Source organism: Ptychodera flava, chromosome 2 (assembly GCF_041260155.1).
Source record: "Ptychodera flava strain L36383 chromosome 2, AS_Pfla_20210202, whole genome shotgun sequence".
Taxonomy (NCBI): domain Eukaryota; kingdom Metazoa; phylum Hemichordata; class Enteropneusta; family Ptychoderidae; genus Ptychodera; species Ptychodera flava.
The window spans coordinates 4,778,964-4,897,903 of record NC_091929.1 but is presented as its reverse complement, the minus strand read 5'-3'; the positions used below and the strand labels follow the sequence as shown (position 1 = coordinate 4,897,903).

The 118,940-nt window shown below is 36.5% G+C and overlaps 9 protein-coding genes and 2 long non-coding RNA genes across 14 annotated transcripts; 6 read left to right on the top strand and 5 right to left on the bottom strand.

Moving 5' to 3' along the window:
• Positions 1-4,519: 4,519 nt before the first annotated feature.
• On the bottom strand, positions 4,520-16,822 carry LOC139151853 (uncharacterized). The gene is made up of 6 exons (XM_070724876.1): positions 16,718-16,822; positions 9,846-9,875; positions 9,345-9,434; positions 7,223-7,539; positions 6,457-6,626; positions 4,520-6,046 (listed from the first exon to the last, which is right to left on the bottom strand). Exons 1-6 carry the CDS (start codon positions 16,785-16,787, stop codon positions 5,908-5,910), a joined length of 816 nt encoding a protein of 271 aa, XP_070580977.1. The 5' UTR covers positions 16,788-16,822; the 3' UTR covers positions 4,520-5,907.
• An 18,744-nt stretch (positions 16,823-35,566) lies between these two features.
• Positions 35,567-46,285, top strand: LOC139151846 (formin-1-like). Its single transcript, XM_070724865.1, has 2 exons — positions 35,567-35,665; positions 45,029-46,285. The coding sequence occupies exons 1-2, from the start codon at positions 35,572-35,574 to the stop codon at positions 46,282-46,284; spliced, it is 1,350 nt and encodes a 449-aa protein (XP_070580966.1). The 5' UTR covers positions 35,567-35,571; the 3' UTR covers position 46,285.
• Positions 46,286-46,997: 712 nt separating this feature from the next.
• On the top strand, positions 46,998-58,210 carry LOC139151838 (uncharacterized). Its single transcript, XM_070724852.1, has 11 exons — positions 46,998-47,915; positions 49,200-49,586; positions 51,050-51,124; positions 51,842-51,940; positions 52,986-53,117; positions 54,391-54,489; positions 55,375-55,503; positions 56,062-56,151; positions 56,366-56,494; positions 57,106-57,192; positions 57,728-58,210. The coding sequence occupies exons 1-11, from the start codon at positions 46,998-47,000 to the stop codon at positions 58,208-58,210; spliced, it is 2,628 nt and encodes an 875-aa protein (XP_070580953.1).
• Positions 58,211-58,242: 32 nt separating this feature from the next.
• LOC139123938 (enolase-phosphatase E1-like) lies at positions 58,243-60,525 on the top strand. The gene has a single exon (XM_070690089.1). The coding sequence runs from the start codon at positions 58,243-58,245 to the stop codon at positions 60,523-60,525; it is 2,283 nt and encodes a 760-aa protein (XP_070546190.1).
• A 122-nt stretch (positions 60,526-60,647) lies between these two features.
• On the top strand, positions 60,648-63,898 carry LOC139123928 (myb-like protein X). The gene is made up of 2 exons (XM_070690079.1): positions 60,648-63,390; positions 63,459-63,898. Exons 1-2 carry the CDS (start codon positions 60,648-60,650, stop codon positions 63,896-63,898), a joined length of 3,183 nt encoding a protein of 1,060 aa, XP_070546180.1.
• Positions 63,899-65,267: 1,369 nt separating this feature from the next.
• On the top strand, positions 65,268-65,828 carry LOC139123916 (uncharacterized). Its single transcript, XM_070690071.1, has one exon. It carries the CDS (start codon positions 65,268-65,270, stop codon positions 65,826-65,828), a length of 561 nt encoding a protein of 186 aa, XP_070546172.1.
• Positions 65,829-66,207: 379 nt separating this feature from the next.
• LOC139151821 (uncharacterized) lies at positions 66,208-71,992 on the top strand. 4 transcript variants are annotated; one of them, XR_011556497.1, is made up of 4 exons: positions 66,208-68,722; positions 68,996-69,111; positions 70,043-70,147; positions 70,197-71,992. XR_011556497.1 is itself a non-coding variant. In XM_070724823.1 (3 exons), exons 1-3 carry the CDS (start codon positions 66,208-66,210, stop codon positions 70,082-70,084), a joined length of 2,673 nt encoding a protein of 890 aa, XP_070580924.1. In that variant the 3' UTR covers positions 70,085-71,992. The 4 variants fall into 4 exon arrangements, 2 of the variants coding, with proteins under 2 accessions (XP_070580924.1, XP_070580936.1); XR_011556498.1 differs by lacking the exon at positions 68,996-69,111; XM_070724823.1 differs by having other exon boundaries at positions 70,043-71,992.
• A 5,049-nt stretch (positions 71,993-77,041) lies between these two features.
• On the bottom strand, positions 77,042-78,491 carry LOC139123906 (nucleolar protein 58-like). The gene is made up of 2 exons (XM_070690062.1): positions 78,436-78,491; positions 77,042-77,591 (listed from the first exon to the last, which is right to left on the bottom strand). Exons 1-2 carry the CDS (start codon positions 78,489-78,491, stop codon positions 77,042-77,044), a joined length of 606 nt encoding a protein of 201 aa, XP_070546163.1.
• Positions 78,492-86,972: 8,481 nt separating this feature from the next.
• LOC139123898 (nucleolar protein 58-like) lies at positions 86,973-87,455 on the bottom strand. The gene has a single exon (XM_070690052.1). It carries the CDS (start codon positions 87,453-87,455, stop codon positions 86,973-86,975), a length of 483 nt encoding a protein of 160 aa, XP_070546153.1.
• A 6,099-nt stretch (positions 87,456-93,554) lies between these two features.
• Positions 93,555-99,169, bottom strand: LOC139146880 (uncharacterized). The gene is made up of 4 exons (XR_011555602.1): positions 98,942-99,169; positions 98,108-98,166; positions 94,968-95,090; positions 93,555-93,680 (listed from the first exon to the last, which is right to left on the bottom strand). It is a non-coding gene; the product is annotated as an uncharacterized lncRNA (long non-coding RNA).
• A 15,372-nt stretch (positions 99,170-114,541) lies between these two features.
• On the bottom strand, positions 114,542-116,021 carry LOC139151777 (uncharacterized). The gene is made up of 2 exons (XR_011556490.1): positions 115,355-116,021; positions 114,542-114,851 (listed from the first exon to the last, which is right to left on the bottom strand). It is a non-coding gene; the product is annotated as an uncharacterized lncRNA (long non-coding RNA).
• Between the last annotated feature and the right edge of the window lie 2,919 nt (positions 116,022-118,940).

Below are 118,940 nucleotides of genomic sequence, written 5' to 3'. Positions count from 1 at the left end.
TCTGGTCAAAGAACAAGCTTAGAGATCCAACACTTTGTGAAAAACAAGAGAAGCCCTTAATTTGAGAACTCTTACATGCCGGTGTATTGGCCATAGCACTTCAAACGGCTGTGTGTTCAATTCTTAAGGTACTTGAAAATGAGTTCTGCAAGCATTAATTTTAACACATGCTTTACAAGTTGGTGGATACCTGTAATAGCATGTTAAATCAATGCCAATAAGGTCTCAGCTAACGCACTGAAGTGTGAAGTGAAGGTAGTTATAGCTCTTTGTAAGCTTTTATTTCTTGAAGAAAAATTAGTGATATTTGGTGCAGCCTGTTTCCAAGGAAAAATGAAGTGATACTCACTCCTTTCAGAACTGCTAACATACACACAGTTTTTACAGTTTGTTAGACCTTTATTGTAATTTAAAACCGGATCCCGTAAAGGATGAGATCTCAATGAAGAATAATTGCATTGTACTTACATTACTACGCTTTGCGAGAAATGAGAGAGAGAGAGAGAGAGCAAATGAGACGGAGACAGACAGACAGAGCCTTCTGAGTTAAATTCCTTAGGTCTAGAAAGACAGCTTTTTGGCCGAAAAGAGAAAGGGCAAGGAGAGTGAACTTCGAAGCCACCATACTCTGCTGTATTATGATGTCTTGACTGTCGCTACAAATCCGAAAGGTCTAGGATCAGAGGTTTGTACTAAATGAAGTTTCAGTGATTGGTTACTGCAAAACACCATTCATTCAACCCTGGTCTTGACAGGCAGCACATTTCAAGACCAGCGGTTACTGTAAAACGTTTATTTTTCTTTGAAAATTGTCCTTTTTTGAAATGACTTGTGTATAAGCAAATGTCCGTCTTTGTTTTTTTCAAAAGTTTATAAAAATAGCAAGTCCACCCATGTTAGGATTTTTGTCCTCATTTTTGTTCAAAGATCTCAAAAATCGCTTTTGCAACAGTTCTGAATTTTGTTTGTAGATTCCTAAAGATGAGTTTATAAATAATGTTTTGTGCTGCTAACCAGATAGCTTTAAAAGTCGGTAAATAGACGTATTTATTACTTTATTCAAAAGTGTATTTTGTCAAAATATTATATGTGTAATTCTTTAATTCCTGGTCAAAATATGATTTTCTCTCAAACGAATTTTCCGATAACTTTAAGTTGTCAAATTCGTTCCCTTAATTCGTTGGCCTCATTCAAAAATATACAAACGAAAATAAATTTGTACATATAATTTGTGTGCCAATTTTCATAGTTTTGGCCCAAACACTATTTCTTTGAAAACTACTCTCTACTGAATTGAAAGTCGTTAGGAACGTTCGTGCTAACTTCATTCAGAATCGGTTTTCATATTTCGGTCAAAACACCTATTCTCTGCGGAAACCACTGGCCTAAGTTGCTTTCTAAGTTGATATGCAACTATTCCTGCAGAAGACCTCACTCATAGACGTTCCAGTAACGACAACATTTTGTTTGGAAAGTTTGACGGTACAATATCCATTTCATTTTGTTTATAAAATCACTGGGGCATCTCTTTCAAATGTCTTCATAACTATTGTTTGGTTCATATGCTTCATATTTTGGTTCATATGCTTCGGTTTCATATTTTTCAGATTCATTTTGCTATAAATTACTACTAATTCGTATGGACAATATTGAGATTGTTCCGTCAATCAATATTTTATCAAACCAGTAAATTGATGGCGCAAATACGGTGATCTGATCGGTCGAGACGATACAGTGTCATATTTGCGATACAGCGTTAGCTCTGAGTCGGAGAACAATATCCCTTTTTAAAATTCACTCCAGAATTTCGGTATCAATATACTGGTATGATATAATACATCATGCCAGTGCATTGACTGCGCAAACACAACAAAGGGCATACCACTTGATTTTGACCACAGGGGACTCGTCTCCGATGCGCTCTCGTTGTTTGTTTGTTTGTATGTTTACGAAAACAGTCAGAGTAAGTAACAATATAGCTGAAATATGACGATGTATGTTCGTTTGAAATAATGCATTAAATAAACATGAAATATATATGAAAGCCAGAACAGCGCAAGCGCACAGTGCCCGAAATATCACCCCTCCAGGACAAATACGTACAGAGTTAAACTTTCTTACTTAAATCATAGAGCTCCACTGTCCGGGCATAGTAGTGGGTAGGTTTCTCACCAGCGTAATGGTAGGTTTCTCATTTTTGCAGATCAAGATCATAAAGACCTTTTCTCAGTTTGGAAGTGTTATTGACATTACATGACAGTGTGATTGAACTTGAAGATGGTTTTTCATTTTTACCTTCACATGACGCTTTCTCTAGCGTGGGATCAATTAACACCTACACATACTCTAGAAATAGATGGATAACAATATCGGTGCTGAGTTAGCACGCTTGACATTTAAAGGCGTGACTTTTATATTCCGAAAGAAAGACGTGAGTACAGCTTGTAAATTGCACGAGTCGTATTGGATCACGTTCGCCATTATGATTACTTTGTTCATGCTTGGTTTTTAATGTACATCAATTTCAAACTATGACGCTCACCTTGCGTTTAAAAACTCAGGGAGTAGGGTAAGGTCAAAGGTCAGCAGACTGGACCTAGTACGAACCTAATCTGTTCAGGATTGTCTGTAACATTTAAAGGGTTTCGAAGACTAAGGATCTACAGAAAGAGATGGAAAATGTTAAATATGCGACATTTTATTTCATCTCACGTATTTCGTAATATGAAGCCCTTTAAATTCACTGATTTTCCAGTAACATTGTCTTGAAAGTATTTTAACCAGTAGGCCTAGTAGAAAGGAAAGCCCTATAGGAAGAGTATCGGATATGATATAAAAGAGCAATCGGATAAAAGAGTCATAGGTTAGAAAGATCACAAGATTGAAAAGGGCAGAGAAAACGGGAAGTTCTGTTGGTAGCTATAAATGTGCCCACGCACCAACATGATGTATTTTATAAATATCTGGCCTACGTCACGACATCTCACGAACACAGACGGTGAAAAGTCATTACGTTGCTTGTTGAAGTCACCTTTTTTAGAAGTTAATACAATCTGACCTGTATACACCTATCATATTTGTTGGTGACTAACATAAGTTATTGGTGATTTAGTGAGTATGACGTAGCTAAGTGTGTATGGTTGGCACGTTCACATCTCATCATTCCCGTTAATTCTCAACATTCTATCTCTGACGCTGATGTCATTTAAGGTTCCTGACACTTTTAGTGTCAGCTCGTAGACTTCGCTAAAAGTTCAATTTTCTAACATTGCGAATTTCACGAGGGCACAGCTGTGATACATGCGTTTTTACGGCGATTGCGTTCATAAGACAACATGCAACCCTCTCTGTAGTGGCATATAGAACAATATCAACTGAATTTTACCTATGTGTAATACGTCACTGTGTCACTGTGTCACCCACGTGTCTAATCATCAGCTACATTGTTAGGACCGTATTTAAATTATTGCATCGGGAAAAACAAGCCCCAATATTGCGTTTTGTCTCTGACAAACTAAACTCACGCCTGACCATTCGTAAACTGGTTTCCTATATTGTATTTTAAATCATACATATGGCACTGAAGAACGAAGACAATTTTGCACGTGGTTTTAAATGGGTTTCCTGTATCAGACCAAATGGCTTTATTACTCACCCTGACAGGTTGGTGTTCACCACATACATACTATGTACTGCAGAAAGTATAGCATGCAATGTCTGCATATACAATCCCGTGTAATGTTTTAATATAGCATCACATGTAATGTATCCATGTAGAATCACATGTTATAGCTCAATGTGGAATCACGTTATGTCTGCATGTAGAATCACATGTCCTGTTCATTTCTACACCGCGTGGAGTTACCGTCGACAACTTGCCCAGTGTCAGATACATATATGAATCCCAACTAGCGCAGTATGTAACACTCCCTAAGTTTTGTTACAATGTCGGTGGTTGGGTCTTGAGACTCGGAGATAAAAACAATCCGCAAATAAAAAGCTCGTCGCCGCATCGTTTTTTGTAAGATACTTACGAAGAGAAACAAACCTAAAACTTTGTTTACACTTCACTGCAAACGAGAGTTGTTGCCGTCTTTCATGTAAAAATTATAGATTCGACGATACCCCAATTCTGAATAAAATTGTATAACGCTTCAGCTTATCACAGGTCTGAATTTTGTTAACTTAAATTATCCATGTTTCTGGTGATGATATCGTGTTATAAAGAAAAATGGATAATTTCCATATGCCTCGTGCCTAGCCAAGTCGGTCATGCGGTGTTATTCTCATACATCAGCAATGTGGAGATATGCTGACACGCGCATGCGTCCTGTTGAAATCCATTCGCGTTAGAAGTGAGAACAGACAAGCGCAAAACGGATCATGAAATTTTTTTTCGATGCGGTTCAAAACAAAAACGTTGATGTAAGAGTAGGGAATGTATGTCTGCGCAAGACACTTTATTCTGATGAAAGTCACGTGACCGACATCGTTAATAAACAGTGAAAGACAAATGGTAGGAGATGAAATCATGTTGAATGTAGATTTTAATGATTGCTAAGGAACCTTTACAAATTAATAACCATCTTCGTAAACGGTCGGGCCTATTTCCTTGTATGTTTCGTACAATTATTCGATTTAAATGTCATCAATCATCGAACCCAGTACTACAAAATTTACAAGAAAGAAAGTACAGAGACAATTAAATCAAATAGCAAATAATTTCTGTGAAGTGCATAATGTAGAAACAAAACACAATGTACATTAACATTAATATTAGACATATCTTAAAATTCTCAACAAACACTCGTGTTTGAGTTAACAGTACACTATAAGGGGTTGTCAGTTGTATTAGAAACCTTCTACTAATTCAACGTCAACAATTGCAAGATCAACTACGCTGAGACGAAGAAAGCTACTCCCAACGATGGTTTGTGAACAAGTTACATTGAAGGGGTCTCGGAACTACACCAAAAGGTCGCACGGGACCCATAAACATTGTATTCAAGGTGGGTTGACGATTGATGAAAGTTAAAATATGTTTTCCATGATGTACATCGTAAAATGTAAACGTTGCAGCTATGTTGACGTGATGTTTCTTGATATTGTGCAGGAAACACGTTGTTCGCAAAGGAGACGCAATCCTGACGACACCTCCCTTTAAAGAAAATGCTGGGGTTCCTAAGATTACAATCTTGGGACGAATGATGTTACAGAGAGCTCCCTTGTCGAAATAAACCTTGGTTCTGTTTTACAGTCCATGATTAAATTTAATAAAGACATCTAAAATTACACACTTCAGGTTATGACTTGGTTTGCGGGAACTGTTAGGGTACACAGAGTGTAGATTTACTCTCACTGCTGTCACTGTATGCTTCCATATTAAAATGATCATCAAATTCGACAGCACCTTGTCTAGAATCTCTCCATGGTTTTGATATGATGCCTGAAACACACGCAAGTTCTGATTATCATACCAAACTACGGAGAGGTACTTGATAAGGTAGGGCAGCCATTTGACGGACGGATGCTACAACAAATGCGAAGGAAGCCTTCTTGTCATTCCAATCAATTAGATAGTTGATCTGCTATATATTTGGAAAACAAATCGATTCATGTTATGTTCATCCTCATACTTTTGAAGGTACTCGTCACAGAATGGCTGATTGTATTCCAGCCTATAATTCTTACTAAACGGCATTCTCATAGCCGTGAGTCATGATGTGTCTTTGAAATAAATGAGAAAAACAAATAAACAAACAAAATGATTTGGAAGGTATTCAAGCATGACGTTCTACAAGAATGTAGAAATATCATGTTTTGTCGTGTTTGTCCATGAAGATGATTATATTGTACATTTGTAGGATATTTGTGGAAAATTAGATGTAAGGCATTTGGAATATATTCTCAATCAAGTGCTCGTATTCGGCAACTGCAACACGTACTGATGCTAATCCAATCCCAGTCATAGTCGACATTTGGTTCTGATACTGGCTGGACATATGCAATTGTCCAGGACTGTTTGGTCAGACATGCTGATGCGTACCTGAAAAATAAAACAGACATGTCTCTTTGAATATTACAGTAAATTTACATGCCCTTCGGTCATATCTCGCTGTATTGTGTTGACAGAATATCTCTACCGTAACGGTAGATAGACTATATCAGAGGAGATATTGCATTGAAAATTCGTACATTTCACAGTGTTTTGAGTAAGCCAACATTTTGACAACGCCTCACCTTAATTGGTGGGGATTTGGCGCAGGGGTCGATGCCTTTGTAAAACATTACACTGTCATATATATATTTATCTTATTTGCAATGTATGCAATAATGAAAACATCTCATTGCAGTCATCATTGGAACTTTAAACTGATATTAACCAAGTGATTACATTGATATTATTTGAATAAATTTTCTAACAAGATTTACACGATTGGTGATTGCTCGACTTACGTATCGGCGATTCCTGTGCATGACTGTCCCTCCGGAAAACACGTTGTTACATGAAAATACTGTCCTTCTTGCAGATTGACCAAGGTATTGGTACGTGTCCTTCCCCTGAAAAGTTTTTTAAATTCACTTCTACTTCTGCACACTTCCTGAAAAGGCTGTTCCCTTTTCTTCTATTGAAAAAACAACAACAGAAACGAGACCGTATCAAAACAATATCCGCATCAGATTGAAACATAACTATCCCACTAACTTTTCTGCATAATTAAAAGTAACGCTGGTCAACTCTTGTTTGATTTGTGACAAATTTCTAGATTCAACCAAAAAGGTATTCCACTATTCTGATAAATTTGATCTTTCGGTCCTCCTGAAAACGGAAGGAATAAAAATGTGTTTTTAGTCAACCAGTTTCAGTAGATATGTAGGTCTCAGATTTGCACAGAATGATATTTTTATGAAAGATTCGAAATAAGTAGAGATGCATGCCGCATATGCATCCATCCTTAACCCTTTGACCGCTGTCATTTTTCCCACCGAAATTTTAATGAAATATTTTACCAATTTTTGTGAACTTTTCTGTAAGTTTTTTCATAATTTTGGACCAACTGGATATCAAATTTCCTAGGCTACAGTTTTTTATCAAAATTTTGGCAAAAATAAAAAAAAATTGACTTTGCTATATTTTATTCAGGTGACAAAAGTTTACTTTGGCGATCAAAGGGTTAAATGCTCAGACCGGTGCAAATTGATGGAGAATGTAATATCTTACCTTTCTCAAAACGCTTTCATTTACCATTAACTCATTTTCATCCTCTAAAATACTGGACTGAACTGCCGGTTGCACGTCGGACGTTTTGGCAGGGAACACCTCGGAATCCATGGGCTGCACTGGCATTGCTGGTAGCACGTTGGGATTGAAGTCGGGTTTTTTGGTTGAGAACATCACGCGATCAGAGTTAATAGCAGGATGATTCAGGATTTTCTTATAAAAGCCAATGATCTTGTCACGTAGTGCAGCCATCTGACTTTCTGTTAGTTTTGTATCCTCGTCCGCGGCCATGTCTTTGATCATTCGTTCTGTTAAATCTGTTGGAATAATAGACGCTTTCTTGATAACTTGAAATTATCAGAGGAAAATCTGCGATACGGAACCTTTTTAACCATTGAGAGAAATAAAGTGTTTCCTAGGATATAATCAGTGAATAAAAACAACAAAAATATGATTATTGAAAATATTACACGAGTAGAAGTCGTTGGTGATTGGTGATAAAAGTCGATACTTAGGAAGATTGTTATCAGTTGAAGTTAAGGAACACGATACTATGGGTTACCCGAACAGCTGCATAGTGGCTAGATATTTACCGAAAGGATCTAGTAAGAAATTTAACGCTCCTGGTACCTGTGTTGTTTATGTAATTTCCAGCAATTTTGCTGGCTGTAAAACACATTTTTTAACTCCAAAATTGATGTCGAAATGTGAATTATATCATAGACCCTCGAGAAAAGTTTCTCGAGGGTCTATGATTACATCATACCAGTATATTGACGTCGCAAATACTACGATCAGATTGGTCGAGACGTGAAAATGACTGTGCTATATTCGCGATATGGCACGGTTGTAGCACGCGCGAGCCCCCAGCCAGAGAAAATTTCCTTTTCAACGTTTCACGCCAGAATTTCAATATACTGTTATGATATAATAGCAATAAACCACACCCAGCAACGGGTATACTTAAATATTAGTCTACTCGATTTTGACCAGTTCACGATATATATGCACGAGCGAAATCAAAATTTCGTGTCATTTCGAGTCAAAATTTCGTGGTACACCGTCACTCGAGGTCACTCGGTGTGGTTTTAATTGCTTGAGTATTAAGTATTCAACTTGCCAACACATTTTGTTTGAGTAATGTCCGACTGCATTATTAAGGACTGAATATTCAGTCCAGACCAGTTTTAACATGTCAACAATAACATCACACACTGTACACACTACGCTGTGTTTCCAAGGTTACTTCCTTATAAACACGTTTGGAACTAATTTGGGATAATTTGATAATGAACTAATGCCGGTTTAATCTGCATATATGTAAGCTCATCTGCTTTTCTCTTTAAGCAATGCACTTGTTTTCATTAGTAATTTGAAATATTGCAACATTCAGCTATACCGCATCCAACACTTTTGAGAAATTTGAAAAATGTAAAGATCCAATTCTCCCAATTAGTCCTAACGTGTTTCTGACTGTATTTGGTATTGCCAGTCATAACTTGTCTAGTCATGGTCCATCGTTTGAAGCTTCTCAAGGAAGTAATCATTTATTACAGATTTGCAAAGTAAACGGCTGGGAACGAAGATTTACGGACGACTTTGCATTCCCATCTTATGTAAGCAAAGAAAAAACATGTAACATATACAGACGTCCTGGATACAGTGTTAACTGAAGTGGGTAGACAGTATGACCAATAACATAATACACAGACGTCCCTGGATAATGTGTTGTATTGGGCAGACAGTATGTCAAATGCAGCACATATACACAGACGTTCCTGGATACAGTGTTGGCATTGGGTAGACAAAAGACAGTATGTCCGATAGCATACAACACCGACGTTCTTGGATATTGTGTCGGCATTGGGTAGACAGTATGTGCAATCATGGAGATAAAAGAAAGACCTCCATGATTCAATAACACAATACAGAGACATTTCTGGATACAGTGTTGGCATTAGGCAGACATTATGGCCAATAACAACTTCATACGAAGAAATTAAAAGCAATTTTTTAAATTTCAAAGTGACAAAATGACGCAATGATAATTTTCAGGACATGGTAACGTTTTATAAATGGCACTGACTTCAAAAATTGTAGTGTAAGTAGATGATAAACTCACCATGCAAAACCAGTTTCAACATTCCATTATCACGACCAAGTGCAGGGACAATTCGAAATGAAGGTGCGGTGTTTTCCGCTGAATCGTCATCTGATAAGAAATGATAAGAAAGTGAAAAGTATGTGACGTCACTGGTACCATTGCCCTTATCCAATCAGCTAACAGAACCAGTATTGCACTTCAGTGTAGACACAAACAAGTCACAATATATATATATATATATATATATATATATATATATATATATATATATATATATATATATATATATATAAATTATATATATATATATATATATATATATATATATATATATATATATATATATATATATATATATATATATATTCTACAAAAATATATGGCAACGATCGCCAAACAATTGTAACATATTAAAGTTCCTCGCTATGCAATTTTTGTTCACTTTTATTAAACATTCCTTAACACTTGATCCTGAAATCAACAATTCAATAACTTGCATTGTTTCTTGAAATTACTTACCAGACTCGACTGGTAGTGACCTGGTTAGACCTGAAAGAAAAATAAATAAATAAATAAAATAAAGGATATGACTAGTTTTATGTACACAATAAATTTATATATATATATATATATATATATATATATATATATATATATATATATATATATATATATATATATATATATATATATATATATATATATTGTTTGCCTCTATGTGTTCGTGTGTTCAGGCATACCTATTTGTGTGTTTGTAGTGAGGAATGGCGACAAGGTTGATATAAAGTTGCGGAAAGTTGTAAACAATAATTCCAAGAAGAAAGCTAAACTCAGTCAGGTAGTTTAGAATTGCTATAATTCCATGTAACAAATGTTCCGGGCAATATCTTGTCAAGGTTTATTGTATTGTTTGCATTGTTCTGTTTCAGTGTTGATAACAGTGATGAAGGTCAAAGAATTGCAAGTTATTATCTTCTTAAAGGTTCTATTGACTGTAAAGTCAAATTTATGGACTGGCTTTGGTCGTTATATTGACTTCCTTTAAAACGTTAATTTATTTTAACAGTCTTTCCCGCATGATGAAGTATTGCGTAGCACAAACAATGTTCTTCTGTAGTACAAAACAAGTTAGTGAAGTGAAAATGAGTGAAAACACTCAAACTGAGACGAAAACACAATATTTACAATGACGTTCAAGAAGTGTCTTATTGCAATGCCAACCAAGCATAGAGCACACAAACTATAGTGATGAAACGCATCTGAAATACAAGTGAAAGAGGACGGTCCGAAATTTAAACGTCTGGTATTCTATCAAGAAAGTATATATTGAACAAGCTATGACTTCACTGCAGAACCTCCAGTTGTTATTTTAAAAAATCTAACCGCAATACCCTTGAAGAATGATACTATAATAGTAGAGAAAGACCATCTGTTAGTGAAATTTTAGATATGACGTAAGTGGCGGGTAGCCAACGCTTCAGTGCCAACTTAAAAGACTGGTACGACAAACAAAATCACGATATAATGTACTTTCTGATGTTTTCTTGATACTAAAATATTGTAAAAGACGGAAAGAAATGATAAAACTGTCGTGTGATTTGTAACATCATGTGACAGAGCAGGATAAGTGATTAAAGGGATACAGTCGTCGGAACTGCGCTCCAAGGTCGTATGGGACCCATATGACCAATGTAAACACTGTATCCAAGGTACGATGGTGATTTATAAAAGTTGAAACATGTCTGTCATAATCTACATCCTATAATTTAAATGTTGCAGCTATGATGATGAGGTGCATCTAGATATCGTGCACGAAATACATTGTTTGTAAACGAGAAACTCGCACAGGCGCAGTTCGGACGTCGGTTTCCCTTTAAATTGCTGAAATATGGCGTCGTTTTGGTCTCTGTCACTCTAGAAATGAATCAATGTTCTGTTGCATAAATAGGGATATATCTGTTCATGCATATTAATACATTACTAGGATTCATTATAGGGATAAATTTGTGCACCCTTCTCTGGATGAAATTCAAACCATCAAATATTAACGACGCATTGAAAAAGTATTGATTGATCGCGATGTCAAAAAATAGTTTCTTTCGATTTTTCATAATTGCCTTGTAACATTTTTACATTTGAAACGAATAAGATAAAATTCGAGCGAGCTGTACAGCTTGGCTTGGTTAGGCCCTTGAGGGAATGTATCTGTCCGAACAAACAAACAAACAAACACTGCTACACCAGCGATTATTATTGAATTATGTTGACAGGTGACAACTTGTGCAATGATAAATTTAGATCAAAGACTGAACTGAGGGTCTTGTGTAACCAAACACGGGTTCTGTATTCTTATGTGTATGATGCAATTACAATGACATTTGTGCAGTTGACGAAACCTCAGTTGGCATTGACCTTTCTCAGCGTCATGTTACTCTTATACAATTTATCATCAGTTTGTGAGCATTTTTGTCTTTTTCAAAATGAAAAGTTTCAAACTGACGTAGATTTAATTCAAATGCAAATCTGATAAACTTACCTAAGTTTTAAATTCCTCAAAGTTTTATCAAAAAAATAAATCATAGATCGTGTAAGAAAATTCAAAAACAATATTCTTTTAAATTTTGTTAAAAACTACAGAATTCTGCAAGATTGTTTTTTAACAAGTAACGAAATGTTATCGTTTATTTAAGTGTGCCTAGCAACGGTTGCCAAACATAGGCATTGCCTGGATAATCTCAATTAGAGTATCACAAGACCTGTCATATAGAGTCCTTGATGTATCATTTGGAGAGCATCAGCTGCTAAATAGCCTTGCAAATTACACTTTACGAAACAACACTCGATATGAAATGCGGTACCCATATAGTAAGCATATCCAGAAGATAATTTTGTGCAAATGTAATTTTACCATTCGTGGTATTCATCGGCGACTGGGTTCTATGTAGAGCTGACTCTTACCGTTCTTACTCATTTTTGTTTTTCTTGTTAAAGCACTGTATATACATCTCCATATACATCTACATATACATGTATATACATTTAGATTTGTGTATATTTTGACGTGAAATTGAATTTCATGATAATTCAGGCAACAATGTCTCTTTAGATTGTCGAGATTTAATTACATCTCGACAATCTAATGTTTTCGGACGTTGTTGTCTGGAAGAAGAATAAACTCCAAAGATGAAGCGAAGCAATACAATGATTCAACACGTGTCACATATTATGATTGTATGGTGCATGACTCTGAGATGCTGGAATATGCAAATATGAAATATATTAAATACTAAGCAATACTCAATATTCTTTGTATAAATGTAGAGATAATTATTGTAATGTCTGGTTTCGTGTTACAGTATCAGATGTCACAAACTCTATAAACTATGTGCTTTCTAAGAAGTGTAGCTCGTGAGATCAAAACGGAAAGCAAATGTTGTGATTTTTACAGAATTGAATGTTCATTAGAAAACAAAGATATTATCTGTGTAAGTAGTTTATCAACTTTATCTCAAATATGATTAAATTTGATAACACTCATAAAACGACAAAGGAACAACATATGCAAATATGCAATGCCTTCAAGAATTGCTGTGGGAACCAATGAATGAGAACTGTAGTTTTAATATGTCACCACAAGATGTGACATGTCACATGGCATATGCGTACCGTGTCGAGAAGTGTGCCTCTTTTTAATTGCCTTATAGAAAGTGTCTTAAACCCATTGTCTTAATGCCTTATATTAATTTATGTAAAAATACTATATTTCTTTTAACTTGTTAATGTCATCCAAGAAACTGACATAGTTGTCAATCATTCCTTGAAATAGACAACATTTGGGCATTAGCTTAAATTTAGGAAAATTGAAATGTATGAATCGTGTTCATTGAAGGATACTCGGTTGGTGTATGATGAGGACATAAACATTACAGTTGTGTTGATTTCAATAGCTGATGTTGTGATTCTTCCACAGTCGGCAAATTTAGAACATGCTCATAAAAGGCCAACGTAAGGGCATGCGGAGTATTATTTATTCACAGACATTGAAAATACCGACGGAAGCTGGACTTTCTATTATTTTGTTTAATGTATCCCATTATGTGTTTAAACCTGGCTTTTCATGAAATGATACGCTTCTAGGAGACCGTGCATGACTTTAAAAGACACTTTACTGTGGAATTCGATAACACTTCAGAGAATACAATAAAAGTGTTATGCTCCAATTAATCACCTGCCAATTCAACCGATTCAAACATATCCAATTATAATATTGAAAACTACACGCAATACTAATTCGTTGGCGCAGTATAATGAACAGGTTACTAACTCTGTTTTAACTCTTGCATGCATAACCGTTAGCATTCTGCAACTTAATCGAACAATTTAAACAACAGGTCGAATTTCATGCCAGCAATATATTTGAATTAAACTTGAAGAAATATTCCTAATATAACGTCACACGTGTAATTGACCCTTTATTTGGTTCATTTTAACCAGGTAAAACTTGATTCTGCTCATATTCTAAGCCCGTCTTGACGTCATTGATGACGTTTTGATGGTCCTCTAATACAACCTCACAACCACTGTGACGTAGATACTTGTAATAAGAACCCATGCTTTTCTAATATTGATTGGTGAAGGATCTCTAAACGCCCAAACATTTGAAAAAGTACATATTATTTGAAGTAACGATTCAAAGAGAGGGCATATGACCTTTTTTGCATCGTGACTGTGAATAACATTCTTAACCCGGGGCATCTTACTACGCAAGTTCACCGGAAGTTTTTAGCTGAGAAATAATCGGTTGAACAGAAGTAGTCTTAAATCAAGATTAAAAAAATTCAGGTTTAATTTAGAACATTGTGAACCGAACAAAGACATACGTCACTAAGATTTAAAGCCTCCTCGACTTCTAAAACTCTATTTCCTTTCATCAAGTGAACAATCCAACGAATCTTAGTTACTGCAATTACAGTTGTTGTTTTTAACGTTGGCACACACGTACGTCGTTCTCTGCTGACCAGGTGACTACTTGCCACTATGATAGAAGGTTTAACTCGGACGTACCACTTCACGTGTTGTCCTGATCATTTTTATCGACTTCATTAACTAGAACTACGTCACTTTATCATCATTATCATCATCATCATCATCATCATCATCATTATCATCATCGACATATGATGATGATGGTGATGATAAATTATTTTCTGTCTGTCTGTCTGTCTGTCATTATTGTCTGTCTGTCTGTCTGTCTGTCTGTCTGTCTGTCTGTATGTATGTATGTATGTATGTATGTATGTATGTATGTATGTATGTATGTATGTATGTATGTATGTATGTATGTATGTATGTATGTATGTATGTATGTATGTATGTACGTGTATGCATCTGAACACACGTCAAAACAAGTTTACAAGTAATTTGGTGAATTCACCAAATAACAATGGATTTGTCGCTTTGGGTCAATCTTGACGGGTGCAGCTAGCTGGCAGGGTACGCTTACCCATTCTGGACACCTGGTACCACCACTATTTCGTGGTTCAAGATGACCCCATTGCCTTTGTCATTTTCGATATATTCCTTGGACCTGGTAAATTTCATAGTTACCTTGAATTATAATGATTATTAGACCTGATTTGATGTCTATACTACCTATACAAATGCCATTATCATACTGACCCACTAACGGTGCAACATTCCTTGTGACTGTCCTCGTCTAAGTCACTCAAATTATGCAAAGATAAAAACCACTGAAAATGGTCAAATAAAGCAAATCCTAATCACGTCTTGCCATATTCATGCAGATTTTCATACTGAATACATTGTCACTGTGTCCCTACTCTTAAGACACCAATCACAAAAAGGCATAAACAACGATGAAAGGGGTCTGGAAGGATGTTCACATCAAAAGTAATAGAAATTACATTGATTTCAGTATGGTATCAGAATGATTTTACTATAAATAACACAAGCACTGAAGAGATTATATTAATCTAAGTTTTATGCTTCGTGCAATAATGATCAGCACCGGACATAATTCTTCGAAATCGTGATTACCCAAAATACTTTATTTCTAATCTAGGATTACAGCTTCCCCGTGTTACCCGAGGAAAAATTACGGCATATAAGTAATAAAGCGATGTGATCGCTGTCGACATCGACGTCAGCCTCGTAAACTTTTCACGGAGTAGAATGAATGCTTGCATACTTTTACTATATGGTGGTAAATTCCAGAGGGTCACCAGGGTTCTCCTTGTCATAATTTGATCAACCCATTGAATCCTATTAAGTGGTACTTTCATTTAATAGCGTACTTTTGTATCCTTCCCATTGCTCACATAGATTTTACATTTTTGTGAATTTAGAATTTATTACCGGACAAGCAAACAAAACATTTACAAGCAATAGTTATTCAGGAATCATCTATTTATTTCTAAAAAAAGAATAAAAGTCGTGCGGGCAGCATAAAAATTAAAAAGCTTGCTTTACAGCCTCCTGATCGATTTTTTGCGAGTTACGTCACTGCACGGAACTCTTTAATGGCAAGACAATAAAAGATGACATGACGCGTACGACCGACGTAAAGAAACGCAAGATTGACTGACGTAAAGTGACGTAAGATTGACCGGTTTTACCGACGTTCTTTACAGGAGAAAATTTATCGGAATATCGTGTGTAGAATCGGATTCACGGCTTGAAGGCAACAAGTCAAACAGGCAGCAAGTATCAGGGGCTATTCTGTGAAGTTACTTCCTGTACAGAAAGAGTGACATTTGAATGGCACGAATCTGCTCTAAAATCATTATAAGATTGCAAATTAGTTATCATTTAGTGATCCAGTGTAGTTAACGTTCCGATATTTCATTAAGTGTGAGATAACCTTCAATACAACTTTTATAACATAATTTTATCAGCCATGATGCTTTATTGATTTAGATAAAGGTTTCGATGACCCACTGAAGCAACCTAAAGGATTCGTCTGTTCCAATTAAGTTTAAGAGTTTTCGCCTGAGAATCTACTGATCATTTTTTAACCTTTTGAAAAGTAATTATAAAGTTGGTGGACAGGGTTTTGGTAGGTAAAACTTTTTCTTTTCAGTAGCAAGTAAACGTCAGCTATTTTCGATCCGACACATGTATAATCAGTCATATATTCCCTCTGCATTTCCAATTTCGTGGTCCCTAGATGTAACATTTACATTTGTTTCGTTAAGTGGCCATTCCATTTAATATGAACACTCTAGTGCTTTCAGATCATGCGAATTACTGACAATATGTAAAACTTTGCCGGGACTCGTTACAGAGATTAGATAATGTATACTCATTGTCGGAATAATAGCATGGCTTGGATAACGCAAGTTTCTAGAAAGGATAAAAATAAAGGCACTTACCAAACTGTAGCAGTATGATAAAGCTACATGAAGAAATAACCAACAGCCTCGGCATACTTTCGCTGTTCATCTTGATGCTTATGAAACACACAAGTGATCTGAACTGAATTTATAGCGTCGATGTGGCTCAGTCCTTGTAAAACGACACTCTCATTTGCATGAAAATGTCTAATTTGCATAACGATACTTAATGTAGGAAACGCTTTTCGAGGGCGAATAAGCTTTGAAGGTATTACTTTAGGGCGTTCCTACCAAAGTGGCCCGGAAACCAGAATACAGCCAGGTAAAGATGTGAACACAACTTGAAATTATGGTTTTAAAAGTGTACAGGAAATTGTCATCATTTCTGCCTGGGGATATACAGCACACGATACTTTACTTGATTGATACAGGCTATGACAAGCTGTAGTGAAAATACATTTTATATCTATTTGACTTGTCATTAAAATACCAGGAACCCACGGAGATTAACGTTGAGGCAGAAACAGAGTAAATTTAATCCATTTAATGAACGATTGAATTCCAGGAATTTTAGGTGTAAAGAGGACTTTAAAAATAAGGAAACTTAATGGAGAGAGTGGGGTTTTTTTATTATTCGTTGAACAGTTTACCGAGAGGTGAAGAAAATACAGACAAACCATTGTAAAGCTATGAAGAAGGAGCGAGATAATTAAAGGCTATCAACGCCAATGATCGAAGACATTTAGCGAATAAACTATCTACTTAATCATGACACAGAGAGAGTTACAAACTTCTAACACATAAGCTTAGTGTCTGTGTTCTTCGATGCTCAACGGAACTGAATACGTCAGGAAGTAACAATCTCATTAAGCCTGCAGCGAACACGACTCAATGCAACAAACCTGTGTATCAGTAAGTGAAACAAACGCTATGTGTGTTTGCAATCAACGTCGAAAATATTTTATATTGTGTGTATGTATGTATGTATGTATGTATGTATGTATGTATGTATGTATGTATGTATGTATGTATGTATGTATGTATGTATGTATGTATGTATGTATGTATGTATGTATGTAGGTAGGTAGGTAGGTAGGCAGGTAGGCAGGCAGGCAGGCAGGCAGGCAGGCAGGCAGGCAGGCAGGCAGGAAGGTAGGTAGGTAGGTAGGTAGGTAGGTAGGTAGGTAGGTAGTAGGTAGGTAGGTAGGAGGCAGGTATGGATGGATGATGGATGGACGGGTGGTTGGATGAATGGGTGGGTGGATGAATAAATGAATGGATGGATGGATGGATGGATGGATAAATGGATGGATGGATGGATGGACTCGAATGGGCATTGGCGAGTGATGGGCAGTCAGGGATGCCTGATTAGTTTGTTTGGTCCGTAGAATGACATTTTCCAGACCTTAATTATGCAAAGAAACATTTTGCACACCGGAAATACACAATCGTAACTTCCAGACGAGCTTGTGACAAAACGTACATCTCGGCTTACGTGGCAACCATAGGGATTACTTATAAATGTTAAGTGGAAGGAGAAATCGGTTGGTTTTACAGCTTGTGTCGCTTTGTGCTAGAACTAAGCCATTCAGCAAGGTCAGAGTTTCACGGACACCTTGTCTGCATGCTTTACCGTGGGTTACCATGGATATTAAGATCAACATGGTGCTTAATCGGGATAAAGTTACACATCAATGACATTGTAGACTTGCCTCGCAAAACGTGTTCATCTTCTCTTATAAAAGACTGACCTACCGTCATTGACCCTTAAGGGATCGTTCACTTATTCTGGTCGCGGTGGGCCGACAAACTTGTCTTTTGCTTGTTAAAATTGGTAAGCTCCGTGCTCCCCCTTCCTGAAAGAAACTTGGTTACCCTATCAGAAGACGATAATTTTTTTTGTCTTTCAGTATATTAATATTACAAATTTTAGTACTTCAATATCCTTGCTCTTTTAAAATGTGTTGATTACAGTTATGCTAAAAATTACGGTATTCGGCTTAGCACACAGTATGCAGTTTATCTATCTATGAATCTACATACATACATACTCATTCACTCCTTCAGAAATATTTTAATCCATCATACGTCTTTTTAATTTCGAAATCAAATGGCGAATCACAGAGTACCTCAAATACGTTTTTATAAAGGTGGATGATGATGTTTCAACATTGGATCGAGTTTCCACATTATTGCCTAATACTTGTTACGCTAGCAGACTTTCCTGTTTGTGCCTATTCTTTCCTATTTTTGATTGACGTGCGTATGTCCTTCTATTAGACATTTAATTGTTATTTTACCCCAACCATGGTACCGGTACCATCTATACTCGAAATCTAACATCAATCTATCTATGATAACATTGTGTCTTGCTTACCAACATACCATTGAGTACACCTGTGTTGAGTGTAGAAATTGTACAAAAAGCTGTTTTCTGTGTTTCTAAAAGATTTTTACTATCACTGATTTTTGCAATTAAGAAAAGCCATACACTTAAACTGCAGCTTTTAATGTATTCTCGTGTGTTTTTTCAGTATGTAAAAGATACAGTCTTGTTCTACTGCCCATATCATGTTGAAAAGCTTAGTATTCAAGCTGTAAGCTATGCCAGTATGCTCGTCATATCAAGTGTCTTTGAAGAGAACTTCAAGGTCGTCCTCACCAGAATTTATTTGTCAATGGTAACTTTCAAATATGATATAATGCAGTGTTGTCAAGGCTTGTGCTGTGACATTCAACATGCTATGGTCAGAGAGAATAAAACGAGAAATATGTACTTGTTTTGTAGTGAAAAACCACACGAAAATATCAATAAAAGATACAGCTACTTTCCCTTCAAAGTCCACCACTTTCAGTGGTTTGAATCACTCTGTGCAAATGAAACTGGTTCTACATCCATATCTGCGGAAAAGGTTTATAAGTTGGATGATTCTGAGGGGAATGTAATGAAATCAAATGCATTGTACGTCACGGTACAAATATCCAGATGTACAGTGTAACATATCATTGCCCGGATATTCGCGTTTTTTGAAGCACACTTTCCTTTCGATTTCTGTAGTCTGATGGAGATTAAATTTTACTAGGCATTTGTCTCAAATATTGCTTCAAAAGGTGTGGAAAGTAAAACAATCAGCATAGATGTAAACTTTTATCCATCAGTGAGCCATTTATACTAAATCTTCTTCAATACTACACATTCGTCAGGTGTTGGCCTACCCGTTATTATCATAGCGGGAAATTCACCGAGAACAGCCACATCGGGTGAATCTGTCACTTGTCAAGGCCTTGCATTTTCAAAATCCCTTAATTTGGCTAAATTGTTGATAAAAGTAGAACACTGAAATTCAGTTGTGTTCGAACGAAGTCCATTGAGTTGTACAATTAGGCGTTCAACGTGACCGTGGGTCTTTCTTCGGTCACATTCACTACAAGTCCATAGATTCTGAAAACAATAAACCAAACGCTGCTACATAATGACATTAACTGACAATATTGAATTTATGGAACCGCTATACAATCTACAATGGGAAGGTTTGTAAAGAGATTTGAGTAAAAGACAAACTGTTCAAATAAAAGATCCCAGACTGATATTGTCCATGTATACGTGGTGGAAATTTTATCAAATGACGTATCGAAGACTCTGGAACTAGGCAAAAATTGAGGAATGCCATGAAATACTGATATCGGGCAAAAACTGTCTTTCTAACCGCGCATGTGGCATTTCGACAGTGAAGCCTTAGTATTTAACGTCCAGAATGAGACACCATATATTTTTGTAGACATGAATGTTTAAGTTAAAAATCACATGTTTCAGAAATTCAGGAATATCTTGAAATGTAAAGATAGGCTGGTCAATTCACACTTCGCTCAAATGCCACAAAAACCAATTCAAGTTACTGACGCAAACTTCTCATCACTCTGTAAGCTTATATATTGATTTTTGATCCCACCTTCCTTTCACAGAGGAAATCGGCTGATACAGCGATCTACACAAGTGATGAAAGTAGCTCTATGGAAATGAATCTAAATACGTGTAAACCTTGAAGTCCTATTATGTAAAATAGAATCTACGTGTATTTACATCATCATCGATTAGATATTTAATGGACACATGAATGATACGGAATTTGTTACAACCGATTGTATTCACGTTCACTTGGCACCGACCATTTCTCAAAGTTTTTAATCGACGAAATATTGAACAAGTATCATTCTATTAAGGTATAGAATAAGTCTCAGGGATAGACACTTGGGCTCTCAAATATCACAAGGTCTTTTAGGTCTACCGTTTGTCGGGACTAATCTTGAAACTCGTCGATTACATACAATTTTCGCCATCTTATTTTGTGAAATAAAAACTCCCAACTTTACCCATAGAATCAACAAACGGGTGGCGGCCACTTGGAATTGCAAGTGTTGATACATGTGGAGTATTTTGTAGAGTGAATCCTGAATCTTTATTCTTTATTTTAAAAAGGAACTGTTCAGTTTGCCAGAAGGGAAGTTCAAACATAGGTTTAGGTTATACAGTTTGAAGGTGCACACTTCAACGATAAAGAATGATTTTGTTGTTATTTTACGGCTTTCACAACACTTACTAATCGATGTGACCACCCAGTGACGTGAAATGGAAAGTCGATACAAATCAGCAACAGTTGGATTTTGTGCCATTATGTAAAAATGAAGATATAATCAACCAAGTTCACTGCAGAGTCTACATGACAATACCTGCACGATTAAAACTCACCAGCTGCTAAATGTGCAAAAAATGTTCAAATGTTCACTGTATACGTTAACGTCGCATTATGTGTGTCTGATAGGATCCAGGCCTACCGAGTGTTTTCATGATTGTCAAGAAATTAACCTTAGCCTTAACTTAGACGTTATTTTAAGCATACAAAAGGAATTATTATCACATAATTGTGGGAAATTTGCATAATTTCAAAAAATGTCATACAATCATTTAATATATATTAAATACAACTGAAATTTAGTTGAGTCAGAACTGAGGGCTGGTGATCTGTGCCGTGATTTCATTAAATTTTACATAATTGATTTATCAAATCGTAAATCAAAATGGAAAAATTCTCGATTTAATGCTTAAAAGTGTATCGACTTTAATACTAATTCTCCTCTGATTTCATATTTCTATAGCTGGACATCACGACATTAAATAACGTAACTATTTTATGATGTAACAGTTGCTGCTGCAAAGGTCACGTCTTTGTCTCATCGTATTACACCCACTAAATTTCCTGCTGTTTTCAAAAACGAGACTATCTTTGTCGATAATCCTGACCAAGGCCTTGCAAGGCTGTGACGGCACCTGATGGTCGGTAGCTGATCGTCTCCCGGGGATAACCCTTGTATCTTGAGACTGTTTCTTCTATAGTGGTTCAAGTACTCGTGTCCGACGTTTGTACTTGAGATCTTGACGTCGATATATTTTGAGACGAGGGATTCGACTCATATCATGTCATGTAAACGTGACAAAACTCTGTTCTTTGCACGCAAATATCAGGGTACTTTTGCTGAGACTTCTTATAGTGACAATGCTGCAAAGTGGTATGTCTACTTTATCCAGTTAATTGCGTCAAACGCCCTCTTTTACTCAAGGTGAGTTGTTGAAACATTGTCAAACATGGCCATGGTTCAACAATCAAGAACTTGTGCCGTATATAGCCTACTTGATCCACATCACAAACCGATAATGAGAGAGTTATTTCGCTTATATCAAAGCATTGTTGTTTTTATCATGGAAAACAAACAATGACAACAGACGATATTCTTTCATGCATAGATGGTTTCCTTGGTAACTATCTGTCAGAGCTAATTATAGCTGTCTGTATAAATACTGGCAAGTCCCTGAAATGAAATAAAACCGAGTAGGTTTCTTAGTGTGACATCTGCTTCGCTATATATCATATCTGAGTAAGCTCTTGTGTCCTCTCAATAACATAGAAATTATTTCATAAAATGCATCATGACAGTGTATCAAAATTCAACCCATATACTTTGTATTATACAGATTTCTTTAGAGTGGCCATAATAAATATCTGAACTTCGTCATGATTGTCAATGATCTAGCGAGAAGACTTATACTAGATACTTTTGACAAACCGTATTTGAAATGCTGAGAAATGCTATCATTGCTGTGTAAAACGGAAATGAGTGTGATATTTGGAATATTAAAATCAGTGGAAATAGATTGATATTAATAATCTACTTCCTGAGGACTGTACAGGGAGAAAGAGGGAAAGTTTATCGTACGGCAAATGGGATGACTTCAATGATTGCTTTGATATTGACTGAGAGATAACTACCATATCAGCAAGTCATGAATAAATTAAGCAATGTGAGCAAACACGATTTATTATATATTATATATATGCAAAATAACGTACGATTTGTACAATTGCTTGAGGTGGGATATGACCATAACATACACCATGTATCATGTACAAATGTCTATTTGTTTGAATGTCACGGATTGGGGATTATCAGAGATTAGCAGTCCTTAATTCTTTTAGATTTGCCAGGATAGATGTCGTGTAAGTAAAGTTTGGATTGAAGCATACTGCTGTCCCTGAGTCAGGAATTTTGTCAGTACACAGCTCTGAGTGAAGTAAGAGAAAGAGGCACGTTAAATCTCGCTGTCCGAAACTATCACATAACGTTAAATGAAAATTTCAGCAGAACATTCGATTTCTACACTTACCCCATCCATAATTTCTAAAGTCACCTTTCGTCTCAGGACGTCGCGATGGAAACCGTATGACATATCTTAAAGCTATGGGTGCCGGAGTCGTTCAGTTTTAATTGACAAATATTTATGAGATGGCTTTCATTCTCTTTCTTGGGCAAAATATTGAATTTTCCTAAATGAAAAGTTCCGAGCTAATTTCCTAAATGCCAAAAACGCCCAGAGATAGACAGAGCCGGTACAGGAAATCAAAATCAATACAGTTGATCGACATTCCACGAAAGAAGACGTACTATGCATTATTTGAAATTAATTTTTGTAGCCTCAAAGTTCAGAGAAAGTTTGCGCTGTCGGGATTTTACAAAGCATGATATTTCCCAAATATCACAAAGAAAATTACTTCCTTTGGTGACCAATAGCTGCAGACTATCAACCTGGATATCAACTTTAAAAGTATTACTGGCTAAACCTTGCGAATGAACTTTCTCTTAAAGTCTCGACAAAGATTGCCGCTTCAGATCTGAATGTTTCCAGAGCAGTACTTCTGTATGTCTGTACACTTTGAATCTTTCTTCTATGACTCAACGTAGACGTAATTACTTGTCTTAGTTATTGTGATATTATTCGCATAATAGGCGCCTAATTGACACCTGAGACCCACGTGTACATATTCTGACTTGGCATATTCAAATTACAGCAGTCTCTTTACACACAAACAACATAGTTCTGTTTACGTTATCTCAGAAACCTAAAACAATCAGTTCCTTTAATTTCTAGCGTACTTTGGAGCGTTCTGAAATTTATGTGAATTTTTTTGATGATAGGAGATCTTCATCCTTTAGACTTCGTTTATAAAACATTCTATGCAAGAACAGATGATTTTCCCTTTAAAGTGTGTCGTGCACGTAAATCTGATCAAGGAAATAACACATCAAGTGAAATAACCTAAATATCGTTGGGTTTAATTATCAAATGTCAAATTTCTAACCTTAGAACACTTAAAAGCGTTTGATACTTGATCTTTAAATGTGTATATTTAAGCTTACTTCTAGAAAAAGAACATGTTTATTTGTACTCAATTCCGTTCATCTTACCGATACTTGTGCGATGACCAAGATCTTGAAACACTAATCTTGAAGTGGATACAGAAACATTGACAATATCTTATCAGGTGAAATCACGTCAACAGCCCTTCGTCACAAATTTGAAACACTCTCCCACAACTTGTCATTGTTTACCATCGTCAACGTTAACATGATAAAAACCAACCGCACAACGTCTGTCCCGCAGGTTGGTTGTATGTATTGAATGTTCTTTTCATTTTAATGCATTTCTTTCCTTGCCACTGCCTGGAAAAAATAAAAAGGGCAACATGGCCCTATTTTCCGTGTAGTGACGGTAGAACTTGCAGATCATAGCCAGCACAGCAAGCAACTCAGACTCAGAGCACATCGGCATGCAGAGAGAGAGAGAGAGAGAGAGAGAGAGAGAGAGAGAGAGAGAGAGAGAGGAGAGAGAGAGAGAGAGAGAGTTTATTAGGCCTCTATTTTATTTATGACATGTCGTGGGCTTTGACAATGTCTCTTTATTGTCAGATAAGACTTATTAATAGTATAATATTTGACAGTAATGATCATTTTACTGACAGTACTTTGTTATAGACTGTTTGATATTATTGTCGGTTAGAAATATCAGAGAAACGACTTTATGTTTGATTTATCTAGATGTATAAAGAATATTCAAGTGCTAGAATCATAGACCGACCAGAGTCAAGTCTACAGTTGGATAGATAAGCTCGGTGTTGTTAAGTTATGAAAGGTTCCCCCTGATTTTTGCTTTTTTTTGGGAAAAGCATGTTTAAGTCTTGTTGGCAACCACTTATATTAATTTAATCAATGGTGCTTGTCTGCGAAATGCAGCTGGTTTCGAATCACAATAAGCCCTGGAACCTGGATTTTGAATACCTCATATTGAACAGTTAAACTAGCTGTAAAAACGTGGGTGACAATATCATTTGTACAAATTAGTCTTATACGTATGATAAGCTTAGAAATTATTTTAAAGACTAGAACGAAAATAAGAAAATCATAGCACTTCTGTATGTGGTACTCTAATTTGGACATATTATGAATATTTCACAAAAACGAGTATGTAAGAGATTTCGGTCAAAACTAACAATGTATGTCATTTGTTGATTTGTTTACGTAATCTTAATGTCGCATATATGAGACTTTATGGTAGTGAGTAATTTGATGACAGATATCACGTGATGTTAAACGAATTAACCTTTTATTGAATCAAAGGAATGGATGTTGCCGTATTTACACATTGGAATGTACGAATATATTCCTATCAGTGTATCTAAATAAAATATATCTATATAAAATGCGCATAGTAACGGATGAATGTGTTTACACATGCTACTAATCTGGTTGTAATTTTCTGTTTATTGCGTTTGTGACGCGCAAAGTACACACGGCAAAGAAGCGTTCATCTTGAATTGCTCAATGTCATTGTCTATTAGGTTTTTACAGTAAACACAAGTGTTTTCTTTATCATCATGCAATGCAATGATACTCAAGCATCGTGAGTATAATTGCTGTAACAATGACTAAAATGTGCAAACTAAATATGGATATTTTCAGCCTAACTTTTGTGATCACAGTCGTTGAACATTCAACTATGTCACGTGATGGTTGTAGGTTTCGATTACTTTTTGTTAGAGCCTGAGTACATCCATTTTTAGGGTTACGGTGTGGGTCAAACTTTGTATTGAGATACCGGATATCACCATTGCATATTGAATGAATTGCACCTTGTTCACTGGATATCGATATAAGGGTGAACGAACTCTGATCTACATACGTTTAGAGCAGCACCTGGTGTACGTCAGCTTGCCACCAACCAGCATGAAGTTTGCAAGTATGAAGTCATTAATTTGAAAGTGCATTACTAAGTTGGAGTGCTTCCTAAAATACGAAATATCTATAATTAAAATGCATCTGCCGACTGCCTCGATTCTTATGTGTAATTAAATTTATGGACTAGTTTAAACATTCTGAAAACGTACATTTCTTCTAAATTCGCATTTCAAATGATTTGGAAAATAATATTTGGTTGAGACAGGAGATAGTATTTTTTAAAAAACTTTGCACCTATTATGTTTGCAACATACCAAAACAGTTAATTGAAAAGTAGGGAAACTAGTGGCACCTGTTTTCATGAAACAAACTTACATTCATTTTCCCGATGGAAATGACAAAATAAACTTTAGCATGTTAACGTTTCTCAGAGAATTAACCCCTTTAGTTTGTCATAACTTGTTGTCCAAAGGTTTAGTATTTGCAGTATCTTTTAATAAGCAATAGTAATTTTCGCCGTGATATCTAAACCTGATTTTACTAGATTTAAGTAAACAATCATTTAGATGTTTTCACATTGGTGCTTACATGTAGAGGAGTAAAAGTTGGTACAAATCAACACAGAAATCTTGGTAACGTATGGTACTGGGCGCGAGACATAAGAACAAACAAATGTGAACTCTTGAAATCATAAATCATTATGCCGGCCACGCTTAACTTCAGTCCAATCGTATTAAAATCAGATGTAGAGTACGGCAATGTCTATACTTAGTACACGTCGGTGTTCTCTTGCTACCGGGTAAGTATAGACGTCGCCGTTCTCTACATCTGATTTTAATCAGATTGAATTTAAGTCATGAGGAGAGCAACTCCCAGGTTGAGCGTTAATATTTGTTAGTCATACCCGTCGAAACCGTGTAAAATATGAACATCTATAATATGGAAAATTACTCGAAGTTTGACGGCGGTAATACTGATTCTGAAGGAAAACATGGACTGGAGAGCCATCTCTGATTGTCGGAGAGTTCAATAAACAAAACTTTGTTTGTTTCAAAATGAAACTACTTCCGTCCCTTCACCTAAATGGTAATTGGAATGGTGGATGTGTTGACTTCCTACGGAGGGTAAAACATAACTGTTTGAGTGTTAGGGAAGTCATGAATTCACTTTGACGTGCACGTGTGCCCAAACAATAACTATACTATATTATACAAGTATGTAATATGTGAAAAGGTATTTCTATAGTTAATCTTAGCCCACCGGCTGAAGTTGTCAACCATTATGCAGTATGTCAATCGGTCATTTCGTAACATTCGCCATATACACTTTTTACCTTTCACCTATAAAGCAGAAATAAAAGTTATATGGCAGTGTGAGAGGATGTGATCACGCATGACCTCAACATATACATGGCATGATATAATTTATTGTACATTTATTGTATGCAGATAACCACTGTATATTATAACGAAAATCTCGACTACTTCTAGTTGGTTATTCCCTGATGGGAGACCGTTATGATGAGATTACCGCCACATATTTAATAGCATTTGCATATCACAATAGAAAAAAGCAAAATATTATAGGGAGTTCGTCGGAACTGCGCTCGAAGGTCCCGTAAGTACACATATGGTCTGATTTCTGAAAGTTAAAACATCATATGTTTGCCATAATGTGAATCGTAAAGTTTAAATGTTGCAGCTACGTAGATATCGTGCATTGGTTGTAAAGAAGAACATCTATTCTGTATTCATTTGAAACTTGGAAGATACTGAGTACCCGGACACAAGTACAGAAACGGCGCAGAGTCAAAACATTACTGACATTTCCTACAGAATCCGTGAGAAGGTTTTGCTTGACTGTGCTGCCAATGGCATTAACAGTTTGTTTCAAGAGTCGTGTCCTGGCGCCTTAAAGTTTATCAATCAATCAATAGAAAGATTGTCGGGGATACGATTTTATTGGTGTGTGGCTGTCTCTAAGGACGTTTATGCTCAGAAAATCGAAGGATATTCTTTCTCCTCTGATTCCTTTACTTGCACATGATAGGATATGAACTGATTTTGTTTAACTGTCCTTTAAAAATATAAAAAATTACACCACTCACAATGACATCAAATGTGAAGACCCATAATCTCAAAAATATCTCAGCAAGTTTAGTTTTTAACCGAGTGTTCCGTTCATTAACGTTTTGAATGTCAGCTATATCAAATAATTTCACACCTAAATTCCATTCTTTAAGGTAGAATGCGCCTCGGGGACAGACATTCGGACTCTTAAACTTTTACAATTCATTTCTGATACACCACTTGTGGGGTTCATTTTAAAGCTATTCATGTAAGAAAACTTGTCACTCGCTTACTTTTTCGAAATTCGAATTTTTTTTTTTCTCCACAGAGTTAACACAGGGATGGCGGCCATTTGTATCGATAAATCTTGGGTTATTTGTTTCTGTAGTACTTAAATTGTCACGGTGACCCCCGATTTTTATTCTTAATTATGAAAGCAAATTGTTGAAAGATTTCTTGAGGAGAGTTTCAGCAAAAGTTGAAGTCTTTCACTTTCGAGGCGCGAACTACCTTAAATAAATACTACGATTATCGTCCACATACTTATCTACAACCAATGTATGTAAATAATGTTGTCTTTTATTATTTTTGAGCGAAGTGTATAGTCCATAGAAATTGGTTAGTTTCTTTCGAAGTTATCAAACACTCACTATGTATACAAAGAGTTTGAGCGGCCGGTGATAAAGAGAGATAAGGTAACGATTTGCAGAGGCTGGTGAAGTCGTAGTCTAGTAAATCTAGACGGAGTAATTTTGCCTTCGGATATTTTTGGCCTTATGCAAAGGCAAAAAATCTCCGAAGGCAAAAATACTATGCAAAGTAGATGTTCCACCATTTGATTTTGCTGGCTATCACATTTAACATCAAAAGGACGGGTATCTTATCATAAACTTGACTTAGAGGGCGCTGGGTGCTGAAAGATTGGACTTTTTCATGAATACATCAACACTGTCTGAGTATACATCAGATATTTTTGTGTACAAAACGTGTTGGGAATTTAGGATTATTGACTGGAAACGGTATTGTAGAGCATCAATAAAGTTACCATGTAGCTTATGAAATTGGTCCACTGCAATACAAGGCAGTACTACTCGAGTTACATACCCACAGAATACTTTCTGTTTAAACATGGTGTTGTCATATCTGTCAACCGATTGCGTCGAATCCAATTCAGCTGGACGGACCAATTCACAATGTCAACTATAGTAGCAGTGATACATAAAATTATACATCAAGACGGACTTCGCAGTTCGATGAGGCTTCCCCTCCTCCTGAACACCGAAAAGGAATACAAATTTAACTTTGTCGTAACTATTCAATAACTGGTCACTTACTCGAGGGAATTCCTGATTTCACGCTCATTTAATCACGCTCACGCCTTGTGAACGTTCCTCTTTCATTATACTTTTCATGTGAAATGCTGGCTAAATACGAGTCTTTCGTACGTGTTATGTCATTTCCTGACTTATGTTAGCGATGCTAGTGCCTTATCAACACATCTGTAGATAAACTCCACTCATACCACGTATTTCCGATAACGTTCTCTTTGTTTGAAATAGAATTTTACAAATGTTAGTCCTGTTTGGCAAGGATAATTTACTGTTTTTCATTCATCAATTGTAAATTTGTTGCCACACCCTTCATAACTTCAATTGTTATATCGACAACTTATACCAATCATGTCTTGAATTACAAGAAGGTGGCCCGTTTTCATAATAATAAGCTTAAGCCTGGGCAAAGCTTCTTGGATTGACCGAAAATACTTTTGCCTTTTTAGCAACCTGTCCATCCATAACTTAAACCTTCCATGTGTGTTTCGTGAAACTATTCCCAGATTATCAGATTATCGTTTATGTGTGAAGGACAGACTTCATACAGTTCAAATTTTTCACAAACCTCCATTTCGTCTGATTTGTATAAGACCGTGAACTGCTCTCACAGCATGTAGGTATTTTTACACCCAAAAGATTTTAACAGCTGCTGCAGTGTCAACTGAAATGATTGATTAAGTCGATGGCATGACGTCATAACAGCAACGGACAAGTACTACTCAATGGTGAACTGTACATTTTCCTATGTCGACACTTCGTAACTTTGAACATTCGAGCAGAAGACGATGATGGCTCTGACTTCACACAAATTTTGTTTGCTTTTGAATCTGAGACTATCCAATGTCACCGTAGAGGGCTTACAGTAAAGAGAATAAAATCAGTCCTTTTTTCTACTCGTCTATTTAATTTTTCAAATTCACGGTTTATTTCTTCATCTCACTGATGTCCATTAACTTCTAATCTTCTTCGTCTTTGATCTTTATTTCAATGCTTATTAATTTCAAATTTCCAACTTTAACAGAGCTTTTGTCGATCAGGATCACATATTCTTATTGCACGGAATCGATGGAAAAGTGCCTCAGGGAAGTCTCTTTTTCACAGTTTGACGTCGTTGAAGATCAGATAGATTTCATCAAGGTAGTTCATCCTCATCAGATAATTCTCACTCGATGTTAAAAAGAATCGAAGTAAATACTCCGATATAATTTCATATACCTTAATGTCGGAATACGTTGGAATACACACATCCAGGGTTCATGCTTCCTATGAATTTCAGTATGGACTCGGTCTTCGCCTATTATCTGTATTCTGACATAAATTCGAAGTTAAATCTCTAGGAATTTCTTCTCATGGTTGGTTAAGTTATTTTCCGTGGTGGTAAAAACCACCGCTTTGTTTTTGAAGTGAACTGCTCTCAATTTTCGTTGTCTCGCATGAAGAATATTTGCAGCTATATGATGTGAAACTATAGAGATGGATTTCTGAACAGGAATCTCTCTCTCTCTCTCTCTCTCTCTCTCTCTCTCTCTCTCTCTCTCTCTCTCTCTCTCAATTGGCAGGATTCGGCATCTCATCACGATCTACAATAGCTGCTATGATATATTGTAGATCTTTTGGAGATCATACAGGAGAAAGGGTATAGAAAACGTGTAAGGTTGCTTTTTGAAAGTTTTTGATTATTCGTGTTTCAACTGCGGATAGCGCTCGTTCTTGCGACATCGTTTTTACAGCAGTGCTTGTGCTGACGCCCTCATCGTCAACGTAAGACAAGCTTTGTACAGTGACTTTTAGATGTTGAAGCCAGCTCTCCATTAGTACTACAAGTATCTCACTTCTTACATGTATCAGTTGGAGTAGAGTATCAAAAGTAGTCTATGAATTATTTCTAGCGAGATATGCTCATCGGGAGGGTTTGCGGTGTTCAGTGTTCTGGGCTTGTTTACCGAATTTATACTGATATGACAAAGCAACAAACCAGTGTTTGCTAAGCTCAGCCTAATCACAATATGCAATTTACGGCCTATTTGAACAATGGAATTTAATATTTCAAAGATCAGTGGTGCAATTCACATTTTGAGGTTACCTGCAGAAAAGACAATTATGTATAAACAATAACTTGGAGAAAAGTCCTCTAAAAGTTGAAGCATGGTATTTTTAAGAAAACCAACATACCTTTTATGTAACATCATCAACATTAAAAAGAACTAGAAGTAAGGAAAACTGCAAAAGAATTATATTCTTTGTTTTACATCCTTGCGTACGTAGATTTTGGAAGTCTTTTAGAACCTCTACCTCTAGAAAACAAAACACAGATGTGTGTATTGGACTTTACGGCTTATTACAAAGTTTTTGCAATGTACTTCAAATGCACTAAAGTATTGTATACAACGTCATCGTATACAAAGACAAAAAAGAAAACACAAAGTCTTTATTTTATATAATTTAGATATATGTAAACCGTATATGTATATATATATATATATATATATATATATATATATATATATATATATATATACATATATATATGTGTGTGTGTGTGTATGTGTGTGTGTCTGTGTCTGTCTGTGTCTATCTTTGTCTGTGTGTGTCTGTGTGTGTTTATGATTCAAATATAAGGATGATGACAAATTGTAATGCTCTAAAAATGTATATATATATATATATATATTATATATATATATATATTATATATATATATATATATATATAATATATAGTGAATACAATATAAATATACTTAAAGACAAGAAATTGAAACCACTTCGATATTTCATGTCAGTATAAATAATTATCTCAAACTCACGCATGTTTACACTCGATTCATCTGTTTATCACGTGATTTGGTTTCTGGGTAAAGAAAACATAATAACTATTTAACCAGTATCTCGGAAATGAAATACTAGACCCAACTTCCTGAACTCATAAATCTGGTAGTTTGGTAAGTTGTTTGCATTTTGATAAAGTACATTTAGTACATCTTACCTGATAATATTGCTTTTGCTTAAAATTAAAAGTAACTACTTAGTATATATGAGAATGATTTGTAAAAATTTTACTGCCCATTCAACTCATATATGTCAAGTTTGTCGTGACCTTCAAGTTTTTAGATAAATGTACATATAAGTTATTTTGTAAAATGGTGATATTTTAACTGTGACATATACACTAGTCATTCGATGTCAATACAGCAAAGCGGTGAAATGTTTAAAGTTTGTTCTTTGCATTAATTCAAAATCAGGATTATCGGTAGTACATCGATTCATAGAGGTCATGTCATTTTCCTATATGCCCACTTATACAGACACTGAGGAGCCTTCATTCACAAAACATTGAGACAAGTTGACCTTTCACCTCCATTTATTGTATTTAGGTCACTAAAATCTAGTCAAGGAGGTCAATTTGAGAATTGAGGCCACGGATAATCAACTTAACAAATTAAATATCTGTGTGTCATCCGGTACGTTTACAGACAAATGTTGTGAACTCTTGTCGGAGGCAATAGACATTCCTGGAAATTTATTTGTGTCAGCTAGCCCATATGCCATATTGTACATATAATAATGTGCAAATTTCTTTAGTCAGAGAGTTGAATCAGTAATATGTGGCAGTTTTACTTTGATAGCTAAATTTGTGACTGTAATTTTTGGAGTTTATTTCATTTTAAACATTTTGTTACAATTTGTTACTGAGGAAAGCTTCTTTGAGCAGGACAAAAATGAATATATTTTATACAAATAAATAAATGTATATACATATACAGTATACTGTACATACACATCGAATTAAAATCGCACATTTGAAAGTATGCAAATATTGTTCTTTGCTATTCTCAGGCAAAATTTCACAAATTCTTGCAAAAATTTTCTTTTGGTAACTAATTTTGTTTTATTCGTGGCAGTTCAAACTCATGTAGCCCCTCCCTCCCCCCTCCACACGTACACACACACTGACAGGGTTTGGTTCGTTCTTCCTCATTGTGTGACATGTATCTTGACTTTTGCTCAAGGATCGATGTTAAAAAAAATTTAGGCTGCGTTCACAAAAAACTTGAAGGGGGGCTGGAGGAATTCAGGGGAAATTCGAAAACTTTGGGGGTTGTAGGGGGAGTTGTTGAAAGTTTTGCTCTAGCTGTAGGGGGACCTGAAATGTTTTTGGATCCTTTTACTTTTTACATTTCCGATTCCAAGGTGAGTAGCATTCTAATGTCATTCAATTGTTCTGATGTTAGTAATAATTAAATAAAATCTAGACAATTTTGTAATATTTTATGACTTTTACCTAAAAAAATCTAAACATGTATGATTTTTCGTAAAACATAAAACGTGGGCCTGCAGCAATTTTTTTCAATATTTCTATGCAATATATCAAATACACTTTTTTGCTGTCTCCCTACAGCATGCTGAAACACACAATATTCTGTTTGTCGACAAAGCCTGTATACATAAATATGCATTTGGTGATGATTGCATTAGAGTCCAGACTGAAAGTCATTTAATTGTCAGTGATAAATGCACTGTACACATACACAGGCTGTGTTGGCAAGCTGAATACTGGGCAGTTAAACATACTGTAGGGAGTAGAACAAGTACGCAGTGCTATAAACTGAACAAAAAACATTGTCAAAATTATCAAAGTTAATACAGCTACAGCCCTGCTACTGCAATGTCACTGCCACTGCATACCGGCAGTGACAGGGATAGCTCTGACTCTGATGTCGTTGAAGAAAAATTTGGGCCAAATGACGCTCATGACAGTGAAATATACTGGTACACAAGATCAGGCCAGACTGAGAGCAACACATAATATGGAAGATATCAAGGAGACTTGAAAATATCAGGAACTTTCAATTTCTGGCATATAAGAGTAATCGAATATTGAAGAAAAAAGACTGGGCCACAGGATGCTTGATCGTCAAATATTACACAAAAGTAAAGCATTGAACAGTAAAGACTCTAATTTAAATGAAAAAATGTGCGACTAAATGGAACTATTTATTTACCAACTTTGCCATTAGGCCTATTACATTCAAAATTTCAGAGATAGAAAGCGTGTATTTTATGGAATATTTCACTTCCAGCATTGTCAATTTTGAGTAGTATCTAGTTCATATATGTCCTGTACTTTTGGAAAAAATATTTTTTGATAGGTCACTGTGATCAGTTTTTCACAATTTGGCAACATGTAGACAGGAATTCATAATTTGCATACTCTCTCATTTTTGTGTGCTCGTCAACAGATGCCATTGACCTGGCCGGAGTTGGATTAAGTCAAATCGACATAAACTGATAAACCAAAAAAGTCCACTGATGCGTTTAAAAATGAGAACTTAAGAACTTGCCTTGGGAATATGGCTCTACAAACTGCTAGTAACAGGCAATATCGAACATCTGTGAGCAGAACTGCCCAAAATTTTAATTTTGCGTTCATCCCTAATAAATGTGCGGCTAAGCTTATATGATAATTGGGTGGGTTGGCTTGAAAAATTTTGATCATACAGACGGGGGGGTCGATATTTTTTAGGGTATTCAGGGGGTGGATCTGAAAAAAAAGATTGCAATCGCGATTCCTCCAGCCCCCGCCCCTGTTATTTGTGAACGCAGCCTTACGCCCTTGCTTGGCTGTGTTTCCCATCGTGTAAATAACTGCTAGTTGGCATGTTGCAGGCATTCATAAATCCTACCCTAGTTGTGGAGTTAGTAATTAAAATTTAACAAAGAAACACGCCTTTCAGCGCGACAGTTGCACTTCGACCTCGATCCGCCCCGTTTGGTGCGACCTCATTCCCAGGCCACATATGCAGGCCACTGCACTGGTTGGCTGGACCTCGACTGTCTATGGCTGGACATACGAAAATGAGACTGCAATCGAGTTCCAGTAGCTTCTATTGGAGACAACAAATAACAAACACTTAGTAACACACATCGCAATGGCGTCGGAAGACGGAAGCAGTCAACAAATATCGCCGCAATTATTTGGTGATTTTCAACTCGAAAGTACAACGGTTGGACTACCTTCTTCAGGTACAGTGTTAAACAAAAATATTTTATTAGAATAGGTATGCGGAGCGAAAAATCTATGGGAGTTTAATGCATGCGCGACAAGGCGTATAGCGCCTGTCATGTCATCCGTTGCAACACGTAAGCTCACAATATGTCAATAATAAGTCTGACTGGGAACATTTTTGAGCAAGAAATGATTGTTATTTCGGATAAATTGGCCGCTCTTCTGAAGAGTGCGAAATTACCGCCGTATTTCGCCATTAAACAGCGCATATGGTTCGAAAATTACGATCATTTCGCAATATCTCCGCGGTATCAGGGAGAACTCTCTTCTGTAATATTTGACTCTAGACATTTTATAATTCTGTTTGTCCACTATGCTTCGAGTTTGTGGACTTTGGACACGATTCGATGATCATGTGGCTGACCCACAGGCGATGACGTTTCATTTTCCCTCGCTTTAGTGGTAATAGTAAAACTAACAATCGTTCCGAAACCGAATACACAAGTCCTTCGGAATTCGCTTGGTCAAAACAGCTCACTTTCCCGGAAGATCATAATAAAGGTCATCGGGACAAAGGCCGCCCTGTCCACATTCCAGAAATACAGAATAGAAAAGCAGTTTCGATTGCTTTCAGATGCCTTGAGGCAATATATCCAGTGGCCATGGCTTGCGACCCTAAACTGTTAAGATAGTGGACTTTTTCTGAGGATGATTGAAATCCAACGCATTTTCAAATTGCAAAGGCATATTGTCTACAATGTACACGCATACTATTGAGGTGTGGGTAAGGGGCCATGGCCGCTAGGGGTAGGTTCCTCCTAAGTCACATCACAGGGATCCCAGAAGTCTGGTTGTTTTTATGTTTATTAGTCGTGTTGTGGTTGACCACTAAAATTCAGCGAACATTATTAACTATTGTGTTGTTGTTGTTGTTTTAAACATAATGTAGTTGTCGTAAGAAGCACTACAAGTACACTGCTATAATTATTTGAGCCGATGCAACTTTCTCCCAACATACACACTCAACCTATACGTTTGGAGAGAGTTGGATTGGGTCAAATAATGATAGCGTCCTTGAAGTACCTCTCAGGACACTTACATTACGTTGGAAAGAACAACAACAACACAATAGTTATGTTTGCTGTATTTTATTGATCAACAACAACAACAACATGACTAATAAACATAAACAACAATACAAACAACAACAACAACCAGACTTCTGAGTCCCCTGTGGTGACATGAGTAAATTATGCAGTGTTGCAATGGTTGGCTATAGTTTAATGTAGGATTACACTGGTATACCAGCAGTATAATACTGTGAGAAAACATCCATGTCTAGTTTTCAGTACATTAATTCACCGTCAAAAATAAAGATTGAAAGAAAGCAGTGTGTAAATTGATAGTGTCACACACACTGGCCTTATCCTACATCATTGAGCAATCATCAAAATCTTCAACTGACTGATTCCATCAATTTATTACAAAGGAATCCTTGTATGTTTATCTGGTATTGCTTGCACAGCTTTTGTCCTACAGTACAACACAGCTAGTGTTTGAGGATAGGTCATCTCTGGTCATCCTCCTGTGTTCCATCCACAGCTCAGTGTTGAAATGTATGTATTTATTAGTGATACAACATCAAAAAGGATAAAAAAATCAATTGATGAGAATTCAATACATATAGTTAGGGGTCATGTATCATGTAATTAGGTGCTCTAAATTCTCCTTTGGGATTAGCATTTTTGAAGATCAATTCACGTTAAAGATTGGTGTTGCACTGTGCTTCTGATTTCATGTTTGGTTGTCATTGTTTTGCAGTGTTGCTGTGGTAGTTGTGACCCAGAATGACCTATCTCAAAGGCCCACAACGTAATATTGCATATTCACTGCTAGGTCTTCACAATACATATGTACACTACTCCAAATCTATCAATAACATTAACTGAATGATAACAATAATATAACAGAAATGATAGGAATTATTTGAAGATGACAGACCACATTTGAATGATAGAAATATAAATAACTGTCAAATGTTGCAGCTCTATCAGCAATAATTGTTATGTGTACTTTCTATTATTTTCCTCACGTTTGGAAAGTACAGTTACTTATTCTACTCCTCAAATCATGTGAAATTTTCAGTAAAATGTGCAGTTTCACTTTGTTAAGACTGTATACAGTATGCATGGACATTGTAATGCCCAATGTCATTGTTGGCAACTGAATTTTAGTCCAGACTGGAATTCATTTGTCAAAAATATATTGCATTTGATATTTTACTCACATGTTTGGCCTAACATGAAGAAAACGTACCTGTTACTAGAGCATACATATACATATTGAAAATGTGATATTGATAAAAAATTTCAGCTATTATTCCCACAACCCCTTTCACCGCCATAGATTTGTCCAGATCCATTGCCTTACATGGTGAGGATGGACCTGTTTACAGGGTATTTGGGGGTGAGTAGGTTAAACTACTATTGCTGCATGGTTGTCACTGTTTTTGTTTTTTACTCTCAGTGAATTTAGAGAAAGCAACTAAGAATGAAAAATGTTCAGCAATCAGCAGTTAAATAAAACAATAAGCAAATGTCCAGTAGATAGCATTATTAATGTGGTAACCTTAGCAAATTTGATAACGTCATGGATGGTACTTTTGCAGCTACATGTATTTTCTTTTTTGTGAATTGAAAAACTGAAACTGATAGCTGTGAGTAAAAATAAGGTGGGCAACTGCGTTATCAAAAATTGAGTACACTGATGGCAGACAGTTTGTAAACAAATATAGCCTGCATGTGGCGCTGGGTTCTTTACATGTACATGGCAAGATAAACATAGCCTGTAGGGATGATGTTTATATAGAGTAATTTGCCAAGCAACTATCACCTTTGAATAATTTTACTCGGATATTATCTGTTCTTTCACATCCACATTTATGCATGACAATTGTAGTATCAGTAATACAGAAAATCTACATGTATATCTGCCAGGTAGCAGTTTTACCAAATATTGAGGAGAGTATTCCAGTGTAAGTAGTCAATAAGTATTACATTATTCTCATTTCATTCTCTCTCTGCTATGTCTTGAAGTGTCATCACAAGTCAGTCTTTACAGGTGATTATCTGTTGCGATATACCCAGGGTCACCCTCTGGACATAGCATTACAGTTACAGTTGAAGTGATAAGTACATTGACAGTGACAGATGTGTATGTAGTGGATATCATGTGACAGCAAACAGTGTGTTTCCATATGAAAACTTATCATATCAGCAGCATTTCACTGATTATTATCTTGTACTATGGATTCTAGATTGTAGCCAAGAATTTTTACATTTCAATAAATAACATGCAAGTTGTTCCTACGGAAGTTTGCTGACTGGCAATGAGTTTCTTACGGCATGCCATGATTGAAACCATACCTTAGTAGTATCACAAATGCATATTATTTGGTGTGTAATATATATATAAAGTGAAACAAATGGAAGTTTTCAGTGAAAGGGAAACAGTCACCAGAACTGCACCTGTGCAAGTTTCTTGTTCCAAAACAATGTATTTCATGCACGATATCTAGATACACCTCATCATCATAGCTGCCACATTCAAATTATATGATGTACCGGTAGATTATGACAGACATGTTTTAACTTTCATTAATCACCATCGTGTCTTGGATACAGTGTTAACATTGGATGTACATGTATGGGTCCCATAAGACCTTGGAGCAGTTCCAATGACTATATCGCTTTAATATAAGAGCAAGAACTTAAATAGATTGGTTTAGCTTTGTGAAAAAAAGAAAATCAGTACAGAAAAGCTGCAGTGTTGCCCTCTCCATGGTACACATGTATTTTGCCTTGTAGATCAAACAATTGTACATGTACGGCATATGTACACTTTATGCATTTATAGTTGTAGACGATACGAGCACAAATATTGTCCAATTATCAAAAATTTACTGATATTTCAAATTCAAAATGGCCATCATCCCTGTGTTAACTGGGGCAGAGGGGGGGGGGGGGGGGGGGGAGGTTGATTTTCCAGAAATGAAGATAGTGACAGGTTTTCTGTTCTCCAACAGCTTTATAATGAACCCTCAAAAGTGGTAGACAAAAAAAGTGTTGAAAAAATTTCAGAGTCTGAATATCTGTCCCTGAGGGACATTCTACTGTAATACAGGAAAGTAATATACATGTAGGATTAACACGCAAAACATACATGTAATTAAGACATACCGGTACTTGTTATGACAAAGACAACTTACCAACATACAAATCAATCTTTTGATTTATATTTTTGTCTTCAAAGTCCGTAGTCATTATTTGTGAAAAAATCTCTATCAAAACCCAACAGATATTCTGCTGGTAATCTCAGCTTCTGATCATAAAACAAAGGTCAAATGGTCAATGTACACATGTAGATAGTCATGTTATCACTACAACTGCTTACCCTTGTTCAGTTGAAATTAGGACAGTTTTATCAAGTAATTTACTTGCCCAATTGAGTTACCAGTTACTGCAACACACAAACCACGATTAGACCTCAAGTATCATGCTAGTATGTGTAGCTTTTCATTATTCTGTCAATTGTAAAAACAAAATTCAAGTTATAAAGTAAAATTCCATATGCTGAGTCAAAAAAGACATTTGAATGGTAAAGCGCAGTACACAGTAACTGTAAGTTATCAAGCATTGACTACTAGTACATGTACCAAATTTATACTTGTAGATTGTATAGCCATTGTAGTAAAAAGTGTACCTGTATTTCAATTCTGCATTCTCAGCTTATCAATGGTTTGATTTCAGGAACTGTAACTATGTTATCAGAAATTCCACAATTTGTATTCTGATTAGTGATTAGATAAGTATAAAACATTCTTATCATCATTAATGTGCCGTGTAAAATGGATAAATACTTCTCTGTAGCATTTTAATTGATGTTTCATTGAAATCAGTTGCACCAGCCTCATACATATTGCTTGCATTTTATGATGCATTGTAAATCATATTGACAAAGGTGAGCAAGTAACAAACCTTTCACCATTCAATCAGTAATTTAAATAGTCAGTGTTCAAGTCTATATTTATCCTTTACCAATTTGTCACATACTCTGGCATCAAATTAAAATATTTTACTTGTATTACATCTGGTGATCTGCGAAAATTAATGAAAAATAACAAACAAATTATCAGAGAATTTACCATTTTCTTTACAATTTATCCTGTTAGACTAAGTGTAAGGTGATTTATTAATGAAGGATATATAATTCATTTTTGGTCTGTTTGAAATAAACAACAAAAATGCAATTTCATGTCAGTTTTTACATCATGGCTTCACCTGATGCCACTAGTAAGTCTCCATGTCTTTATTTGTTGATTTGTAAAAATAAATAAATGAATCTATTATTTATGGGATAATTATTCATCCATTTGAAGACTTTCGGGTGATAATTTTTGTATCACATGTACCACAGCTGTTGATAAGAGTAACTTTTCCCCATGCATGCATTGAACCATTGATAATTTCTAGAAGTCAGGTTGCACAGACATGCAGCTTAACCACACCATACAGTGTAGGTGATATCACCCATGACAGATGTGGTGTATTGGTACAGTGGTTTAAAATCATACCGGCAGTTTCCGCATACTACAATGTAGTGTTCATTTGATCAAACATGATATACAGATGGTATTGTCATACATAATATTACTCATGTTTCAGTATACATTGTACATGGAGTGTCTGTCAATTCATTGACATACCGTACATGTACAAGTACACTTGTATGTTGTACATGTACATGTGCATGAATGTGGGTATTTTGCATTGCCATATTCAATACATATACATGAACATCTGTTGAGTAGACAACAGTTCAAAAGTGAGTTGCAAGCAGACTGAAATCCAGTAAAATTATTTTTTCCTTTGTACAAGCTCAGTTGTGTCAATATCACCAAGCACTTACATGTACATGTAGTGGCATCATGAATGTCATTTCATGTGTTGTGTGACATTGCACCTATCAGTGCTTTCCACCAGGGAGGGGAGTGAGGGCCTAACAAGAATTGAACATCTTTTTTTTCAAGCTATGTCCAATTCCCAGGCACAGGCTGCAAAAATATGTCAATTAGCCGAGAGTAGGGGAAAATAGAGCCTACTTGTAGATGATTTAGGACTCGATTTCAGTCATAATTCTCAACGCGCAGTATATCATAGCAATCAAATTCCTCTGTCCTAGAACAAGATTGTGATCAGTTTCCCTTGTTGCCCCACACCCTCACACTCTCCTCCCACACTTCCCCAGGTGATCAGTTTCCCCTGTTGCCCCACACTCCCCCCCAGGTGATCAATTTCCCCTGTTGCCCCACACTCCCCTCCCCAGGTACAGAACATGAATAGGTGCACTGACAGACGTCAAATGAAATATTAAGTTATCAGAGAGGCACAGAGGCCATATGTACAAAAATAATTCAACCTTTATGGAACAAGTACTCTACTACTGTAGTGTACATGTACATGTACGCATCAATATTAAAGTACCTGTCTGCCTTTAACTATACTGGGCAAATAAAACTTAGACTTTGGACTTTCAGTCTGTTTATTTGTGCAACAATATAAATCAAAGTTGTAAATGGTTAAATATGTACTAAATGTTGTTTATCCAAGCTGCATGACAAGATGTATGTGCCATAATATTGGTATACAACTTTGTAATGATTTCTGCAATTTCAATTTTAGTTGAAAATTAAAGTGTTATTACTGTTTGTGAAAACAGTTTGAGAATATCACAAAGCTGTAATTGTTTGTGAAATCTTTGAAAAAGAAATGCACTGTACATGTTTAAGAATACACAAGTACATGTAGTTAATGGGTTCAAACAAAGTCAAGCTTTTGTTTCCAATCCTCCAGGGCTTTGATCTAGACCTATGGCATCTGCCATGTTAGAGTTGTTCACTTCAAAATGGGATATGTTAACAAATGACTGTCTTGGTGCATAGCAGTAAATAACTTAATTTGTTATCCTTATAGTCACATGATTTAGGATCATATGCACATGAGCTACATTGCTGAAAAGCGTTATCACTGTCATTGTACCGGATGTTTGAATTGCCGTTGCATGTAAACATTCCTGATTTTGTTTTTCCAGGTCAGGAGTTGGAACTTCAGGGCTCAAAAAAATACTACCGAAAAAACAAAACCATAAAAACAAATGTAATAAAAACCCCTCAACACATCAAACTAGTGAGAGACTTTGGGTGGAAGCAAACTTAATATTATTTTTGGGCTAAAGTGGACTGGTAAACCATTGTCTGATTACATTTTCATCTGATGATTCAACTTTCTTGACTTGCATAGCCAAGACTTGTGATAATGACCGTAAAAGTTAAAATTCAAAAAGCAAGCATTTTTCACACCATACAATATACATGTACATGTGCATGTATCAACCCTTTGAGTGTGAACGTCAAGTTTTGTCACCTTTGAAAATATACCAAAGTCAATTTTTCTCAAATTTTTGCCAAAACTTTGATAAAAAACTGTAGCCAATAAAATGTGATGTCCGTTTGATTTAAAATTGTCAAAAAAATTCATAAGAGATTGGCAAAATGTGGCAGCAAAATCATGGTGGGAAAATTACTGCACTCAAAGGGTTTAATGTACGAGTACGGTATATGCATATGAAACTCAGGCCATCAAATGTGGTAACACTTGAGATATTTGTCAACCATGTTATGTACAGAAGGAAGTCTCTTTGTATTTCAAGAGTGATATATGGTGTTGAGTGCATGTAGGTGTGATTGCAAGGTATGATAATGCAAATTACGGATATTGAAATGTTTCCTGAAAATGAAACAGTTTTCAATACTGATGGTGGATATAATACACAGATGTCAATTTACTCATGTAGCTATGACCTTTTGATAAAGGTAATCTCAATAAAAAAATTACAGTCGTAGAATTTGACTTATTTGATAAAAGCGCATTCAAGTTTTTATTTTTGAATTAATATGGTGACTGGAAGAGTGGCTTTGCATCCAGGGTAATAGTTGATGGAAACAGCAATAATTATATTAGCTGCACATTTATGTCACTTGTGTAGTTGTGTACACAGTAATCTACCTTGACGTGTCATGATATGTGTTTTGAAACATGTACAGTAGGTTATGCACCCGTACACTGTGGTTAGACTAGCATCAATAGGTTAATTCAAATAGATCACGGTACAAACCAACCCATGTGCATAAACTCGCACATATTTCCATATGCATTTGTACACATGGGTTTGTTTATGCCACCATCACATGATCTCTTGGGCATACCGGGTACAGTCTGTAGAACATATTGCGTAGTAGAACCATTCTATTCAAAGACATGTGTACATGTACCGGTATATTTGTATGTCACATGTTGTTTGTACACAGAGTGTTCATAATCTACAAGTACATGTACTGTACATGTACATGTATGTTCAACATTATAAGTTGTGTATTGAAGCAAGAAATGTAAATATGAAACTACTATCGTGTGCATGTACATTGTAGCTGTATTCAGTGTGTTTGTCCAACAACACTAAGATATCTCATATAACATACAGTGTACTGTAGTATTTTGCCAATCAACATTCAAAGAATTAATGTTTTTAGTAGGTTTTTGTAAATTCAAATTGACTTGAAAACAAAATTTATTTACTTAGTTTTCTGTTTGTGAGTTCAGGCAAATGCTCTCTCTTTAAATAAGTATGCGCCTTGAAGTGAAAGATTAAACTTTTGCTCAAACTTTCCTCAATGAAACTTTCAACGACATCATGGCTCACCGTGCAAAGTTTGGTACAAGAGAAACAAACAATCGGATATTTACTTATATTTGAAATTCAAAATAGTCATATCCCTTTGTCTCAATACCTTTACTGAAATATCTACATGCACAAATTTGTATTTAAGCAGTGTCTTTGCCGTGGTTGGCAAACACTGGTAAATACTTTTGCAAACCTGGAACCCTTATAACTTTTGTACATTTCCCTAGTATGATTACTGTCCAAGGGAAACTGTGGTAAAATGACTGAAAATCCCAGTAACATTTACTTGCATAACGCCTACATGTATAACACACACTGGTAAGAGCAGACTTCTGTTCACAAGATCACAGTTTTGTACATGTATGTTATATTCTCTGTTATTCTCTGTCACTCTCAAAATCAGATCAGATGTGAGTTTACATGTACTTTCAATACGTAGATGGCCATTGCAATCTGTGACCAGTATTTGTAATTCCTACACTGATAAAAGCTGTACATACTCACCATGTATGTTATTGAAAGAAATGGACTCAAAGTTTTACAGTTTTTCATTTGAACTCTTTGTCACCAATATTTTGCAGATGACTCTCAGACAACTCAGAGGATGTCCACACAGAATAGCTCAGAGACAGTGGAAGATGACAGTGGTCGTAGGGAAGATGTGGGTCAAAGTGGGAATATGGCTGAGGAGCTGGGAAGTCAGCTACTGGAAATCATGTTCCGGAATGCAATGAGCAATGAAAAACCATCAGAGAATCAAGCACAGAAATTACTACAAATAGCACATCAGAGATTGCTGACTCAGAGTGTTCAGGAACATGGGGCAGTTGTTGGTGATAAGGACACCCAGCAAACACACAACCCTCCTTGTGCTACTACTAGAAATTCATCTCAAGAGCATCAACCATTTGTCCAAAAACGCAGATCACGTCCAAGGTTTAGTACCATTCTGCAGCAGTCAGCTATGCAATCGTCACCTTCACCACCACCCCCACCTCCGCCCCCTCTGCCACCTCCACCACCCCCACCAGCATTGCCACCCCCACCAGCATCGCCACCACCACCACCACCTCCCCCACCACCGATGAAAATACCTCCTCTGCCAAAGCAGCCACCTCCACAACCTGTGCCGCCACCTCCACTGCCGTCAACACCACCTCAGTCATCAACTCCTGAACCACCACCTGTGCCGCCACCACCTCCAGTGCCCCCTCCACCACCGCCACCACCTTCATATGCACCATCTCAACCACCACCTGCACCATCGTCGTCACAAGGAACCTTCATATCTACACTAACAGAAATATCCACGCCACCAGCTTTGCCAGACAAAGCACAACAGCAAGCTAGTGATGATACAGAAAAAATAAAGACAAGCCCATTGCCAGCAAAACTGTCTGCAGGAAAATCGCCAAAAGGAAAATCACCAAGGAAGAGTGATGGAGACGATGATAAGGCATTGCAGAAAGTCTCTACTGAAGTGGATGAACAGATGCAGACTTCAAGAAATGACATCCTGACCATCGTCAGAGAACAAGTGGTTATACTGAATAACTGTATACCTATTGGGAAAACAAAAGAGCGTAGTCAGATTGTGAAAGCAATGAGAAAACTTGTTAAGGAACAGTTGGATATTGGATCTATGGATAATGAAACTGCTGATCAGTTAGCAGAACTAGACACTACACTATCAAACATTTTACTGGAATCAGGTGATTCTGACAGACAAAGAAATGAACCTGACAAACAGACCTCTATAAATACTTCAGTGATAAGCAGTCACCCAAAGGTTTTGTCAAGATTACCATCAGATGAAGATGTAAGCATCACCTTTTGAAATCTAAGGAAAGAGACGCTGTGCAACAACAGGTCTCTGATTTGGGGGAGAGTGTGATTTATCCTGCAAAACATCGTGGTTCTAAAACAAATGATGTTGAATTTGCAAAGCTATATGAAGATTTGAAGTCTACACAGGGCAGTCTAGCAGATGAAAGTGATGTAAAATTAGCTCAGCAGCTCAGTAAGGATAGCCGCGGTGGGAAACCTGCGATCAGCTGATGTCAGATAATATAGATGTAAAAGTTACCCACGATAATCGTCTGTATGGAGGCAGTGTAAAAACAGTTCAGCAATTCAGTGCAGATGTCAATAGTAAAAGGTATAGTGGACCATATGATAATGAAGGGGGTAAGACGGTACATCAGTTTGATAGAGATCATGTGAGTGACATAAAGGAACTTCAACAAAGGAAATCAGACAGTGAGACTGTGGTGTCGAATGCCAGTGGTTACAGTATGACACACAACATGCTGTAGATGGACACAGTGGGAAATTTTTCCAGCAGTCTAATCCTGTCGCTGGTTCTGCAACATCTGTTCAGAATTTTGCAAAACTTACTCAGGAAAATGTCGCTGTGGTTGAATCAGGTGGTCAAATCCAATCTTGCCAAATGAAAATGGACATCAGCGCAAACATTGGACATGGAATAGCAGTGCTGCAGAGGAGGAGAAATTAAAGCAACAGCTACTCACAGTTGCACGGCAAAAATCAATGGCTGAACTGACTGAAATGAATCATCAAACCAGAAATGAAAATCAAGCGTTGGACCAGCAAATCGTGGCAGTTCAACAACTTAAGACACTCATTGAAATGAGAGTACAAGCTGGTAACTTAACTCCTGAAAAGAGGGCGGAATACAACAAAGTCTACCAAAGTGTATCATCTCAAATTAAAGTTTTACAAACTCAAAAGCGACTCAATGAAGTGACCAGCCTGCTTGCTGAGATCAGTACTCCAGTACAATACAGCCACAGTGTGCAGACCATCACAACAAACGCTAGCAGTCCATTTCATCCAATACAGCGTACAGCAAGTAGCAACATCATGTTACCAAGGCAACCAAATCCAAACATTAGAATGAATCTTTATCCAGGCAGTTTTCAAGTTTTAGCAACTCAGGGAAATTTAAATGTCCTTGATGCAGCCAAAGTACACCATACGATTCAACCGCCAAATGCTCCATACCTGGCAATGTCCACAGTTAACCCAAGAAATGTGGGTAGAATTCTCTTGGAAAATCCAACTTCTGGTGAAATCCCAAACACACATACTCATTCCAGCGTAGAGTACACAATGAATTCAGGAAGGCTGGTCACTGAAAACTGTCAGGAGGTTCACCAAAGTGGTTATTCCGAGAAGGAATCTAAAAACCCTGACATTAAAAAACTTATCAAGAAAATAGTGGCAGCAAGTTCAAAGGGTAAACTGCGAGGCAGCCTACCTCCAGAGCTTTTGGAAAATGTTAACAACAATGATGACAGGAATAACTCTGATGATTTCAACCTTCAGAGTTCTCCTGATGGTAATACTGACATCACGTACGGCCGAAGACAGTCATCGCAGCCGGGACGTTCTCATGAAAAGTATGATTACAATGGGCGAGAAGCACAGGGACATTGGCCACGAAAGGTGCGTGTCTTGTACATATTTCACTTTATTTCAAACTCTAGCTGTCCATAGAATCTTGTAACAGAAAGAGTGATACTGAAATAATGATGAGGTTGACCATAACTGCAATTAACTTCCTCCCTGTACATGTATGTATATTTAAATATTGCATTCAGAAATCCATACATAACTCTTTCATTTGCTTTACAGGTCAGCATTCCATAAAATTTTAATAGTGAAAGATATTTAAGAATAAAAACTATGGGTATATACAATGTATATGTATAAATGTGGTAAATGAAGTTTTAATTATTGTGTTAATTATTTCACATGTGAAAAATCATGGTGATCATAATATTATGGTGATCATAATATTATGGTGATCATTATAATATCATGGTGATCATTATAATATCATGGTGATCATTATAATATTATGGTGATCATCATTAAATTATGGTGATCATTATAATAAAGTAGGATACTGATTACCCATACATGTATGTCCACCACTGATGGCGCTATCAACTGCGAGTCAAAAGAAGCCATATAAAGGAACATTCTTCATTGGTTTACCCACTAACTGCACACTAAACTATACTTGCATGTATGCTTGCGTAGACCTGACAATTTTCACAAAGATTCTGAACCAACGATGTGTTTCAGTGTAACTTTATCACAGCAGGTTTGGAAATCTAGCCCCCAGCAGAATACAACAGGACATTGCTGTGAACAATCTGATGCTAACCTTTTGGCGTGGTCAACATGCTTATCATGATCCCTACTCTACCACATTGTACCTCAGTATGATAAATCTGTCTACACCTACAATGTACACTGTAGCCTAGGTCATTCTAGGCATTTACCAGTACCACCAGTGCTAATTTATAAGCTGACACAATTGTACACATGTCAAAGGTCACCGTAATTCCAGAGTACACTGTGTTATCTGGTTTTACAGTGTATCATTCGAATGGAGTTTGCTGTATGAATTAGTCAAAGAATATTATGACGCACCTTTCTATGCATCAATCATATACCATCAGGAAGGATACTGTTTCTTGGAATTGCTTGTTTTTTGTAAGGGACCTGACAGATTGACTTTGGAACAGTCTGTGTATTGCTTCTGTAGATCAGTGTGTAAATTTGTACACCACATGTGCGTAAACCAAGTACTCGATGATATCATTCCTAGTACATGCTGCTTGTCAGCTGAGAATATTACCCCCAGTTAATTAAGGAGAGATCAATGCTTACAGACCTGTATAGATGTATACAACGGTATTCTTTGTTTGTATTTTTCAGGACTCAGAACTATTGGATCCAGAGAGCAGAAGCAATGATGTACAAAGGAAAAAATATCGAGACAGATCGCCAGGTGGTTATGGCGATAGAGGGCAGACTATAAAAGCTGGGAGAATATCAGAGAAGTCACCAGTCAGAGACTGTGACAAACAGAGAGATAGACAGACACCCCATGGTAATGATCTAGAGAGAGCTGCACGGAGACGAAGTCATAGTGCATCTGGAGAGAGTATATCAGAAAGAGGTGACAGGGACAGTGGACAGTTGACTAAAAAAGATATAGAGAGAACCTCACAGCCGTGGAATATCAGTAAAGATATGCAGAGTCCGAAGAAGAAGGAAACTTACTATTGTCAAGTGTGTGGACGTCCTTTTGGTACTTTAAAGGTATGTATCTAGTGGTGTCCTAAAACAGATCTACAATAGACCTTACCCCATACATTCCCTTGTGCAATATGCAGCTTGTACTAAGTGTTCATTTACTATTGTTTAGTCGTAAAATCATCCATATTCCATGAATTATCCTCTGCATCCAGCAGCATTCTGTTTCATCTTTGAGAAACTTATGTGTAGATAGTAAGCAGCTCAGCTTCTCGGCTGACATGACATTTGAGTTAATAAACAACTCACGGAGTGACATGCCTGTGGGACACTATCTCTGAATACTGTGGGCGTCACAGACCAGTGACCTATTCCAAGACAGGTCATTTCAGAAAAATACCAGTGTCCATTTGTGTTAATAGCAACCAGCGACAAACATGTTTTGACAATCACGGACCAAAAACTGATGTGAATTATCGTGGAATGCACAAGGTTGAAACCTGTTGATGCGTTCAGTGTGTGCCAAACTAGTTTGGAGAATAGTGGCTATGTTGTAATTTACAGGACTGGTCAGTACCTTGTTAAATAACCCTATTGAAGTGATGGTAAACATTAACCTAGACTCTCACATCATGTGGTTAGTTTTGCCATGTAGTTTCGTCTTATGCCCCTTGTACTGGACATGATTTGTCCTCTGTGAGCTGGTATATTCTTGTATCAAAGAATCATTTGATGGTGATGATCTTGTGAAAAGTGCCTACTAAAGTACTATGCAGCGTACATTTCATAACCAAGCTAGCTACACAATGCTTGCATATACACTGTGTAGCGTAGCTTGCTGTGTAGGGTCAATAGGTTAGAGCATTCTGGGCATATCAATGTACATAACACACAATAGTCACAGGGTGGTGTGAAATGAGGGATTGTTAGGTGTGTGTACCTTGCACAGTTGCTGCCTGGTTTAAGAGGTCTATCTCATCTTACCTTTCACTTAGGTGTAGTTTTATGCATTTGTGTAGTACTTCTCTGTGTGGCTGTGTGTGTGTGTGATGTGTTTATTGATGTCAATGTGGTAACCAGTTGCTGCTGTCTTTTGAAGACTGAGTTCTCAGGTTCATGACAAATCTCTGTGATATGTACCTGAACAATAGTGATATTGTACAAGTCATAGACCATAGTGATATTGTACAAGTCATAAACCTGAACAATATAGTGATATTGTACAAGTCATAGACCATAGTGATATTGTATGTCTAAGTCACGGACCATACTCGATCATGTTCCATAGTGACACCATAAATTGTATATTGAAATCAAAGGGTTAAAATTAAGTAAGAGAAGAGTTATTGTGGTTGTCTTTTGAAGATGAAACTCTCCTAGTTTATTTTCATCTCCTCAAAAATAATGATTCTACAATATCAGGTCCATAAACTACCACGCTTTTCTGTTGAGTGATAAATTTGTGGAATTTGCATTCTCAGGAATCATCGAGATGTTAAAAAGTAAAATTTTACGCTTTGTTTTGATAGGGATTCAAAGATCACTGCATGAGCAGAGGACATCACATGAAATACAATTATAAGAAGATTGGAAAAAAAATTCCGGTAAGTTTTCCTAGTTGCCATTACATTTGTCATGACCAGGATATCATAAAGAGAGTAGTTGAGAGTTGTGGAATATTGGTTTCATTTACTATAGAGGAAGACGCAACAGTTCAGTGGCTTTGGTACATGTAGTTGTCTTATGATCAGAGGTTGGAGAGTTCAAATACTGTGTAGTACCACTCACAATGTCCAAATGCCTAGAAGGGAAACACGTAGAGTACAATATTTAATAGCACAACTTGGGATATCTGGTCTTATACCCATGATTGCATAGCAATGTTTATTGTCTTTTACAAAGGCAGGATCACAACTACTGTTATTTGACAATGTGTTACCTTACAAATAAATGTTATATCTTGTGATAAACGATCGCTTCCTAAGTCTGAAGTCCTTGTCAATCATTTGCTTATGCATATACTTATGTCAACAAACGGCCAGACCACGTATAACACTGGAAGGAGTTTGCAAGGTACACCAGTTGTTTAGCAAGCCAGTAACTCAGCTGCCGAGAAAAGCCAGGCAATGGGGCCAGTCTAGTATTATTCCTTTGATCTTACCTTAAAAACTGCTCTCCTCAATAACCTTGATGTAAATGTATATTTTGCCTATGATAAGCTGATTTCGAAATATTAAACAATCAAGATTGTTCTTTTTATGAATACCACGGCTTTAGTTATTGATGATTGGTGTTTCTGTCTGTCATTTCAATATTTTCAGATTACAAGAAGAGATAGGGTTATTGTGGAAGGCTACTTAAATGATCATACAATGAAGTGGACATGTTGTATCTGTGAAGTCAGATTTGATGAATTTAAGGTAATGTATGTTGAAATGGTCAAGTGATCAGAAATGATGAGTATTTATCTTATTTTGGTATGCAGCTAATACTACATCTGGTGTCTAATAACCGATGACAGTCTACTGAAATATTTCAAAGTGAGGCTGGTTAATACTGGTACTGAATGCCTGTCTAAATTTTATTTGTGAATTTAATTATTTGGCTAGTCAGTGAAAATGTGATTCCATCCATCAAATTTATGGTTTGTACTAAGTTTATATCATTTAATCAAACGTCATATTTATTTGATCCCCATGGTTAATTTCTGTGACATATGCTTTGTCAACTTGAGTATTAGAAACTGTACAACCATAGACTGTGTTCAGGGATGTCCCGAACATTAGTCAAGAAAATTTGCTTTATAAGATGATTTTTATGGGTTGGACTATATTTGTACTGTATAATGATAAAAGTGTTCATTATATACCTGAAAGACAGTGTTGTTCAAAGACAGTATTATAAAATACTTTAATTTCAACATAGACCCTCCAGAAAATGGAATAGGAAACAGTAATTCCCTTGTACTGGCTAGGTTTGAATAAATTGAGTTTGTTTGCCCATATTGTGGTTGCATTTATTCAAATTGATGTCAAATCTACTTATTGTGTTTAGAATCTCATATATCATGTGATTTTGGATATGTACAGTTTACGTTAGTTTTACAGTGTAGGGTACCTCAAATATCCTTTACCCAAGTAATGCAGAAGAGATAATTGGCAAATTCTGATATAAATCATACTGATAGTCCAGATATCGATGAAGAAGATGTTCTTGATTCAAGCCAGAGCCAATAGGAAACCACTTTGCAAAGAAATAAATAAAAACCTTATACATTTTGCTATAAACAACTACTCAAGACTTTCAAAGCAGACACCAAATGTTCTCTTGTTTCATACCAACAAACTCTCCAGAGTATGTACTGCATGGTACACAGATCTGAACATAACTTATACTTGTCTTTACACAGAACCTGTCACATCACTTTGTGACTGCTGAACATAACTTATACTTGTCTTTACACAGAACCTGTCACATCACTTTGTGACTGCTGAACATAAAGATAAACGAATAAGGATGATGAAAGAGACAGGTATCACGTTGGATGGTATCCATGGCAACCACGGACACAGCAGTAAAGCCAAACATGAAATGAAGGTATTCTTTTAAAAAATTCTATTATTTGAGCATGCAGGGAATTAATGTTAGCACATTTTCAAGGCCGTGTTTGTTGCTGTGTGATTTTTTAGTGCTGTACTATGAAGAAGTCAAACAGATAGATTTGCAAACATGGAGCTCAATATTCTAAGTACATCTTTTCCAGTGAATGCTTGATATAACTGCTTGTACACTGATTGACGTGTGACATCGGATTTCACTGATTTGTAGCCAGTGTATTGCTGCCATACAAGGAATTATTAATCACTGCCATTCAAAGAATAATAATTCTTGATAACTGTGTTTATGATTGAACATATCTTGAAATGCTTGGCCAGTAAATTATGCCGAGTTCCTTTAGTGCAAACCAGAAGTTATCAGAGGCATTGTTTTATTGTGTCTTTGTTTTATAAAATTCACAGCTTCATTAACAGAGCAATCAAGGTTTTTAAGGACAAGATTATTGAATGTGGCATATTAAGTCATTGTGAAGAAAACTGTGATTGTTGACACAACATGTTGTAGACACCTTGGTATTGTCATTTGTAGCATACTTTAATGTGGGCACGTACATGCTTGCCTGTTGAGGGCGCTGTGCAAGGCTCCATTGTTGTCACATAATAAGGTGGTCTGTCTGTTTACTAATGATGCTCTAGGACATGTAGTTATCTTCTCTGTATATGCTGATTGATATAAAGAACCAGAAGGTGCTATGACACTTGATATAAATTTGGCTCTAATTTATCTCTGCCTAAATGAGTACAAGTCAGGGTCAGTCTGTGATTTCAAGTGCAGATGCCAACCATTTGAATAATTTGCTGCATACTATAAAAACAACCATGATAGATCAGATATTTTACTAACTATAATAATCCCTTCATGTTGAAATGTGAAATGTAAAATTGAATATTAGACTAGACTCAATTACTCATAATTTATGACAATAATAGTCACCATCAAATTGTTGTCAGAAGGAATAAACATTTTAATTCCAGGATTTGTTATGTCATATTGTCTTTCCTTATCAGAATCTACATAGTACTTCTGTGTCCGAGTTATCAATTACCCGCTTCACTGTTTCGTTTGTTTCCACTGGTGAAAATATAGCTAAGGCTTTGTCCTAAAGATTGAAAAAATTGATGGCCATTTGTCCAGAAACCAATGTAAAGTGTTGAACACATGTAAGAATTTCAGTATGCTGTGTACACAATAAGTGTTGTCTTCCATCCTTTTCACAATTATTCTTGACTGGCTTGTATCTTGATGTTTTCAGATTTACTCGGTTCAAGAAAGACTAAAGCTGCAGGTCTCTGCAGTCAACCATGGAGGATTTTATTGCTTGATTTGTATGCTGTCTGTGGATCCAACAATTGTAAGTATTAGTAACATGAAACAACAATGAATTTGTCATTTGGTAGTGAACTTGACACAATACATTTTTAATTCATGATGCTAAAAGCATGATCGACTCTGTTCCTTCACATTGTACTTTGACTTTTGGTCTTGCTGTATTAAATTTTACTATTTTGACGTTTGAGTCCTTTTTACTTGCTTTTAAATTCACTGATTTGTCACTCAAACAATAGAATCTATTGTTACTTAACATTTTGATTGGCATAATATTGGGATTTAATTTAAAGGATTTTGGCCCGCAGTGAAAATAATGAAATTAAACTTCAGAGAATAATTACAGTAACGTACAACTTTGAAGTGGGTTATCATGCACTGTATAGTCATGTAGAGGGCGCTGTTGTATATCGAAGTCTCAAAAAGTAAATGTTGTATTCACAGTCACAACAAAACTCCTTTAAGGTGTTCCACATTACACTAAGACATGTATGTAGTTGCAATTTTATACATTTGGTGATATTTCAACGATTTCATTCAATGAATCAGACAACATGTAGTGTATTGCGGGTCAGTGTGACATTGCGGTGGAATTAGCAAAGCTGTTTACATTACTGTAGTCTGGATTTTTACTGTATTTTTCCTTCTTTAACCAAGTACATGTCATGTTTTGAAATCAGTTCATGTCATATTGCCTTTTTCCCAGTGGAAAAGAGGAATTTTAATGACAAGAGGTATTTTTTGGCAGTTTTCAATGGAACATTTCAACTCTTTTTGATTGTAACCCACATGATTCCACTAGTTAGTTCCAAACAGTGAGGCCTGGTTGTCAGTGAATAGCTAAACATATACATGAAGTCATTGTAATGTAGCACTGAATGCTTACAATTTTTGTTTTTTAAATTGACAGCAAAGAGCCCAGCATTTAGCAAGTAAATCACACCACCATGCACTGGGTTATCTGAGAAGAGTTGCCAAATTGAAGAATCTTATCGCTGATTTATCCAAGGAGAAAAATCAAAGTGCAATGAAACTAGCGGTATGTAGTTCATACATCTTTGAGTTGTATTGAGTGAAAGTATGGATCTGACAAGTTTGGAAATGCCACTATTACTTTCATCTGAGTGTTTGTTTTTAACAGTATTCTAACAGCTTCAAGGACAGGCAGAAGATGATTTATTCTTCAGGACTGTTCAGTGCACACATGTAATCCTACAGATATTTAACATTTTCTGCCATGGAAAATTGTCATTTTCTTACATTTAAGTTTTCTAAGCAAACTTGAAAAAAAAGACAATGTGGTGATGGTTGAACAACATACACAAGGATTAGCAACAAAATGTTTTCTTAATCTAGCCTTTTGGTCTCTCTGTTTCTTCCTAGCATGAAGATACTTCTAAAAGCAGTTTGACTTTGTAGAAGCATTGATAATGCTGTTCAAGCATGAAGTCATTTCTGATTCTCAGGGCCTCAGATTATATCCTGACTTTGATTTCAACTTGTAGGTTGCCATTGCCTGATTGTCTACTCCTTAATAGTCTGATGGAACTTACGTAAATAGTTTTGTATTAAATGTGGATTGTTTCCCTTTTTTCAGGGTGTAATAAGAGACAAAATGAAGTCTGGTGAGAATGAGAGTGAAAAGCTGTACTGTTCACTGTGTGAGACAAAACACTCAAACAAGCAGGTAAGCTGTTTTGTTAAAACATTTTGCTGCTACATAGCTTAGGTACCACAACTAGATGCTTTTCAGTAGGCTATTTGCTCCGTGAATTCAATGATAGTAGCACCCCCTTGTAAGAAACACATAAATTGTGTTATTGAGAATAATTGAGATAAATTCAGTTTTGAGTTATTAATGTTTGGTAATACAGGGTAAAAACTGTGTTTGTTTTTTACAGGACCTTGAGGAGCACTGCAGTTCTTATGCCCCTCAGCATTCTGGAATTTATCACATGTTGGAGGTCATTGTGAAGATCGTTGAAGCTCTAGAGAAGTCAGAAAACAAACATATTATGAATGCCATCAAGGTCAGTGCAACTCTATCATTGTCAACTTCAGTTAATCACTCTTCAAGTCATTTGGATCGTGTCTTGTTAACCCTTTGAGCGCCAAAGTCTATTTTCGTCCCCTTTATATATAAACCCCAGTCAATTTTTCAGAGATTTTTGCCAAAATTTTGTGAAAAAACTGTAGCAAATGAAATGTGATGTCCATTTGGTCCAAAAGTATCAAAAAAATTGAAGAAAAATTCATAAAAATTGGTAACATGTTGCACAAAATTTTGGTGGGAAAAAATTACAGCACTCAAATTGTTTGCACATATTCAGTCATGACAGTTTTTAAATGTTTCCAGTTTGAAAAAGTCCTCCATTCACATTTAGATTTATTCTTGCAAGTATTGCCCCAGTTTGTTGTGTGTTTTATTTAGTTGAATTCTTCAAAGGGTTATCAAGTTTCAATCAAAGATTGATTGATGAAGTACAGTATAGTGTATGTAGGTGTTACCCCAGTATTTATCACTCATGCAATTTGTTTGATATGTTATTAGCATTACACTACAGAAATTGAAATAAAGCTTTCTTTACAACCAAAATGATTAGCCTATAATTACTGAATACATAATCATTGTTTTTTTTAGGACCATGAGGAATACACGTCATATGTTTCTAGTGATAGAAATCATTGGCTGTGTTTACTCTGTGAAGAAACACATCAAAATGAAACAGTGAGTATTTATTTGTGAATTTGTATATTTTTGATAATCAACCATCTCAAAATCTTTGCTTGCATGGCTTACATTCTCTTGTCAAGTTATTCCTAATTTGTTTATTGAAATTTTGACCTAATGTCAAATGAATTGCACTTTTAGAATTGTATTTGGGCAAAGTAACTCAATATTGCTATCAAATTATCAGTGTGTTTGTTGAGTCAGAGCTGAGCAGTGAGTCAGCAGCTTTTGACACTTAGGAGTACATGTTATGGGACAGAATATCACAAGACAAGAAGACAGTGAGCTTGTGTACTTTACAATTCAACAGCTATTTTTGTCAAGCATAGCTCAGTCTTTTCAGCCTTTCACCGCCATGGTTTAGCCCAAACCCATTGTTATCAATGGTGAGTGTGGACCTGTCTACAGGGAATTGGGGGTGAACAGGTTAAATATTTCATAGGAAGGTACTGCATACTTCAATGTCCTTCTGTTATGATAAAGAAATTTGTTTTTACTGTGTTTGACACAACCTGTTTTGTGTATATTTCAGAGATACGAACGTCACAGGAACCAGCCTAAGCATGTGTTTCGGAAATTCTGCTATCAAGAAACATACAGTGCTTTGCAGTCTTTCAAGAAGAAAAACAACCCTGCCGATGTGAAATCAAATTCAGGGTCTTCACAACTTGCCAAGAAAGCGGTTCCAGCTCCGGAGACGGACTCCAGCCATGCAGCTTCAAAAGATTCCAAGCCAACGATTCCAGTGATATCAGAATGTACCAGAAAGAATCCAGTCACACCGGACTCCAGTCAGAAAGATCCAGTCAAACCAGACTCTAGCAAGAAGAACCCAAGTGATTCTGAAAAGAGAATTGGAAATGAGAAAGCTAAGACTGAACTGAGACCCTCTTCATCTGAAATGCCAAAGACAATATCAGAAACAGAAACTACATCATTGCCAGTCAGTGATAGAAATAGACAGACAGAATCAACCACAATGAGTGGTGATAAAACCTTGCCGAGGAAAAACTGAGACCAAGGACTGAAAGGCAACATAATGGAAAAATGAAAACTACAGACGCTGAGTCAGATTCAAATGTGGCTGCTTGCAGATCTGATCAGCAAGATACAGGTACTGATGTGTTGAAAATGCAAGACAAAACTCCAAGTGATAAAGTGAACACAGGAAAGGACACTAAAAACACTTCAGTTAGTTGTAAGGAGAAAGAAAGAGCCATGAAAGATAGAGCAGAGAAAGATTCTAAAGGGGAGCAAACGTCCAAAACAAAGTTATTTTCAAAAGTGAAAGATCTTGAAACAGTGGCTAGTAATACAAAGCAAGATAACAGAGAAGGACAGGTAGAAGAAGATGAAAGGTGTGAGCATGGAGGGACAAATAATGGTTCAATGGAAGATGGAGAGGAAGAAGATGGTACAGAGACTCCAAGCAAGAAAAAAGACAAGGCAGTGCAGGAAAGAGGAAAACACAAAGATGAAAGGAAAGTGAAGAAAGCAGTAGAATCAGAGACAGAAAATGTCAGAGAGGATGTGACTGATACAAAGAACACAGATGAGAAGACATCAGTAGAGAATGTTAGGGACAGTGATTCTGATGATGAAAAGGGAACAGAGAAAGGTTCCTCTGGATTCATCAATGGCAAGGACAGCTTTGATTACGTTGTAGATACTAAAACTGTTGAAAATACTGTGAAACAAAGTGTAGGAATGACTTGTAAGAGTAACCCAGTCCATGATAACGCACAGAATACTCATAAAAATAGTGATAATGGTGGAAAAAGCAGTCAGGAGAAAGACAATAAGAATCCTGGGACGGGAAATCCAAGAAAAGATACTAAGAAATCTGGAAGTCAAAATCCAAGAAAATCTGTAGAGAAAGCTATGAGACGTGATAGAAGGCGGAAACAAAACACAGATGATGATGGTGATGATGATGATGACGATGATGATGAACTATTTATGAAGAGGAAAAAGAAACAACATGACAAGCTTTCTTCATCAATTGAAAAGAGAGAATTGAAAATTGTGTTAGTTGACATTGCAAAGGTAAATCCTAGAAAAATAAAACTGGACCTTGTCAGAAAATGGAGACGAAGTGTAGTGGATCTTGGAAATGTACAAGCTGCAAAGAAAATGAATGATAATATTAAACGTGCTCCAATGAAAGAGTTATCAAAAAGCTTCAAAGAAACAGAATCTTCATCTTCTCATGAGTCAGATGTTGAGAAGATGACTCCAGAAAGCCCAGTCAGAGATGCTGAAGATTCAAAAACTGATGATGGCTCAAATAAAAAGGTTAAATTAACTACAACACCTAAGAAGATATTGCAAGAGGAGACGCGGGAGAGGAAATCAGGGAGAACAAACAAATCCGTTTATGTGGAAGACACAAAAACTGATGATAACCCAAGTGAAAAGGTTAAATTAACTACAACACCTAAGAAGATATTGCAAGAGAAGACGCCGGAGAGGAAATCTGGGAGAACAAACAAGCCAGTTTATACCAGACAAACAGAAAATGTTGATGAGTCATCAGAACACAAAACAAAGACAAAATCAAAAGAGGGAATGTCACGTAAAGATACTGAGAAAATTGATATGTTGGTTACGGAGAAAATCCATGCAGAATATGATGGCAATGAAGACCGAGAAGACGGCTTTGATAAGAAAAGAACACCAGATGGTCATGGTAGAAGAAAAAGAAAGAAAGAAAGAAGAGAACGGCATACCGGTACATCTATGGATGAAGATAATCAACAAGACAATGTTGATGACATTATTGATGAACAAACAAAGGATGAGTCAGAAGCAGAAATGCCGGCAGAGTCCAAAAGAAGAAAATTGTCAGAGAAAAAGAGCCCCATAAAAGTGACAAAATCCAGCAAAACTGAAAAACCTTGTGATTTGGATTCTGAAAATATTAGCAAAGAGAGTGATATCAATGTTAAGCAGTCAAAACACCGTAAAAAGACAAAACGGAAACGAGAACGCCATTCAGAGATACACATCTCAGAGGATGAGGACAAGAAGACAGAAATTATAGACACTGTTGAAGAAAATATTAAATCAAGTGATGACATTGACAATATCGAAAGCTTACAAGTGACAGGAAATCAAAGTGTGTCAAAGAATGATGAGGAAGATATTCATGAAAAAGGCAGTGAGGAAGATATTCATGAAAAAGGCAGTGAGGAAGATATTCATGAGAAAGACAGTCAGAAAGAGATGAGTAGTGGCAGTGATAATGATGCACTTGACAATATTATGATCTCAAAGTTGATGACAAGGAACATCAGAAATTTGATAAAGTTACAGTTAAAACAGAGGTAGATGATGTAAAGAAAGTCAATAGCCAGGCTGTGAAAGAAGAGATTGGACCTTCTTTCAACAATGATGTAGAGCAGTTAATTGACATTGAAAAGGGACAGGAAGTAGAATGTTCCCAATGGATGATGGACTGGTTGTTAGATGCTGATGTTACTTCTCCAATTCCAAGCATTGAAGATGAGCTAGGCTTGCCAGAAGACATGGCTTTGTTTGGAGGAATGATGGAACCAGAAATTATTAGTGAAGTGGTCAGTGAGAATCCTATAGAGATAGAAGATGAAGACATTTGCCATGGAGGAAATGAAGATGTCAGTGCGGCAGCTGTCGATGGTGGTAGCACAGATGACAAAATAGACAGTGAGCTATCTTTGCAAGGAACATTGTCAGTGAAGGAATATATCACCGAGGATATTGGCATAGATGTCACTGAAGTTGTTGTTGATGGCAAGAGTGGGACTGTTGATGACAAAAGTGGAGAAGAGACTAATGACGATGAGAAGGTTGATTGTGGCTACAGTGTCGGTGAGACGATTGATTATGAATCAAAGAAAGATTTAGAACTTGTACCACTTCAAACAGAAGGCGGTGTTGCGAATGGTAGTTGTGAAACTAGCAGTTCCATGATGAACGATGGTTTGGTCAGAATAGATGAGGAACAAACTGAAGCTGTGAAGATTGATAGAGAGACAACAGACACTGCCATGAATGATGATGTAAAGACAAGTCACCATGATGACAGAGTCAGTGAGAGAGAACTTAGTAGCAACAAGAAGAGAAGTCGTCGCAGAGTTAGTAAAAGTGACATTGACAGTGTACAAAGTAAAAAAGACAGTGCCAATGAGAATTTGGTTGATCATGTAAAAGCTACCTCTGTTAAGGTCAAGGGTCATCAACATGATGATTTGTTGACTGACAAAAATCAGACTGGCACTGACACTGGTGAAGATACCATAGTTGATGGTAAACTAAGTGGCAGTAAAAAGAGACAGTGGAGAGGCAGCCGGACACAAAAAGCTGACAGAGTATCTACAGTCAATAAGACTGAGGAACAAAATAAACCAGTAAGAGCAGAGACTGATGTTAAATCCAGTCATGGCAGAAAACTTATAGTGAAAATAAAACGCAGTATGATAGGCAGACTGAAAAAAGATTATGACTATGCTGTCAGTACTGCAAATGACCAAAGTAAGACAGCCAATGCCAACGATGTAAAGACTACTGAAGATGCTGATGAAGATGTCGAATTCACTTGCAAAGAAAATGATGATGGCAAGTTTAATGAGGAACAAGTTAATGAAAGAGTGCTGATTGAACCACAGCAAGAAAGGCAAGACTCTGAGAATGATGTTAAGCTCTCTGATGTTGAAATTGACTCTGGTAAAATTATCGGTGTGCATAATGTCAGTGACGTTGAGAATGATGATGGTGAACAGTTTGGCAGAGTCATGATGAAGCGTAGGAAAATGGTCAGAATTGCAGATGACAGTGATGAAAGTGACCGTGGTCTCGCTACTGACAAAGAGCTGTCTTACAAAGACTCAAGTAGTAAACATGATGGAAAGCAAAGTGGCAGTGCTGAGGTTGAAGATGGACTAAGCAGCAACCAAAAGATTGATATTGAATGGGATGGTACCACCAAGGATGGTACTGGACACATTGGTACCACAAAGGATGGTACTGGACACATTGGTACCACCAAGGTTGGTACTGGACACATTGGTACCACCAAGGTTGGTACTGGACACATTGGTACCACCAAGGTTGGTACTGGACACATTGGTACCACCAAGGTTGGTACTGGACACATTGGTACCACCAAGGTTGGTACTGGACACATTGGTACCACCAAGGTTGGTACTGGACACAGTGGTACCACCAAGGTTGGTACTGGACACATTGGTACCACCAAGGTTGGTACTGGACACATTGGTACCACCAAGGTTGGTACTGGACACAGTGGTACCACCAAGGTTGGTACTGGACACAGTGGTACCACCAAGGTTGGTACTGGACACATTGGTACCACCAAGGTTGGTACTGGACACATTGGTACCACCAAGGTTGGTACTGGACACATTGGTACCACCAAGGTTGATAGTAGACAAAGGAACCGAGTGAAAGCTGAAACGAGTCAAAAGTATGACGAGGACACTGAGATAAACATTGAAGAAACCAGCAGAGCTGTGGTTAAAAGAAAGTCAGGCAGAAAGAGACGTGATCAAGAACAGAATCTTGATACTGATGATGAACACAGTGATGGTGGAAATACCAATGTTGACACAGTTGAAAGATCCCCATCTCATAAAGATACTGACAGGGGTGTTAAGATACATAAAGAAAAATCAAAGAAAGAGAAAAGTCGTCAAAAGTCTCACAGAAAGACAAAGTTCAGAGAACAGGATACCAGTATTGATGATGAAGAAATTGAGACATCTGAGAGAGAGATTGAACTGACAAGTCAAAAGTATGACGAGGACACTGAGATAAACAGTGAAGAAACCAGCAGAGCTGTGGTTCAAAGAAAGTCAGGCAGAAAGAGACGTGATCAAGAACAGAATCTTGATACTGATGATGAACACAGTGATGGTGAAAATACCAATATTATCACAGTTGAAATGACACCAACTCATAAAGACACTGATAGAGATGTTAAGATACATAAAGAGAAATCTAAGAAAGAGAAAAGTCGTCGAAAGTCTCACAGAAAGACAAAGTACATTGAACAAGATACCAGTATTGATGATGAAGTGTCAGTGAAAGATAAGAGCAACATTAATTTGGCAAGTCAGAAGTATGACGAAGATGTTGAGACAAACATTGAAGAAACCAGCAGAGTGGTGGTTCAAAGAAAGTCGAGCAGAAAGAAGCGTGATCAGGAAAGAATCTCCATACTGATGATGAACATAGTGATGGTGGAAATACCAATATTGTCACAGGGGAAAGGACGCCAACTCATAAAGACACTGATAGAGATGCTAAGGTATATAATGAAAAATCTAAGAAAGAGAAAAGTCGTCGAAAGTCATCGAGCAACATTAAACAGACAAGCCTAAAGGAGGAGGATGATGATGATGATGAGATTAACATTGAAGAAACCAGCCGAGCTGTTGTTCAAAGAAGGTCAGGCAGAAAGAGGCGTGATCAAGAACAGAATCTTGATACTGATGATGAACACAGTGATGATGGAAATACCAATGTTGTCAGAGTTGAAAGGACGCTAACTTGTCAAGATACTGATAGAGACATCAAGATACACAAAGAAAAAACTAAGAAAGAGAAAAGTCATCGAAAGTCTCACAGAAAGAGAAGTACAGTGAACAAGATACCAGTATTGATGATGAACAAACTGAGACAGTTAAGACGGACAATGAAATGACAATTCAAAAGTATGACCATGAAGAAGATGTTGAGATATACAGTGAAGAAACCAGCAGAGCTGTGGTTCAAAGAAGGTCAGGCAGAAAGAGACGTGATCAAGAACAGAATCTTGATACTGATGATGAACACAGTGATGGTGAAAATACCAATATTGTCACAGTTGAAAGGACACCAACTTGTAAAGACACGGATAGCGATGTTAAGGTACGTGATGAAAAATCTAAGAAAGAGAAAAGTCGTCGAAAGTCATCGAGGACATTAAACAGACAAACCAAAAGTATGATGATGATGATGATGATGATGATGAGATTAACAGTGAAGAAACAGCAGAGCTGTGGTTCAAAGAAGGTCAGGCAGAAAGAGACGTGATCAAGAACAGAATCTTGATACTAATGATGAACACAGTGATGGTGAAAAGACCAATGTTGACACAGTTGAAAGATCCCCATCTCGTAAAGATACTGACAGGGGTGTTAAGATACAGAAAGAAGAATCTAAGAAAGAGAAAAGCCGTCGAAGGTCTCACAGAAAGAGAAAATACAGTGAGCAAGATGCCAGTATTGATGATGAACAAACTGAGGTATCTGAGAGAGAGATTGAACTGACAAGTCAAAAGTATGACGAGGACACTGAGATAAACAGTGAAGAAACCAGCAGAGCTGTGGTTCAAAGAAAGTCAGGCAGAAAGAGACGTGATCAAGAACAGAATCTTGATACTGATGATGAACACAGTGATGGTGGAAATACCAATGTTGTCGGAGTTGAAAGGACGCCAACTTGTAAAGACACTGATAGAGACATTAAGATACACAAAGAAAAATCTAAGAAAGAGAAAAGTCATCGAAAGTCTCACAAAAAGAGAAAGTACAGTGAACAAGATACCAGTATTGATGAGGAACAAACTGAGACAGTTAAGACGGACAGTGAAATGACAATTCAAAAGTATGACCATGAAGAAGATGTTGAGATATACAGTGAAGAAACTAGCAAAGTTGTGGTTCAAAGAAAGTCAAGCAGAAAGAGACGTGATCAAGAACAGAATCTTGATACTGATGATGAGCACAGTGATGGTGGAAATACCAATGTTGACACAGTTGAAAGGACAACAACTGTAAAGACACTGATAAAGATTTTAAGATACATAAAGAAAAATCTAAGAAAGAGAAAAGTCGTCAAAAGTCATCGAGGGACATTAAACAGATAAGTCAAAAGCATGATGATGATGATGATGATGAGATAACATTGAAGAAACAAGCAGAGCTGTGCTTCAAAGAAGGTCGGCAGAAAAAGACGTGATCGAGTAACAGAATCTCTATACTGATGATGAGCACAGTGATGGTGAAACGACCAATGTTGTCACAGTTAAAATGACACGAACTCGCAAACACACTGATAGAGACTTTAAGATACATAATGAAAAATCAGAGACGGAGAAAAGTCGCCGAAGGTCTCACAGAAAGAGAAGGTATATTGAAGAGGATAGCAGTATGGATGATGAACAAACAGAGACATGTGAGAAGGACAGTGAACAAAGTGACACTGCTGAGATTGATAATGTGGAAACTGATAATGTTAGGAGAATTGAAAGAACTAATCAAGATTATGATGACAGCTATGAACAAACTATCAAAGTCAAGATTAGCCACAGAAAGTCAGGCAGAAGGAAAAGTGATCGTTCTAATTATGAGTCAAGCTATAGACACAAGAATGATAGAACACACACTGATAGTGAACTATCCGACACAGAGACTGATCTGTATGATAGTGATGTCATCAGCAAAGCTAGAAAGAAGCTCAGAAAAAGTAGGAGAACTCGAAGTCATTCCAAACAGACCTACACTGACAACATTGATAGTACCGGTACAGAGGCTAACGAGCCTGACTGGAGAACAACTTACACTGCTGATAGTGGACAATCTGCAAACTAGACATGGTAGAACAGTATGAAAAATATGCCAGGACGTGGCAATTGAAACCATTGTCTATACAATTAACTAGGTTACCAACCATACTTCACAGAGTCAATGTAAAAGATTTTGAAGACAAAATGCACTCTGAGAAAAGTTTTGTCAAACCCAAAAGATTCAAACACATTATTATGGTAGAAAATCTAAGTGAGAGTGAACATGACGAACAATATAAACTAAAACCGATTTGGACTGTAGAGAGCCTAGCTATAGAAATGTTTGCCGAAATGTGAGTAGTGAAACTGAGTGTCAAGAAAGCCAAGCTGAAGATACTTCTGCAGCAGATGATGAAAGACAAGTGGAAGTTTCAGCTGTAAAGCAAAGAAATGAAGACTCTGAGATGTCAGGAGGGGAAAATTTTGAAAATGCAGAAAATGATAAATTAGAGTCAGGAGGAAATGATGTAGATGAAAATCAAGATGATTGTCAGTCTGAGATGATAGACAATGAAAGGTCAGCAACGCCAGAACATGAAGAGTCTGAAAGACTGGGACATGGTCAGTCTGAAAGACTGGGACATGGTCAGTCTGAAAGACTGGGACATGGTCAGTGTGAAAGTCCAGAGCATGCAGTTGAGATGCATGAGCAAGATGTGGTAGAGGAGACAGGAGATAATGACTGTGAAGTGGCAGAGAGTCAGATGGATGAAGAGACAAACACTGATAAGTTACATACATTGGACACTGAACATTCAGAAAGACCTGATATCATGAAATTTGAGATTCCTAAAGATGATGGATTTGAAAAGCCTGATAATGATATTTGTGACGAGCAAGGAAATCTTGACACTGAACAAGAAACTGATAGATGTGACAAGTCAGACAGTGATCACTTTGAGAAGGTGGATGAGCCTCACTATCAGGTGGATGACAGTGATGTGCCTTGGATTACAGACAAGGAAATTGAAGTCAGTGACGATATTGAAATGCAAGCAGGTGATTCAGGGATAGCAGGCAGTGAAAACACACAGATGCCAGATGGTTGCAGCTCAGAGATGCCAGCCAATGATATGCAGGAAACCAGTGGTACCTCAGAAATGCCAGCCAATGATATGCAGGAAACCAGTAGTAGCTCAGAAATGCCAGCAAGTGATATGCAGGAAACCAGTGGTACCTCAGAAATGCCAGCCAGTGATATGCAGGAAACCAGTAGTAGCTCAGAAATGCCAGCAAGTGATATGCATGAAACCAGTGGTACCTCAGAGATGCCAGCTAGTAATATGCAGGAAAGCAGTGTTACCTCAGAAATGCCAGCTAGTGATATGCAGGAAACCAGTGGTACCTCAGAGATGCCAGCTACTGATACGCAGGAAACCAGTGGTACCTCAGTAATTCCAGCAAGTGATACGCAGGAAACCAGTGGTACCTCAGAAATGCCAGCCAATGAAATGCAGGAAACCAGTGGTACCTCAGAAATGCCAGCCAATGAAATGCAGGAAACCAGTGGTACCTCAGAGATGCCAGCTACTGATACGCAGGAAACCAGTGGTACCTCAGAAATTCCAGCAAGTGATACGCAGGAAACCAGTGGTACCTCAGAAATGCCAGCCAATGAAATGCAGGAAACCAGTGGTAGCTCAGAAATGCCAGCTAATGATACGCAGGAAACCAGTGGTACCTCAGAAATTCCAGTCAGTGATACGCAGAAAACCAGTGGTACCTCAGAAATGCCAGCCAATGAAATGCAGGAAACCATTGGTAGCTCAGAAATGCCAGCTAGCGATATGCAGGAAACCAGTGGTAACTCAGAAATGCCAGCTACTGATACGCAGGAAACCAGTGGTACCTCAGAAATTCCAGTCAGTGATACGCAGAAAACCAGTGGTACCTCAGAGATGCTAGCCGATGAAATGCAGGAAACCAGTGGTAGCTCAGAAATGCCAGCTAATGATATGCATGAAACCAGTGGTACCTCAGAAATTCCAACCAGTGATATGCAGGAAACCAGTAGTAGCTCAGAAATGCCAGCCAATGAAATGCAGGAAACCATTGGTAGCTCAGAGATGCCAGCTAATGATATGCAGGAAACCAGTTGTATGTCAGAAATGCTGGCCGATGATATGCAGGAAACCAGTGGTAGCTCAGAAATGCCAGCAAATGATACGCAGGAAACCAGTGGTACCTCAGAAATGCCAGCTAGTGATATGCAGGAAACCAGTGTTACCTCAGAAATGCCAGCTAGTGATATGCAGGAAACCAGTTGTAGCTCAGAGATGCCAGCTAGTGATACGCAGGAAAGCCCAAGAACTGAAAAGAGAGAGATGTCTGGAATTTTGACTGAAAATGATGGTGTTGTCATGGAAACTGAGGGACAAGATCATCACTGTGGTTCAAGTGAAGTTCATGATGATGTGAAATCAAATTCAAACGATGGAAAACCAGAAAACTACAGTAACACAGCAAATGAAATCATCGGTGATTGTGTGCATGGAGAACAAAATGAGAAAAAAGAAAACACTGATAGTATTGGAGAGTGTGTGAACACCACTGCTGCTATTGAGAAAAGTGAATGTGATGAAGATAAATCCAGTGGAATGGATGATGAGAAGAAAACTGATGTAAACAGATCAGAGGATAATACAGCCACTGAGAATACAGAAACAGAAAGTAAAGATATGGGTGATGATGATGGTGTCGATGATGAAGAATTGAATTTGATCATGAATCTTGATCCAAGTCTGCTGGTAACATTAGATGAAGCTGCAGATGACAGCGGCACAGAGGAAGCTACACCTGACATTGACAATGGCGTCAGTAGCAACCAGGATGATTTCAAAGATACTGATTTGTATGATGGTGAAAATGGTGACAACTGTGATGAGACACTTACAGAAGGATATGATGGACAGCAAACAGGTAATTGAAGATAGCTTTTAAAATTGATAATTTTATTCATTACAACAATTACATCACCACACTTTCATCTTTTAACATAAACTAATCTACTACCATATGTGATCTTGTTAGACCTAAGTATTGTATTATTGTGCTTGTCCAAGTAAATGTATTTCTGTTGTTCTAGTTTGTGATTTGTGATCTGTCAATAATGTGGTTGTTACCACTGATGACAAATCCTCTCAAATTGTTCTAACCTTCCCATACTTTGTCTTATTCTTTTTCTTTCTAAAGGCTGTGAGTTTATCAGAACAGGCTTCTATTGTCTTCTGTGTCAGGAAATGTTGACGGGTCCAGAGTCAGTTATGGAAACACACTGTAAAACACAAGGCCATTGTGCAAATCTTAAGGTGAATATTAGTTCACTTGTTGTCTTGTCTGTACATGTTATGTCATAGCTTTCTTTTCTTCCTGTTACTTGCAATGTTTTCCTTGTTTATGGTTGTACAATGTATGCGCCTTGAAATTTGAAAAAAAACTTTCTGTCAGAAAGCTGTCAATCATTCTGTTTTTAACCCTTTTCCTGCCAGACAGTAATAACTGTATCACTTCCCCATCAGCCAAGTCAGTAAAAAGCGATATTGAGCCAAACATGACGTATTTTCACCCACTTGGCTTGGTATGTTATAGCATCTTTTGTCCCCCAAAAAATCAACTTTACAGTATTATGTTTTCAACAGCCTTAAAATGTACAGGATTATGTTAAAATACATCATATGGAATACGTTGTGTTTCATTAATTTTAACCATCTTGACCTGATTGTGAAATATGGACTTGGCAGGAAAAGGGTTAATTCAAGAACAAAATTTAAGGGTCTCTCCACAAAATTTGGCACTGCAGAAACAAACTGCCCAGTATTTTCCAACATTTGAAATTCAAAATGGCCGCCATCTCTGTGGTAACTCCATTGAGGAAAAGTGACTTTGCAATATTCACAAAAATAAGCCAGTGAAAACTTGTATTTACTTCATAAGCTTCAAAAGGAGTTTCGCAAGATGGTAGGCCAAAGAGTATAGTATATACCAATATATATATATATATATATATATATATATATATATATATATATATATATATTTCTATATCACCATATATTTCAATGTTAAACAGTGCCATCAATGATGTTGATATGAGTAGAATTTTGTAACTGTTAAAATTGAACGGTATTGGTTAAATTCAGTATGTTGATATGGCCAGATAGTGGTTGTAGGCAATACCATTTAGTTGTTGAAGAGTTTTCACACTTTCTGAAAAGTTGTCTTTCATTATTTCTGTTACAGGAACACAGTAAACTGATGGAGGAAAAGACAGATCATGTGTGAATTAATGTCCAAACATCGCAGGCAATGGAAAGGGAAGTTGAGAGAATGGCATTGAAATGGAAATAGATGTGTATTTAACAGAATCATATGGCTTCTTGTGAGTCCAATGGAAACTTTATTCCAAAAGATGAATGCCTTGTAGAGGTTGGAGAACATATTTCAGTAGAATGATGAGAATGGTTGATGATGAACTATGAAAATAAAATGATAACTGTTGAGACTGGAAAACTGAGTGATAAATGCCATGGAAAACTGACTGATAAATGCCATGGAAAACTGACTGATGAATGCCATGGAATGGAAAACTGACCGCTAAATGTCATGGAAAACTGATGGATAAATGTCATGGAATGGAACACTAGCCAGATAGATGCCATGGAATGTGAAAAATGATTTGTAAATGCCATGGAATAGAACACTGACTTGATAAATTCCATGGAATAGAGGACTGACTGATAAATGCCATGGAAAACCTTGATCATGGATTTCTCTAAGTAATAGATTGAAGTGATTCCATCCAAGAAAGATGAAATGTTGTACTTGTATAAATGTAAATACACAATGTAGAAGATTACAAGACAAATGTCTTGAAAGAAGATGAGGTTGGAGTATGCTTTCAAAATTGATAAAGTGATTTTATTTTATCATCAGCAAAGCTGACTGAGTAGTACATGCAGCAAATGTATATGAGATATAAAGGAATGTTTGGTCTGATCCCAAGACTAATATAATGGTTACAAAGTTGGTATGAGACAAAGGCTGTACATTTTGGAACTATTCCAATACATGTACATGTACTGTTAGCATATCAATACATGTACATGTACTGTTAGCATATCAAAACTTGGTATATACTCTATATACAGAATGATTATTCAATCCTTTGGCAACTCTGCCAAAAAAAATTATTACTGCCAGTAGATTTCATCTTTCTGCATGCATATGCCAACTCTAAGTTTTATAATAGATGTCTGTTGTGTCATCTTTAATTTGTTGTTTTATTTTATGTTAAGATATTTCTGTATCCTGTTGCCAGAATTATTACGCAATTCTGATCTGATGTTGTGAAACAAACAAAACATAGTTTATTTGCAAAAATCATATATTTGCTTTTATGCACGTTACATGATATTATATGACATTGCTATTTCTATAACATCTCATCATCATGTGATAATTGACGCCATTACTGTTTCTTTGTCCTTAGAATGACTGATACTCTGTTAATGACCAAAGTAAAATTTTTGTGTTAACCAAATGTGTTTTAGCTTGAAATTCCTGATTTTTACTACTTTTTGCCCATTTAGTTCTTAAGAATTGTAAAGATGGTTTTTGTTGTGATAATGAAAGTCACAGCCTTTTTGTGTTGTTGCAAAGTAATTAATATTTGCAGAATATGAGTCATGTAAAATTTGTATTATCTCAGAGTATTTGTGTAAGCAGCTATAGAATGAATGGTACTAGTTTTTACAGAGTAGTACAACTGATGTTTTGTCATTAGATGTTATTGTAAATATCCTACTTTGTATTCAGAACTCAACACAGACAGCTTCAGATGAAATCTTACACACATAACGTTCTCAGTATCTTCCGTGCTATTCACTGTGTATCTTACTGAATTCTTTAGTTGCCTGAAACTTGCATCAAAAGTCAATTTTACAAAGTATACGTTGCTGTTCTGAAGCTGATGTGATCAGCTGATTTACTCTCCTTGCTTGTAAAGTAGCATACTCTTCAAGAACAGTGGCTGGATTGACTTTATTTACATCGGGTTGTTGTAAATGTAACATCTATCAAATTTATGATATGACTTAGTATGTTACTGTAAACTGAGATGTACAAAGCTATAGCATGACATATTTTCAAGATAAAAAGTTTTGTTTGAATAAATCAAGGAATGATAGCATATCCATATTGTGAAGTGACATTGGATTAAAATTACCAACACAATATTAAAGGTATACTGTCACCTGCTCCAATTTTGCCACAGTAACCATGGAAAGAGAAAATCAAACCAATCACAGATTTTAAGCAGATGGCCGCTTTTAAAAACAGCGCCCTCACATGGGCGTTTTGAATGCCAAGGAACGCCCCTTTGACCATATATGGGCACATTTAGGTTACAGGTGACTGTATACCTTTAATCATGAATGTCTGTTTTTCAACTCTACAGATGGAAATTTTGGTGAGTGTGGTTTACAATATTTGTCAGCCCACTTGCCCACCCAAACTTCGGATGAAAGTTTCAAATGGCAGTAATGGTATTTGAATTTGAACTTTGTAGTTTCCAGGGTTAAATTAAATTCAAAATAAGGCCTGGTTAGAATATAAAGTGATAACTATACTCTTCTTTGGATGAGAGGAAGCATTCAAACCAGAGGTTTTCAGTTGATACATGCTGGCATTTAAGCACTACAAATAGATGTAGTATTTAGTCCATTAGGCCCATACATGCATTGTGCTAATGGGAAAGATAAAATAGGGTAACTATGACATTAGGTTCAATTTGTTAGGAAGTATAAACAGCAGACAAGACTATTGTTCAGAAAAAACCTAGACAATTGGATACTGTTTAAAGCACTGCACTAATTAGAAATATTACTGTGTGTATTACAAACCGAGTGATGAAAGAATGAATTTTCAGCCATGAATGGTAAATTGACCCATAGTGGTAGTATTGTGGTATCAGTGAGGAATAGGATTGAAAGGGTGGAAATGTCGTTTGGTGCTGGTGTCAAAGATGGTGTACTTTTAAAAGTTGTACAGTTCAATAAAATTTGAAACCCTTTTTGACATCTTGACTTAGATAACCAGTAAAGTGTGGTTAAAATAGTTTATCCCATGGGTGTATGCATGGTAGTGTCCATTGTCAAAATAATCAAAGATAGTTTACCTCATGGTGTATGTATGGAAGTCTCCATTCTCAAAATAATCAAAAGATAGTTTATCCCATTGGTGTATGCATGGTAGTCTCCATTCTAAAAATAATCAAAAGATAGTTTATCTTATATTGTGAATGGTAGTCTCCATTCTCAAAATAATCATAGATAGTTTATCCCATATTCTGTATGCATGGTAGTCTCCATTCTCAAAATAATCAAAAGATAGTTTATCCCATTGGTGTATGGTAGTCTCCATTATGGAGTAACAAACAGGTAGATTTACTGGACTTTGAAACTAATCCGTGTCACCATAGGGATGTGGTAAGTCCTGTTTCACTTGAAATAGAATGGAAGTAACAATTGAAAGATGGAGAATAAGTACCCAAATTGATCTTTTTGGTTATTCACAGTAAAATGTTTATCAAAATTCACCGATCTCCTGAAGGAGATGTTTTACATTAAAAACAAACATACAGATTATGCTGTCATTTTGAAATCATCCTTCTTTCATTGGAATATAATGCGCAAGTGGAAATCAGAAACTGACTGTCATCAAAGATCACTGAATACATATCCCCCTGTAACTTTGATTGATTTCATTTTGAGATTGAGCTTGTTCCGTCAGATGTTCAATGGAGCTGACAAGGCATACACAAAAAATGTGATTCTCAGCCAGCACTCTCCGACTATGCAGTATTGGAATAGAATTTCTCCCGTCTGTAGTACTCTGTTGCTGTATCATCACTAATTTGTGAATCATTTAACCAAAACTTCTATCCTCATGCCATTCTAAAGCGATAACTGTCGGGAACAAGAGACGTGTTGCCATGGTTACCAAACCGTGTGACAGCAATGAATACCTTATTATTGCAAGATTTGAAATTTAATATTTGGCCCAAACTAAGCCATCACTTTCGATTTTTTAATTGTATATAGTACTATCATTATAGATTTGGTCTTGTGTCCTCATATTATGACAAAACTAAGGACATTTGTATAGTTTTGCCTCTGTTGTGTAAAACCATCTTTCAGAAAGTTTGTAATCAAGTAACCTGGTGAAAGAATGAAGAACTGGTACGGTATCATCTTTCATACTTTAGCAATTCAAAGTTCCACTGATTGTCAAGAAATACTTTCATCTATTCATTGTCAATAATATGTATGTATATGTATATGTCAGATACCGAGCAAAACTTTCAGTGAACTGAATGCCGACAAAAAGATTCCAGAAAAAGATATAGGAATCCAAGAAATTCACAATGAAACAAGAAGTTATGTAGTTTTCCAAATGTCTAAGATCGTTTTAGAAAAATCTCTCTTACGTGGTTAGAAGTACGCAGAGAAGACGGCAAAAATAATTGAATATCATTGAACTCAGGTAGAAAACTATATGATAATGGTGATGAAGAACAGTAGGGATTCAGATTGGAAAGCAAAGCTGCCAGGTAAGTGTGAACAGCCATGCAGTAGCTGTAACGTTTGATGATATTTGTTTTGTATGTCAGAAATTCTTGTTCTAACTCCAAAACATGTTAAATACCTAGTATTTAGCTATTCAACAAAGTGTCCATACACGTAACATACACTTTTATTGTTTACTTTTGAACTCCGGTCAGACAAGGCTTAAAATGTCACAAGTTTAAACATGTAAAGACCGAGTTTACAACAAACTTAATTGTGTTTTTCAAGATGCTTTAGGAGTAGAACAGGAAACTATAGTTGACGTTGACTTGGTTCAAGTTGGTGAATTTTACAAAAATGAAATCATGTGCAACCGTTTCTCTTGTGTCTCTCCTATTTCATACAAACCTATTTGAAATCTTGAAGCCCCGGTCACTGAGGTTTTCCTAGCGACCGTGAAACGCATTACCTTGCGTCTGCGCAGTAGTGAGTTAGAGATTTACCCAGTGAAATTCCCCTGTATCGCGTACACCACACTCATCGCGTACACCCTGCTCACACGTTTCATATGAAAAAATAACTGCAGAAAACATCGCGTACAGGCAAAAGTGAAAAATCACCAAAAGTTGCAGCTACGTCCCTTAACCGAAGGCACTAAAAAGGACTCAGCGATGACAATTGGCAGATCGACGCAGAGAGATGCAGATATGTTGAAAATAAAGGATCGAAAATCCAAGCCTGGAAAAGAGAAATAGTGAAATGCCTTCGGTCAGTAAAACGGCAGTTGGATAATTGTGACCGACGGGAAAAGCTACGACTCACAGTTTCTTGTTTCTCTCAGGTAAATGAGTAATAAAGAAGGGGATCAAATACAGGTCCTGGAAAGGAAAGGGACGAACTGTAATTGAAGAGAGAGAGAGAGAGAGAGAGAGAGAGAGAGAGAGAGAGAGAGAGAGAGACGGCGTTCGTCTCATCATCGAGCACTTTGTGTTATCACATGACAGCTGCCGTGTCCATGCTTGCCAACCAGAGGAAAGTTTCAAGTCCAGAAAATTGCTGTCACGTAATTCGCAGTCGATAAAGAATATACGCGAGCCATTTCTCACAACGTCGTAAGGATTCAATTTTTGCTAACAGGTCTGTCCCTTGGTTTGGCTTACGACTATCGTGAACTTTCTCAAAAGAAGTACAGAAAATTAGAAATTATTGCCTCCCAGTGAGCTTTAGTAACAATGACTTCTCTTTATATTTGTGTTCATCTGATGACAAGATTCTCTGATATTGAACCGTGATTTTCATCGGTGTTGTAATAACATTGAGTAGGCCTCCGCCATCTTCTCGCCATGCTCATTAGTTTTATAGGGAGCGTCCAGTTATTATGGCCGGGCGTGGGCCCGGCATCAGTCAAAATAATGGAAATTGTAGGTCAGCAGCACAATTTTACTCAAATTCACAAGTTTAGATTGACTATTATGAACTTCGTCAACTGTAGAATGCTTAGAAGTATATTTTTTGTTGAAACCTTTTTCCCCACGTTGGTGTAAATGTGTTTTGAGGTCAAATGTCAAATAGCGTCCAATAACACCTAAAATGATTGTGCTCCGCGTCAAAGTTATTGTTACAACCGATAACGTAGTAACTAACCGATAACGTATCAAACCCGATAACGTAATAAAAATTTACCAATCAAATCAACCGATGACATAGCAACGAACCGATAATGTTGTGATTTTTTCTAACCGATATAACGTATCAACAAATATACCGATAACGTAGTAATTTTTTCTCACCCACAACGTATAAAAAAAAGCAACTGATAACGTAGAAAAATCAACCAATACCGCATCTAAACAACCCATAACTTATCAATTAACCTATAACTTATCTGATCAAGCGAGTCATGGGGAGAGATAGGTCGATCGATTTATAGATCGAAGAGGGTGGGTCATTCCGGGGAGGGCAAACCTGAGATTTCAGATTTTATACTCATCGTCGTTTTGCTGCGTCATGAATATCATTATTGCCGAATTGAAGGTGGTAGAGTAATTCTAACCGTGATGGGCACATAGATGTTTACAAAGAATGTAAACAGAGGCAATAATCATTCTCAATAATCACCTTTTATTGACACAAATGAGAACAAGAGAATGTTATCATTGTAGAAGATAATTATAAATGAAAGAGTAAAAGACACAATAAATATCAAAGACTTGAACTGCTTGACATAAGAAATTTCATCATGGTCAATGAATAAAAATATCAGTGAAAAATTTCTTAAAATTCTCCGCTATCTTAAATTTTTACATTTTTGATCATGCGTCTCTGCGTCTCTATTTCTCCCCATGTTTCCAACAATGGTGTCGAAGTAAAATATGACTGGTTTCAAATCCTATGTCCATACAGCCACTGACTGTTTTGTCAGTTTTTCCTTGGAAACTGACGCCGACCGTGTCGTGTTTTGTTACGTTTTCGTTCTAACGATGTAAAGAAACTTGAAGTCTGTGCAGTTTCACAAACGCCGAACAATTTGGAGACAAAACCTTCCTGTGGAGATTTTGTTTGTGAGAGGGGAACGCTTGAATCTATTCCATTCATAACCTTGAATTGCGAAGTTCTTGTGAAAAGTTGCAATCATTACGCGATTACAAAACGGAGTCTGTGTAGAATTTCCCTCTCACTCGATCTTGGCCATTGCTTTTAGTTTAGCGAAGTAATCATCGAATGACCTATCCTTTTGGATGGCAGCTCTCTCTTCTCTTTTCTGTGCACTGCGCATCCTGCTCTGAGTGATTTTGTCCCTTCGTTCGGCCATCTCACGTTCGATGACATCATCCTCACCCTGGCAAGCTTTTCTTTCCTTGATCCATTCCTTGCAACTCTCAGCTGCTTCTGTCTTTTCAATTTTCTCAATTTTCTCCTTGAGACTTTCTTGTGCGTCTTCTAATATCTTTCTGTCGCGTTCTATCTGCTCCATCGTCTCCTGGTTTTGTATTGCTTCATACGCCACCAGGCGGTTTTTCTTCATCTCGCCGACCATTACATCTCTGATGTTCCAGAGAGCGTCAAGAAATTCCTGCTGGCGTTGGATTTCTTTTTTCGCCTTCTTTTTAAAAAAGAACCTCTTCTTCTTGCTCTTTTTCTCAATCCTCTCCTCCAATGCAACAAGATGATCTTGCAGGGCTTCCCACTTCTGTAGCAATTCTGCGTACTTCTCCTCTTCGTCTCTAAAAGATGAATTTATCAAGAATTATATATATATATATATATACTAATTATATGGTAACGTGGTAACAACGTGTATATTTTGCAACGCCTAGAAAAATCATACGAACGGACGTGCCTTGCACTTTCTTACTTCAATTTGGAATCATTTTCTTTCAAGTAGCAATTCTGCGTACTTCTCCTCTTCGTCTCTAAAGATGAATTTATCAAGAATTATATATATATATATATTATATATATATATATATATATATATATATATATATATATATATATATATATATATATATATATATATATATACATACTAATTATATGGTAACGTGGTAACAGCGTGTATATTTTGCAACGCCTAGAAAAATCATACGAACGGACGTGCCTTGCATTTTCTTTCTTCAATTTGGAATCATTTTCTTTCAAGTGTCAGCCTTGCAGAGCATCCCTTGCAGGGCATGAAAACGACGCAGGTAAGCCCCAACACACGTCTCTATCTTATTACAATCAATTAGAATTGAAACGGTATCCTCAAGCACTATGTCAAATTCATATTAGGCTTATAAAACTTGTATCGTTTCCACCAGACCGTACAGTGGGTTCCGCAGTACGGATCAGAGAGATGTAAACGCTAGATAACAATGACTGAATGTTGGGTATGCTAGTAATCTAGGTCATTTAAAGAATGAATTTCTGCAAAGATGAATTTACAACACGTCACGAAGTCTGAAAGACTACTGCCTGTTGTTCTGTTGTCATGTAGAAAGCATTACTTCAGTTGTGCATATATTGCTACTGCAGATAGGCTGCAGCTACTCTGGTTTGTAGAGTCCGATTCGCTCGTTAACTCACCTTTGCAATACAATTGTCTCGAAGATGTTAGATTTCCTTGAAACTCTGTTACCCATTTTTGACGTTTTCTGTAGAAATTACAAGATTTATCCTCAGTTTGAAAGTTTTCTGTGCAGTGCTGACACTTCGCAAGTGATTCGAACAACGTTGCTGGCTGTGGTATTGTTGCGTTCTATTTGCAGATAGAAAAAAGTGTGACGTCACTATAGCTTTACTTTGCACCAATCATGGTGGTGCTCACAGCGCCTTCGGATGTTCAAAACGCTAAGTAAACATCTATCTCCGACGGAAATGCTCTCCGACAACATATTTTAGGGTATAATAAGACTGTCTTTCAAGTGATTAATCTTTACAATGTGTTTAAATAGTAAAAATAAAAATAAAGAAGTTTATAGTGAGGACAATCAATGCATATTGATTTTTTGGGTCTATCAATGCAGAGCGTCTTCAGCTGAAACGCTTGTTTCGACGTAAAAAAACGAAATAAAAACAGTTGTTACCTTCCGCCCCACTTCATGGTACCCATTTCATTCAACGTAAGCAACTTATCAAAATGTGATCATTGAGGGCGCGGTTTACCGCGTACCTCTGATACCGAACGTTACTGTACGACGAAACTCCATAAGTTAAAGACGCAGGTATCCTTTGTTCAGTGAATGCAGACGGTACTCAAAACGTTTCGCTTTTACTTAATTAGTGTTTTTATTTAATTTTGGTGGGTTCTTGTAAATATTTCACACGTTTCCAAATATTTTTTAAGTCTGTTTTTCTCTTTGAGGCGGTTTATCATTGTTCACATACTGACAGTTCCGTGTTTCCCGTCGTTGTCGGCCACGAACCCTGGGCACCGGATTCCTCACGGGATCTTCGGATCGGTCGAAGTTCGATGGAACATAGACAATAGAGGGAGACCCCCCTCTACTGTCTATGGATGGAAGGACATACCAACACAACGTTTCTCGTCTGTTCTTATCATTAACAGATGGTCACCTTTGACATTTAGTCTGATCATTCAAAACATTTCAACATTGTATGTTTCCGGCGGTTACACTATGCCCCTCTTCCAGCCTACTACCGCCCATACAACTTCCTATTCATCGCTATTGCTCTGTTATTATTGTAGATGACCTGACGTCATTGATTGTGATATTTGACATTTCAATCCTTTATTCATTTTCGTATTATGCAGCTATGTATATATTTCGATATAGTTTCTATGTATATTTCGATACATATTTTGTAGTCAAATTTCATATTGAATAAATGATTTGTCGTACTTTCTGCCTATGCCGATGATGTTGAAGTTTTCATTACTAGAAATGAAGATTTTGGTAACTTAAAGTCCACTCTTGAGTTGTACGAAAATGCGTATTATTTCTTTGTCTTAAAATATATTTACAAGGCTATTCCTGTTCGTTAAAAATCCGACATTGAAAATCATTTTTGTAACAACAATCCAAACAATGCGCCAGACAGCTGCAACATTCTACAGAGCACAATTATTTTCTGTGTAAATAGAGAAAGGTGAAATTTACAAGTACTTGATAATGGTTCATCATTATGCATCTTTACCAGACAGATTAGACACCATCTGGAGGAACATTTTGGGCTTTCCACATTCCATCAAACCAAACTTTGCTTCATGTTATTGTATCCCATCATAAAGAAAGAAGGGGATTTACAATGGCACATTATGCACGGAGCCTATCAAAATAGTTCTTTTTTGTTCCGCGCTGGTTTTCGTTCAGATGCAAACTGTTCTCTCTGTAATGACATTGATTCTCTTTTACATACTTTTCTTGAGTGTCCAAACATTCAACCGCTTCTAGGTGTTATTTCCACTATAACATCTCGTTTAGTTTTACCTGGGCAAGCTGTAAACATTGCATGGTTTTTCATTAATCCTCCTGTTAAAAACTCTGTATTTATTCATAGACGTGCAATGTCTCTCTTTGTTTACATTTCTACAATGGCTAAGTTGTGTATTCATTTAGCAAGAAGAAATGTGTTTAGGAACCAGGGTCCTGTTGATCCTTTAGACATATTTAAAAGCAAGATTTTCTCCAGATTGAGACTTGAATTTGAGTATCATCGTCTCAATGAAAATTTACATTCTTTTAATATTACTTGGGCTTTTGATGATATTCTTTGTGACACTCATGATGGTCAACTCAATTTTCACATTTAAGAAACTTCCCTGCTTTTGTGCATCGCTAGGTTGTGTCACCTTTTTGAATTATTAAGTGATGGGTTTAGGATATATTTTTCTAGTGATATTCAATTTTGTCATTCATGACATTTTCTGTTCAATGCTGACCATCACTTTAAAGTTATTTTCTTTTATTCGTGTTTATCTTATATTTCTTTTGGTTCCTGGCAATATAAAAATTTCCTTTACGGTTTTAGTATGTAGGACCTGTGTGAAATAAAGATATTTGAAAAACTACTACTACGTTCCTCACTTTGCCCTCATACTAGCACAGTCGTCTATGTTCAGTCTTGCCTCATTAATTTCTTTTGGCACGGAAAACATTGGATCCCGTAGAAAATTATAGCTTACTGTCCATAAAGGTGGCCAAGGACTCGCTCATTTACCGTCTTGTGTCAAGTCATTTCGTCTCCAGTTTGTTCAAAGATACCTATTCCGACTATGGCCATCCATTTTCCGTTTAGTTGATTATTATTTCAACCATCAAGTTCAAAGCTTATGTTACTCTAAAAATCTCCTTGCTCTTGGAATTTTTACCCTTTCATTTGCCTCCCAAAAATTCATAATGACTTATTGAAATGCCGGCAATCACTTTTGTAAGTTAGTAAACAAAGTTTCTGGAGCCCTTTCTTTACAGCAATGAAATCATTCACTCCGACACGAGAGAGACATTAAAAATAGATTATTTCATCACAAAGCTTGACAATTTAATTGATCATCAGCAAAAAACATAGTTAACCGATACAGACATCTATTCTACGATTGATATCCATTCTCATCGCATAGCTAAACTCATTTACAATGATGTTTTGAAGGCAATTCCACCACAATGTAAAAATAAGATCACATCCTACCTCAGGACATCAATACATTACTGTTATGAACTTCACCATTCTAAAGACATCCAATACCTGCTTTACAAGATCAAGAAAGGTGCTATATACAAATATCTCATCAAAGTTCTCCAAACAGAATGCTCTGATACATGTTGGCGGAATATTTTACAACTCACTGTCAATGTGATTCCAAATTTCAACTTCATGCTTTTTATTCTCTTTCACTTTCATCAAAAGAAAAAACTATTTGTGGAGATTGATTCATGGTGATACACAACAGGCATGTTGCTTTATAAAATGAGTACTGTCCTACCAATTGAGTTTTCTGTAGAGAGTCATACCTATTATATTTCCTTTCGGTAAATTTCCCTCAAAACAGACTAAACCGTATCTTCGTAATGCCGTCTCAAAAAGGTCTATCTTCTAAGCCATGGAATAAAAGAAACGAAAATGATTCCCCACCCAGACTTTGACGATTTTTATAACTCGTGTTGAGTTTAATTTTCTTATTTCAAACTTAGTCATCAACTTGAAATCTTCAAAAATACGCAGACAATCGATAATATAAGGTTATTCACAAAATACAGGGATTTATGTCTGACCATCATGGACAATACCGAAGCGTACGATGTACGAGGACATAAGTAATAACCTTATTATTACACAACGTTTTAGCCCAATTTTACAAGGAAAAAGTTAAAAAAGAAAGCGTTTTAGTGATGTCCGTCGCGCACTGCACTGAGCGATCGTTGGCAAACAGACTGGGAACGTGTTCAGAGCGTCCACTGAGCGCACACAGAACGAAATTTCAACCCGCGCTGCCCAGTGCATGTGATAGAAATTGTTGGTCAGCAGCATAATTTCACTCCAATTCACAGGTTTTGGATTGACCACTATGAACTTCATGAACTATTGAGTGTTTAGAAGTATACTTTTGTTAAAATTTTAAAATCATATTTCCTTTTTCCTCCGCGTTGACGTAGAGGTGTTTTGAAGTCAAAGGTCAATAGCGCCCGATAACACCTAAAGTTATTGTACTCCGCGTCAAAGTTATGGTTACAACCGATAATGTAGTGACTAACCGATGACTTATCACACCCGATAACGCAGTAAATATTTACCGATAACGAATCAAATCAACCGATAACGTAGTTACGAACCGATAACGCAGTAATTCTTTCTAACCGATACCGCAGTAATTTCTCCTTATCGATAACGTATCAACAAATTAACCAATGACGTATCAAATCAACTGATAACGTATTGGATCAAGTGATTCACGGGAATAGATTCATGGGGATAGATCTATACCCGATCGCTAGATCAATCCATTGATTAAACGATAGCTCGACCTCTTGATCGGTCGATGCATTTGATCTATCGATCGATAGATCTTTCTATCGATTGAATGAATTGATCGATTGATAGAACGATATATATATATATATATATATATATATATATATATATATATATATATATATATATACATATATATATACACATGTATATATATACATGTGTGTGTCTATCGATAGATAGATAGATCGATCGACGGATAGATATATAGATAGATCGATAGCGCATCAAATCAACCAATAAGCTTAACGTAGCAAAAGTCAAAAAACAAAGATTCAAATCATATTATAATGCATCAAGTCAACCAATACAATATGAATCAAGTAAGAAAGTATTAATAAACGGAAACTAACTGAACATAAATGAGTCAGTAGTATATCAAAATGACAATAAGTCTTAACAATGTAACTCTTATCCTGGCACACTGAATTACAGGTAAATCTGGATTCATTGTTCAATTGAATTCTCTAAAATCAATTTTGCAAGTTACTCCTGTAAGCAAGCTAAGTCAGTAGATTTAGTAGACAACATATCGCTTTTTTTCTTTTTTTTTATCTTTTCTGTCGCGAATCTCGTCAAGTCACATCTTATGATTACGAAGACATCGCAAAATTATTGAGTAGTCAAAACTGTCGTACATAGCATAGTGCTGATAGAAAAAAACGCTTACCAGAGTTCACTCATACATTTAAATTAGGTTCCGGTATATTAATCGATTAATCACCCATATGCTTAGCTTTTTCAAATACACCCGATGGAGATTTTCGACAACATGAAAAGTCGTCATTTGTACGAATACATCATTAACATTCTTGGTTAGTTATAATACGCAGTTATTTCTATCAGGGACGTATCCAATATGTGTGCGAAATTTGCGATGTTGGCTGTCGGTGATTGCGGCATTGTAATTGGTCTGTTAGAGCCAAAAAACAGTTCCAAAGGCAAGAAAGGACTTTCGCTTTGTAGCTGGTCCCATTAGATTGTTAAAAAAGCAAGACATTTTTGTGATAATCACATTTAGGCTGCGTTCACAAATAACGATTGGGGGGGGGGAGCTGGAGGAATCGCGATTGAAATCTTTTTTTTTTTTCAGATACCCCTCAATACCCTAAAACATTTCAAATACCCCCTCTATATGATCAAAATTTTTCAAGTCCCCCTCAACTATCTCAAGCCCGTATATTTGCAAAGGATGTGCGCGCAGAAATAATAAACACGTATTGCGCCGTTAAGGTCACAGGTGTTCAACACTACCTTGCAGTTATTAGCACTTTCTGTGGTCATATTCCCAAGGCAAGTTCTTTAAACGCATTAGTGAACTTTTTGGATTATTGGTCTTAGCCAACTTGAGTCAATCCAACTCTAGCCAGATCAATTGCTCCTGCCGAAGAGCACACAAAATGACGACCAATTCTGAATTCTGGCTAATTGCCATATTGTAACCTACCAAAAATTTGTTTCAAAACTACAAGACATATATAACTTAGATGCTACTCAAAATTGACGATACGAGAAGATAGAAATACTCCATCAAATAAATGTTTTCATCTTTGAAATTTTCGGTGTAATAATTATAAATTTGGTTAAAAAATAAATAATTCCATTCAGTCATATACTATTTCATTTCGTCTTTACTGTTCAAAGCTTTACTTTTGTATTATTTTATGACAGGAATGTGAACATTTAGAAAATCAAGCATGGTGACCCCATCTTTTTTCTTTAATATTTGATTAATATTCTCATATGCCAGAATTCAAAAATTTCTATGTGTTCTTCCATGTGTTGCTCTCTTGCCTGATCTTGTTTAGTAATGTTTTACTGTCATGAACTATGACACAAACTCTTCTTCAACTACCATGTACATCAGAGTCAGAGCTATCTCTGTCACTGTTCAGGTATGCAGTGACAGTGACACTACAGTAGCAGGGCAGTATCTGATAGTGACAGTTGCCCGTAGGCAGTAGCTGTATTAACTTTGATAATTTTGACAATATTTTTGTTTAGTTTATACAACTGCGTTCTTGTTCTACTCCCTACAGCATGTTGAACTTTCAAGTATTCAGCCTGCTATCACAGCCTGTGTATTCGTACCATGCATTTGTATCACTGACAACTGACTGTCAGTCTGGACTCTAATTAAACTATCACCTAATACATATTCATATATACAGGCTTTGTCGACACACTGAACATTGTGTGTTTGAGCATGCTGTAGGGAGACAGCAAGAAACTGTAGTTGATATATTGCATAGAAATATTGCAAAAATCATCAACAGTTGCAGCTTCTGCCCTGTTACGCAAGTTTGATTTTTTTACGACAAATCACACATATTTAGATTTTTTCGAGATAAAAGTCGTGGAATGTGACTAAATGGTTCTAGATTCTGTTAAATTATAACTAACATTACAACATTTGGATGACATAAAACTGATATTTGTTTATCATTAAATTACCTACAAAAACTTGGAATTGGAAAATGTAAAACATAAAAGGGAACCAAAAAAAATTTCAAGTCCCCTACAGGTAGAGCAAAATTTTCAATTCCCCCTCTACTATCCCAAAATTTTTCGAATCCCCCTGAATTCCTCTAGCCCCCCCCCCCCTAACCGTTTTTTTTTGTGAACGCAGCCTTATATACAAAGCAAAGTATTCCCACGACTCGGCTGTATAATTTTGTTGCAGCACGAACGACTAACTTGATCTAAATGTTGTTACACGACTGGAATGGGTTTGGAAAGTTGTTTCTAATCTTGCTATGACAACCATACTTTCTGTCTGAATTGTTGCCGATACATACACATTATAGTTTTCTTTCTCGGTAGGGTTCTCTCTGTAAACCAACAGCCGCTCGGTCCCCTGCCTTTGTTATATCAGTACGTATACTATCTCTTTGAATTTTACCCAACTACTACTGAACTGTATAGATACTATAGCAAGACTAGAAACAACTTCCCAAACCTATTCCAATAGTTAACAACATTTAGATCGACTAAATCGTTCGTACAACCATGAAAACAGTCGAAACACCATTGATTTACCGCAGAAATTTGTAACAATTTACGCTAAACTGACAAAGATAAACAGAAGAAAAAGAAAATAGTATTAGACAATGTGATCTATCATGTGACCTAGCAGTGTATCGAATTGATAGATTCATCGTTATGTCTATCCCTCTACCATGCAATTTATAAATCGATAAATTGATCGATCGATAGAGCTATCGATCGATCTATCGATTGAGTGGGTGAGCGATCTATCTATCTATCCATCCATCTATCTATCTATAAATCGATCGATCTATCGCTCCCCATAAATCGCTCGATCAGATACGTTATCATTTAATTGATACGTTATTGGTTGTTTTCATGCGGTATTGGTTGATTTGTCTACGTTATCAGTTGATTTAATCCGTTATCGATTCATCAAATTGAAACCTGAAATTTAAGGTTTTATACTTATCATCGTTTTTCTGCGTCATGAATAGCATTATGGTCGAATTGGGGATGATGGAGTAATTCTAACCGTGATGGGCACATAGATGTTCACAAAAAATATAACCAGAGGCAATATTCGTTTGCGATTACCGTTTATTGACACAAATGAGAACACGAGAAGAAAATAATTATAACTTAAATATTAAACAACGGAATAAATATCAAAGAGTTGAACTGCTTGACATAAGGAATTTAATAATGGTCAATGAATAAAAATATCAGTGAAAATTTCTTAAAATTCTCTGCTATCTTAAATTTTTATATTTTTTATCATGCAGTCTCTGCATTTCTATTTTCCCATATTTCCAACAATGGCGTCTAAGTAAAATATGACTGGTTTTAAATCATTCTATGTCCGCACAGCCGCTGATAATTTTGTCAGTTTTTTTCTTGGAAACCGACACCGCCCGTGCCGTGTTTTGTAACGTTTTCATTATAACGATTTAAAGAAACGTGAACCCTGTGCAGTTTCACAAACGTCGAACAACTTGGAAACAAAACCTTCCTTTGGAGATTTTGTTTTTGAGAGGGGAACGCTTGAACGTATTCCATTCATAAACTTGAATTGCGAAGTTCTTGTTGTGAAAAGTTGCAATCATTATGCAATTGCAACACGGAGTCTGTGTAAAGTTTCCCTCTCACTCGATCTTGGCCATGGCTTTTAGTTTAGCAAAGCAATCTTCGAATGACCTATCTTTTTGGAGGGCAGCTCTCTCTTCCCTTTTCTGTGCACTGCGCATCCTACTCTGAGTGATCTTCTCCCTTCGTTCGGCCATCTCACGTTCGATGACCTCATCCTCACCCTGGCAAGCTTTTCTTTCCTTGATCCATTTCTTGCAACTCTCAGCTGCTTCTGTCATTTCAATTTTCTCAATTTTCTCCTTGAGACTTTCTTGTGCGTCTTCTAATATCTTTCTATCGCGTTCTATCTGCTCCTTCGTCTCCTGGTTTTGTATTGAGTCATACGCCACCAAGCGGTTTTTCTTTATCTCACTGACCATTGCATCTCTGATGTTCCAGACAGCGTCAAGAAATTCCTGCTGGCGTTGGATTTCTTTTTTCGCCTTCTTTTTAAAAAAGAACCTCTTCTTCTTGCTCTTTTTCTCAATCCTCTCTTCCATTGCAACAAGATGATCTTGCAGGGCTTCCCACTTCTGTAGCAATTCTGCGTACTTCTCCTCTTCGTCTCTAAAAAGATTAATTTATCAAGAATGTTATATATATATATATATATATATATATATATATATATATATATATATATATATAATGTTATATATATATAATGTTATATTATATATATATATATATATATATATATATATATATATATATATATATATATATATATATATATATATATATATATATATATATATATATATATATATTATATTAAAGTGGTACCAGTCGGGGTGACCCAGACCGTACTACTAGTTTTACCCGACGTCTACATTGTACTCCCGAAGTCACAATCGATTTGCTGCACGCAATGGTAACAACGTGTACATTTCGCAACGCCTAGAGAAATCATACGAAGGGACGTTCGTATATTCTCTTTCTTCAATTTGGAACCCTTTTTTATTTATGGGTCTGTCTTGCAGAGAACACCTTGAACGACATGAAAACGACGCACGAATCCCCCAACAGTGCAACACACGTCTCTATCATATTGCAATCAATTAGAATTGAAACGGTATCCTAGAGCGCTATGTCAAATTTATATTAGGCTTATAAAACTTGTATCGTTTCCACCTGACCGTACAGTGGCTTCAGCATACAGATCAAAGAGATGTAAACGCTAGATCACAATGACTGAATGTTAGGTTTTAGCAATCTAGCTTATTTAAAGAATGAACTTCTGCAGACAGGAATTTAAAACACTTCACGAAGTCAGAAAGACTAGTGCTTGTTGTTCTGTTGTCATGTACAAAGCATTATTTCAGCTGTGCATATATTGCTACTGCAGATAGGCTACAGTTACTCTGTTTTATAGAGACCAATTCACTCGTTAACTCACCTTTGCAATACAATTGTCTCGAAGATGTTAGATTTCCTTGAAACTCTGTTACCCATTTTTGACGTTTTCTGTAAAAATTATAAGATTTATCGCTCAGTTTGACAGTTTTCTGTGCTGTGCTAACACTTCGCAAGTGGTTCGAACAACGTTGCTGGCAGTGGTATTTTTGCGTTCTATTTGCAGATAGAACAAAAGTGTGACGTCACTATAGCTTTACTTTGCACCAATCATGGTGGCGCTCACAGCGCCCTCGGAAGTTCAAAATGCCAAGCAAACAAGTAACACTAACACATCGATCTCTGGCGGAAATGCTCTCCGACAACATATTTTAAGGTATAATAGACTGTCTTTCTAGTGATTAATCTTTACAATGTGTTTTTAATTGTGAAAATGGAAGAATAAGGAAATTTGTAGTGAGGACAAATCAATGCATATTGGTTTGGGGGTATTTTAATGCAGGGCGTCTTCACCTGTAACGCTTATTTTCGACGTAAAAAACGAAATAAAAGTAGTGCTTACCATTCTACCCTACTTCATGATACCCATTTCATCCAACGTAACCAAATTATCAAAATGTGGTCATTGAGGGCGCCGTTTACCGCGTCCTCTGATACCGAAAGTTACTGTACGACGAAACTCCATAGGTTACAGACCGGCAGATGTATGGTACTGATGCCCTTTGTTCAGTGAATGCAAATGGTACTCAAAGCGTTTCGTTTTTACCTAATTAGTATTTTCACTTAATTTTGATGAGTTCTTGTAAATATTTCACATGCTTCCAAATCTTTTTTAAGTCTGTTTTTCTCTTTGAGGCAGTTTATCGTTGTTTACATACTGACAGTTCCGTGTTTCCTGGTCGTTGTCGACGTCGGCTTAGAACCCTTGGCACCGTACTCTTCACGGGATCTTCGGATCGGTCGAAGTTCGAAGGAGTTTCTAGTCTATTCTTATCATTAATAAATCGTGACATTTGACATTTGACAACCAGCAACTCATAGAGTTTGCAAGTCACAATGTCAAACAATTACTACTACATGACTGCAAGTGCATTTCTTTAGATTTGTTTGTGAGGATTTCTTTTCTCCATTGGTACAAAATGAAAGGCTAGCAAGCTGAAAGTTTGTGTGTGAATGAACGGATTGCAATTTATCTTCTGAATAAAAAATATTAAATGTTCTTCTTTTAATATTGTCATAACACTCGACACTATGATGCGCAGACTGGGGCATCCATTTTATAACACTTATTACATCTCTCTACATTGCGAATCCTTCAGTAAGTGAGTATCTTGTCAATGAGCTGGACGACACGGGTCTGGACAGAAAGAATGTCTTCATCAGTCTTTATAAAGCTGACGGTGAATTTAAAATGGCCGAAGGAGGAATTTGACCTACACAAATTTGCAGCGGGTGAACCAAATAATAGTGGGGACTGCGAATACATGTGGTACGATGTAACTGAAATCATAACTAAGGTGCAACTTCTTAATTATAAGTTTTTTTTTTCTGGCAAAGCGTCTTCTATCGACGAATCTTTCAGTCTAAGCGATGAGTGCATCCTGTGAAATTGTCGCTGATGTTTACGGACTTAATAGGCAAATAATACTCGTGAAAGTCACTGTTTTACCAGATTCATCTTGATACAACTACAGCGACCGACCAATGTCTTTCATGTTTTTTTACATCTGCTTGTCTTTCGGAAACTTTTGCACCGAAAATTTATTTCCAGAATAATAACATTGATATCGCTTCAATGTCAAGGCTACTTACTCCTAGCAAGGCAAACATATTTTTTCCTTTAAAGAATATTAATTATTTTTAAAGTTGGTAATAGAAGGAGCTGTGGAATACGAATCCTTATTTCGGCGTGATGAAAGTGTTATTAAATCAATAACGTCCAATAATTGCAACAACACACACTTATTGCAGCTAAGGATAGACCATTAAACTTTAGAGCGATGATATTGCAAAATTGGTTCGCGTCTTTGGGAGCGCACATATTTCATCATCTTTCAGTTGAATTTTGTTCATGTTCCAGTCAATGAATATGTTTGTCAAAAGCAGCAGGGATGTGCTTGTTTAACAACGGTTTTGCTGACAGACTTGTACTCACTTTTAGCGTCTCTACTCATAATCTAACGGTCTGTCCTCTTGTTGATCAAATACACAGGAAACATATGTATTTACTTCGAGAAAAAACTTTTACTTGACAAAATGTTTTGTAAATAAACGTAGAATTGTATAACTACTCTACAGTTTGCTAACTAGACTACCTCATTTATACAAATAATTTTGAATCCCTTTCTATCTGATTCTTCTGTGAGAACGCTAATTGAGGCTTAACGGTTTTGTACATCGACAATAATGATGAAGGTACAAATATGATTCAAAATTTGAAATCAAAATATTTTAGAGTACACCACTATTACAAGTCAATTATTGAGAAACTTTCTGTAATTTCAAAAACTTGACATTGCTAAAAGTAAACATTGCTGATGTGGATTTTCAAGGCATCAATAAGAGAGACAAACTCTAACGTGATTTTCAATATTAATTGAGAAATCGTGGAAAGAGATTAAAAACTAGCAAAATAGAGATTGAATATGAACGATATATATCCTTAAGTTTGGATTTTTTAATCCTCAGTTTGTATGTTAATAGGCAATCAATTTTTATCGTTAAACTGTGGTTTGAGACACGAATTTTCAAAACTGCTTTGCTGAAAACGAGCCCTCTACGGTACATGAAGAAGTTTTATACTCGTTGGGAGAAGAATGCTTCAGCGTCTTCACTCGATAATACTGATGCTCATGGCAAATTCTGAGAGAGAGAGAGAGAGAGAGAGAGAGAGAGAGAGAGAGAGAGAGAGAGAGAGAGAGAGAGAGAGAGAGAGAGAGAGAATAAAGTGAGTTGCATGTGTCGCTTAATGATGACTGGGAGTTATATATGCTATGCTTATCGTTCATCATAAAGATTTTGAAGCCGTTGTTGTATCAATAGCCTTAGTTTCACCAAGTTAAACTTGTAACGGAATAACCATTTCTAGGCCTCTCTATGGTATGCCTTTTGCAATGCCCCCCCCCCCTCGGTGTAGCCTGTAGCTTGTATGACATCGGCAAATGTTTGCTCTGTTTCAGGGTCATACCAATAACGATGAGAATTATTTTTTCATATGGAGATTCCTCTAAGAGGTATTAAAATATGTTTAAATGCCATATACAATGTCAACATGACATAAAAATGATAACGAAATTTATTTATGAATGTATACGCTTACTTCAAAGTAACCCTATGAATTGAATATCCACCTCCTCGCTACAGAAGATTAAAAAGTTCCTTAAAAAGTGAAGTATGACCTCTGAGTTGAATCTAATCGAGATACTTTACCGTTGAGGTCGATGGCACCACTGCCGTCAGTGTCAGCCACTCGAAGGATATCGCTGATTTGGTCATCAGTCAAGTCTTGGTCCACGATCACTGCCATTGTATCTTTGATTTCGTCAACCTAATGAAGTATAAGTGATAGATTATATTGTATTAAGTCACATTCATTATTTTCCGTCGCCCTTTCCTTAGCATCTGCATGTTTTGTGATACTAGTTGAGTAGGCCAAAAAAATTGTTTCTGGACCTTGACATTCAGCAAAAGTGATGCGGCGACGCGGTTGTCTTTTTTTCATTTTTCCCCTTTTCCTTTTTTTACTCCTAACAATGCTGGTTTAGCACTATTGATACAACAGTTATTGTCTTTATCACTGGCTGCATAATACTTCCGTTTCTTTTTACCATTTTGGACATGTAAATAGGAGATATCAAGGATAGCTGTACTGATAAGTATGTATGTCCCCCCCAAAAACAAACAGAAAAAACAACAAAACAAACACGACACGCAGGTTCTGAAATGACGCGCACGGTGACCAGAAACGGTCTTGTTTGGCCTTACAGAAATTTGAATCACAACATTAAAAAACTAAAACAACCACACCCTACAAAATCAGATTTGAATGGCGTTCGGGAGTTATGGACTAAACCAACGAGTCTCTATCTGGTGTTTAGATATATAGCAATCATCTATTTTGCTTTCAAAAGTAAAATATAACATCCTTTGATATCAATATCTGTCAATTTGTGATACAATTATCTCCTTTTCAGTCTTACGTACATCAAAGTAAGACACAGCTTTTCAGAGAAAGACTTCTTTAGTTGCCCTGCATCATCGATTTAGTAATAGTGCATTTCATGCTGTACAAAGATGGAGATGTACGGGTTGCAAGGTTAGTGAAAGACCTGCTTTGGCATATCACGAGATATGCATTCTCTGGACGAGGAATTCTCGACAAGTCTTTCTCCTTTCAGGTTTCATATTATTATTCCCAGAAGTATGGACAGCATGTCAAAATCAGGTATTATTCATTTATTTACTATATTTATTGTTTACGCTTTTATTGAGCGCCCAAGTTACTTTACAGTAATTATCACTGGGGCTCATACAAAAATATGACTACAAATCACAAAAAAGTTAGCGAAGAAAGAAACTACGGGAGGAACATTTGTTTTGATATATTTGTTCAAGTCACATGGAAGGTATATCGATTAGCTCTCTGTGCGATTTCTGCAGGTAAGACATTCAAACACTTTGGTATTGTGCGCATATTGTTCTTGGTCTTATTATGTTAGAGTAAATGGATAACCACTATTAATGTTTTTATTAATATATACTTTGGAAAGACGTACATGATAAGATAGACCTAAACATCGATGGAGAATCTGGAAGCGTATCTCTTAAAGGATACAGTCGTCGGAACTGCGCTCAAAGGTCGTATGGGACCCATACGACTAATGTAAACACTGTATCCAAGGTACGATGGTGATTGATGAAAGTTAAAACATGTCTGTCATAATCTACATCGTATAATTTAAATGTTGCAGCTATGATGATGAGGTGCATCTAGATATCGTGCACGAAATACATTGTATGTAAACAAGAAACTCGCACAGGCGCAGTTCCGACGACGGTTTCCCTTTAAAAATAACAACAGTAGCATTCTTTGTTGTAATCCCAATGAAAACCATATAAACACAGTCTCTCCATGTTGGGGGGGGGGGGGGCTGTGATATAAACTACTTTCATACTATAAAATGCTGGGTACAAAATTTGCGAAAAATGTCTCATCTATTGGCTATCAAAGCTACATACCTTATCAAACCATCCTTATCGGCATCAAACATTCCAAAAACTTCTAGAATTTCTTCAAGTGAAGGTATCTGTTGTTTTTTTCTCGCGGAGGAGTGCCTTTAAGAACTCCTCTAGATCAACCTTACCGTCCCCTGCGATTCAGTTAAGACAGGTTTAATGTAAATAGAGGTGTAATGTTGTAATGCAGCTCTGAAATTTGACATTTGACAGACATATGACTGACAGTGAAGTTATAGAACAGATCGATAGGCTGCATTGAAGAGTGATTGTCATTGTCGTCATCAGTCACGTGATGTTCACTATAGTATTCAGGATTCCAGCAAGTCGTTGCACTGCGTTCAACAGAGCATTCAAAGTAATAGAGATATTCAGATATCTATAGTACTTAACAATATTTATTAATGTATAAGAAATGACACCGTAAGGTGATCAAATGTATCTAAAGTATGCTTGCTATCTAAAGTTTTAATTGCGGCGTCTTTTCACTCTGTTTTCATGATATTTGTTTCCAATAAAGGTTGAATCATAGTGTTGTACTTCCTTAGAGATATTTATAGACAACATATCCAACCAACAACAGACATGAAATTTCAGTGCGTCGATTATGATTTGCTTAAGCTTTAAAAGTATGGCTGTTGTGTTAATTATTGTTGAATTTTTTTAAGTATTATTAAAAAGCTGAATAATAAAGTCACCATTCGATATACATTGTCGAAAATGAGTAAACAAAACAAAACTAAATAAAACCATAACAACAAGCATAAAAACATGCCCCTCAAATCAGAAGCTAAGAGGGAATGGCGTAAGGAAGCAAAATTGATATCATGCTCATTTTATTCATTTCTTGTGACAGTCAGTAATATACCGATCAGTCGTTGGTGGCGATAATAAGGTATCGATAACTTGCTTGATTTTTGTGAATTTTTAAACAAATCATGAACAGTTCATCATCAGTCAATTAGAAATCGGTCAAACATTCACTACAGCCACATGATATATTTCCTTATTTCACGCTTCTCCAAGCTGCTGCTTTATTACAAAATATTTCTTATAAGATCGTTATACTCTCAACTACCATATGTTTGCCACATATTGATGCATTTTTATAGATAGATACATAGATAGATAGATAGATAGATAGATAGATAGATAGATAGATAGATAGATAGATAGATAGATACACACACACACACACACACACATACATACATACATACATACATACATACATACATACATACATACATACATACATACATACATACATACATACATACATACATACATACATACATACATACATACATACATACATACATACATACATACATACATACATACATACATACATACATAAATACATTTTAAACTCACAGAACGTATATATTCTGGAATTTTCAGAGTGAACTCACACTCACCGTTACTTTCATAAGTTTTCAGTGTATCCCAGACTATCTTCGGTTCACTAAACTTTTCAACAATAGCTATTTCTGACTGTGTCAATAAACCATCTTTATTCAGATCCAACCAACTGAAAAAATCTGTCGACATCAATAAAAGCAAAACATGTGTGAGTACAAACAAAATGCTGGATTCGACAATGCCACTTTAAGGATAAATCCTATGTCAGAGTAAAGCTTGACCTACAATATCAATACTGAACACGTTGAACGGACAAACTCGCCCTTTCTTACTTCACTGTGATAGGCCTACCAAGAAAACTTGGAATACTCGCGTAAAGTCACTCAATGTACAAAAGACGACGGTACATGGCTGCATAAGTGTAAAAATTACTCATTTCTAAACGGAAACAGATAATTTTGAGACCTTTTAATAGACAAAATGGATTTGTCCTTTTTCGACTTGCTTTCCTTGACAAATCAACATTACCGAACTGTAAGGAAAAGCTGTTATCATTATCCATATGAAACGCACCGTCGATCAAAAGTTCATTGTAAAGCTTGCATGAAGTCCAACCTTCATGTCCAGCCATGCATGCTGACAGTTGTGCAGGGAACTTCGTTTTTGGTACAGACCGTAAGATGTTTCACTGAACGTTTAATCTGCTTTGATGAAAGCAAAGTTCACAGTAAGTGAGGCTACCCACAATTCTCCATGATCTGTACACACGGAGATCACTCACTGAACTGAAGCAAATTTCTTCTGTACACAGAACCGCTCGGTCCATATTTCAAAATTCTGGCAACATAGTTCTGATAATCATAATTTTCTGATTTCTCACTGTGAATAATGAGAAGATCAACCCCTTTTCCGCGGAGGAGATAGCAATTTTGTAATTTGTCGACGTAGATTTTTGACAGCCATACACAATATTTTCAAGGAAACTAAGGGAATAAGTTGCATCTGTGTTGGCAAAAGAAAGGGTATTGATTTTTTTAATGTTCGTAACAAAGGAAATTTGCATGTCTGACAGATGGTACAGGTGAGACCATCTTAGTTGCTGATAACTTTATCTTGAAAAGTGTGCAATTTTTAGCACCTCCAAACATCGACTTCTCATTCATTTACTCTTGAATTTTAAACATAATCAATAATTTTGGAACATAGTTTCAACAAATAATCCTGAACTTAACTTGTGAGTTAAAAATTGTTAAGAAAATGATAAAATTGAAAGAAAAACCTTTAGCAAAAAATGTCTGAGTGAACAAATCAAGGGAAATTGTGGGTAGCCTCACTTACTGTGAAGTTGAGGTTGTACACAGTCGATCAGTATTTCAGCATGTTTCAACAAAGTCAAACAACACAAACTACTTTTCATTTCAAACAAATTCATTAAAAAGGTAAAAAAGGGCGATCTTCTGCATTAAAGAGTTTTTCAATATAAATTAAGGTGGTCAATTTTGAGTTTATAGGTCACGGAAAACCAATTTCTCTTCCTAAAATTTTGGTGGCTTTGATTTAATGTACTGTATGACCGTGGTTAAATCATTGAATCCAAGTTGAGATTAGAAACGAAAATTAATATTTCCGCATCAATAACATTAAAAAACCCAAACATATAAGATTGAGACAACCCTACTGTTTAGGAGTCAATGAACAAGTAACAAAAATAATCGTATTATATGCATATATATATATATATATATATATATATATATATATATATATATATATATATATATATGTACTGATTTACTTTACATTATCAACATGTAGAACATAACCACATTAGTGAACGATTGATAGTGGTTTAGATTGTAGTATTTCCAAACTGCAGAGTCAAAAGTAGCGGTTTATGTGGTTGAATTTTCCCCGTAGCTGTCACGACATTGTCTCTCATTAGCTGTCACGACATTGGCTCTCATTGGCGATTCTTTCAATAACAGTCAAGGTGACTTTATAATTGCATAACTCAATCAATTATCCTATCAAGTATGAGTATATTTTCAAACTTGACAACGTGATTATAGATGTTTTCGTTACAACAACATTATTGCCCTAATTGAAGCAATTTACCCCGTCTTAGTTTGACCTTCAAAAGTACGGTCGAAGCAAACACTCAAACAACCTATATCACTGATATCACTTTGTCGTTGCCTTATAGCAATGCACTCCCATTTAATAAGGGTGTTTCATATAATTAGTGAATTTGCGTGGGAAGCAACACATTGATTTAATAATGATGTCTTAAAATAAGATTTTACGACGTTTTGTACCATTTTTGGCCACTAATTTCGTTTTACAATCATTCCCACTAGCTAATGATTTTGTTTTCTTGTGAACAGATTATCGACATTGACTGATACAAAAATCCCAGATGTCAGTGTCTCACAATATAATAAGCCATGCATTGTCTGAGATTAAAAAGTTCATAATTGTACCGGATGAAATATATTTTGACACCATGAATAACAGATGAACGACAACGACTCGTTGTCAGAGAGCATGTAGTTTAAGAGGGTTTGATTAACATTTCGCCGCATTGTGTCATCACAAAATATGAAGTTAAATGTTTGAAATTCTTGCGCCGCGATAAACATATGATGTTGATGTTGGTTCGTTGCAATAAATTTAAATATCACACGAGTACACGAATAGTCAATCGTTTTTTGAGATTTCGAGGTAATCACGAATAGGCAAAAGTTCAGGATAGGCATCGATTTTATCACGAGAATTGATCTGCAGTTACATCGTAAATGGTGCGTCGTGACTTTGAACACTGACTCATTCACGTTGGAAACAAAAGTGTCTTGTATCATCTCCCTGGAGACAGACAAAATCAAACTCTATCGAATTCACATTCTCCTCGGGCTTTCATCATTTGTGAACAGTTAAATATGAAAGTATTATGAACTCTTCATTCAACCAGTTCAAATCTTAAAAACTGCCTACGGCAGTGAACAGAGTTTTTCGTTTGGGTTACATTATACACTACCACATTTACATGCTGTCAATGACGCAAGTAGATGGATATATGGCATTTTGTGAGAATCATCGGAAATGTTGAAAAAGCAGTAACATCAACGGAACACTGCAAATAAACAATACAAACATAGAGTATACCAATGAAGTGACGTCAATATGGATGTAAACTTACCGATGAGCTCCAAGTAATCCATACTGACGGAATCATCAGATACAACTTTTCAAATTTTCCTAAAAGGATCAAGACGTGAAGAACAAGGTGAAGATTTTGACGTCATCTTAGCATTCAGTCTTAGAGTGTACAAAACGGAAATTGCGTTGTGTTGACTATGCAACCACAGCCATTATATTCACAATTCTTTTCTTTTCTAGAAGCGATTTAGCAATGATGACTCGTTTGAATTTCTTTACTTTCAAAAATGATGTATGTCTAGTTTTTGGAAAGTAAAATTCAAAATAAAGTGCGATATTGAGAGAGAAAGCTAAGGCGTTCTAACAAATGCTCTCGTATTTTGCGTTTCGCTCACTTAGTGTTTGCATCAGCCATTCTTTATTCTTTTTTCCTCTAATAATCGAGTTTTGGCAGTGATGACTCAGCAATACTAAATGAATGAAACCCAAATACGAGAGCATGTCTTAGAAGTAGCGTATATACGTACAGTGATACCCAGTCCAATTATCAATCGTTCGGTATAAATGGATGCCAGACTTGCATTTCTTCACTTAGACAACCGTATGCAAATGATAGCAATTCAGAAATCATAGTCTCTGTAGTGATATTTCTCTATCATCTATCAGCGAATCGTACCAAGGATAGTTTACTTTAAGGCACTAAATTCTTACTAAGTATTCTCATATTAACAGCCATCTCGTTAACATACCCTGAAGATTATGCACGTATTTCTTCATTAATCACTTGAAAGTTGTTAAAACTACTTTAGAAAGGTATAAAATATAATGGTATAACATGAGCGATAAACGCGGCAAGATGGATAAAATTACTCACCATTTATCGCATTTTTATCATGATGGTCACTTGGAAACGTCTCCGAGTCTTCCCTTTTCCAGTTAAGTATAGAATTAAAATCAAATAAGTTACTTTGTGTCTGTTGAATTAAACAGAAAATAGCTAGCGATTGAAGTGTAAAGACAAAAACTGAAACCCTGTTCATGTTGCTAGTATCGGATGAAATTTCAACGCTATTTCTTCGATTCCGCTTTAAAGTGTTCAGTATCGGCGTACAGACATTTTCCCTTTTATAGCTTATACTACGTCACAAGTAGGTAGTGTCTGTAAGATCAAACAGGTTGTAGGATTAACAATAAGTATCAAGGGAACGTTACTTACTCCAACTGGTAAATATCACACTGTCAATTTTACAAAGGAAAAATGCGGAAGTTTGGTGATGACGTCATTGTGACTAGCCCCTTAGATCAATACTCTCCACCAAGAGTGCAGCAAAACAGACTAATATCTTTGTTTCATGTCCACCGTATGTTTGACACATTGACAGATTGAAAGCGGCCAAATTACTTGCATTATCAATGCCAGAAAGCAAATTTCAAGGTACAACTTCCCTCAAATAGAAGTATTTCAGAATCCTTCAATACAAATGACACTAAAAGAGAATTTGATTGAGCTGTTTACTAGTAAATCATGCATGTAAGGCCTAAATCGTTGAATAGCGTGTCTCTAAAAACAAGTTTTTAAATTAATATGGCCAAATGGAAAGACGTTCAAAAAATGCATACCATTTTTTTCTGTACGTCTATGCCCAATTGATATCACAATAGTTAGGAGATGACTGGATAACTTAGCCCTGTATATTTATCAAAGCTTAACCTACCGAAAATATGTGGTACTGTGATGGAAAAGTTCAAAACCAAAGCTGCCATCGGAGACACAAATCTTTAAGTGAAATGTACAGCCGATGTGACTCATCCCCTTATTGTGGCATTACCTGAACACGACTTTTCAGGAGTACATCATTTACAGAGACCGTTATCTATTCAGTCATATCAGAATACGGAGTCGAAATGTGCACCTAGAACAAGGAGTTGAGATAAGTACCAACTTAAAAGAGTGTAAATTGCAGTTCAGACACGCAAAATGCCGCAATCATAGTCCGATAAGCTTTAGGTGAAATTCTAGCGTAATATCTCGTACATGCCTAATTATCCAATTCAAGTTGGTTGACTACCAGAGTGGAATTGTATTTCATTGAGGATATACGATTTGTAAACGAATTTCCGTGGCATTTGAGTGCTATTTTAAACACGAATGTTGGTTTCAATAAACTGAGAACAAAGGGGTTTATAGAAATTATCAGCGCCCCTAGTGTTTGCACATAGGACCAAATCGATTGTAAGCCGGGGCGACTTTGATGAGATGGCTTTCATTTATGACCCAGGGGAGACAGTAATGTCATCTTCGTCAAGCCATAATATGTTTAAAACCTCAATGGTATTTCAAGAAGGAATTTAGGCATTCATTAATTACTATTCTCCTTTCGACACAGGAGTTAGGGACAAAAAGCTTTCTGTACCGTGATCTTCACCTCACTGCATACTGTATTTCAATAGAGGATAAGATGAATGGATGGCTGGAGAGGTAGAATGGATGGATACATGGATTGATGGATGAATGAATGAATGAATGAATGAATGAATCAATCAATCAATCAATCAATCAATCAATCAATCAATCAATCAATCAATCAATCAATCAATCAATCAATCAATCAATCAAATTTATATAGCGACAAAATGCATAGTTTGATAGAAGTTGGATAGTACATTACTGATTGATACGGTTGAACCGTTGGATTTTCCAACGAATCAGAATGACTTCCGTTTTGTCATCATTGAAGGGAGGGGGTCGTCGGAAATCTCTGCGACTCTCTTGTCTTCCAACAATGTATATCATGCACGGTATCTAGATGCATCACCTCAACATAGCTGTAACATTTAAATTGGACGATGTACATTAATATAGCAAACATCTTTTAATTGTCATCAACAGCGATTACATTGGTCGCACGGTTCCCCTACGACCTTTGAGTGCAGTTCTGGGCGAGACTTTATTGTACCTTATGCAGTACGTGATGTAATGATTGAAGACAGTCTACGGCGTATTGCGATAAGAGAATGAAAGATACACCTAGTTGTCATCAGAACATTGGTGGAACTGTAAGTTGTATCTGTGAATTTAGTTGCGGGGTGGAGGGGGACAATGCAAATGGTGCAGAGGAGATGGTCAAGTACAAACAAACACAGAATTCTGACGATTCATGGATGGATGTATAGATGGATGGATGGATGGATGGATTGACAATGAAACAAACAAACAAGCAAACAAACAAACAAACAAACAAACAAACAAACAAACAAACAAAAAGAATCGAAATTTTATCATTGGATAGAAAATGTTAAAATTTATTTAAAATGAATCCCTTGACACGGTTCATTTTTTTGGTCATTCCTCAATATATGATCTGTATAGTTCAAAACAAAGATTCAAATAACTTTAACAAAGTAATAATACATTTATTTCTTTATATTTCAAAATTTCTCTTTTGCAGTGAAGATATTTAGATTCAGTTTGTGAACGAAAATGAATTTCAAGACAGTAACTACATTAAGTGATCTGAATACCAATGCGCAAAACGCAATAATGACGATTAGATCGCAGAATGCACCATGATAAATATCAGCTACTGGTTCTACACGTTTGAACAATGTTTTAAAAACTCAAGATCGATTGTGATAAAGATTACTTACAATGGAGCAGGGAGATGAAGTGACTGACTAATTAATACATCTCTCAACAATACACACACGCTGGATTCTAAGTTGCGAATCAAAAATAACTGTTTTCGTAAAGATTAGGCAAATTCGGAATTTCTGTTCGATGAAAAGTCGATGGTGTTATTTCATCTGGTATTATCAGATCGATAAACTAAATTGATTGATGTTTGTCTCGTCAATGCTGAATGTGTCGTATTGTCCACTGTAATGTACAACATATCTTACTTACAGTTTTGTTTTAGATAATATTTTTTGAACAATTTTTGAAATGCTGTAATCTTTATCCCAGAATCTATAGTCGTTGGATATGATATTAATTTCGTGTCAGAGAATAATCTGAAAACTATTCAATGGTTTGTGCAAATTTACTATAATATTCTTATAATGGAACACGAACAAACGCTATTTTAACATAGTAATATTTTGTAAAATCACCCATGTACATGCTATCTGAGTAAAGTGCGTCCAAGCGTTGAAGTGATCGCCCATAACATTGTAGTGAATGAATATTACATGTCTATATATGCGATTTGATTAATAGCATTTGGGTTGACGATTTAAATGTTTGGAACCGGCAGTCGTTGCTAATGCTTGAATTTAAGCCTTTGCTTCCGACTACCTCGTATAGTAAACATATTTAAGGCAATTGAACTTTGGTCGTCTTGGTTATTAAGATAACGTGGAAAACATAGCTTTGAAAATATTTTGTCGGATAACAGGTGTTTGGCTGACGTAGAGAATCTTATGAACTAATAAGGATAAGTGTAAAACCCTAGTAATTGAAGCGGTTTGTAAACTTAGTGATGGACCATACTTATAGCGTATGTAATGACTTTGTTATTTTGGGTCACGTGCAATTTCTTTGATGATAGTATCACTCACATCTGATCGCCTTAATAGGAAATTCCTAATTCACTTGTCGCTACCAATAGTTAGCGCTGAGGTGATCTTGAAAAAAATATGATTTGTATGTTTGAGGACAGGAGTAGTCCCTTGGTTCGTATCCTATGTTGACGATCAAATGATAGGATTTAAACCATCCCTGAGATATTAGACTATTGACAAAACTGAATTATTTCAATTAATCCTGAAACAAACCTTTGGAAAACTGACCAGGCGAAAGCTATGCTATAACTTGATTAGGGAATGAAAACTAGTATGTTCACGACAAATGAGAAACCTTCACTTCACTTCTTGACATATAAAATCAATAGCCTTCTGAATTTCATCACCATGGTAACAATCAACGACCTTTCCCTGTTTCTCTGTTTATGAACGGTTTTTACTTATATCACTCCGTATAGCTTGCATCCCGCAATCTTTCTCTCTTTTTGTGTCTCTCTTTCTACCTCACAGTTTGTGAGTCTCTTTCTGTCACTGTCTGTCATATATGGTTTCTAGTTCCGTCTTTCTGTTCTTCCGTCTTTGCCTCCCTAGTCTTTCTAATTATCTGTCTGTCTGTCTGTTTGTCTGTCTGTCTGTCTGTCTGTCTGTCTGTCCCAAGAGCACATCTTAATTGTTGTAAGAATACTCTGCGGACTTCTTTTTCAAGTGTGAAGTAATTCTAAATGTGTGATGTAAATGTAGGTCCCTTCAAAGAGATATTCTAAAACTGACCCATGAACGTTTACATCGATCAGAAATCTAAGCATTTGAAAGACAGCCCGTTATCGGCGGATCAGCCTGTCTGCCTTACGTTTTATTGGATGTTCATGTGGGCACGTAAGTGCATTTACGACTTGGAATAAAAACGTGATTGGACTCAGCACTTTATCTCGTTTCTTATCAGATGTCATTTATAGATCAACAGGTGCTCTTACGATCATATAAAAGTGCTCTTCAACAGCATTGATGTTTTTATCTGAAAAGAACTGACGCAAGTGTTTGACGACAGTTAATGACAGCGAGACTGCAGCTGTAGATTCACATTAACTGTGCATAGCTGTAGATTATCGATGTGTCTGTCTGTCTGTCTGTCTGTCTGTCTGTCTGTCTGTCTGATGTATCTATGTATGTGTGTACGTACGTATGTATGTACGTATGTATGTATGTATGTATGTATGTATGTATGTATGTATGTATGTATGTATGTATGTATGTATGTATGTATGTATGTATGTGTGTGTGTGTGTGTGTGTGTATGTATGTATGTATGTATGTATGTATGTATGTATGTATGTATGTATGTATGTTATGTATGTATCTATCTATCTATCTATCTATCTATCTATCTATCTATCTATCTATGTACTCACGCACGCATTACGTATTTATGCATGTACTCGTGCATGTACACTGGAATCCATACATGTAGAAATACACATTGACACACACGCGACTGCAAGAACAGCAGATGTTATGTGATTGAAATTACAGTTTGTCGCACAAAATATATGATTTTTAAATCTATGATTTCAAGATCATTAAAAACGACAGAGAACGGCCATATCTTTGAATTGCTAATTGCGTGGGAATACATTTACAAATGTTGAGTCTTGGCATTACCTTCCTTGCTATTTGCAATAAATGTGGTAAACCTTCGGAATAATTTTGTCCCCGATATTCAAAGGCGAATATTGTATCTTTGAAAGTCACAATGTATTTCACGTCATCGTTATTTCAAGCCATTTCATTTGTGTTTGAATTATCTTCAACTCACAACGCTTTCAATGACAACAATTTGACAAAGTGATTGGTGAGTCTCGCACAGGACACCATCTTCACAGGAAGTGCAACTGTTATCAGTGAGAGAAATCAATAAAGCTGTATAGTCAGAAAGAATACACAAATGTTAGGTAAATGTCATGAAATGGATGCCCTAACCGAGGCATCTAATTCTCTCTCTTGAGTCAATATTTTATCCGTGAGACATTTTTCTATCAGGAAACATTTTACAACTGAAAGGGCAAAGGTGATTAAACAGATGCAAGACATAAACTCTATATTCCTACACTACCTGCGGAGTGTCACTTTGCAAAGTTAACGGTGTCAGTAAAATAAAATATGATGTAATATAATTGCAAGTATTACGTATTTACCCTCCGGTAAGAATTGGACTTGAAGTGTTTAACTTTCGAAAATGGATGAATGAAAATGCACGTTCGATAAGGCTTAAGCGAATATCAAGCTGGAGAATGATTCGTAGCTGTCATCTTTGGCAGTCTGCTTGACAATATGTCTGTACTTTATGACCTGAACTATGCAAACATATGTTCGAATTTCTCAAGGCAACCACTCCCAAAACATAAACTTTTTAAATGATTCTGAAAAAATATTACATGACGACAGAAATGAAATATTTGCATCTTGGTGAGAAAGGCTGCATTTGCTGCGATAACTGGGATTGCTAGGATATGTGAAGATGATTTCCGAATGCAGGCATTGTCGTTAAGAAACCAGGTACTCTCACCGCAATACAATGTGTTATAATGAAATGAGGTATTTTGTAATTGAAAAACGACATGCTGAAAACATCCTGACCATATCACAATGAAATTTTATTTGGACTGGTCTTAAAGTCTGGCAAATGTTTTTCTAGAATTTGTTTGTTGCTGTTCGCTTTGGAGGACGATTCATTGAAATAATTGTCACCGGACAATCGAAACAGAAAGAGACACAAAAATTGCTGATCTTTTTCACCATGAATAATAGGTAACAGTCACTTCAACTGCATTCATTCAGTTTCAACGTTGCTGCATTGACTGACGACCGTTAAAAGTACACGCTTTGTTTCTGAAACTCACCATAACCATAACCTGCTAGTTCGGGGGTACCTCGTCTCTTTTTCAGTTTTTGTAGTCCTTGCGTAACATCTTTATTAAAGGGAAGGGCGTCGGAACTGCGCTCAAAGGTGTAATGGGACATATATGGCTATGTAAATAACGTATCCAAGGTACGCTGACGATCGTTAAACATGTTTGTCACAATGTACATCGTAAAATTGAAATGTTTCGGCTATGTTGACGTGATGAATTTAGATATCGTGACTGAAAATAATTCGTTGGTAAACAAGAAAGTCGCATAGGTCTAGTTCCGACGACCCCCAACCCTTCAGGTAGAATGAGTCGTGAAGGTCATACTGACATTGGTTTCGGATGACCATTTTCAGTAACTTCTACTTCGACATTTCAAGATGTTAGTTAACGCCTACACAGTTTACATTTGAATAATATTTACCCAAAGGATTTAAGAGCAAACGTCTTCATCTAGCCACAATTGACAATGTGTCTTCCCATAGTGTTAGAATATCACTTTGGTGAATGAACAGTAGCAATGATTGAGGACTCTTGAGACTTTGTCCATAATGGCAATCAATTTAATTTGTCATCCATTTAGCATTGACCTTTCCTGACTCGCATGTGTGCAAATATGTACGAAGTGGAAAGACTGGACGTAAAAGGCTCTAGTTTTTAAGGATCTGTCTCTGAATATTGAGACAAAAATAATAATGATTTGTATATTTTTGTCTATGTTGAGTCACTTAACTATCATATGTGTAAATCGGATAATTATGATCTCCTCAAGACTAGTTTTATGTGAAATCCTAAGATTGTTTGCTCCGAAAAATGTTAAGCTTGGATACATATACCTTTTTAATATTTACATAAGCTTAACCAGTAAACATCGGTGATTTCCCATGGTGCATCTGTACTCGCATGTATACGGCACCTGATATGTCGACGGTTTCGTTAAATGTGTACTGTCATTGAAAAGAGTAAATACTTTGCTTTAAGTTAGGCAAAAAAAATAAATTGTGCTGTTCCGATAACATGGTTTTCAAAAATAGGGTAGGTAGGTCGGCAGGAATTTTTTCCCCCAAATATTTTTATTTTAAATAGGCATGTTTCAGGGGTTCAGGGCGGTAAAACACTGGCCACAACGTATACATATAAAAGGGAAAAAAACATAAAAGACGTCCTCATTTAAGCAAAAATCAAACGCCACGTCACGAACCCGTGATTTTACGGGTTTCTTTCTTATTTTGTTTCTACTTCCCTGTTTACGTAGCTCTAAAAAGTTTAGGGTCACCTGGTAAAAAATAGAGTAGGTCGGGTTATCGGAACAACGCAATTTTTTTGTTCGGCCTTAGTATTCTTCTAAGGGGTTTTTCTAATGAATGAAATTTGAATGTTTCGTCGAGTTCGATATAAATTCTCGTCGTTCCGGCTTTATAGAATGTCACCGCTTCCACCTTTATATTCATAAAAATGAACCCCTTGCAAAATCAGATCTTGAACTTTGAACAGAATGATTCAGATTACAGATATTACAACTTTATAATGAGACATACGTTCATCAAAGTAATTGACGTCTGCTATATTATAGATGTCGGATATTACGTAAACAAATTTGTATGAAATTGAAAATGATATACTGCCACTTCCAAGTTTGCTACCGGATGTTATCGACTTTGGTGTATCAACGATACACCTACTTGAGTCAAATACTAACCTTGTCGACACACTTTGTTCATGTATTGCAAGTATGGATGTCGGTTCGAATTATATACCATGAGCTTAATTTCAACTTTAGCGATGCACTTTTACAAAGAAAGACGTATTGACGACTTTTACGATGGAAATTTCAGTATTCTTAGAGAATGATAAAACTGTGATTCACAGAAAGTATAGTGGAAAAAATTCGGATAACAAATGTCAAAGATCACAGCTCAGGTCATAGAAATTTACACTACAACTAGGGCATCCACAACAGTGTTCAGTTATAAGAAATACATCAAAAGATTTAAAGCCCCAATAGGTGCGAATTTTATGCATTATTTTCATGATTTTATTTTCAAACCAAAGTTGGTTCGTGTAAATGTGCTAACTGAAGGACATGTACAGAAAGAAGTATTACTGCTCGCTGATTTGGACCATGCCTACGCGTTTTAACAGGTTATAATAATTGGGTGCTTCCATTTAAAACTGCAGTATTTACTGCACATACACACCGTGATCATACAAGAAACAAGCATGATACTGTTTACTTGAATGCACAACACACGATGGCCAACATCTTTATTTTCTCTGTAATATTATTAGTTTTTGAAAATGTCGGGAAATCTAAAATTATGTTAAAAAGTTCGCATTTACGTGCCACTTTTGACACTTATGACAGTGTGATACACTTTTCAGTCTTTAATGGGTCTTATTCAAACAAACTCTTGAAAACTGAGGATATTTTGAGATCGATTGATTACACATTTACAGCTATTGGGGCTTTAGGCCAAAAAAAAAAAAAAAAGCTGTTCAACGGGCGGGATGACTTCAAAGTTGGGTAGGTAGGTCGGATTTTTTTTTTTTTTTTTTGATTTTTTTTTCTTAAACAGAACATATAATATTTATTTTTTTGTGTGTTTCATGCTTTTTCATGCTTTGTCACATAACATATACTGGATATGTTGTTCAGTACGTTCATGATTTTTTCAATTTTTTGTTGACATGGGTTGGTTGTCTCACAACGGCTTCTTTGCCTTCACTTCTACAGCTTCCACACAATGGACGAACAACAGCATATTTTGCTTTCAAACCACTGATATACTGATTATCAGCACCAAGCAATGCATCCTTTCCACCACAGTGTACACAGCATGGTGTCAGCTTTACAGTAGTGGCTGAGTAGTAAGCAATCTCTACAATGTTTGCGCATCGTAATCCCTCTCTCACCACTACAGTGTCATACATGGGGCTGGTCTGTGGAAACAGGCTATTTCCACAAATGTATTGGTACGTCTCCTTTGCCTGCTCTACCTCTATGATCTCATCTCTGGTCAGCTTTTTTCTTGCATATATGCATCTAGGTTTTCCACACTCCTCGCATTCGATGAATGACCTGACTTTGCCAGGGAGTAAGAGATCTTTCCTGGCTTTATCAGTCTCATTTATGGCATGTGATTGCATGGATGGTCTGTCTTTGTCTGTAGTTTCTTTGCCATATATTTCACAGAACTCTGTGTAGTGCTGTCCATCTGCATCTGTTTTCTGTACAGGATCTGGAATCCAGTGCAAGTCCTGAAAATTGTCAGACCTGGGTGGACAGAGTGTACAGTAGCCACACTCAGGATTGGTACATTTCATCAGCTGAAATATGTAGTGGCTGGTTTTACTATGGTCTGGCAGAAACTTGGCCAACTTTTGGAGATTTTTCAGATCTTTCTTCTGCATACTGTTTACATCTACTGGAGTTTGTTCAATAAGCTTGATGGCATTTGCCATTCCTTCCATTGCATCACCACTGGATGGTTTGTTGATGACTAGCTTTTCATCCTTCAACTTCATCCTGGAGAACCGTGTCTCTACTTGTTCAATCACACTTTGCATACTGACTGAATATGCAGCTTTAAACTCTGACTTCCTTTCTGCCACTTCTCTGATATCCTTGACACTGGATTTTGACTTCATGGACTTCTCATAGTCTTCAGACATTGCCTGTCTTTCCAAGGCAACATTTTGAAGTGCTAGGTTAAGAATACTCATACATCTCTCTGCAAGATTAACCCAGCTTTGAGTAGGGCATGTTCTGGCTATGACTGCCATATCTAAGTCCAGGGAAATGAACATGCTGAGTAAGGACAGCTGTGTTGCCAGTCTTGTTGTCAGGTGATCAATACCTCCATCAGAATATTGTACATACACTGGTTTGCTCAGTTTTCCATCTGTGCAGTAGCCATTGTGTCTAAATATACTAACAACTTCTGTTGCATGGCGCAGGGGCTTGATGGCTGAAATACTCTGTCTTTGCAAGTTACAAACACTTTGCCATCAAAAATGAATCTGCAATGCTGTTTGGGATGTTCGGTATAAATGTAACAGAGGGTATAATGCCTGCTACATGAAAGTCATGGTCCAATGCAGCCAGAGTAGTAGCTGTCGTTGTGATGGACTGATTGTGACTTCTCACACCTGTAGATGTTGGTTTACCTGGCTCTCCTACTGGTACTACTGCCTTGTCATCCAGATTTACCATGGTGACAAGATCTTTGTGCCTAACTGCAAACTCTTTGATCAATCTGTATTGGAAACCACAAAACTTGCTGTCTTCATGTTCAGCACGTAGTAGACGGCGCTGGACTGCAAACTTGATGTTAAACCTGCCTGTATACTGGCCAGCAGATTTTAGATATGGATTCTTTGGGGTGAACTGCAGTCTAATCCATTGAGTACTTGGAATACTGACATCTTTTCCAGACGTCTGTAGACGCTCAATGATTATATTTCGGAGATCAGTGACAGATATAGCTACTGGCATATACAGGTATTGGCCTTGTCTACGATCCTGTACCTGAGCTTCATATTCATTGAAGTATGTATCCATTTCATCCCAGAATTCATTGAATTTAGTGCTACCAGGATCACCATTCAACTTTCTGAGGTCATAAATGATGTCTGGATCATCAAGATTCAGCAGGAACTCCATGATTCTGTCATCTACTGCTAACTCCCTCTTGTCATTGGCAGCACTAGCATCCAAAGTAAGCTCTTTGTACATATTTCTCAGCAAACTTTTTGAGATATTGGTTGCTTTGGCCCAACGACTGAGGAAATCACGCCGCATACTTCTGGTTGCATAGTGTGGTAAATCAGCAATAAGTCCTGCTGTCAGTCTGGCTGTTTCTCCCTCTTTTCTATCATCTAATCTTTCTGGAATTCGCCACGCCCATGTAAGTGTACCCAAGTAATTTCCATGTGCATATCTGTATAGAACTACTGGAAATGACAACTGAAGCTTCTCTAGCCAGTGTCTTCGTTTATACCTGTCTACTGGTGCATAGTCCAAAATATCGATTGGCATGTACACTTCAGTTTGTTGGAGCATTCTTTCTACAGCAACATATTGTGGACTTGTCACCGTGGGTGGGTGATGAGCTTCAACTGTACACATGTCACTATTAAATTCAGGGGAACGCATGGGTGTCATGGACATATGACGCACTTTCTGGTCCATACTCATCCGCAGTCTGTATGTCTTCATCTTAAGAAGTGCCACTATGATAGCATCTACCCAGTGTCTTAGTACTGAGTACTCTGATCTGGCTAGCCAGGGCAAAAGCATAAGTTCTTCCAGTGGTGTTAATGCAGAAGAAATACCATCCACTGTTAGTCTTGGTTTTGCTTGTTTCTTTGCTTTGTAATCATTGTAGCCATTGAACCTATCAAATACGTCTGGCAAATGACAGCGAGTAGCTACTTCATCATGGTGTGGATCTAGCAGCCACAGGGCATTTTTGATGGACGATAAGCACTTTTTTCCATCAGCAATGTGCCGTCTTTGAAAGAGTATGTTCTTTTCTGAACATAGATCAACCAAATCATTGTACATCTGCATATCCTTATATAGTCGACTACATTCCATTTTAGGGATAGGCACCATCTCTTTTTCCTTATCCTGTATGCCCCTCTGGGCACCCATCATGACAGAAAAAGCATTGGTACTTTCATTTCCAGTCTTCTCTTTTTGTTTGGCAACAATGTAGGTAACATACCTGGAACCAAAGTCTTGGCAAACAGATATGGTAAACCTAGATCAACATCATTTGTTCTGGTATCATCACTACCACTGATGAATACCCTGTTTACTGCCAATCTATGGCATCTCCTATCACAGCAGTAACTGTTGTAGAGAATAAAATATATAAACCACAAATCAGCTTCTGTTACAATTATTATTTGATGTGATTATTTTATTGCTGAAAACATTTCAAGTATCCTTGAACCTTTGAAATAAAAATGTGCTCTATATTCCCTTAGTCTGACAGGATGAAACAACATTGAATGTATCAATAAAAAGTGGGGTCATATTCTATCAGGTGTAAAAAGAAACCATTGCCTATTTCATGAAAATGGAAATTTATCTTATAAAAACGAAAGGTGGGCTCATTCTCCAACCAAAATTTAACATTCATGATTGATAGTTTATTATACGGCCCAAACAGGGGTCATTGCATGCCCGGGCCCCCTATCACTTTTGAGTGTCTTGCCATGCACGTTACTTGACTTCCGGATTAATATTTTTAGGACTGTTTAAAACTGAGCTGATGAACATCGGTATCAGCGTACATGAGTATTGACATGCCACAGTTTCACTACAATCGTGCGCAGTTATTCATCTGACTTGCTTGCAAAGAAATCTTCATTGTGTTCTGTAATCGAGCGACCATGAATTCACGATCGGTACACATCAGTGCTATATACAAGCACATGTTATTGATTTCAACAAGTTTTCATCGCGACCATCAAAAATTTTTCCAACTCATTAGATTAACGCTGTATCCAAAAATTCCACATACCTTTATCAAAAACATCGCCAAATGTCATAGAATTTATATACGGTCCTACGATTTTACGAGGAATCAACACGCTTTGTCGATTTTCGATAACAGTCACCGACAAGTACATCTCAGACTCTGCGGAAGCCATTTTGCAATAATGAATGCTAACCTGAATTTGACCGTTGAGGGCGCACTGCCATTGTTGCCTACCTGGAAACTATCAGCAAACAAGCATGTGTAAAGATTTCGGGAAAAAAAAAAGAAAAATGTGGAGTGGTCCAAAAATGGGTCGGTCGGGCCCGTTGAACAGATAATTTTTTTTTTCTCGCCTTAATGTGAAACCGGCAGAAAAAATGATCCAGATTCACATTCAGAAAACTTTATTATCTCCTCCAGAGAAATTTACATGTGGTTTTCAACACCGAACACTCAATGTAGCACAAAATTATAAACATAACATAATACGCAAAACGAAGAAAGCTAAACTCATTTAGAATGACTTGTCTAAGTTGGCTTATTAATAATTGAAATGAAATTCCGAATAAAACTAAGCCTCGTTCTCACATATCTCCACTTTGGAACCCGTAAACGACGGCCTGATTGCAGGTTTTCATAAAATCTACTTACGACGAGATTTTTATCGTTTATAACTAGTAAAACAGCTTTTGCGCCGGATGTATAGATCACCGAGATTTAACTGTCTCAGATATCAACAATCTTGCTACATACATTCATAATTCTACCTAGAATAATTTTGCCACACGAACGCAAACCATCAAACCAACCTAAAATGAAAATGTTAAAACAGATGCAAGAAGACTGCGATCAATGCTTTTAAGATTGCAGAATTGACACGTACTGAGTGATGTGAGCTTCTGAAGGCAATAAATTCTGGACTGACATTTTGAGTTAATGTAATCAATGTATGCTTTAAAATTGAATTTGCTGTCTAAGATAGTACCTAAATATTTGTATGGAGTGACCCTTTCTACTGCAACATTATCTATCAAAAGACTAGGAATAATTGTTGGTTTTTTCCTGAAATCAATAACCATTTCCTTTATCTTTTTTATATAAAAATCGAGATAGTTTTCCTTGCACCATTTTGAAAAATTCTCAACTTCACTGAAGTAGGTGGTATCTACTAACGCAGAATCATCGGAATAATTGATAAGTGGAGTGGATTCATTACGGTTAATTATCGTTTGTGTAAAAGTGTTAATAATAATGTTTATTCAAAATAATAATGAAATGTCAAAGGTCACTTAATAATCAAAAATTGTGATGTAATGAAGACACTTTCTTTTAATGTTCCGGTAAAGGTCACCATGTTATCATGACAAAATATTCTATTTTGATACGAAAATAGTTGTGTAAACAGGTGTGTTTGCTCTTTAAATTATGTAATTTCCACTACGTATGAAACACATTGTACATTAATTAAAGTATACTCCTTGAAGTTATTGATTCGTTATCTGATATATTTTCTTACCGCACAATTTCCGCTAATTATTTGCTTACCCTTTCCACTTAATTATTCTAACATTATTTACGGCAATATACATGCAGTAAAGCAAAGTTTAGAGTGGAACTTGAAATTACAAAGTACGTTATCAAAAACAAATATATATCATTACTTTCGATATGACGATATTGTGGCCAAATACGACACCTCGGTCACTCAATTAGCGACAGCATTGCCGGCTTTGACTTATAACAGTTATTCATATACTGTATCACTTCAAACAATTTAGACAATTTTTGGACCAATCCTGACGGGTGTAGCATGCTAGCAGGGTACGCTTACCCATTCCAGATACGTGGTATACCACCACTAACTATGGAGTCCAGGTGAAAATTTATCATGTTTTCACAGCATTAGAAATGTTGTATCAGGATAGAACTCTCAAAAAGAAGAAGAATGCACTTTATTTGATGAAAATCGGATTATCCATTTTGGAGATATGGATTTTTAAAGAATTAAATTTTCGGAATTAATTTGGAAGGGTCTTTGTCATCTTAACCATTGTTGCATAGGAAAGACAATGGCACCTAATTTGATGAAATGTAGACAAAGACAATTGGTTAAATGCTTGTAACTTTGCCATTTCACGACCGATTTGCACCAAATCTTCAGGGAATATATTTCTAAGTTAGACCAATTGTATACAGGTATACTTTTGCCATGGAAACATAATATTTTATTAAAAATTATGAATAATTAATTAACACTGCCATAATTTCCAAGCATTTGGTAAGTAATTGATAATGAAAATGTTTCTGACCATGGAAATGAAGGATAGTTAACTGTTCTACAGGTTATCCAGGATGAAACTGTTCAAAATGCACTTATACCATGGAAACAAAACATGAATAAATTACCCGTTGTTATGGTAGTTTTCCTTGTCTTTCAATATATATTTTGTCTACATTGTACTTGTAAGATTCAATTTTACTTGTCACAGCTACTGAAGTATACAGTGAATACAATTGCAAACTCAACTGTTGCTAAGGAAACAGAAACAGTCAATATTACATTGCTTTGCTTTAATATCACTGGTTTCCATCAGTTTCTTCAGAGATAGTACTATAATTTGACTCAGATTTCAAATTAAGGATACCAAATGCTGTTTAAACATTTCAATAGTGGGTGCCATTCATAAATTCTAAAATGAAATTCAATATCATTGTTTTATCAGAGTAATTATCCAATTTTTATAAGACTTGATACTCAGATTATTCAATGATTCAATGATTTAATGAAGTATTTTCCTCCTGGGCCTTCACCACAAGTGCAATAATGTCACCCCTGGTGACACAGATTGTCATGGCTGCAATATATCTGCAATATTAAAAAAGAAAAAAAATGAGCATTATTATTAATCATTCAAATTAACCAACACCATGTGCAATCACAGCAATGATGAGATAATAAAAGTAATCTATCCATCATTGAAAATAACACGATTTAAAACTTGAATATTGGTAACTCAAACGAGAAAATACTCTTTCACGTTAAATATTCTCTCAAGATTAAAAAAACATATCGCAGTTGATTTTACCAGCGTTTTCCAAAGTAATACATTGAAAACCAACCCGATATGATAATATGAAAACAGAATTTCTTTTGTTTTTATGTAAGCCCATAGAAATGCACAGGGAAAACGCCCTCATCGGCCATACTAATTGCTATACAGCTCATGTCTCGATCGACTTTTTCTATGCCAAATTTCTGACAAAGAATCGATTGAAATGTAGTAAACTGTTGAATATTAGGCTATCGGAACACATTATCAATCCATTTTAGCCAAAATTCTACTGAATTTGTGCTGTAAAAATCCTTACCGTTTCGGAGAAAGCAGCACATGCAGCGTACACAGTTAGGCTTGGGTCCAGCCGCTTGTCCAAGTACCCGGATGTAGACTGTTCTTATATATGATTTCAAAACAGGGCGGTTCCAACTTTTGCGTTCGCTCCAAACATCGAAAAATTAGTTTTAAATGAACAAATGATAGTTGGTCGTTATATGTAGGGGCCACAATCATGGATCAAAAGGTTAATTGTGGTAAAATTTTGTATCAAAAGTCTCATTTTTGATGCCTTTTCCACATTTTTCGGCCGAGTGTCGATTGTGACCCCTCATTTTGAAGCTTACATCCTGTCCCCTCCAACTGTATGACTTTCATAATGGAATATTCCAAACTGGGCCCAGGAAACATGCTGGCATGTTTGTCTTTGGCGCGGCTAATTAACGAAATGGCGGCCATGGTCAACGCCGAGCCAGTGAGTGGATTTCAGGCCCGTTTTCAAACTTTGTGAAGTCGTTACTAATTCTTGGCTAGATGTATTGACTAAACTTTTCACAGGTTAGAGTTTACTTACTATAGAAAGCCATGGGCTATTTATTTCTTTATTATTTTATTCGATCATACTCAAAATACGGACAAATAAAAATGATACAACTGCAGTCCAGTGTGTTCCGAACAGATTTGTTACGTGACTGACGCTTCTACACTAACTATCAATGGTTCAGGATGGTCCTACTTAAATTTGTGAATCACAAATGTCCCATGGACCTTGTAATGTATTACCTTGAATGAAAATGATTATTGGACCAGTTTAATGTCATATCAATACGGGAACTCATCAGAAAATGAAAAGTTCTGTTGTATAACTTTTTTCAGTTTTCAACTGAACAGATTATCAGTAGCTGTATGGTCGGGTACAGCCCTTCAGGGGGCGCTACCACACGAAACGTTTTCACATATGTGCCAGGGTTTGGCCCCTTTTCGCCTCATATACACTTGTTATTCAGGAAAATTTAATAAAAAGTTGTGGCATTGGCCAGCGTTTTTTTTTCCTACATGATTTTCATCCATTTTTGCGGCAAACATAGTTTTGACGTCGGTATATGGACTGAAATGAAGACTTTTTGACCCGCTATTTTCAGAAAAAATGTAGATTTTGCCGAGATGACTAGAATGGCGCAATACGCATGCGCAGGCATAAAATGATACAGTGTATACACTTTAATTTTTCATCATTTAACAAAATCAAAACGGATGATGCATGTGAGTGATTAGATCAATACACGCTAAGATAAGAAACATAACCTGTGTGTGACCTACACTGCTACCCGGCGGTGGCAGTCCCCGGGTTGGTGGGTACCCATGCTGTTACCCAAGTTTGAAAAGTAGCCCTTTCCTAGAATATTTCTGAGAAAAAACACCCCCTATTTGTGGCAAATCTGGGAGAAATTAGCTGTAAAAAACATACCCTTATTTTCGAAATCTAGGAGGTTAGTATGTTGACTTCCAGGGTTGACCCTGGAGGTTGACTTTGTATACATGTACATACATCACAAATGTTTGTCCTCACCTGATTTTAGTCACATTCATACACAATCATCTTCCTTATCCATTTGGATCTGGAGTTCTCTGCTGGCTCCTGTGTGACAATACACCTCCCATCATCTACTGTCCCTCGTGTTTCTAGGATTCTTTGCTTATTCTTCACATTGTCAGTCTTTTTTCTGGATTTTGCATTTAGGGAGATTATGAAAGGACTACCCCTAATCTCGGAGGTTACTCTGAAAAAGTACCCCTTTTTCTCGATTTCACGGACCTAGAATCTCCGAGATGACTGAAGAAAAACACCCCCTTTTCCGTGAATTTGGTAACACGTATGGGTACCCACCAACCCGGGGACTGCCACCACCGGGCACTGCTATGATATTTATTACCTATACAGGCGGGGGGGGGGGGGGTGGGTGTGAGAATACAGTATGTTTTGGATCGGGTTCGAACCCACAATGTACGGCACCCAGTCACCTTGAGTTCAGTGATCAGTATGGTATGTTGACTTGTCAAATTCAAACCTGGGTATGATAAAAAAATTTTGCCAACAATTCTTTAGCATATTCATCTTGTATTAATTATTAGCTGAACTGCTAACATAAATTGCAATCGCTGAGTTATCACGACGACTTCAGTGATACTTTTGTGTGTAAACATTGCATTTTTCTCGACTTTTATAAAGTGTACAGAGCTCAAGTTTGCTACCTATCAGCTCAATGAACAGAACCAAACTCGTGTTTAAAACAGCATTTTCCAGCAGTAAAGTACCATAAAATCTGTTGACGTCAATCAATAACAAAGGTTGCATTTAGAAAGTGAATCGTAGTACATGTAATTGTAAATCAAATTAACCGCGGGTCTTCACAAACATTTTAGGCAACAATTCTTGAATTTTTAATATAGTATAATTCTATGTTTTTATTAAAATCTGCTGACATCCATCAATATTATCAATTAAATTAAAAGTTGCACTTGAAAGCGAATGGAACGTCGAATGACGACTCTCTATGGCTATGCCCGCCGGTGGCTTTACGAAGGCCACTGCCTTTGACCATTCGGCTCTACCGGGAATCGCGCCACCAGCGGCTGTAAATTTTGGACGGATTTTTACGTTTAAAAGTCAAATTTCATAGCCTTTTGCATAAACATGATGACAGAAAACACTCCTCTATAGTTGGCCTGGTGTCAGACATGATAGTAAAAGTAAGCCAAAGTTTGTGCGTTGCTTTGTAGGCTTTAAATCTGACCTTGCGTTTTGAAAAAATGACATTTTGCTGATCGTTCATCTTTACCTCAAAATTCACCCCGATTAGGCCTCTGAGAGCGGTTTTCGAGAAAAAGTGCGCCTGAGACGCTTTTAAGGGAGAGTCATGACTTGAACAGAAGGATGTGATGATACTCGAAGTTCCAAACTTACTACAAAGTTGTTTAAAATTTTGATAGTGTTAAAACAAGTTATAATACCTGTTGACCAACATAACTAAGCTACTTCATATCGCGCCACATGTATTTTGATATAATTAAGCAAATTCAGAATTTTTACCGAAAGAAAGTAAAAGTGTCTCTGCTAAAAGGCCCATGAAACAAGACATATAATTTACAAAAGCAAAACCTTTTTTTTCCAGAATTAATATCGGTGTTCCCGTGGTAACAAATAACTTCTTTCATTTCGTAGATTGCATCAATTTATTTGGAAAGCCTGATAATTATGTCATTTAAAATGAAATTCATTATCAATATACCGTAGAAGTTTCGAGGCTAAAGATAGAAGAACTGACTACCTGTTCCACTCTTATAGCAAAGGATTGTATAAAGCCACGACAAGTAGTCTCACTGTTGTCGAGAAGTGAACGCGGTGAAACAAAGAAGACAATATTCTTTCTGTCAATTCAGAAATTGTTTCTATTCAGGTCAAATAAATCATATTGTCGATAAAACAATGCATATGTAAATTACTTACACAGATGTTCTATTGTACCAGTGAGTTAGTTTCAGCAAAGTTCAACGAAAGGTCATCGATTTTCAGGCTTGTATATGGTGAATCCGAATAGGGCTGGGTAGCCCTCTTGTTTTTC

Bases quoted from the DNA above. Each gene is read 5' to 3' on its own strand.
- LOC139151853 (XM_070724876.1), bottom strand. From the start codon at position 16,787: ATGAACAGCGAAAGTATGCCGAGGCTGTTGGTTATTTCTTCATGTAGC. The intron at 9,435-9,845 runs GTAAGTAATTTC...ATTTCTTATCAG, and splicing joins GTCACTACCAGTCGAGTCTG to ATGACGATTCAGCGGAAAAC. The intron at 7,540-9,344 runs GTGAGTTTATCA...TTATTCCAACAG, and splicing joins GTTGAAACTGGTTTTGCATG to ATTTAACAGAACGAATGATC.
- LOC139151846 (XM_070724865.1), top strand. From the start codon at position 35,572: ATGGCGTCGGAAGACGGAAGCAGTCAACAAATATCGCCGCAATTATTT. The intron at 35,666-45,028 runs GTACAGTGTTAA...AATATTTTGCAG, and splicing joins GGTTGGACTACCTTCTTCAG to ATGACTCTCAGACAACTCAG.
- LOC139151838 (XM_070724852.1), top strand. From the start codon at position 46,998: ATGGCTGAACTGACTGAAATGAATCATCAAACCAGAAATGAAAATCAA. The intron at 53,118-54,390 runs GTATTCTTTTAA...TGATGTTTTCAG, and splicing joins AAGCCAAACATGAAATGAAG to ATTTACTCGGTTCAAGAAAG. The intron at 55,504-56,061 runs GTATGTAGTTCA...CCCTTTTTTCAG, and splicing joins AAAGTGCAATGAAACTAGCG to GGTGTAATAAGAGACAAAAT.
- LOC139123938 (XM_070690089.1), top strand. From the start codon at position 58,243: ATGAAAACTACAGACGCTGAGTCAGATTCAAATGTGGCTGCTTGCAGA.
- LOC139123928 (XM_070690079.1), top strand. From the start codon at position 60,648: ATGGACTGGTTGTTAGATGCTGATGTTACTTCTCCAATTCCAAGCATT. The intron at 63,391-63,458 runs GTGATCAGGAAA...ATATTGTCACAG, and splicing joins AAAGTCGAGCAGAAAGAAGC to GGGAAAGGACGCCAACTCAT.
- LOC139123916 (XM_070690071.1), top strand. From the start codon at position 65,268: ATGACACGAACTCGCAAACACACTGATAGAGACTTTAAGATACATAAT.
- LOC139151821 (XM_070724823.1), top strand. From the start codon at position 66,208: ATGTCAGGAGGGGAAAATTTTGAAAATGCAGAAAATGATAAATTAGAG. The intron at 68,723-68,995 runs GTAATTGAAGAT...TTCTTTCTAAAG, and splicing joins ATATGATGGACAGCAAACAG to GCTGTGAGTTTATCAGAACA. The intron at 69,112-70,042 runs GTGAATATTAGT...TTTCTGTTACAG, and splicing joins GCCATTGTGCAAATCTTAAG to GAACACAGTAAACTGATGGA.
- LOC139123906 (XM_070690062.1), bottom strand. From the start codon at position 78,491: ATGGGTAACAGAGTTTCAAGGAAATCTAACATCTTCGAGACAATTGTA. The intron at 77,592-78,435 runs GTGAGTTAACGA...TTCATCTTTTAG, and splicing joins GAGACAATTGTATTGCAAAG to AGACGAAGAGGAGAAGTACG.
- LOC139123898 (XM_070690052.1), bottom strand. From the start codon at position 87,455: ATGGAAGAGAGGATTGAGAAAAAGAGCAAGAAGAAGAGGTTCTTTTTT.